Raw genomic sequence first — 116,886 nt, 5'->3', positions numbered from 1 at the left:
GCTCTTGTTCTAAAGATTGACTCCCCAAATGAAGTTCATCATTTTAGACCCATAAGTCTCTCTAATGTCTGTTACAAAATCATAGCAAAAATACGTGCTAATAGACTCAAAACCTTGTTGCCCAACATCATCTTCCCTTTTCAAACTGCATTTGTACCTATATTCAAGAAAACACAATAATGGCTCAAGAGATTTTCTATCATATGAAAAAAAAAAAAAAAAGATGAAGAAATGGTCAGCAAAAATTAATATGGAAAGAGCTTTTCATGACTTTATGGAGTGGTCTTTCCTCTATCAGATCTTTCAAGCTCTAGGCTTTGACCCAATCTGGATCAACTGGATCAAAGAATGTCTTTCTTCGATTTCCTACTCTATCCTTTTTAATGGAAGTCCTAATGGTCTCATTCAACCCACTAGAGGGATTAGGCAGGGAGATCCTCTCTCACATTTTCTTTTCATACTGAGAAGTGAAGTGCTCTCAAGGCTAATTCATAGGAAGGAAACATTTGGGAACATCAAAGGTATTAAAATTTGTAGAAACAGCCCAGAAATCTCACACCTCTTGTTTGCAGATGATCTGATTTTATTTGGCTCAGCCACTACACAAACAGTTCAAGCTTTCTCTTCCTGTCTTGAAAAATACTGCACCTAGTCAGGTCAAAAAATTAATCTAAAAAAATCCTCATTGTACTTCAATACCAATACCCTTCCCACCAAAAGAAATGAGATCAAAGACCTTCTGAATCTCAAAAGCTCTCCTCCAAAGCTTCAATATTTGGGTCTTTCTCTCTTTATAGGAATAGAAAAAAAAGGAGTTGTTTTTGGGCATCTTAACAAAAATCCAAAATAGACTTCAAGGATAGAAATAAAAAATTCTTTCCCAAGCAAGGAGGACCACTCTCATCAGATCAGTTGCAAGCTTCATTCCTTCATATGCTATGTCATCCCTAATGAAGTCAAAAGAAATCACAAAATCAATAGACTCCAGTTTTAGAAGATTCTAGTGGGGAATAGACTCTCAGAGAAAACAAAAATACACTCCTAAATCTTGGAATTCTATCTGTAGTCCAAAAACCATGGGAGATTAGGACTAAAATAGATGAACATCTTCAATAAAGCTATGCTGTCCAAATTTGCATGGTCAATTCTAAACAATGTGAGCAGTATGTGGAAAAACCTTTTGACAAAAAATACTTGAGCAAGACCAAATTTCTAGAAACCACCAAAAAACCCACAGATTCTTTGTTTTGGAAAAGCCTTTCTCCAAACAAAAGACTTTGTCAAAACTGGTTGCTACTATAGGGTTAATAATGGTAGCTCAATAAAGGTATGGTTTGACCCTTGGATCCCTACATTAAGTAACTTCACCCCAGTACCAAAAATTGATAATGTTTGGAGGGATCAAGATATGACTGTGTCTGAGCTCACCCTAGAAGAGCCAAAAAGATGGAACATTATTATGCTCCAAGCACTCTTCACTGAAGAAATAGTCCAAGAAATCCAAAAAAATACCACTGTCCAGCATTAACTTTCATTTTCATAATGATTGTTTAAACTAGACCCACCATACTTCAAGAAAATTCCCAGTCAAATCAACCTATGCAGCCTTAAAGAATTCTCAAGAAACCATTCATGTCCAACACAATTCTTCTAGAAGGAAAAATGTAACGCCCGGTCCCACACGGGTCAGAGAGTTACTTCCTAATACTTAAACTCACATTTCAGTAATATAAAAATAGACTCCAAATTTCCAATATCATATAGAAAATTCGATTCAATCTAATTTCCTCAATATAACCAATTTTTCAAAATGTAAAGTCATCATAACACAATAAAATTTCTTAATAAAAATCGATAATACTCATAAAAAACTTCTTATGCTTAAACCACTATACTTAAATCATCTCACTCAATGCCTCATAATCTTGATTCTCAGCTGAACCATCAAAATATCTGAAAAATATTATGGAGATAAGGGGTGAGTTATCATCAACTCAGTAAGCAGAGAGCATATACTAGCATGTAAACATAAGCTTTTATAAAGTTTGGCATGCAAAACAAAAAATTTACTTTCAGAATGCAGAAACAACATATTTACTTTTGAAATGCATAAACAAAATTTAGTACAAAACATCAGAGCGAAATTTTCAGAAAAACAATCTTGTTCTCAAAAAGAAAATCTTTAGGCATATCCAAACTGAAACATTATATTCATATCATCTCATAGCATCACATCGAGACAAATACCATGCCCCGTAGTAGGGTTATAAACCACCATTATACCTGTGGCTGAGCCGTATACCATGTTTCAACCTCGTGGTAGGGTTATAAACCACCATTATACCCGTGGCTGGGCTGTATACCATGTTTCACCCCCGTGGTAAGGTTATAAACCACCATTATACTCGTGGCTAGGCCGTATTCTATATTTCACCCCGTGGTAGGGTTATAAACTACCATTATACCCGTGGATGGGTCATATACCATGTTTCACCCCCGTGGTAGAGTGATAAACCATCATTATAGCCGTGACTGGGCCTGAACAGAAACAGAATGGAACATCATCGGAACCAGATCACATTCAGATATAGAATCAGAACTTTATGCCAAGGTTTTCAGATGACACATCATATCAAAACAAAATACTGAATAGTTTCAGATCATTTCTCATGTTCAAAATAAACAGAATCAAAACATCTTCATTTATTCATAACAAAAACTTTTAAATTTTCATATTCGCTCTTTTTGCATAGTTCAAAAACAAAATGCACAAAATTAGCTCATGTCTACACCAGTCATGACAAAAAATACTTCCTCTTATATAGAATTTATGCATATACAGAATAAACTTCTAAGGTCATTTTCAAATTTCTTTTCAAAAACAAACATTCTTATTTTCAAAGTCAACCTCATTTCATTTTTTTTTATGCAAAATTAGTATATGAACACCGCTTACCTGGACTTTTTAGCTTTTCAGAAATTCTTCACAACATTACTGAACGAAAATCAATCATCACCTATAAAATTAATCACGTAATTCTCGTAAATTTCCAGTCGAACACGTATTTCGATATTTAAACCTGAAATGCTATAATTAACCTATTTTAATATCTCAATACCTAAAACTCTCATAAACCTAAAATACCAACATTCACAATCCATCAATATCCACTTAATTTCTTTGACTAAGATATTAAAATCTAACTTATTTACTAGTGAAATCAAACTATAAAATTTTATACTAGATAATATAATTATACCAAAAAAAATCTAGTACAGTAAATAATAAAATTTCATTTAATGAAAAAATAAACAAGATTAGAATTATAGTGTTCAAAATAACATTACAAGGTTATTGTTCACTTCTAAAATTAAAATATAAAAATTAATGCTTAACAATATAATTTAAATCCCTTAAATATTTGCTATAAAAAAAATAAAGTTTCTGGACTATTATAAAATAAAATGACTAGCCCATTTAAAATATAAAAAAAATCACTACGTAAACAAAACAGACAAACCCAATTAAAAAAAAAAAAAAAGAAGGGCATTTTGGTAATGAGGAAGACTTGTATGTGAAAAACTAGAACTAAAACACTAGAGGGAAACAATGGCTTACGGGAGGAACCAACGTGCAACCCGGGGCAACACTCCACAACTCACCGAGAGCGAAGGAGCCGTGACGGGTCTGGGTGCAATGGACGGTAGTGCTCACGACAACGGGGCACTCACAGAGAGAGAGAGAAAGAGAGCAACGTGTGTGTGTGTGTGTGAGAGAGTGAGAGAGAGAGAGGAACTCCCACGGGGTGGTTTTCGTTCCGCTGAACGCACACGGGCTTGGGTTTTGTGGCTATAATGGTGGCTTTTGTCGTGAAGGTTGGTGGTTATCTCAGGTTCACGTCGGCAGCAACTGGTTCGTGGTGGGTTTCCAGGTGCCTTGCGACTTGATATGGAGAAGATAGGAAAAAAAAAGAAGAAGAAGAAGAAGAAGAAGGTAGAGAGCATCGATCTACAAGGTGAAGTGTATTCCTGGCATCGAAGGAGCGCACGAGAAAGGGTGGTTATGTGCATGGGGGCAGCGGTTACCATGCAGTTGCCGTGCTTGATGCGGGTAACTTCTTGTACGTGGGCAGGAATGGATGAGTGAGAAGAGAAACGGTTGGGAGAAAATAATAATAATAAATAAATAATTCAATGCAAGCTTCGTGTTAGACCTGGGTACTGCGAAAAGGCTTTGGAAGCTCAAAATTCAAGATAGCTCAAACTATTCCAATGGAAAGTCAGTCACAACATTCTTCCCACCAGGTCTAATCTTAAAAGAGTCATCCAAATGGAAACAGAACAAATCCAGTGCCCTCTTTGTAGTGCAGAGGAAGATCTACCTCACATTTTCTTAAGCTGTGCCTTCTCAACTGTTTGCTCTCTTAACAATGGATAGTATATGGTTTCTGAGAAACAAAGTGATTCACAATTCGCCTTGTCCCTTTCCAATGACATTTGTAGCCACGGCTCTAAGAAGCTGTGCTGAACATAGAAGTGCTTGGTCAGGAAAAAAAAAAGATAGAAGAAGAGCTACACCACCAAACTCCACGGGACTTTAATGAGATATATTTTGATGTAGCAGTCAGGAAGGAAGGGAACATAATTACAGCAGTAGGTAAAACATATGCAGGAGATATTTTGTTTGTCAAAACCGATCTTACTCCTCATACCAGTTCCAATATAGGAGAAGCAGCAGCATCATTGATGGGTATAAAAGAACCCATGCAGAGAAAGTGGAAAAAAAATTGCCAATATCAAAGGTGACTCGTAACAGGTGGTAAATGCAGTGTCTTCTTCTAACCCAAACACAGACTGGACCATGCAAGCTACTATCAATGACATTAAGCACAACCTAGAGAGCTTTGAAAACTGGTCTATGGTAAAAATTCATCGATTGGACTAAGAACCGATGTGCGAACAATGTGGCGCAATGGACAGCTTCTACGCAGGCCCTTGGAAACATCCCCTAATCCTAATCCCACCAAGTTTGCTGAATTTCCCCAGAGGAAAAGATCCACCAGTGTAATATAATTAGCCCATGATGAATGCTGAATATTTGTAATGCAACTTTAATATTGTCTTGCTTATAAAAAAAAATACACCAAGTACTTCTTATTTATAGCATCAAACATTATAAGCGACCAGAAAATGGCCACTAAGATCATGCCTTCTCACACTCTTTCATATATATTGCGTACATTAATATAAAAATGAAAGGATATAAAACCAAATCAAATCAAAACACACAATCGATTGTTATTTTGAACCAGCGTCGTGTGCATATAGCTGCGAGCTAGCTGGAAGGAAATTATGCATGCAGTGGTTGATCAGGTTGTTCTAATTATACAATATCATGTCTGGAGTATTGCCTTCATCGTGGCAGCAGAGGTAAGTGGTGTACTTCTCCATGTAGCGGTGACACTCGGGGCATTTCATTCCCTCCGGGATCCTTCCGGCAAAGTGCGAGAACTCGAAACGGCAGCAGGGGTAAGTCTCACCTCGTACCAGGTCATGGTAGTTCTTGAAAGCCACATCAAACCCCTGAAGGCGCACATTTTCCTTCCATTTGTCAAACTCAACCAGGGTAGGCAGGATGGAGTTCCCATGCCCATTGACCACCACAGAAGACCCTTTACAGAGCACAGCCCAGCTGCCATCTCTATCATAGCTAAGGAGTTTCTTGATCTCTTGCATCATGGGGTCGACGTGGTCGTCAGCCTTGCCTTGTTGAATCTTGGAGAACAGCATGCTCTCGAGGCGGGTCCAGAAGAACCACGTCATGGCTAGGTCTTGCCAGCTATGACCCAGCTTCTCCACGGCAATAATCGCTAAGATTCGCCGGACTTGCTCCCGTTTGCTACCCTTTCCCACATAGGCCAACTCTAAGGGTACGTCTGCTGCCAATGCAACTGCGCGTGCCGTGCTCGTAAATTTTCGAACCCACTCAGTGTCATCCCCTCCATACAAGAAGATATATTTTCCATCTCTAATCTGTTCATAAGAAAATATGTACACAAGTGGAGAAGTGGATATGATAAGCATTAATTTATATCGTGTCTATATATAGATTAGTACTGCATGCACTTATAATTAACTACAATGCATGTACACTAAGTACTGCGTGCAGCATGCTCACCCAGTTTAGTATTGTTGGGTCAATGCCGTCAACCAGCAGCTCAAGCCTCCAAGTCTCGTCCCTCCAGAGAACTTCTTCTCTGGCGCTAGTGAAAGGGAAGGCATTGCTTCCCCAAATCCACATCATGTGGATTGCATTGGGGGACACAACCCTTCCTTGAGGGTCTAGCACCACAAGGATAGGCTTATTCCTGAAGTGCCACTTCTCCTTTATGAACCTGACCACCGCCTTCCCTATCAAGCTAGGGTGGTACACAGTGTACCATGGCATTGAAGACTGCAGGCTCTCAAAACGTTTTTGCATGGGATCAGTCCATGGGACGGAACGGTCCACTAGTGGAATCCACACAAGTTCATACTGACTCTCTAGCCTCGTTGATTGGACCCTGGATTCATTGTAAATTTGTTCCAGAATTGACAACTCTTCCTGGGAGATGCCCAAGCTGGAAATGAGCAGTAGCACATTTTTCCTCCTGAGAACATCTATATTAACCTGTTTTTTGTAAAAACATCATGAGTTACAGAAAATCAATCATATATAGTAACATATTAATATATTATATATGTATATATATGGTTTTGTAACAATGATTAATGGTAGGGATGCATGCATATTGTGTTTAGAAAAGCCAACCCTTTTCTTGGAGTGACCATCTACAAGAGGCTGAAGATCATCCCTGGGGTAAATAATGGCCCTGAGAGGCTTCATATTGTCAATGTGGATCATCTCGAAGAGACTGACGAGCATTTGAAAGGCTTCAACATCCCTCTTCTCCTCTGCATTTAATGTCAGATTCTCAGTACTGCTAGCTCTACATCATGTATTAATATTTCTTTCTTTCATGGTTGATCTATCTCTATATATTTGACATAAAAATGACTTATATATGTATATATACCTATGTATTGGTTGCATATTTCCAACTGCTTCTTAAGATGGTCGCGTATGGTTCTGAGCTTGTGTGTTAGGGTGGATAGTTCCCATGCTTCTGTGGTGGAGACCACAAACCTGCTATCAACATCCATTAATTTAGCAGTGTTGCGCTGGGAAAAGCACTGCAACTCTTACTTTTCACTAGTACTGGGGAAATAGTTTTTAACAAGAGAAAATTATATTTTGCACTCTCATAATCAGGAACTGCCACATTTTTTAATTTGCACATGAAAAAATGTCAAAGCCGCCAATTTGCACCATCAATCACGCGCGATATATCTCATCAAGATTGTCACATGTTATTTATAATGTTCACATCCAAACTGAGTGCAAATTATATATTAGAAAACGTAATTTTAGGTCCAATTTGTCAAGTTTTGTGGTGCAAATTAAAAAATGTACTAGTAGTTCATGCAAAATATTATTTCCCTTACAATAATTTATGTGTATATTATTTACCAAGCATATAAGGTATGGAAAACATTTACTAAAAGTTGTGACGATTGTCCTACTATATCATGTATATATGTGAGTGTGTGTGTGTGTGTGTATATTTTCAAGGTCTTGAAGGATGGATCGATGACAGAAAAAACATACTCGTAGCCCAAGCTGGTGAAGCTACTTATTTGAGCTGCGCAAGCTACAATACTCCTGATGGTCCAATAGATAGCAGTTGGAATTTGTGCCAAGGCTGAGGATAATGCAGGCACCTCCTGGGTGATATACGTGGATGGTAATTCTTTAAACTCAACTACACTCCGGGTTACTTCCAATATCGCTCTGATCAGATCATTTAGTGCATCGAACCTTGGTTTCAGTAAGCCTGCATGCTCAATGATGCCAGGTACTTGCCTTAAGAATGCCATTGCTCTTGCAAGTTGGTTTGTTGAGTAAATCTGGGCAAGGAGCCAGAATTCTCCATAGTTCAAAGCAAAAGCCGCAAGGGCCAGCACCAGCTTAGCATCCCATGCAAAAGAAGACACCAGGTGAAATATTGAAAGTGTCGTTTGGTGTGCATCCGAGCCACCGAAAGCCTTGTATTGTATCTGAAAATTCATATATGTGTAGAGTATTTCATGAATGTGTACATATTGATGTCGATCCATATATAAAACTTAATAATCTGAAGGGAAATTATAAGCTGATCTTTAGGTCAGGTATTAGAATATTGACGTTGCATATACTATTTGTGAGAAATAATTATTTGAGATAGACATATCATATGCAGCATAAAATGTTGTATATATGGTTGGATTGATCAACCTCGCAGGAAATTCGATCAATTGTATATGACAGAGCATCAAGCAGGACAAGGAAATTGGCTTGGTTGGTCTTGTCCTCCAAGTATTCAACTTGTGCTTGGGTACCCTGCAGTAAAATACAAGTAGTACTTAAGCAATGAAAACAATGGACAAATGCATAATTGAGATAAATTAATTAGACATGCATCGATCTGTCGCATCAAGTTTGTTTGCTGATGCTTCTAATTGTTTTTCACGAACTGTTAATTTCTTGAAAGAAAAGGATTAGTATTGTTACCGCTATCATTAGGCCCTCAGGACTCAAAGTGGTACGATTAAGAATGTCCTCAACAATATAAAGAAGGGGTCTAATATCAACTTCTCGGCCATCGGGAGCATGGGTTCCCAGAACTTGCTTCACCATCACATTGTCATCGGACAATGTTATCATGCTTCGATCACCTTTGATAAATTGCCGCATAGAACTAGGCGAGAACCTATTGGTGAGACTGGGTTGCTGCAAAGCACCTAGTTGGTGGGTGGGTTGGAAAGAACCCAGCTGGTTAGTGGGCTGCAACGAACCCAGCTGGGAGGATTGCTGGAGAGAACCCAGTTGGGAGGGTTGCTGCACAGAACCCAGTTGGGAGGGTTGCTGAAATGAGACCTGTAAAGGATTGTTAGACCGGGTGGGTTGCTGCAAAGAACTAGCAACATTAGGTTGCTGCGAAGAACTGCCACCCAACTGGGTGTCCATGTTGTGCAAGACAAAGCAAAGGAAGGTTAGAAACTCTAGGTATGTGGTGGATCGAGGTGGAGAATATGGCTTGTGTGCTTCTTGCAATTTGGCCGGCCTATATATAACCATCAAAAAGTGAGAACACATGAATAAAAAAAATCAAAACGGAATAAAGCGCAGCTGCATCAACTTCCTTGCTTTCATTGGAGTTAACCCATTGTACGTTAAGTGGAAGACTCTCTCTCTCTCTCTCTCTCTCTCTCACACACACACACACACAGACACACACAAAAGTGGAAGCCTTGCTTTCGTGGTTGTCGTGTTTCATGGCCTCTTTGTCAAGGATTCTGAACCTGTAGCATTGCTTAGAGAGAAGGATCCAAATCTGGATCCAGACTCTGTAATTGCTGGTTCAGGGCCAGACCATGGTTCTAAATTATTTAAACACACTGTCACACACACATACTAGATTATATGTTCTATGTATTATCATATATATTGGAGAAAGTTATAAATTCTCTTATATAAAATTACTCATGCATGAAGAACAAACAAAAATTAGAAACATATTTATTTATATATGAATGTTTATATAACGTAGATTTATAACCTGAACGTGCATTTGTTGGAGGTTCTGGGTCGGTTTTGGTCCGTTCTATTCATTGGTTAATAGTTTATAAGATGTTAGCTGCATGTATCTCGTGGTCCACAGTTGGAATACACAGTATCAAGAATTAAATGATCGTGGCCGTCAGATTGTATCCAATTATGACAAACATATGATTGGCTTCCTTGCTTGATTCCTTTTTTGCTTGTAATGATAGGTGAGAATTTTTGTCCCTAAAATAGCGTGAAAAAAAGGAGAATGACAGATTTGATTCCTTGCCTTTGTTTTCTTGTAGGTGTATTATTGAAGATTTTAGTTAAGCATTAAAGCAAGATTGATATGCAAATTAAAGGTGGAAGTGTCATGTCAAATTGATATGCTTTTTGCTAATACCTAAACATCTGCCTCTTTGGTACTCCCAGTCTACCTTATTATGAAATAGAGTCCCCCCCAATAGTGTTGAAGTCTTCAAGAAAGCAGACCAAATAAGAATCATAGAACTAAATAACTTAACATAAATCTTAGTTTGTCTTGCATGCATGCTTTTCTCTCTTCTGCAACGAATGCAGGTACTCCATTCTCCGTAATTAGTTTGAAACAAGATATCATCTACAGATTTTTTTTTTAAATATACCAGAAGAAGTTGATTTGCCAAATCTGTTGAATTTATTTAATTGTTCTATATGATTTTTCTTTTGGGGAATTGGTTAATATCCTTCTGTCTGCTTACCCATCCCAGAAAGCTCCAATGTAATAGCCCAAGCATGCATGCTATATCCTACTTTGTCCCACATATCACTCACTCCTTGTTCTGTCTGATGCAACTTTATGTTTTGAAGATCTCTGCTTATAATATCATACTAAAATAAACATCGACTATGAAACATCCATTTGTAAGAGTTTTATTTAAACTTTATGTCTCGTACACCCATGATCTTGATAAAGTTTGTAATAGCTCAAAACTTATCAATTAATAGATGAGCTATAATGGGATAAGAAAACTCCTAAAAAATAAGATTAACAATATATCTCTAATCACAATCAAGCACAAAGTCTTAGATTTCTTGATGGCCAAAAATCTATAAATAGGACTAAGGGATTAAAGGGTTTTTACTTACAACATCATTGTGCCTCTAGTCATTTAGAGATACTCGGAAGTAAAGTTGTTAGAGTGATCATTCTCTCATAATCAAGTCAGATTCTATATCACACTGTAATGGAGGGAGATACGTTTTCTAACTGTTATTATTTTATTATCTTAGATTATAGAAAATCGAAAATCCGATTATTAATATTAATGTTAAAATATTTAACACCCTGTCCTTATTGTAGTTTCTACACATGACATCATTTGATCAAATCACAAACTTTGAGAACAAAGGAAATTCACAGTAATGAGAAACATGTTTTCATAGATCTCAGTTCCCACATTAAATCTAATTATTTCAAGCATATCTGGAATAAGTACAGCATAAGCATTATTAGTATAAATGTAAATGTGTAGTATGTATAGAGTGCATGTCCCTGCACGTTCGTTGCAACACTGATACATGATAAACTTCTCCGTCCTGCGGCCACACTCAGAGCATAACAGTCTTTCTCATATCCTCCGGCCGACAGAAGTACCTCGAAGCACGGGGCGGCCGGTTTACCGTGATGTGGGGTTTGAAGCTGTGTAAGGTAGTCCCTAATTACTTGCTGGCACATATCCAATTTAGTTGCTAGATGACTATGCATGTTGCTGTTGCTCATTATATTTTCCTGAAACCAACTTCAGAAACCAACTTCACCTTTCATTTCTGCATGAAAAATCTACAGGGAATAACGACCAATAACAGTTTCAAGATTGGATAAAAGTTACACGGTTGAATGAAGTTGAAGTTATCAATCAACAAAAAATTGCTAAGAAAGAATAGTAACAGAGTTTATTCACTAATATAATAACAGTGAAAAAAATGAAACTCTTTACATGATCACTAAGGGGATCCAATTGCAAGATGAGTGAGAGTTTGAGAGCTAAAGTGTAATTTTCTTTAAACTTATTGATACCGATTGCACTCTAAGAAAAATATTTACATGTAGTCAGATACTTGCAACAAAAATAGAGCCGAGGGTGTAGCCCGAGGATAGATCCCGACAAGGCCATTTGGCCTTTTTTATTTCTTATTATTTTGATTTTTATATACCTTTTAAGAAGAGGACGGTACCCCAATTTTATTAAAGAACCCTCACTTATGGCGGAGGAAAACCGTGGTTACAAGCCAGAAGTCTGGGGGTTATACATAAGCAAAAAGGACCAGAACCCAGACCTCACAAAAAACCCTAGGCCTCAAACTAAATTCCAAGATTTTTATATACCCTTACACATTTTTTAAAATAAAATTACAATATTATTAAAAAATGTTTTTTTAATTCTTAAGTAAAAATAAAAATAAAATATATATATCAAGACTATGTCGGGACCCATTTATCGAGACAAGTAGCATTATTCACAAAAATAACTCTTTGCGACGAGAAAACAAAAGAGACTATTAGCTAAAGGTATGTGGTCTGATTGACATAATCTCCAGTTTTTAAAATAGAGGTTTGGAGTTTGAAATCCTCCTTTCCAAATAAAATAATAATAATAATAAAATAAATAAATTTAAAAAAAAAAGAAGAAGAAGAAAAAGAAAGAGTGACTATCGAATAAATGAGATTGAAAATAGCGCTAGTAAAGGCGTTAATGAACTTGTTTGGTCTACGCAACAACTTTTTGTACTAATAAATTTATTTTTACTCATTATTTTAACTCGGAAACATTTTAGGATAATTATGTTATTGTTTTAATTTAGAGAATTATTATAATCATAAAAATATCTTATAAAAATAAATTTATAGATTGATAACATTTTATATAATATGTTAGATATATTTTATTATAAAAGTAGCTTTACTATAAAAGTAGTTTTCTTAATATATTTGTGAATAGTAATAAAAGAGTAATGTTAAATGTATTTATAATTTTATTTTTATTTTTATTTAAAATACTGATTTTGTTAGTTTTCTTTTAAATTTTAAATTTTAAATTTTAAATTTCATGATTTTTAGTACATCAATAATTGATATGTAAAGAAATAAGTTTTTTATGAATTTTTCTCAAGTACATTTAGTATTTTCCTAATCAAAAGTTTGAGTCATAATATTTTATTGATTTTTAGAAAATGAGAGAGAGAAAATAAAAATATTATACAATTAAAATATTTTTAAATATTATTTTTATTTTAAAATTTAAAAAAGTATTAAAAATTATTTTGTATTTGAATAATATTTAAAAATAAAATATCTAAAAATATTTGAGAACAATTATATTACCAAAACAGACATAAATTTGTTTGGAATCACAATTATTCTCTACATTCTCATACTATTTTATTATTATTATTATTCATAAATGATATGAGATTCTGAATTTTCTTGAAACTCTAACAGTTACTATATGTTAAAAATAATAAAACTTGGACGGATGGTTTGATTAAAACTAATTTTTTTGAAGTATTAATTAAAACTAATTGAATCTTCGCGGAAATAATTTGAAATCCTATTTTGAAAGGGAGGCACGGCACCGGCACGGACCCCGTCCCTCCCGGATATTAAGAACTTCTTCACCTCCTCAAGCAGTAACGAGATACTTGTCTCCTAAAAATTCCCATGCGCATATCCTCTTCTCCGAAATAGCTTCCCCGTTGGTCGACCATCCGACAACGTTTCCAACCATGTAAACTCTCTCCCTCTCTCTCTCTCTCTCTCTCAAATGTGTTGGTTGGGATGGGGGCGTAATTTTCTTCGCTTAAGAGCTCGAAACGGTTTGTAATGGCCTTTAGAGTACAAAAATTTTACAAGAGTTGTTCTTTTTTTTTTTTTCCTTTTGGTTTTTTTTCTGGCGTTGAACATATTGTTGAACTATATTTTTTCCTATACTTTCTTAGCAGTCGATCGGAGCGTTAGGTTTCTCTGGTTCTGAACATGTTTGCATGTTTGTGGTTTTGATGTATATACTTGCATGAGATGCAGATATGAAGAGAGGAAATTACAAGGCATGTTTGTGCCGTTGAAACCCAGCTTTTCGATTGGTTTCAGCGGTTCTGCAATGTCGGTTAAGAAAACCCAAATCCGAGTTGAATTTTTAACCGTTATTAAACCCTAGAAACTATTTAATTTTGAGCTTTAACCGCAACATGTTTTTTCTATATACAGGAGACTTATCAATGTCATGCGTTTCTCTCAATTTTTGGGTTTTTTTATTTGTTTATTTGAGGACTGGCTATCTTTAAAGAAGAAATGTATGAACTGGAGGAGAATAGATTACTCTTTTTTAATCCGTTATGCCCATGGCTTAAAGCTATTGCTTTCAATAGGCTTGATTTTCATTATTTCCTTATGTCTATTTCCTTATATCTGTTTCTTCCCCTTAATTGAAAACTTTGGTGTTGAAACAAAAATCATGTTTTCTTCATGATTATAATCTTTTGTCTTCTTCAGCCCAATATTCTTTTATAAAGATAAAAAAGAAAATGTTGGTGGCTTCATAGCTATAATTCATACAAGCTGAATGCAAGTTTTGTCCTTGCTTCATGTATCTCTAGTTAACTTTTACTTTTTGTGTACGATCATCTGCTTAAGAAGTATGAAGGACACTAAATTCTGGATGTAAATTTTTTATGCAGATATTGGGTGCCTGACCAGCATAATTTCAGTGTAAAAGAATGCACATGCACTTTTTACTGGCAGAGGAAATGATTTGCTAAGTAGGAGTGTTACTGTGACGTGATTTGTAAGGCATTGCAATTTCCCTTTAATATTTCTCACATTCATGCGTTTTCTACTATTTTTCATTTTTAAGAGGAAGGGGTGCCATTGGGCCTCTTCCTTGACAAATTATCATCTAGTTTCTCATTAAACTTCAGTTGTCATGTGTAGCAGTGGCTTTCCTTGTTATTTCAAAAGCTTCAAAGGGGATGGTCGCTAGAGCTGAATACCATGCAGGACCTGATTACTTTGGTTTCTATACACAACAAGTAATGGAGCTTTTATCGTCTGATGATGATTTTCTCCCTTCTGCTTCCCAAACATCCAACTCTTTTGGAAGAAAATGTGAGGAGGTCGTAGGGAATGGATCAGTTGAGCCTATGAAGTATACTTCTGGTTCTTTATTTAGCAACAGCATAGGAGCTGGACTTTCAGATTTCAAAAAAGAAAGATTGAAGGCATTGCTGCAGCAGGGCACGATTGTTCTTTCACCTGAATTTGATGAGGTATGTTGGGTTCTACTTCCTTTTTTGCCTGTAAATGGATGATGGAAAATGACCAGCTGTGAACTAAATGATTCTCCAAAATTTTGATATTGTACAATGATGATCTTTGAATAATCACTAATGACATCATATATTGCTTGGGTCCTTAAGTTCATGGGTGGCACCTTATTAAAATGTATTGGACCTCACTCATTATAGCATTTCGGCGTTGGATCTTCATAACATATAAAATAATATTAGCTTATAGATGCAGGTATGTTCGCATATGTAAGTATTTTTTATTATCAGTAAACAAAGAGTTTTATTAAGGATATAGGTAGGCATAGCTCAAGTACACGGGACATATACAAGAGCGACACTCAAGTGTCCAGTGATACAAGAAAATCATGAATTTTCAGTCCATTAAAATCTATTATAAATGACCGATGGAGTAAGTTGTTGCAGAAAAAAAAATTGTAAGCTCGTCCATTGACCGCTCGTGACCATCAAAGCTTCTTTCGTTCCGCTCCCTCCAAAGACACCATAAAAGTGAACATATAAATCATTGTATTCCACATGGTCAAGAAGAGTTTGGAAGATGCTCACCTTTATACCATCAATCTTTTTTATTATCCTAATTTTCTTTTACTATAATCCATTTCAACAAAAATAAGTGGAGAGATCAAGGTAGATTTGAAATTCAGATTTTCATTGAGTCATAGCAACCTGAGGACACATACCTTAAGACGCATAAATGTGTTCATTTAAGTTTTGAGATCTATTTAGCTGTGAATCATGTAATACGTGGAATGTGAAAGGCCTTTGATTGCATTTGTTTTTATAGCTGGATCAATCTACCTTTGATACCACCAAGTCCTGTCAATTAATGATGTTTTGTAGAGATTTCCAATAACTAAATGCAAATGCAGATGCTGGATCCTATTCTAGCTCTCAGTCGGTTACAGTCCCAAGTAAGAAAGAGAAATCGTCCATCTAGTCCCACAAATGCAGCAAACAGTAGTGATGCAGGGCAGGTTCTGCACAAGAAACTCAAGGTTTTATCTTCTTCCTCTTAGATCTCAGCCCCATGCATGCTAGTCCTGCTCGTGACAGGTCTAGAAGTGAATTTGTGATCTATTTTAATATTCCAGTCTAGAAGTTTGTGTTTTTCTTGCTGGTTTGAAATGCATATTGAAGACAATTATGCATACTTGAAATGTACACTAGTTAATGAGACATCCTTGATGATGTAAGTATGCAAACCTAAATAATTATAAGTTAGAATTGTAATAGAAGGCAGTCATGAAGTTCAACCTTCTTCTTCTTCTTCTTCTTAATGTGGAGACTGCAGATAATTTAATAGAGGTGCGATGTGATTTTATGCAGTAGTATATACCTGTAACTTTCTGCTCCATTCTGATTCCATATAGTAATTAAATGCTTCATTCGTTTATGTCATCAATTATCATAGTAGGAAGATGGATAATGGCTTGAAGATATTAATGTGTTTTACAAAATTCATTGTTGAAGATGATTGTTCCATTGCTACCCTCCTGGGTGACCATGAGATCTAGAGGTCCATGGAGGGAGGAGCTATGAATTGTTGTTGAGATAGTAGACACATGTATCAGAGAGATCCACTGGATCCAGATCTCACTATATTTCAAAAGTATCAAAGAGGCTGGATGCTCAAATTAGTTAATATGAAAAAATACTTTTATGTGAGATATGGTACCTCATGACCAATTTATCCGTGTTTTTTTTCCTCTGCTGTTTTTTATGTCGGGAAGACTTTCTTGTACTTTTTGCTCTGGTCTAATAATTTCTATGTCCCGCTATAAACTAGTTATATTGATTGCTTATTCTTGTTTATCTCATTTCCAGACTGCAGAAATCCCCAAGGAGCGAACTTCTATGGAGGAGCCAAAGGTGAATATAATTATTGTTCTTAATATTATGTCTTCTCAGGGGTCAGTCCTGCACACCCATATGCTTTCGTTTTGCTTGGTGGGTGGGGTGGGTAGGGATAGGGATGGACCAACTTACCCTTTTTTTTTTTGCCTCTGCTGTCTTTTATGTTAGGAAGATTTTTCTTGTTCTTTTTACTCTGGTCTAATAATTTCTATTTCCCACTATAAACTAGTTATATTGATTGCTTATTCTTGTTTTTCTCATTTTCCAGACTGCAGAAACTCCCAAGGAAAGAACGGAGGAGCCAAAGGTGATTTTAATTTTTGTTCTTAATATTGTATCTTCTCAGGGGTCTGTCCTGCACACGCATATGCTTTTGTTTTGCTGGTGTGTAGGGTGAGGTGGGGATGTATTAGTCTTAGGCAAATCTTATCAAAAGGGGGGGGTGGGGAATGTGCAACCATTTGCGGTATGTTTTAAATGTCAGTTTTGTGTCCTTTACAAGGTATTCTTGGTCATCCACAACTTAGTGATGAAGTAGTTTTAGGTTTCACTTATTTTTTTCCCGTTTATCCAGGTGGATGATGCTGTGCTGTTCTTTCTAGAGAATGATAGCTTGGAGTTTGAGGAAATGGTGAAGAAACACTCTGACGAACTATCTGCAACGGTAAGTTTCTGAAATTCTTCTCTAGACTACAAAGTATAGCATATTCCCGAATATCATCTATGGTTGTGACTTTTGTCACCAACACTTCTATATGGGGGCGTGGTGTTGAATTCATATAAAAAGTGTGCAATTTTTAGAATTAATATCTGAGTTAAGGTTTATCTTTTTTGTTAGTTAGGGTACATGGAGAAGCAGCTTGAGGAGCTTCTTGACTCCGTGAGGTCCACATACAGGTATGTGTGTGCAATCCATTTAGGGCTTGGCCTCATGGGTTATTGCGTTTTTGAGAATTGAGAATCTTACTAGAGAGACCAATATACCGTTTTGGGTTATGCATCTTGAAACTGGTTGAGTTCGGATCATTTTTTGATGGTTGTGTGCGCATTGGTGTTAGTAGTAAGTATGTGTTCACTTCCCTTTTTCCTGTTAAGTAATTTTAATACAATAATTTTGCCTCTTATTAAAAAGAAATTGCCCTAACAAATATAAGCAATAGATTAGAGGTGGTCTCTATGGCCCTTCAAGTTACTCACTTGTATAAATACTCAGTGAAATTCACTCTCCCTATTCTTTATTGACTGTTGATTGTGCATGAACAAGAAAGCTATTTTCTCAAACTGCCTTTAATTTACAGGCCTATGACTCTCATTGAGAAGCAACAGCTTCGTAAACTGATCCAGAAGCTACCACCAAAAAATCTCGACTGGGTAGTGCAAATTGTCCAACATGGCAAGATGGCAAAAACACAATCATGTGATGAAATTTTTGTCGATCTTGAGAAAGAGGTAAATAAAATACCTGAACATGTTATAAATTTTATTAAGAATTTCTAAATGTCGATTGAATGTGTTATTCTGCAGGATAATAAAACACTTTGGAGACTGTACTCCTATGTTAAATCAGTTGAAAGAGCTACAGCCCTCCCATTGTAGCTCAATCTATTCAATTGGTTTCATCATCTCTGAAGCCTGACATGTGATTTTTGTTTTTTTCTTTTTTTAAATTCATAAAAACACATTGTAGCTCAATGTTATCGAAGCAGTGTTAATACCTTCATCGAATGTAATTATGTAAGGGACCTAAGCATACAAATCAAGGCCACAATCTTTTTGTTAAATCATTGTCTAGAGAGGATCAGATTTTCTTCATGCCATGAAGCTGCTGCTGTAAAGGCGTCATCAGTCATAATGGCTCATCAGAATCATTTCGAGAGATTTTCTTAAGTTTGCTATCAAGTCTACACCGACTCTAGAATTTATGCATCACAAAATTGCATAATTTGTGCACTAGGAGTGGCAAAGTACATTCTTTTGGAAGTTCTTCCATAATCCTCCAAGATAAGTGAACTTCTGATGATATTTTGATGTATTTGGGCAAAGAACAGTATAGGTCCAAATCTTATGTGCATCTTTTGTCATGTGTCTCCAATATGTAAAACTTAGGTCCCATTAGGAAGTTGAAATCAGTTTAGATTAATTTTAAGCTGAGTTTAAGATCCAAACACTCAATTCTTAAATCACAAAACTCATCTCAATTCAAAACATCTTTACATGTGGGAATCACAATCTTTTTTAACTCAATCTCTTTACATGTGGGACTAATAACTTTTTTCAATTCAACATTTCTTTATACGAGGAATTTATAGCCTTTTTCAATTTTTTAAAAATGCATTTAAATTCATCTTAAAATTCAAACACATCTAAATTTTAGGTGGACTTTATAAAATTTATTCAACTATTTCAATTCCCTATTATTTATAAAGAATTTAACTTATCTTAACCAAACTCAACATATATACAGGGCCTTCATCTTTAATTGAAATTTCGTTTTTTGCATTTAAAAAGTGACATTTTAATCATCAAGATCAAAGAGTGCATGATTAGTTTTCAATCACGGACCAGGAGTGTGGGAAGATTACCACTTCTCTCCTAATTGCACCCAACTTGGTTGACAAGCAAAACTTAACAGGCTGAAATTATTTGTTGTTGCCATTGATATTCCAGCTCCTCTTCTAACTAGATTTTCTCAATTATTCCCAGATTCTGAGTAACAAGTAGATAACGATACGCCTGAACAAACTAATGTACTTGTTCATTACGTCGAAGATGTCTGTCTGTCTTCATCCAATCTGGGATGTCCGATTGGGATTCTGCTCAAGGGTCTGGGCTGTGAAACTCGAACTATTCAGACAAGGAGTTTGTGGGATTTGTACAAATGTACATATCCAAAAATGAAATACTTGAAAAGACTGGGTTAGTAGGAAAGACGACCTGTGATTTGCATACACGACTTCTAAGTTGTCTTCAAGTTGGCCATCCATTCAAGGGACAACCATGTACTCCAAATATAGAAGTTTCTGAATGCAAACCAGTTTATCAGTCGACTTCAAGCCTTTTCAAATCTTGGAAAGCACATTGTTCTCAAATTCAGGCAAATGAACAGCAATTGAAAGGCACAGGGTAGAGAGAGAGATTGGATTGACAAAAAAACCATCAAAATGGATTGATGCGGGGATGGCTCATTCTTGATGCTATGAATGGCCATGGCATCTAAAAGCACCTGAGAACAAGAGAGCTGATTCAACTAGAGCAGTGAGGAGAAAGAACAAATTCTCTGTAGAAGAAAAAAAAAATTAAGGTGCAATTATTTTGTTCTTCACGCAGCTTCAAAACGCCCCGATACCAGATCAGCATTATAATAGTTCCCATGCAATCTTGCATGGTAAGATTCTCTTTGTAAAAATTAACCAAATGAGGATATAGTGACAACTATGCTTGACCGATAAGATGTAGCATCAATAGAATATGGATATCAATTCACCAACATACCAAAGGTAAACTTCAACTAGAGAAACTTCAACTCCTAATCCGGAACTTTCATCTCGCAATCCTCGAAAGGGGGAAAAAAGGTAAACGACTGACAAAATCCTATATTCCAAAAGTATTATACCAAACTGGAAGAGCTAATGGAAGAGCTAATGGAGCTACGTGAGGAGAGAGAAACGCTCTGTACTTCAATACGCCCGTTGAGGAGAGAGGATCCGTTGAGGAGAGAGACTCCCGATCGCCGCCCCTGTCCGGCGAGTGGCGGCTCACCGCCGGCACAGAAAGACTCGCCCGGCTCAGGCGACCTCTCCGTGGGTCTTCCGGCGCTTTGATCAGCCTCCCCCCAGTACGTTACGCCCGTTGAGGAGAGAGGAACCGTTGAGGAGAGAGTATCCCGATCGCCGCCCCTGTCCGGCGAGTGGCGGCTCACCGCCGACACAGAAAGACTCGCCCGGCTTAGGCGACCCCGCCGTGGGTCTTCCGGCGCGTTGACCACCCCCCAGTCCGATCACAGTTCTCCCTCACCGATCTCTGTCCGGCGCGTGGCTGCGCACCGCCGCTTCAGACCGCCTCGCCGGGCTCAGGCGCCCTCGCCGAGGGTCCTCTGGCACGCTGATCGGCTCTAAACTCCGGGCTATGGCCAGTGACTGAACAGCAAGCCACTGCTCGTGCAAGGAACTGCTCGTGCTGGAACCGTTCGTGGGAGGGGCTACATGGCGGACGTAGAGCCACCGGTGGCAGGTCGCCGCACCTTTGCTGATGTCTTCGCAGCACCTCAACCATTGCCTGAAGTGGAGGTTGTGCTTAGGCCACCGAAGATAATAGAAGGGGAAATATGCTTTATTTTCTCTGCAGAGGAAACAGAGGCCACTGCAAGGCCATTTCGATTTTCCATTGTTCTGAAGTTCCTCCGTCAGAGACCCTCACTTGACTCTATAAGGTCTTTCATCCGTAGTCGATGGGGTTTATCCTGCTGTCCTGTAGTCTCGGCAATGCAAAATTCTAGAAATGTGTTCATCAGGATGTCGAAAGAAGAGGATTTTAACAAAGCTCTGTCCAGAGAGTCATGTGAGATCAATGGCGTCTGCTATAGGCCTTTTGCATGGTCTCCAGATTACACAGAGGAATATGAGTCACCATGCGTGCCTGTGTGGGTTTTCTTGCCTGGACTCCCCCCGCACTTTTACCATGCTTCGGTATTAAAAATGATAACGGCGCCGATTGGAAAGTTCATTCGGAGAGACAACCCGACCACATGCGCTACAAGAACTGATGGAGCAAGGATTTGTTTAGAGGTCGATGCCTCCCGAGATCCAATTACTCACTTCTGGCTTGGATGTCCAGGACTACCTCACAGCAGGAGACAAGAAGTGGTCTATGAAACATTACCTGCTTACTGCTGCAATTGCCACCAACAGGGCCATAATTCTAAGACATGCCGCATTGGTAAAGACCATACCAAGAAAGGGACTGGGAACCAAGTCTGGGTCAAGAAAGGATCTTCAGCAGAATCCAAGACAGAACTAGAAGTTGGGAAAAATCAGATGGATGAGAATGAAGCAGGAGGGTCTTCGAAAAATGAGAATAATACAGACAATGGAACAGGGGGCCAACTAGTTTTTCAGGAGAAGGGAGGCGAACAAGAAAAAGTGCAGCATGCCACACACAACCTGCATGAAGTAGAAGAAGAAGAAGAAGAAAGTAGCGAGCTTAAAGGGGCGAATAGAGTTAATAACCAGGAGTGTAGTGGAACAACAGGGCACACTGTAGCTACAGATCAAGGTCAGGACAGCGTTGTGGTCCAATTGAATGATGATCTACCAGAGAAGTTTCCTGCCCCCTCCACACAATCAATAGAAGAGCAAGTTGTTGAGGACATAGGGAAAGTTTTAATTGAGCAAGAGAGCCTGCAAATCGTTAAATCTACATATCCCCTACCAGACCCACAAGAGGTTAGCACAGAAGCCATTAATCCAGTTGTGAGCGAAGTCACTGAGTCGGGCGAAGAATGGGAGAATCCTCTGATAAGCCTAAAGAGGAAATCGAAGAAGAAAAAGGCAAGATCCTTAGCAGTCAGTGTTAATGAGACGTTTATGGTTGCGCATGAAGAGGAAAGAAGGGATGAGATACTATTTTCCCATTCTGATCACGAGAGTGAGAGAGACAAAATCAAGGATGATATGCGCAAGGAATACTGCACAGACTCTGAGGGCTCCAACAACCCCAGAAAAACAGGCCAGAAAAGGGGCGCTACCAGAGTGGTAATTCGTCCTTCCAAATTTAAATTATGATCAGTCCTATTATTTTTTGGAATATTAGAGGAGTAGGCACTTCTTATAGGAGGTTGAGGAAAATTATTAAGCAATTTAGCCCTAATATCATAGCTTTAGCTGAGCCCTTTTTGTTAGAGGATAGAATCCCGTCATTCTTAGGAAGATTTAGTTGCAATTGTTTTGTCACAAATGAGGTGCATGGTGGTAAAATTTGGTTGATGTGGAATTCACTGGTTTCGATACAGTGGGTGGCGGGGTCTAATCAGTTTATTACTGTGAAAGTAGAGGAGAATGGTCATACGTTTCTACTATCTATTATATATGCAAAGTGCAACCGTAATGATAGAGAGAGCTTTGGGCGGATTTGGAAAATATGGGGACTGCCAGAATTCCTTGGGTTCTCTGTGGGGACTTTAATATCATTAAGGACGAATCAGAAAGAAGAGGTGGGCGTCCTCGTCCTTTTGTAGCCATGGAAGAATTCAACCAGTGCATTCAAACCTGTGGTCTTTTAGAGATGTGCTCCAAAGGCCCGAATATGACCTGGTGCAATGGTCAAGGGGGTCAAGCGCGCAGTTGGGCCAGGTTAGACAGATGTTTTATTGATACTAATTTTCTTAATTCTTTTCCTAATGTGTCTTACCAGGTTTTGGCGCGCTCTACTTCGGATCACTCCCCGTTGGTTATTCAAATGGGGGAGAACTTATTCAGGTATGGTCCTAGTCCTTTCCGCTTTCAATATATGTGGACTGATCATTTGGATTTCTATAGTTTTGTGGATGGAGTGTGGAAACGTGAGGGCCTAGGGCACGGTTTAATCAACCTTTCCTCTAAATTAAAAAGGGTTAAGGTGGCTTTAAAAGAGTGGAATAAGAGTGTTTTTGGTAGGACTAACATCATAATCAAGGGTCTAGAGGCTCGTATTGATTATCTGGAAAGCCGTCTTCAAGTCTCTTTTAATGCCGAGGACGACTCTGACCTATTAGCATCCAAGTTGGAACTTTCAACTTGGTTGGGTAGAGAGGACACTAGGCTTGCTCATATGGCAAAGAAAAACTGGTTGAAAGATGGGGACCAGAACTCTAAATTCTTTCATGCTTTCTTAAAGGCCAAACTGCATAAAAGAGTTCAGGAGATGAGTATGTCAGATGGTAGGGTCTTACAGTCCCCTCTTGACATTCATACAGCTGCTGTTGATCATTTTCAGGAATTTCTGGGTCAGAGTAGTTCTCGTGTTCTTCCGAATTTGAGTGACTTGATCTCTCCCATTATTACTAATGAGGATAACTTGACTATTGGTAGAGATCCTTCCATAGAGGAAGTAAAGGATGCTCTATTCTCTATTCCCATTGATAGTAGCCCAGGGCCAGATGGTTTTGGATCAGGTTTTTTCAGAGTTTGTTGGGACTTGGTTAAAGATGATCTCCTTTCAGCCATTGTTGAATTTTTTCATAGCCATATGCTCCCAAAAAATTTCACTGCATCTTATATTGTGCTAATTCCGAAGGTGGATAAGCCCTCTGGCTTTGATAAATTTCGGCCCATTAGCCTTTGCTCCGTGGTCTACAAAATTTGTTCAAAAATCATTGTGGCTCGTATGACTAGTTTGCTCCCTAGAATGATATCGAATGAGCAAGGGGCTTTTATTCCAGGCCGCAGTATCTTTGAGAATATCAGCTTAACTCAGGAAATGGTCCACTCTATTCATAGGAAATCCATTGGGGGCAATGTTCTGGTTAAGCTTGACATGTCTAAGGCTTATGATCGAGTAGACTGGAATTTTTTATTACATGTTCTGTTTAGCTTTGGGTTCTCTCCTAATGTTTGTGACCTGATTAACTCTTGTATATCCTCACCGTGGTACTCTGTCATGATGAATGGGACCCCCATGGGTTTCTTTAAGGGAAAGCGAGGCCTAAGGCAAGGTGACCCCTTATCGCCTTACCTTTTCATAATAATGCAAGAGGTGTTCTCTCGTCTCCTTAAGAATTCCTTTGAGACAGGTAAAATTGGTCAATTTGTTCAAGCTAGAGGGACCCCGATTATCTCTCACCTTATGTATGCAGATGATATAGTTATCTTTGCAAATGGTGGAAAAAGAAGTATGAGAGCTTTGATGGAAGTTTTGAACAAATATGAGGAGTGGACTGGTCAAGTGCTCAGTAAAGAGAAGAGTGCTATTTTTTTCTCTAAGAAAATTTTTGTCTCTAGGAAACATGCTCTTCTCTGCTCTACTGGGTTTACCGAGGGTTCTTTTCCTTTTAAGTACCTGGGGGTGCCTATTGTGGATGGTAGGCTAAAGGCTTGCGATTTTGGCGACTTACTGGGCAAAGTGAACAAGAAGATTGCAGGATGGAAGATGAAGATTCTCTCTGCTGGTGGTAGAACTATTCTGCTGCGTCATGTTTTATCTAGCATGGCCACCCACCTGCTGGCAGTTTTAGATGTCCCTAAAGTGGTGATACGTAGCCTGAATAAACTCATAAGCTCTTTCTTTTGGGGTGAATCGGGAGGCAAGAGTAGGAGGAAATGGATTTCTTGGAAACACATATGTACGCCTACGGACGAAGGTGGTTTGGGTATTAGGGACTTTGGGGATGTTCAGAGAGCCTTACACATGAAACTTGCCTGGATCTTATTAAGGGCAACTCTCTTTGGGCGGAATTTTTTAGAGGTAAATATGTTAAAGGAAATCACTTATCCCTCCTTGAGCCTACTAAAGGGACCCGCTTTTGGAAATCTATTGTCCGTAGTATTCCGGAGGTGATGAATAGCTCCAAATGGATTGTGAAGGAAGGTAATATCTCCTTTTGGTATGACAATTGGGACAACGAAGGCCCTCTCTATGCTCAATTTCCTGTGACTGAACAACCTTTGATTAAGATAAATGAGTGCCGTATTGAGAATGGGTGGGATATTTCTCTTCTGAACAGATTAGTGGGCCATCAGAAAGCCAATGATCTGTATGAGTTTTTTGCTAGACAGAAGGAGGGTGAAGATGTGCTTGTTTGGTTGAAGGATAATGAAGGCAATTTTACTACTAAGAGTGCCTGGGACTGTATAAGGGTTCGGGCGCCCCCTTTACCCTGGGCTCAGTGGATATGGCATACTAATCTTCCCAAGAAGATTTCTATCATGATGTGGAAGGCTACTAATAACTGCCTCAGTGTTGACAAGAATATTAGTATGGTGGGTGTTTCAATGGCCTCTAAATGTAATTGCTGTCAAAAGGGTCATACTGAGGACCTGAACCATGTGCTCTGCACGGGAGATTTCGCTAGACACATTTGGCGTCTAGCGGCCACTCATCTAGGGGTTCATATGGCCCCTTTCTACACTTGGAAGGATCAAACTAATTTTTGGTTTCGTCGTGCGGGTAAGTCTTCACAGGTTAGAACCATATTTGGCCTTCTGCCCTCCATTATTTCCTGGAAACTTTGGGAGAGGCGCTGTAAAGCCCGATATGAAGATAAGGCTCACTCAAAAGAGTCGGTTTGGCACGCTATTAAAATTTGGCTCCAGCGCATCATGGACCAGATCATGAAAGTGAGTTCTCTTTCCGCCCAGGACATGAATATTTTGCATAGACTGGAAATTCCAGTCTTGTTCCCTAAGCCCAAGAGGGTCCGGGTGGTAAAATGGCACCGGCCCCCTCGGGGCTGGGTAAAACTCAATACCGATGGAAGTAGTTTCGGGAACCCTGGAACCTCTGGTGCTGGGGGTGTTATTCGGGATGAGGATGGTAGATTACTTCTGGCTTACTCTGTTCCATTGGGTTTAGGTACCAATAATTTTGCAGAACTCAGCAGCTTATTGGAAGGTGTTCGCAGATGTCACGCGCTTGGATTTTATCGTGTTCAAATAGAGACTGACTCCCAACTGGTGGTCAATTGGATTGTTAAGAATAAGTGCCCCATTTGGTATTTAGAAGACTTTTGGGAAGATTTACAAGGACATCTTAATAGCCTGGAGTATACAGTAACACACATTTTTCGTGAAGGCAATGTCGTGGCTGACTTTCTAGCTAAGTGTGGGGCTGAAGGTTTGAACTCTGATTGGTCTGATATTCACATGTTGCCTAGCCTGTTAAGGGGTCTTCTCCGCATGGACAAATTGGGTATGCCCTACCTGAGGATATCATGAGCCTCTTGCCAGGTTTGTTTTGTGTTTTTTGCTTGTCTAATTTTGATATCTTGGTATTTGCGTCTCTTTGTTCTTGTTTTCTTGGTTTTTTGCAGGTTTCCCTCTTTGGCTTTCTCGGAAGTAGGTTATATATATTTCTTTAGGCTTGTACCCTATATAGTTACACTTGTTTTGATGCTTGGGTACTCTTTTTCTAGATTTAGGTTTTTGTACCTCCCAAGTGTCGTGATTGTAACCACGGTTTTCCTCCGCCAAAAGTGAGGGCAATCAATAAAATTGGGGCTCCGTCCTCTTTTAAAAAAAAAAAAAAAAAAAAAATAATGTGAAGTCTTGACTAACAATCCTCTTAATAAGAAAATGATCCACGCCTCCTTCGTTCTTCAGCAACATTTACCCTCATCGCTCTGCCATCCAAATTCTGCACCATCAATGAAACACAAAACCATGTTGTTTGTCAATAAAAGAAACTGTAGAAAAAGGCTAAATCTTGCAACAACAGAGACATAGAAAAGCATGGTTTAGAGAAGTTTTTAATAACAATAAACACAAGTCTGATGATCATGAAGAAGAAGAAGAAAGAATGTGTGAGGGAGCATATAGTTTTAATAACAAGACGGTTTTCATAACATACTTCTACTGACTGGCACTAATGATTCTACCAATCTGGAATGCACCTCAATTTAAGCACACTAATATCCATCTCTTACCAAAGAAAAAAAACGATTTATAGAAAATTTCTCCAATGTATATGGAATTCATGTCCACAACACTGTTTAATTACTAAAAGCTAATGTCTCAAATAATATTATACCCAGGTTAATTACACATATCCATACATATATAAAAAAAATTACAAATATCCATGACCACTCAAAGATGTTCAAATAGTGTACACAATGAAAACAACACGACGTTTGATGGATCCCCCGAGTGATTGCTTTAAGATAATCCACATACATACTGGAATAAGCATATAACTATTGACCTCAAATCTAAAACGGCTTCCATTTTCTCTGTCATGGTCTGCAATTTGAAAGCATAATCCAAACATCTAAATGAAATGAGTTATAGAAGTAACCTGTCCATCGAGAGCAGCAATAACATCATTCAATTCTGTCTCCCTAGACATTGTAACAAAACCAAACCCTCGTGAGCGGCCTGTTTCCTGGTCACAAACTACCCTGGCATTAACCACCTTCCCATGTTCACTAAAAACCTGCTCCAGACGAGCATCATCCACTTGCCATGAGAGGTTGCCAACATAGATTTTGAAAGAAGATTCATTCACTCGGGGTCGTTCTGATCGTGACCCTCTAGGAGCAGCCTTATTTACTGTTAAAAGCCTTCCATTTAAATCCTGTTTACAACACATACGAAGCTCAGATAATTGGATATTACAATTTGTTTTAATAAGCAGGTACTTGGCTAATATGATTATAACCACGATATTTTTTTTTTGGAAAGTAAACTGACAAGAATATATTCAACAAGCAACATTTTCTAGATCTACAGGGTGACTCATAAACAGTGATTAGTCGACTATATGCAATATATAAGCTTCCAATTTTGCAAAAGCCTGACACATTTGCTCTCACGTATTGCTTCCCATGCAGCCATTACGTGGCTCTCACATACTAAACTCATTTACCCAATGTCCTCTACAACATTTGCATGATGAGATTTCTATCAAGACTGTGAAATGCAGAGGGTTGAGTGGGGTACATGAGGTGACTAGTATTAGCAAAACAATGGGATAAATTACAGTAGAAAGAAACCCATGGAAATGAGATAGATGACATCAAATCAAGCAAGGATGCATAATGACCTAATGAGTTCAACAAGCATTTGCGATATTCTCGTTCACAATTAAATGTTAAAAGATAACATAGTTCATTCTATAGATTAAACTTCAAAATGAAGAGAAGAGCAACTCACATAACGATTGAGCAGGTCCACAGCCTTCTCAGCTTCTTCCACAGTGCTCATCGTAACAAACCCAAACCCTCTACTCCGATCTGTTTCCCTATTGTAAATTACCTATAACAAAATCAGCAAAATAACATGACTTCATGTCACAAATATACCATCTTCCAATTTGCTCTCTCACACACACAAAGAGACCCATAAAAAAATGCAAAATTACCTCAGCAACCTCAACAATCCCAGCTTGATTAAAGATCTCAGCTAGTTTCTCACTATCAACATCATAATGCAAATTACCCACAAAGAGTTTCGCCTCTTCAGATGGCTCGGGATAAAATTCTCCACTATCATCCAAAACCCCTTCTCCAGAATTCTCTTCTACACCCTCAACCAAACCTCCCCAACCATCAGAAGCAGCAGTGGCCACTGTCCCCTCCAACCCTTCACTCTTCCAAGTCGAGCCCTCTTCTCCTTCCTCTTCTTCCCCTTGTTGAGCCCAGTCTGAGGTCTGAGCCACCAGTGGGACTACATGGAACGATGAAGACTTGTGTTTGATGGAAACCCACGAATGGAAAGATGGCGAGGATAAGAATGAGAGCTGTGAGAGCTTAAAGGGTTTTGGGGAAAGTGAGAGAAAGGGGTATTGGTTTTTGGTGGTGAAGAGTGTCGGTGTAGAAATTAAACAACTTTCAGCCATTGATAATAGCTTAGAAGAGAGAGGCGGTTGCAGGACAGAGGGAGAGAAAGAGGGGATAAGGGGTTGGGAAAAAGGAGAGGGAAGGAAAATGTTATGGTGACAATGTAAATGTCGCATTAAGTTCAGGATGGTCCAAAATTTGGCCTGGGATTTGCAGATGCAGATAATCTTCCCTTTATTATTACATACGAAAGAAAAAAAAAAAAAAAAAGGAAGAAGATAATTTTCCTTTTATTATTACTTACCATAATTAATTTAGACAGGTTGATCATAAATTTTTTCTCTTTCTTTTTATTTCCTTGAGATATTTTTCACATTTCGGATCTTAATATGTTTTACTGTGTTTTAGATTTTATTGCTGAATCTACCTGGAAATGTAATATAAATTATAATACATACATATAAATATATACGAACTAGTAATAGATTGAGGGATATTTGAAGTTTCTCAAGGCGATACCAATTTTTTTACATGTTCGCGTCACAAAAACCGGCTTATGGCAACTCCATTCGACCTGAAAGCTCCATATCTCGACACTACAAACACTTCTCTATAATATTTATTGTTAAAGTCTATACTTTGACGATTAGAAAAATATCACTTTTGATAATTTAGTTATTATTTTCCTGAAAAAACCCGAGGAATAGAGGTCTACAATTGAATTACTCCAAAAACAACTTTTCTTGGGGCATTTCAAAATGCTCAAAGGCATCATACCAATTCACAAATTAAAAATCGGCCCAAATTTTAAATTGTTCTTCGACTCAACTTAATGATATGGTAGACTTATCGCCATAATAACGCTATGTTCAGTGGGAAAGAAATAAAAAGAAATGTGAAATTATACATGTTATATGCACTGATGGACATTTGTACATGCTCTTCCATACAGAAAAGCCAATGTCATATTGATCATTCATTCATATGTAGGCATGAAGTTTTTGTAAGCTATCACTGCATAGAAAGGGTCTGATCCAGACAACAATCCCAGCAGCTTCATGATCCAGCTGAATGGTGATTTGTCCTCTCCAGCACCAGCAGGGGCTGCTAACTTCTTAATAATATCTGCTTGTGTGAAACCTTCCACACATTGGAAGTACTGCACTACCAGTTGTACCCTACTATATCCAGTCCCATCTCTCCATGCGCTTATGGCTTTCTCATAGAACAATCGATTGCTAAAGCTCACAATGAAAACTCCTCCTGGCCTTAGCACCCGAAACACCTCTGCAAATACCTGCAATGATGTTAGCCAATTAGTTTTCTTCATTGAGTTCCTGTTCTGCATTTGCTGAATAATACTGTTCCACCGGTTTAGTCAATTCATGACCATGTATTCCTTAGATTTCAACAAGTTGCATTTTCACTTGCTTCTCAACAGTATTGTTCCACCAGTTTAATCCATTCATGACCATCTTCCTTAGGTGTCAACTGTAAGTTGCATTGTTTGCTTGCTTCCCAATGTTGTTAGTCTCATACTCTACGGATTTTATGCCCCTTTTCGACATTGGCATTCGGAATCCATATACATCTCTCTATACAGTTGATAAAGACATAGGTGAGGACGGACAGGAAAGAAGACTGTAGTCCTTAAGGGGTGGAATGGTGGGAAAAAAGATGATGAAGTCAATGCTTCCAAAGATGGATCGGGTTGGGGGAAAGGAGGGTGGATTGGGTGGGCTAAGCAGGCGAGGAACAGGATGTAGTAGCTTAAGATGTAGACTTAGCAACTAGACATAACAAAGAAGTTCCAAATTCTTGAGCTTTGGACCCTGAGGAATGTTCTCTTAGTAAATGAGTTAACTGATTTGTGGGCTGTTGAAGTTTATGTGCTCACCAATCACCATAATGGTGTAAAGTAAAACAAGAGAAGGATGAAACTATAGATGCTGATCTTGCAACCATGTTGCCTTCAGGGGTCTTTTTCCCATGGATGTCTGATTACACATACTGACGCGAAGATTTTCTCCAATTTAAGAATTGAGATCTTGAAAATGTTGGATTGACTGAGATGTGACTGAGAAGACAATCCGAGATGATAATGGACTTACTGCTCAAGTTTCCATATTTCACTTAAATGTATGTATATAGATACACATACACCCGAATACATAACTAGAACACTACAAAAGTATCTAACCTTCTCTGGCTGTTGAAGATACTGTACACTCACGGTGCATAAAACTGCATCAAAGCTGCAGCTCTCCAATTCAAGGTCTTGCTCCTGATTGAGGTCCTTCACAAAGAAATAGTCCAGCCGAGGGTTCTTCGCAAGCTCTTGTGCATTTAGTCCATGTCCCACCACTCTTTTATACTTCACTTCCTCAGGAAGATGGCTAACCCATGAGCTCATGAGGTCAAGAATTTCCCAATCAGGTCTCAACCTTTCTCTATAGAGATTGGTCAATGTGGATATAAAACCATCATCCACATGGGTCACAAAGCGAGGATAAGCATAGAATTCTCGATCAGAGTAGGCGTTTAACTTCGTTCTACCTTCCTGGGGGAGAACCAGGCGTTTGATTTTGCCTGCTGAGGACTGTTGGGTGTTCTTGCCCTCATTCAAAGTGTTCACAATTTTGGCAGGAACAGATGGTTGCCATGGCCTGAGGGGGTTTGGATGAAAGGTGAGCATGTGTAATATGAAAGTCTGTCAAATAGAATGTTCTGTTTGTGTGAAAGCTTATGTATTTGCAGATAACTTGTTAATGGTTGTTCTGTTTGTGTGAAAGCTTATGTATTTGCAGATAACTTGTTAATGGTTGTGAGAATTTGTAGCTCCTTTAATGGTGGTTGTTTCTTTTGGATCGTTATAATAGTCGGGTTCGTAGTTGGGCCTAGGTATTTCTGTAGCTATTAGCCCATGATTGTCAGTTTATGGGCCCTATTCTATCGTCTTTTGGAGATTAATCCAATCCTCCAATATAGATGAGCCCAATCCTAGCTGCACGCGTTTCTGTCTTCCCGCAATCTGCGTACTAATCTGCATATTAATATTGTTGCCTTCATATTCTAAATTCAAATTAGCATTATTTTCAATAAACTCTACTTTTTGACCACTTATATTGAATATGTGCGCGTATTAGTGCGTAAAATCGCTTACAATTATATTTTTCCAATCCTCCAATATAGATGAGCCAAATCATAGCTGCACGCCTGCGTTTCCGTCTTCCCGCAATTACAATGATAGCGGGAAACACGTGCATCATTGTTGAGGAGGAAAAACTGGAAAGAGGAAAAATAATTGCAGTCGTGAGTATGCAAGCGCCACATAATTATTTTGAAATAAATAAATAAATACGAAATTTACATAAAAAAAAATTAATTTTTTAATAATAGATCTCTCTTTTTCAAAATGACTACACGATATTTGTGCACTCCATAACTATACAAAACATTACTCTCTTAATATCAATTGGGTCAAAAATGCCTAATCAAGTTACTTCAAAATTTTTGTATTTAATGTTGTGTGAAATTTATTTAAATAATAGAATCCACATATTGTGTTTCACTTTCCCTACATCAACCAATTATATCATCTTGTCTTTAGATACGCGAGCTACGCGTCTAGCCTGCTAAACTTTGAATTTGAGGCATTGTCTTCTTCATAAACTTTTTTAATTTCTAAATTTCTTAATCAAAAACATTATATTATTTCCTGCATTAATAAAAAACATTATGTTATTTCCTGCCACTATGTGAGAATGTTTAACTATTACTCAATTTAATTCTTTATAATTATAGAAAATATAGGATTCAACAAACTTGTTAAAACTTTTTCTTTAGGACCGGTTTGAATATAATAAATATTTCATCTCATCTCATTATTATAATTTTTTAAAATATTTATATAAAATATAATAAATAATTTATTTTTTTTTCAAATTTTAAAATAATAATAATATTTAAAAAAAATATTTTATTCAACTTTTAACTTTTATCTATACTCATCTCATCTAAGAAACAACGAGTTAATATTTTCTTTGCTTCGTTAGTGGCTATTTTGAAGTTGTTTTTTGGCATCTTGCCTTCACTATCTATATCCTAATTAGTTATCTTGCTCAAAAAGCAAAAGAAGTGGCTATTTTGAAGTTGTTTTTTGGCATCTTGCCTTCAGTATCTATATCCTATTTAGTTATCTTGCGCAAAAAGCAAAAGAATTTGAATTATTTATTTATTTATTTAGATTGAAAATTTCGTCAAAAAAGCAACGAGGTTAAACCCGCCGTAAAAGCTAAACGCTCAAGCTGGTCTTCCTTTCCCTTATAACATACAGTTTGTATTCAGTGGAGTTGCTTTTGCTCCGCAATTGGATTTCCGTCGAATCTCAGTGAGCTCACCCCAGGTAATCTTATTCCTTTTCTTCCACATCGTTTTTCTTCTTCTTCAGCCGTAGTTCCGAGATTTCGATCTTTTCGTCTCTGCTGTGCCTTTTGCTCTCGAAAGTTTATGATTTACTATTAGGTCAACCTTCTAGATACATATGAATCTTAAAAGAGAACTGTGCAAATAACTCCCATTAGACTTGGTGTGGGATACCGATCCTTCCAGGTGATTAACTTAAAGTTTATGCCGATTGCATAGGTTGCACTTGAACTTATGGCTAATTTGGGAGAAAATATGAATACTGGGTTTTGATCTGGAAAGCTGGAGGGCTTAAATTTGATAGATAGTCCTTGATTTTGACTTGTTAAGGTGCGGGTTTTGTTTTTTGAAAATTAGAATCTAATTTCAATCATTTGGTTGCTTGGGAGATTTAGGGGGTAGATTGTAGGGTTTCGTTATTTGGGTGAAATTCTACAAAAAAACCTACTCAGTTGAACGCAATACAACTAATTTGGCTTGTTTGGGGTGAGTTTTTTTTTGTTACCGAGTAGATAGAAAAAAAAATGTAAAACTTTCTCTCTTTTTTCTCCGTTTCTATTTTTTAGTTATGAATTTCCTTGGTGTATAAGGTGTGATAAGTATTTTCCGCTTCTGATCTGCAGGTCAGGTTGAAGTTTTGAGATGTCTAGGTCAGCAGTAGATGTTCCTCCCAAGGGTGGATTTAGTTTTGATCTCTGCAGAAGAAATGATATGCTTGCTAAGAAGGGGCTTCAGCCACCATCTTTTCTGAAAACAGGAACTACAATTGTTGGTTTAATTTTTCAGGTAGGACTGTTTGATGTACAATAGAAAGTTGGGATGATATCCGATCAACAGAAATATATATTATTGGTAGATCAGCTACTGTCTTATTTAGTTGTTCTTTTCTCAATTATGTTGTTTTTAATTTTTCATATTATGCTGGAAAATGTAGGTAATGGTTTATGGGTTGTCATATTTGGATTCTCAAAATGAAAGTTTATAAATTGATATTAATTGGTTGGCAACTCTGGCCATGTAGATCAATGAACCGAATCAGTTGTTAACGTAGTTTTTTTTTTATAAAAAATATATATATTATTGCAGTGATTTAGAATTAATCTCTCTCTCATGAGAGTTTAAACTGCAAGTTTTGCCATTGGCAATTTGCAGTATCAAATTTTCAATTCTTACTACTTCTTGCTTCCCTAAGCTTTTCTTAAAATAAGTGTCCCCCTTTGTATACCCTCAGTGTACTTGGGTTGTGTCCCTAGCACTTCTAATATACAAGGTATCTTGACCTATAAAACAAAATGAGCGTCAGAACAAATGTTGAATTACAAAAACTCTGTTCTAATGGTACAAGTCGAAAGATCTGGCTATTGAAAGCCATCTTTTAGGCTATAGAGAATGTGTTAACATCACGTGTAGATTGCCTATAAGAAGTTTGATACACTGGAACAGATTCATTTCACATAACCACGGGAATGGCCACTGTACTTGTTTCTTTCTTTCAATCATTGAGAATTTGTTGGAACCAGTATTACAGTAAACCAAATAAAAACTAACAAAGTGACTTATTTGAGAGACCTTTTAAAGATGTGCATCGTCCACCTGCACCTGCTCAGCAGAATTAGTGGACACCAATCATCCATATTCATGTATTCAAACTCTGCTATATAGTTCATACTGACAGAGATTCCTTCCAGGATTCATTTACTCATATTTTATTCCTGTTTAACATTTTATTCAGGATGGTGTCATTCTTGGAGCCGATACAAGAGCCACTGAAGGACCCATTGTTGCTGATAAGAACTGTGAAAAGATTCATTATATGGCACCAAACATATATTGTTGTGGAGCAGGAACTGCTGCTGATACAGAGGCAGTGACAGGTATTTGTTAGGTCTTAAGTTCAATGCGATGATGTTGTTGCACTTCTATTCTTTATGACTTCATAATAGCTGCTAATATAAAATTGTTTTATCATCTTCGTGGGAGCACGGCTAATGTACTGCTTTGGTTTTTACTTTCTTTAGATATGGTCAGCTCTCAGCTGCAACTGCACCGGTACCATACTGGTCGAGAATCAAGGGTTGTCACAGCATTGACCCTTCTGAAGAAACACCTTTTCAAGTTAAGTTTCATTTGTTTCCAAAATTTTTCAACTTATCTCTATATAATCAACATATGATTCCAACTACTCAAATATCTTCTCCAGCTACCAAGGTCATGTGTCAGCTGCTTTAGTTCTTGGTGGAGTTGATATTACTGGACCTCATCTGCATACTGTGAGTTTGTCTCAGTAATAAAATTGGGATGTCACTTCTCTGTTTTTTTTTTTTTCTGGCTTGCATAATTAGCTGCTTTCTTACAGTTACAACCACTTCTTTTTGCAGATTTATCCCCATGGATCAACTGACACACTGCCATTTGCAACAATGGGATCTGGTTCACTTGCTGCTATGGCCATGTTCGAGTCCAAGTACAAAGAAGGCCTGACTGTAAGTTAGTATGTTATTAGCTGTAAAGTTTTTTTATAAGTTGACTAGGAGTCTAGCATTATGATTCAGTGGTAATAACATATATACAACTTTCATACATTTTACACACAATAGTCATCTATTCTGATGATTAGATTATCTTTCTATCTTCAAATTCGATTTATGTACTTTGAAGGTTGTATATATGTTACTACTGTCTGTAGTAGTAAGTAATAACATATATACAACCTTAAAAAATATATGTTACTACTGTCTGGAATTTTTTTTGTATTTTCCTTTCTGTCTTTGTTTCAGTTTTAGGGTCTAATGGTCTTTCGGATCATGACTTTCTGATGTCTTTTTCAGTTTTCTAGAATGTATTTAGGTGATTTCTTTTGTATACTTCCTATGTACATGGGCTTCGCCTATACATTCTTCTTTAATAAAATTACAATTACTTATCAAAAATATATATATATATATGTTACAACTGTCAAGATGGTTAATGTAGTATATCTTACAATTAGTAACCTTGCCCCCGCACTCGCGGGGATGCTACGTAGTGACTTGTGGAAGACATGGATGGTTTATCAAGACCCGCTATCTGCTTCAACATTCTTGACTGAATCTGAAATGCTTATCTTTTCTCTTGATTCGTTTTATATCCTTGATGTGGTACAGAGGGAGGAAGGAGTAAATCTTGTTGTTGAAGCTATATGCTCTGGTATATTTAACGATTTGGGCAGTGGAAGCAATGTTGATGTTTGTGTGATAACCAAGGTTTGTTTTTCCTTTTTTTTCCTGGAAAAAGTAATTCTTATTCTAATTCTGATGAAAGTTCCACATCTTGAACTTCTGGTACAGGGCCACAAGGAGTACCTTAGAAACCATCTGTTGCCAAATCCGCGTACCTTTGTCAATCCGAAAGGCTTTTCTTTTCCTAAGAAAACTGGTCAGTGACATACTCCCAAACTTTATTTATTATACACAGACATAACAACATCCCCAGCATACAATTCATTTGCTTGATTTGAAGGCTGGTTGGCCTTGGTTATCAGAAAGCTGAAAAATAGTACTGTTTTAAGTAGCATGCATTACCTTGTTTATAGCATATGAGTAATGCCTTTAGAGAATGTTCACCTTAAACTCTTAGCTAGGAGCGTTATTTCAAAATTTATTTTGTTTTGTTTCCATTCCTATGTTGAACTAAATATTGAAATGGACATATGCGCCTGTTTCAGAAATATGATGCTTTTCTCTTCTTGAAATCAGTCATAGATTGGTATGACTATGCTGTGTTATTGTGATTACAGAAGTTCTCTTAACAAAGATTACTCCACTGAAGGAGAAGGTGGAAGTGATCGAAGGAGGAGATGCAATGGAAGAGTGAAAACCATCGTACGGTCAGCACGAAAGGGTTGAGTTGTTTTTGCAACTTTCATTATAAACTTTGTATTAAGTGGGATGCTGATATTCAAAATCTCAATGTCCAGACATTCACTTCTCATGGATTTGGTTTCCAAACTCACATGGGGCTGGCTAGAATAGTGTTCGTTTAATTTGGTGTTGGATCTTGCTTACTTAAGTTATGCCTCTTTTCAAACTTGACAGCAACTCTTAACCTCGACTTGGGAAGGGAAAAAAAATGGAAGGTTTACTGCTGGATGATGTCTTTGATGACATTAGAATGACATGACGGCAGCATAACTTATTTTATGATTTCACCAGCTAGGGTTTCACTGATTAAACAATGATAACCATGCCTGGCCTGTCAGAGAAATAGATCTACACGTGATTCCCATATTCCTATAACACTTAGATATGTATCAATTTTTGGAAGAAGGCCAACTTCTCATAACAATGGAGGCATACACCATTCTTCCCAAATCACTTCATAACTACCATTCCATTCCATTCCATTCGATTCAAGTCCAACTGTCAAAATTCAGAGTCCCAAAAATATGAAGATATTAGTTATTATCTGAATTCTAAGTCAAATAGTAGAAGATCAGTCGAGAGATGGATCAACATAATAGGTTTTACAATATTTATTTGATCAATAAATAAATACTGTGGAGTTTATTTTGTGAATATAATATATATATATATATATATATATATATCCCTCTCTTATTCTAGATCTAAAACTTGAGACATAATACAAAAACGACAGCCAAAAATATTAACGCAAAGTGATAAAAATATATGCTGTGTTTTACGGAACATGACCAGTACAATAAATAAAATCTTAATGCCATTTCTTATCAATCCTGTAAACAATAGGCCATGGCATTGGCTGTATAGGTGCCCAAATATGAGGTGTCATAGGCCCGGCCCAGATTATCCAAGCCCAAGAAAGACCCAACATAGCAAATGCATACATACAAGGTATCAGCCCAGCCAAGCCCAAGTAAGACCAAACATATATAATACATAAATAATTAATGTATTCGAAAACAGATAAAAGTAAGCAACATACCTTTTACTACGTTTTTTATATTTTTCCTTAATGGATCTATATGCTAAAAATCTTTGGGGAGTTTTGAGTTGTTGGGTTAAATTTAGGTGCTCAAATAGGTGTCACAGGTCCATACCATCCAAGCCCAGGAAAGAGCCAACATATGAAATGCACACATACATAAGACATAAGGTATCAGCCCAGCCAAGCCCAAGATAGACCCAACATATAAAATAAATACTAGCCATTTGCCGATGTAAGTCCAAACTAAAAGCAAATGTGAGAAAAAAAAATCTACATTGGCCTAGTTAAACTTCATAAGTTTGACATTTATACTACAATATATATCTTAGCTTCTCTCCATGTCTGGCAAGGTGTTGTATACGGACTAAAATGTTATTTTATCATTTCTCTATCTGTCGCTCACTCTTTCCCTCGATTTTTCTTTGTCTTTATTTCCAAAACCCTTCATTTCATATTTATGTTCTTTATTTCTTTCGAAACTCCCTTCTCTTCTTCACCCTTTTTCTTCTTCAACCCGCAAGCCATATTCTTCCTCAGCCCCATTCTTGCCGAGAGACATCGCTCTTCCCCAGTTTGCAAGCGCCCTCTTTTCTCCAACGGTCGCCTTCTCCAGCAGTTATCGCCGTATTCGTTCTCCCAAACGAATCATCCAGAAAGTTATTCAATTTCATATTTTTTCAAATAATTTATCTGTATTTTTTTTATATATGGAATTCTCTCTCTCTCTCTCTCTCTCTCTCTTTGTGGTTACCTCACTTGTCCCCTTTTCTTCATTTTATATTTTCGAATGAAAAGGCGATGATTTTCGTATCTTGGTTAGCATTAAATCTCCAGTATTCTTACAAGTTCTCTTCCCATGTTCCATTCAACAAATCTTCTTTACTTTTTGAGCTTTGAAGATGGTGGAGGTGGTAATTATTATATATATATATATATGTGTATATATATTTGGTTTTTTCGTATTTGTGATCAAATATTGTTGGCCTCTGCTTCTATTAAATGAGTGGAAGATTGATATTTTTATTGAGTTTCACAACTTGTTTTAGGATTCAAAAAAGACTATAAAGCTTTTTTGTGCCGGAAGAGCATGTAGGTTCTCTCACGTGCTCTTGATTTGGGCTTCAGTAACTTATTATATTCTAAGTTGGATTTTGTTTTGATGTCTCTATCTGCTTTGCGAAAAAAAGGGTTTATAGATTAAATGGATTTTTTTATGTTTATTTTGTTTTGATGTCTCATTCATCTCTTGATGAAGAATGAGATCAGGAATTTGTGAATCTTTGGTTTGTTTTTTATTTTCTTTTTTCTTTTTTTGTTGCCTAACACTAAGTAGTTGGTTTATTAAAATATATGAAGCGTATTTATAAAATATAAAAAAAAAATTGTTAAATATTATTAAAATATATAATATTATATTATTATTTTCATTTTCAGATAACTAATCTAATGTGTACTCACTTAATCAAAAATTAATATTATAGCCAAAAGTTAATATCCTAACTAAATTTTAGACTTGACAATTACCAATGCTCTACCAAAGTATCCACAATCTGTTTGGATTGAGAGTTGATTTTAACTTATCTCATCTCATATTATTTCATTTAATTATTATAAATTTCTTAAAATTTTACATAAAATATAATAAATAATTTAATTTTTTTACTCAAATCTTTTAGATCAATTGGTAATACATTAATTTCTTATTAAGAGAATCAATATCGAATTCTCCCTCTCCATATATAAAAACAAAAATAAAAAATCAAATTTTTAAAATTTTAAAATAATAATAATATTAAAAAATAATATTATAATAATATTTTATTTAACTTTCATCTTATCACGTTACAACATCAAAGCAATTTTATCTATCGAATAACGTGTATTCCTTATGTACACGAAACGTTACCGTGTCGTCTTTGGCTCTCTCGTTTATTGCAATAATAATTGCAAAAATTCGCCATTTTTTATTTCCTTTTTACTTCTCCACTCCAGCGGGTAGTAGTCTCCGACTATCTCTCCCTCTCTCTCTCTCTCTCTCTCTCTCGTCAAAGGTCCAAGTTGTTAATCTTACCCCGACGTCGTATCGGCCATGTCTTACGACTACCTCTTCAAGTACATCATCATCGGCGACACAGGTTTTTTACTTTTTTCTTTTCTATCAACAATAATAATGATAAAAACCTAACTCAAAATTTGTTTCTTCTTTTTAGTTTTTGTTTATTTTTCCTGTCGTTTGGTGATAATTTGCGGGGTGTGGCCATCATTGGGTGGGGTGCAGGTGTAGGGAAATCATGCCTGCTCTTGCAATTCACGGACAAGAGGTTTCAGCCCGTGCATGATCTCACCATTGGTGTAGAGTTCGGAGCTCGCATGGTCACCATCGACGGCCGTCCCATCAAGCTCCAGATTTGGGACACCGTAAGTCCCCCTTTTTTTCCCTAATTACTATTTTTTTTTTTTTGGTTTTTCGATGTATTAGAGATAGCGCATTTTAATCTAGTTATTTACTTTGCTTGCATAACGAAAAGTTAGAGAATCATGTATCATAAATTAAATTTAGCGGCAATTAGAAAATCCTGCTAGTTTACAAATAGGGGCAGTTTAAGCTGGCAAGATATATTTATCATTGAAAAAAAAAAATTGTTTCTTTGATGGGATAGAGTATTTTGAGAGGTTGATTCCTCATGGTGGTATGCTCCCTCCAGGTCTAAGGATCAAATCCTCTTGGATGCAAAAAATTTTTAGGGGGGGCTATCGGACTAGGGGATTTTTCCCTTGAATTATTTGAGGTGCACTTGTTGGAAATTCCTTGTCGAAGGCCTGCAGTGTGCACACTTGGGGATTAGTCGGGATGCTGTTCTAGGACACTCCGTGCCGATCAAAAAAAAGGGAGGGAAGGAACAAGCATTTTATTGAAATAGTGTTAAAATTAATTCTATACCTCCTGCTTCATATCGGAGGATGACATTTGTTTTCCTAGTTCATTTGGAGGTTGCTCCTGAATTATGTTATGCAATCCTTATGTCTTAGCCTTGAATATAAAAGATTTGATAAATGCATACACGCGTTTGATAGATTCTAGATAGGCGACATAAAGTGTAGTTTCTGTTTTGTTTTTGATAAGTAGTGTAGTTTATGTTATGTTACAAGTCCATATGTTTAATCAACGACCTAATTTTATTTGATTAATGCCTCTACCTTAGTGAGATATAGATTATAGTCATATGCCAAGGGTTTGGTTTTTTCAGGCTGGCCAAGAATCTTTCCGGTCCATCACCAGATCCTACTACAGAGGAGCAGCTGGAGCACTTCTGGTATATGACATAACCAGGTGTGTGTCCATGCACACTTGTGTGTGTGTGAGAGAGAGAGAGAGAGAGAGAGAGAGAGAGCTTCTATATTTGTCCTGCCCCCAATTTCCTGTTCTAGCACAAGTTTCACTACTTTACAAGTTACAACTAAACCATTAATTTGTTCTCTTGTCTAGGAGAGAGACATTTAATCATCTAGCAAGCTGGCTAGAGGATGCTCGGCAGCATGCAAATCCCAACATGACAATCATGCTCATTGGGAACAAGAGCGATCTTTCTCATCGGAGGGCTGTTAGCAAAGAGGAAGGGGAACAATTTGCGAAGGAAAATGGGCTTTTATTCTTGGAGGCATCTGCTAGAACAGCTCAAAATGTTGAAGAGGTGATAACTCAACAAAAAAAGGCTTCTATTATATAGAGTTATACTATTTTTTTTTATTGGCACAAAGTGTCCAAGAACAGTGTCCCGACAAATCCCAGGGTACGCAAACCCTTGGTAAGGAATTTCCCAAGTGCACCTCGTGTAATTCAATGAGAAAATCCCTCAGTCTGTTGGCTGTTAGAGATTGTTTGCACCCAAGGGAATTTGAACCTTAAACTTGGGGGGAGCATACTCCCAAACCCAAGGCCTTTGCCACTTGAGCGTTGACCCCTAGGGGTTGTTATACTATAATTTATAGTCTTACAAGTTACCTTCATCTATTTTTTGATGACTTTAATGTTATATAGCATGTATATTTCAGGCTTTCATAAAGACTGCTGCAAAAATCCTTCAGAATATTCAGGAAGGTGTATTCGATGTATCCAATGAGGTAACTCTAAAGTCATATTCCTGGAGAGGAGGGGAACTTTGGGATATTGGGAGTTAGACGTTATCTCAAATTCTTTATGTTTTTTATTCTAGTTTTGCATACTCGTACTGTAATTTCTATCACTGCATTACAGAAACTGTTGAAAAGATGATGAATGCAAAAACATCAATTGTCTTAACCGGGGCCATCTTGCTCCGGTGGGAAATCTGCTTAGGCTATTTAGGTTTGATCTCTTCTGATTTTGTGTTGGAGAGGCGTCAGGAATTCTAGAATTGTAAAAGACATGATTGGATGGGGGACTCTCTGTTCAGGACTAGGGAAAAAAAGAAAACAAAAAACTGTCCGTTTAAAACCCTCCCAAAATTGAGATGATATGAATTCCTTAGTCAGTGCTAGCCTGTTAAGGAGCACGTGGATATTATCATTTATTGATGCCATTGTGTTAATAACTGCAGTCATCCGGCATCAAGGTTGGGTATGGCCGCCCCCAAGGTCCATCAGGGGCAAGAGATGGAACAATCACTCAGACGGGCGGATGTTGCAGCTAACCGGTCACTCATACAGGTAGATGTTGCGGCTAACTGAACCCGAATCCAGCTCCTGTACTTGATCCCGCTGTGCAATTAATTTGTTATTTACTTTCATCCCTATAAACACACTCCTTCAGCTAGCATGTGACTTTGGGAGAATACTAAGATGTATAGAATTGATTTCAACTGTTCTTGGGACAAACTTGGTAGTTCTATTAGGAAATCAACTCTTAACAAGCGTTCGAAGATAGCTTTTACAATAAGAGAAATGATACTTGCAGTCGTAAGTGTGCAAGTGTGGTGCAGTCGTTTTGAAAAAAGTAAATAAATATAAAATTCACATGAAAAGAAATTAATTTTTTATGAATAGATTTTACTCTTTTTTAAAACGAATGCACGACGTTTGTGCATTTCACGACTGTATGTAGTATTACTCATTGGGTCCACTCCTGTTAAATACTTCGCTCTCTATTTTTGGGGGGTGTTTTCTCACCTTGGTTCGGGTTAAGCGCACAGTTTTGCGCCCCCTTTGTAGTCTGGGCTGACTGAGCACTCAAGCCCTGTACGTGGGTGTGGTTTAGATACGAGTGTCTTCTTAGACCCTACGCAATGATGGGCCAAGCTTCTTGTTTTCAATTCACTTTTATATTTTCTTCCTTTTTAAGAAGAAAAATAGAAAAAATGACATTTTTCATTCTGAACTCAACTAGCACCGTTTCCAGAATTTATATCCTAAATTATTATTAAGTTTAGAAAAGAAAAACATGAATTTCTCAAGTGCACGATGTACAATACAAAATGCATTGTAGGGTATTGGTATTTCACCGCTGGTTTGGGAAGGAGAAAAAAAAAAAACTTTCATACTATGCTTCTGAAATAACTTTATTGCAGCATTAAAGAAGTTTCACATGTGGAGTGGTTCCCTTCCCATGTTAAGCATTATTCACATCTCAGATGTGCAAGAATGCAAATACAGTGAGCGATCGATAGCACGATTAAGCAATTCTTGGAAGAGAGTACCTCGAGGACAGGCCACAAACATCACGATCCCTTTTAAGGCATGTCAATGAGGTTGGGTTGACTTGAATGAACAGGTAGTTTCCAGCAAAAATATCACCAAAATGAGCCTGACTTTCCTTCAATCTCTTCAGCACCTTAGCCCATGAACATGACACTCTGAATGCAGAGAGCAGCCTAGCTTTCCTCCTCAAGAACTTCCTCAAGTTTGGGACCTTAAGCTTGAACCTCCTCCTTATGGACACCCTTTTGAACCTGCACCAAGCCCTCGATCTCAAAACCACCCTCTCTCTTTCTTCATAATCTTCAAAGCCACCTTCATTTCCAAGTCTTTGGTAAGGAAACTTGAATACCGAGGCCATCTCAGTGAGAGGCATGGCCGTTCAGACACAAGTTAAACCCTGATATCTCCATGGAGAAGTTATATGGCCAGCCTTTATTTCTAGTCAGAGAAACTAATACACGAGTAGTTGGGGTTTTCTGAAGTAATGATATCACAGGAAGGGGTTGGTTTTCAGTAGCTGTTGAGTGCATTTAATGTGATAGAGAGAAGCGGGTAATGGGTGGAGCATAATACGGAGATTATCATCTTTTTGCCTACCTTTTTGTTTGATGACGAAGGAAGTGACAATTGACACACCACCCACACTTGATGTGTATGTTCATCATCATCGATGGAAAATGATGAAGATACTTAAGGCTGGCTTACATCGAGCGATGTTAAGAAAGCAGCCACGCGTACAAGATTAAACCAGTAGGCAGGATGACAAGGGTCAAGGGTCCGAAAACCCATAACCATAATTTCCTTTACCAACCTATTCTATGGAACATTGAATTCATTGTGCCAAACCCATTAAATACCGTACTCACACACTTGCCTAACAGTTCTTGACCATGCTGATGTTGCCATTTAATGTTAGATATAAATTTAAAATGTATAAATTTATTAAAAAATAAATAAAATCTTTCAGGCGAATGCCATTTCTTTTCAAAAGGCTTATACAAAATTTGGACAATCATTTTCCTAAATTAAGACTACCATCTAGCGGGCACTGCATAGAAGAGATTATCCAAAGTGGGCACACAGGCAAGCAACTAGCGAATGTAACATCTAGCGGGCACTGCATAATTCATCATCTTCAGAAGTGACCGGGGCATTTGACATTACAAAAAACAGGTCCCATTTGTCTAAGAATGACACATTTTCTAGCTTAGAATAGTCCCCACTCTGCGTGAAGAAAATATGTGGACCATCCTTTCATTGATAAAGATATGACAGCAATTAAACAATGAGAATTTCGGGACGATGAAGAATAAAATATATAGGAGAGATTTGCTCAATTGTTTCAAGCCCACGCTCGATATTTTACATATTCGTTAGATTGAGGCGGGAAAAAGAATAATAAATGTATGAGAATCAGAAACTGGATGAGAGGGTAGGGAACTAACAGTCGAACAAAACGTCCTTTATATCCTAACAAGTCTACCAAGATCTCTCTGCCAAAAGGCTGTTTCATCTGGCTCAACCCCCAAGAAGAATGAAGTTGTGGGGTGCGGGAATCATGAAATTTGTTTTGTCTGTAATACCATGGATACCCATTTTTTCCTACCAAAATTAGGTGTATTCGTATCTTTTAATTAAGTGCAACTTTAATCGTATTATTGCTTGTTGAGTTACTATCAGAAAGAAGTTAATAAAGAGATGAGAATTGAATAAAAAAACAAAAAACCATGTACTAAGTTACGCGGCGGAAATTAAACCTGGAAAAGAGGTGACTCTCGGTCTTCCTCTTCAAGTTTCCATGTAGTTGTCAAAGCCGGTGTAGCTTCCCAAAGACAATATCACTACACCCCATCTTGGAATTCTAGCTTTGCTGCAACCGAAGAGGCAGAGCAATTTAGCAGGAGTTCATACAATATATCTAGGTTGCATATAAATAGCCACCTCTTGCTAGTCCAATGCAGTAGCTCATCATTCTTATTCTTTATTTGAATGAAGAATAGTTTATCCTTCCATTTCACTTTAGAAGATGTCAAGGTCTTTTAACTTCAAAGCCCTTAGAGGAAAGTTCAAAACGACTGTTGTGACCGATGAGCTGGCGCTGGAAGAGAGCCTTAGATTACTCTTGTCTAAGGTTAATGAAAAGCTGCATGAGAGAGGTAATGTCCCTGAGAGAGTTGTGGCTTTAGATATAGAGAAGTCATTCTGCTCAGCTAGTTACGGAATGGTCAAGGAAAGAGTTGTAGTGTTGATGCTAGGTGTAGAAAATGATTGCCTTATTATACACCTTACACACTTCGAGAAACTACCCACTTCCCTTTCCAAGTTTCTCGATCTTTCAGATATAACATTTGTTGGTGTCAGCATCAAAAGCAACCTGGCTGATCTTCAACGAGATTATGGGATTCAATGCAGGAATGGGGTTGATCTGGGAGTCTTTGCTGCTGCTGTTCGAGATTCGACTGGCATAAGTGCATATCCTTTGCCGTGTATTGTTCGTTGTTCCAACATTGATTTTTGTAAACCTGCTGATGTAGCTTTTAGTGAGTGGGGTACAAGTATGCTAAGTGAGAAACAAATCGAGCATGCTAGTTTGGTAGTCCATAAGACCTTTAAGATTGTGGAACAATTATGGCAACGTTACTTAAGTTAACAGAATTTCTTGGCTTCAGCCAGCTTTTTAATCGCAAATTGATTAATTTTGGGTTGTAGTATGTTGTAAGAGTAATGCTAGAGAGAAACCATTATAGCAGTGCACACTTTGCACTCACTGCGTGGCTGCTTCTAGTTGATTGTTCCCAACACTCACTTGGGGAGATGTGTGGTCTAGATGATGCCACATCATGTATACAAAATGGATGCTCCTAATAGTGACTTCTATCTATATTTATTCATGTTGTAAACAAGCAAGGAAGAAAAAGTTCCAAAAGTGAAAAAATGGCTCTAATTTGAGTCAAATGTAAACTGTACCTCTCCAAAAGAAACAGAACAGTGAGAGAGAGAGTGCATTTTGATACCATATGAACATGCATAAATACACCACCAAAATTTGATAGAATGCTTACAGTCAAAACTTATAAATGTTTGTGCTCATACATTAAGTAAATTGCTTACATAGGAGAAACTTCAAAGCTTCATTTTCCAACAAATTGCTAGCAGTAAATTATGATGAGCATATTAATTTGTCAGATTCTTCTTGCACCTTTTCTTCCTTGAGGCAAAACTGCTAGGTCCAATTTCAATGGACATTCTTTTTGTCCTGCATAGCATAAAAAAACACAAGTTCCTCACCCGCAGAAACCATTGCATGCCAGTTCAAAATAGATGGTTGAGATACTAGATGATGAAAAAAAAATTACCACATAGAGAGTTCTTCTGTGTCCTTGCCACCTTCTTCAGCTGGACCATCGATGATAACAATATACCATCAAATTCAGTAACAGGGGTTTGAGAGAATGAGATAACAATATGCTGAAAGCCAAAAGACTACCAGTTGAAACGAAAATTGGCTAATTTCAGAAACATTTAGCTCAAAACATGTGATGCATGTAAAGGATTTCTATTGACATCCCCTCGAGAAAAAATGAGAGATGTGGACACAATGAGCACTATTAGACCACAAACTAGGACTATAAGGCTTCCTCTTGAGGCATGCAGCCTTAAGGAGAGGTGCCCATCTATTGCAATTAGCTAAGAACAGGGGGGCCACAACTCAGCATATTGAAATTCATGCTTAGTATGTGAGCTAAACCATGGACGTTTAAACAAGCCGTTTTGTCAAAAAAGGGTTTGGACTCTGGGTATGGGTTCCAAGACGAATAATTATGGGGGGGGATTAATTAAAACCGTTGAATTTGGAAATTTGGATGATGGTAAAGTAGCTCCCAGATGACAAATCCAAAATGCTTTTCCTAAGGATTCTTTTTAAGATAGTAATAGTCTAATAGAGAACGAAATAACTAAAAAGTCTAGAATACATGCAGCTTCACTTTAAGGACTTGGTTGGAACTCAGCTATATCAATTGATGAGATGAGATCTAAAATAAAGTAAAAAGATTTTTCCATGTAATCAACACTGTTAGCTTTTGCAGCCTGGTAATTAAATCCAACTTCCATAACTTGATGATGACGTTTGTTCATTAAATTTGGATTTTATCATTGTGTCATCCAATTATCTCTCATTGTACCATTGTGCGGGCCAGAATTATTTCCCAAAGTCTTATATCCATCATGATGAACATTCATATCATAGCCTCTTCAACAATAATCAGGTTTGAACCAATAGGACAAACGATCAATTTACCATTTAAAGAAAATGGATAAAAATGAGTCAATGACCATGCTCAACAGAATAAGTGAACGATTCAATTTACAAAGGAACAAAATTTGAGTCAGCATAAGGCAAAACATACCCATTCCATTAACCTTGTCGCTTTCCTGCCCCGACTCTGAACTGCAACACCATCGATCTCCTCCATTATCAAAATCACGGTGTTCTCCCACAAGAGGCATCCAGAAATCAGCTTCTTCTGAATCAGTGCTCTCATCAGACAAATTCCTGACTACAGAGATAATCTCATCAACTCCTTTGTCTTTATCCTTCTTCTTCTTCTTCATTATACCAACCGTGGATGGCTTTGATGCTTTTTGGGGCTTCTGCCAACTCTTCTCTTCTGATTTTCCATCTGAGGTTAGCTTTTCTGCTTCCTTATCCTCTGTTCGTATAAAGTCCATATTTCTCTTAAGACGTTAACAATCATAAACATCTTAGGCACCCTCGCTACACATAACCCTTGCAAACTCAGAAATCCAGAGGCAATTTTGAGACACTAAAATAGTGACTGGATTATCAAGATTGGCTGATTATAAAAAAAGAATAACAAAAAGCATAAGAATTGAGGAAAAAACACGAACCTAGTTTGTTGAGGAATCGTTTGCCATTGATGTGCTTCCATATATGTTCCTCGCACTTATTTATGGTGTCTCCTGTTAGCTTACATATCAACTTTGAACTGAAAACGGATCAGCTTACATAAGCATTTTGCTTCTTGAGCTTAGCACATAAAGGCTCAACACAATTAAGTTGAAATTTACTCATAAAAAAAAAATCTCAAACTCACTATAGGGCGCCCAGAAAACCTAACTAACAACAATTATACACCAATCCGGCTTCAAATATGATTTTAACAGAGGAAAATGTAACTGAGAAAGAGTGGAGGGAACTTTGGGTACCGGGAGAGAGGATCTTGCTTGAACATGTTGAGAGGAGGTTTATTTTGGGAGATAGCGAAGTCGATGAGACACAAACGACACCGTTTGGACTGAGAGTAGGATTCCCTGTCTTTGGCGAGCACTTCGTGGCCAGTCTCCACGCACTTGAAGCGTCCATTCACGAGCTCCGTGAAGGTCGGTGTGGCCAGCAGGTTGTTCCCTTCCTTGTTCGATGACTTCTCTTCAATCGTCGCCATTACTACGGTGACTGATAGCCCTAGTATACGTGTATGCGCGGGCGCGCGCGGGAGAGAGAGCACACCCTTGTTGGCACGTTAAAACGGCAGCGCACCACAAATTCTGAAAGATGAATTCTTACCATTTATTTTTATATTTTATATAATTAAAAAAAATTTTTGTAGGATGTGAGATGTTTTTTATAAAATATAAAAATATTTTTTATATGACATGGGATGTGTAATAATAAACAGTAACAGATAAATAATTTTTAAATGGCATGTCGTTTGGCTTTTTATTCTTCTTTTTTTTTTTTTTACTTATAAGTAGATTTGGATTGCCAAATTTTTTTTTAAAGCAAAGTAAAAGAAAAATAGATATAGAAATAGAAAAATATTTTACAGCATTTTTTTTACAAAAAATTTTCACAACCTCTTAACACTCAATACTCCATATTATTTTTAATTTTTTTTTCTTTTATCAAATATTTATTATATGAATAATGAATAGAAATTTTGAAATAATTTAAAAAGAATAAACTCAAAAAAAATTTAAAAAATTTTAAAACATGTAGAATATGGTGGAAGTTGTGTAGTAAAATTCTTTTTTTTAATATTTAAATAATATTCAAAATTAATAATATTTATCTCCCATTCTGCACGTTAAATTTTAGAAAATATATAAAATTGTGAGAATCATAAATTTATTATTGTATGTGGTTGCATTAATTAACCATCAAGCGAAAGTAAAATCAGAAAAACAATATTAATGCAAGCAGCAGTTAAAAAGGTGAGGACTGATTTTTGTCCTCTCTTAATTTGTTTTTATAGTTCTATCTCTCTCTCTCTCTCTCTCTCCATCTTCCTCTGAACATATATTTCCAGTTCTCAGAGAACTCGCCATTGTCTTTTTTCACTACGATGGTCCGACAAGCGGTTGGGACGAGTTTGAAATGGTCGAGGTGAGCTATCCATGAGAAGTTATTCAACAGCTTTCGCGTACTTTTGGCCAATGTCTAGATGGTCATGTTTGACATAAACTCCCTGAAACTGGTCCAAGGTGGTCTGATAAAAGTTTTTTGCATCCCGACACTGTTGCTAGCCCAATGACTAGATGTTTATTTGGGGTGAGGATCTTGGTTCGACCCATTTCAATGCAGAGGATTGACGTTCATGGTGGTTTAGATTATAAAAGAAGACTGTCGAGGAAGCATGGCTTGGAGATACCACAGCCTGGTTTAGAACCAAATGAAGGATTAACGTTTATGGACACCCTTTTGGATACTTCATTTCATTGTATGCTGGTGATTTAATCCGGATAATTATTGATCCAACACGGTTCTTTCTTATTTCCATGGCTTGTGAAAAACTTGAAAACAAGCAAGATCTGTGCAGCCAACCAGGGTAAACCTTGATAACTTCCAATTGTTATTATTATCTCGTTAATGGTACAACATCTTTATTTTTTCCCCTGATATTAAATTTTCAAAGAGAACAGCTGAGAATAAAAACCCTGTGCACTTGAAAATGTTCTATCCTATACTGTGGATCTGTTCATCATTGTTGCTCCAAAACTTCTGGGAGCAAGCAACAGATTAGAGAGGCAATTAGAAATAACTTTTGGTAATTGACTCTTCCAGCTCTTTGAAGTCCCATGCATCATCTGCTGAATATTCACCTGCAAAGGTGGCAAGTGTCAGCAAATTCCTAACGTGTTTTGCACCCACAACTAAAAATTGTGAAAATTTTCTTTAAAACATGCCTTTTGAGATCTGTAATCTGTTTTTACCTCTTAACGAAACAAAATTTGTGTATCACAGACTTCCATTTTCATGTTCAAATTCCCTCTATGTATTTTCATTGCAAAGAAATAAAGAGGATAGAGATGAAAACTTGATATCCAAAAGGTTTTGTTTCCTGCAATTTTAAGTTAGTTCTCTTTTCCTTCTAATATGGCATCATAGCTTTCTGCTTTGAAGGAAAATAAGGCAAAATTCTACGAATGGATTGCATATGCCATACACTACTAAGAAAAAGATTATCAACCAGCAAAAATTATGCACATGTCAAACTGAGAAACTATAGATTTAATATTTACAATCCTTTATACAAGTTGGAAAGAAGTGGTTCATTGGTATAATATTATTAGAATCAGCCAGTCTGCAGATATTTGATTTGGGAAGTACTTAATCTTTGAACTTAAACTTCCAGAATTTTTCGGTGCAACTTAAAATATTTAACAAAACAGAATTTGATCAGCACTTAAAAATAAACTTCAACGTCAAGATGAGGGCACTTACCAATTGAATCCCTTCGAAGAGCAGTTAAATGAGCACAACTGCAGTGAAGAAGTATGTTAGAGAAACTTCAAACTCAAAACAAAAATTATAAAACCTATATCAACCTGCATTTAGGAGTTAAGTCTCACTATCTTCCATTCATCTTTAGCATTTCTTTACTCAAAAGCGTGCATGTACTCTCTCCCTCTCTCTCTCTCTGGAAAGAAGAAAATTTACATATTGATGATAATAGAAGGTTTGTTAAAAGGCACATCTTTTCTTAAAGGCTAAAATCAGTAAGCAAATGTGGCTATTGAGTGTTATAGCAAGGTAAAGATGATTGTTGCTCTAGTCATCTTAAAAGTCTTCTCTTACAAAGCTCTTACAGCCATCTGTTCAAGCCTTTCTGGACGGCAGAAGCGGGACCAACCATTTTTACAACAGAAAAACTATTGGTAAGATGGACTAATGAGGGGATACATTAACTGGTGAGTTCAATAAAATGATTACCTGCCAAGAGCCTTCCCAAAATCTGCACATAGTGAACGTATGTATGTACCTTTGGAGCATGTCACCCGGAAAATCAGATTTTGCCTGTAAAGATCTCACTTAAAATGAAACCAGCTTCAAATATGGCTAACAGATGACAGATTATACATGAACTACATATCTCACTAAGATGATTTAGAAAACACATCCTTCAGATGTAAGTGGAAATAGAATTACTCTACCACCAACTTCTTCTTAAAGCATGATCTATATTTTCTCATTTAATCATCATGCGTACACGGCAGAAAAAATTTCAGGAAGTTCTAAAATGAGGAATTACAGATGAATTTCAAAATGTGTTTGACTCAGACTTCCGAAGCATGAGCATATAGGTGTAATTCATGTCCCGTAGCTATCACGCTGTTTATTAGCTGTTTCTTATTTACTTACATGTGTTTATGAGAGAACCAAACATTCAAACTTACTAGAGGACCCAGCCAGCAACCTACCTTTGTGCCCTTGATCCCCTGAATATGATGAAATAGAATTTAACTAAGAATTTATCTCCCTAGATTTTCAGTGTAAGAAACGATATTGTGCACATAATACACAATAGAGTAAAGTTTACTTTGATCCATCGTTTTAGGATCCGGAACCACAGCACACATCGAAGACTAGAACAAATGAAGTGCATTCCAGGTGTACAATATACCTGGAATCTATGAAATATAAACATGTTTTTTACAATGCCAAATATGATGGATCAAAAAGGCCAGAGTTTGTCTAAATCCAAGCAAAATGTAGGTACCTGTCATCTAAGCTACGCTCAATATCAAACCGGAAGATTGAAATCCTTCTAGGTGAAAGTTCAATGCTCTCTCCCCTTCTTGCTTTCTCATACATCTTTTCTCCTCCAACCTGTCAAAGATATTGAAACTAGTAATATCATGAGACCATGATCTATTTGCATAAAATATGGGTGGACACAGAAGCCATCTTTTTCATACATCTTTTCTTGCTTGTGTTGGTCATTCAGATTGCTGAAAGTGTTTTGTAAAAATAGATGTCTATTTATAAATAAATAAAAGGTATGATAGATGTACAACCAATGCCTTCTGAACAACATCTAAGTCAGAACTAAGAAAACTGTCAGCATAAAGATCCATCCCTCATTTGGGGAGAAATGCTTACTTTGATAGCAGAGAACATCGGGGGAACCTGCCAAATTTCCCCACAAAAGGAGGCGGCAGTTTTCTTTATCTCCTCATCTTTGATATGCTCCCAAGGCTCCCGCTGAATGACCTACACGAGAGGGACATCCCTGAGTGAACATTTGGACCATATGAAGATATTAATTAAATCTTACCAAGAGATAAATGATCATGTTCCAGAGAAACAATAGAAGGTCATCTCACCAAGCCATCTAGTCTAAACACTGTTGAGATGAGATTATGCACATGGATAAAATGGAAAGAGAAAACCTTCCTGCAGGTGACACCAGCAACCCTCATTTATCGGAGGCCAATCAAAACTTGCCACGTGTGCGGTACACGAAAGAACTGAGCAGCCGCATTAGACCGAAACCCTCCCTCCCTCTGAAGCCAAAACTCTCGATCCCCCTCTCTCTGCTCTCCCTCCCTCTCTGAATCTTCAAGACTCCCTTTCTCTCTGCAATCTCACTCTCGATCCCGCTCTCTCTATAGATCAAGGCGAAAACCCTCATAACTCTCTGCCCTCATTTTCTTGCTAACATTCACCATTTTTCTGTTTGGATTTTGATGTAAAAATCTTCCTGAAATGGCCTGGGCAAGTGCTGCTGTAAATTGAGATCCTTGGTGAAGGAAGACGCCATCTGTTCCACCAAGAATTATCCGACTTCCGGAGAATCAATTCTGGTTTTTGATTGATTGGCATCATTGCTAGGTTTGGATTTTGCCAACTCAAGAGTGACGCTAGGTCCAGATGGACAGAGGCATTCCGCGGGGGGAGGGGGGAAGAAGAAAATGAGAGAGAGAGAGAGAGAGGGGGGGGGAGGGGAAAATGAAGAATGTTTCAGAGAGAGAGAGAAGGGGGGACAAAGGTCGCATTTTGGGAAAATCCTTTCAACAAAAGAGCACCATAGCAAACGGCAAAAGAGCATAATCACAGAAAATCCCTTCGACAAAATCAAAACCAAACGCACCCCCACTGCACGCTGTACGACCTCTAGTCCCAATGGAGAAGCTCCATACGGCGAAGGGCAAAATCACTTGTATCATTTTAGTTTCTGATATTGTTTTCATCTATTTCTCGCATATCCTCTCCTTCCCCAAATAGATTTTTCCATTCCGTTTCAAATGCACAAATTCCACAAACTTCAGCAATCTCTCTCTGTCTCTCAATCCCTGTTTTCGTTCCCAAGCACCCTGTTATTTTTTCTCCTCTCTCTTCTTTCCCCCAAAATCCTAATTCTTCAGATATTGCAAAAATAATTTCAGAATCCTAAATAATTTCAGATATTAAAACTGTATATGCAAAAATAACAAATATAAGTGTATAGGAATATCTTGGTGAGAAATTGAAATAAAATCTACAAGGTTAACAGCGAATCAAAGGTGGGAGTAAGAGACCAACGGCAAATAAATGGTTAACAGCAAAAACTGTTTCACAGAGAGAAAGGGGGAGGGGGGGGGGGGGGGGAGGGGACAGAGCATGGGGAAGAAGGTTTTCGGTCTAGTCTGGAGCTCGAGCGGGAAGGGATTTTCATGATCCCCTGCTATACGCCCTACCTGGTTTACAAAGGAATACCTACGTGGCAGCTTCTAATTGGTTTCCGATAAGTGAGGTTTTTAGGTGACACCGGTCCGAAGAGGAACTAAAATGGAAATCTGCACGCACTGTATCATGTCATTGAGTTTTAGACTGTCCATAACTTCCATTTCTCAATACAAGGATGCGTAAAAATACCTTCTTGCTGAGATTATAATGCAATAATCAGGCTATGCCTATTTCATTCGTATGAATAAAATCTACTTACTACTTATCAAAAAAATAATAATTGTAAGTGTCCTCGTTGTAATCCATTTGCATCCTTGGTGCAATTGAATTGTGTGTGCCTATCTTTAATGTTGATGGTATAATTCACTTATGCAGCATCTAGTAAACCCATATGGCTTCTTTGTCAGCATTAGAAAACTGTTGCTATGGAAGCTAAAACCAAGTTCATTTTTTTAGAGTATCATTGTGCATGTATACTAAAGATAAGGAACAATAGTTACTCAAAGAGAGTAACACACCGCTGAATCAGCATCCCAAGTCGAAGTGGCCTCCCCTAGTCGGAAAACCCCACTATAGCCCTTAATCATACCTTGATATCTGCAGTACAAACATTCAAAGTCTTCAAAGAGTTCAACAGATTAAATTTGAAAGGAGAAACAAGTTTCAGTTCTAAATTCAAGGTGCAGGTTCAGGGGAAACAATAGAGCATGCCCATAAGATTGATCCCTCACAGGTGAGTATCAATCTAACTGCTATAACTTGTATAAGATTCATTTTTTTATAGGTGTCAGTTTACAAAGAATCATTAGCATGTATCACAAAAAGGGGACCCAGATTTGTATAAGATTCATAACTTGCCTGTCTACCAACTTTGTGGCTTTACCAACACATACAATTAACAAACCAGTTGCCATTGGATCAAGGGTTCCGGCATGCCCTACCTGTTACACACCAAAAAAAGGAAGGAAAAAAACGTTAAGAGGAGCATTTACAGGAGGTGTACCTACATGCATATGCAATGGCAAAAAGGCACCTTTTTCACTTTGACTAGGCGACGCAGCTTTCCACAAACTGTAAATGATGTCCATCCTGTCTTGCAATTTAAATCTTGTTATATTCTGATTGATGGAAACTTATACCTCATAATGCTAGGACTTTACTTTAAAGAAAATTTCAAGCACAGGTACATTAAAAGATCTGAGAATTTAGATAAATTGTCCTGTTAATCCTCGATTGAGTGAGCTAAGGGAAGACCACAATCTGCTGCTGCAACATTCTATGGAGGGCATGTGTTTCTAGTAATTTATAGGCAAATGAGTTTTCTTAATGTCCCATTGAACATCCATTCCGTCTTCCACTCGCACTTGCAGCACCTTCACCCAAGACCAAATAATATTCATACTCAATAACGAGTCGGAGTTATATATCCCCCCCTACTTCAGTAGTTGTGCCGTTGTGGGCAAATAACTCTCACAGCCATTGAGTTTCCCTACAGTTTCTTTCTTCAATGACAATAACGATTCTCACTCCCCATCTCTAATTCTAATTGCTCCAAATCATTTCTTACGTCCCCCATTTTTTCTAAAAATCTGTACTTCTAACATTTTTGTTAATCACGCAGGCATTATCCAAAATGTTCAAGCAATAATTATTGATAATAGATGCCTAGTGTAAATTATGTAGCGATGAAACTATGGACTCACCTTTGGGTTTGTTCACTAAAACCACCGTCCCGCACGGACTATCCCATCTTGGCGGAAGCTCCATACTCCTTGTCACAAGGTATGGCTCATTCACGACTTCACCATCCTTTTTGGGAACTTTATTCAAACACTTAAAGAACTCCTCTACCTTCTTCTCCGTAACATCCTTACTCGCATCCTTCTTCGCTAATTCCTCCCTACCCTTTTGTTCTCCTTCTTCGTCAAAGAACACCAACTTCTTACCATCCCCTCCCTCGTCGTGATCCTCACAGTTCTTCTCCCCACTCTTAACACCAGCTTTCTTTTTTACCTTCCCCTTCGCATTATTTGCATTCGATTCGCCGGGTTCAAGAAATGCCTTGTCGAGGCAATGATCAGGAAAATACTTCTTCTCCAACTGATACACCATCTTGTAATGCTTCTCCTTCTCCCACGGATACGCAAACGTATCGTAAAAATACAACTCCTCCTCTCTCTCATGCAATCTATTAAACTCCACCACCTCAGGCTTCAGTTCCACAAACCCCTCATCGTGCCGCTTACCATCCTCATCCGAATCCGACCCATACATCCTCTTCCTCCTCTTACTGTAGTACTTCCTCATAGACTTGTCCATTTCCAATTTTTCCGAACTGGGTCGGTTTGTTCCGCTCTCTGATAACAGCTTTTCATCCACCCAGTCCTCGAAGCCCTGTTCCGAAACGGGTTTCTCTGGTGAATCAAACTCTGGTGAGTAGTCTGGGTTTGACTTGCGTACGCGGGCTGGGGTGTGGCGAGGTTGGGACTGAGTTGGGCGGTTGATGATCATATCGTACTGAAGAGGGAATTGGGTGGACGTGGTGGAGAAAAAAAGCGAAGAGGGAGATAGCGAAAAGAGGGTATTGTCAATAGGTTTGGGTAATGAGAGAGAGATTACTCGCGTCAAGGAAGTAATCATGGATCTGGGACGGAAGAGAAGGAAGGATACGTGAATTAGAGTGAGAGACTTCCCCATTTGCGGTGACGATGATGATGATCAGGTTGCTGCTATCTGGGGTGGGGGTTTTAGCATGGTTTTTCGGCGAATGCTTTCTGCCCAAGGCTTTGGAAAGGGGCCGGCGAATGAGATTTCGATCTCTCTTTCCTTTTTTCAACCGCAGCATACCATTCAAGTAAAAATAAGGAAAATGATAAAAGGAACAATCGGATATAGTTTTTTTTTTTTTTTGTTGGACGCAATGGTAGATATAGAATTTTCTTAACCCGTCTAATCTAATCTAATATTATGATTTTTCTAACTTTTTAAATAAAATATAATAAATAATTATTTTTTAAAAATTTAAAATAAAAATAATATTAACAAAAAGTTTATAATAATATTTTATATAACTTTTAACTCTGATTTTATCTCAACTTAAATTAACACTATTTAAACCTCTCTTGTTAATATTTTATTTATTAAAAATTGAAAAAAATAATCTCAACGGCGGAAAACTGTCATTTGCTCTAGACCAATATTATCTTGAAAAATTCTACTTATAAGCCCATATAAATAATACACTTAATATTACTATATAAATTATATAAATTATACATTTTATATACCGACTTAAAAATATAATAACTATATTTTCATTGTGATATTGTAATCTATGGAAACTCAAAATTTCAACGTAATTTATCCGCTCACATCCATTAATAATATCATTATGGCACAGTAAAACAAAAATAAATATATTCTTTATTTCTTAATAAATTAGATAGTCTAATACTAAAAAAGAAAATGCAACATTAAACATCAATGTTGATGTACATTATTAGAAATTCCTATTAGATAGACCTAATATATATGTCTTTTTTTAAACAGTTTCAAGGAAAAAAAAAAATTTCATTAGTCATTATTCATCACTCCACATTCCATATCTTATAAAAAAACTATAGATTTGAAGTGTGAGAATTATTAATAGCTGATGCATAATAAATATATTTGTTCTTAAATATTAAAATAATAATTCGTTTATCTTAAAAATTGACATTACAATCAATAAAGTAGAAGTATTGGAGTGCTTAGGATGCACCACTAGGCGTGTAAAAGTTTTCCTTTAGATCTAGAAAATTGTCCCGATGGACTAGTTTCAGTCAGTCTGGATTAGACCGATTAAGAGCACTGGCAGTGCCATCCAAATATTTGCCTCATTTATCTCAAATTTACCTACATTGGACTAGTCAAAGCCATAAGTCTTTGGTTTTGGCTTTGAGCTACAGTGACAAGCACCCACTGGTCATATTTAGCGAGTTCCTGTACATAAACCAAATGATTAAATTATTCAACAAAATCCCATCCAACTTGAAAATTTGTCCTTATTTTCAAGTTCTTCTTTTATATTGTACTTTGCAACTTCTATATTTTTTATAGATGGAAAATAATAGGTCGAGGAAAAAAATAATTTAAGTATCAAATTAAATTATTAATTAATATATAGTTAGTGTAATTACAAAATATTAAAAAAATTAAAAAATAATATTATTAAAAAATAATATTATATTATTATTTTGACTAATTTAATATCTAGTCCAATGTGGATTTACCTAGCCAAATGTTAATGCTATAGCCAAAACTTGAAGTTCTAGCTAAAATTTAGACTTGGCAATGGCTAGGCCATTGCTAATGTTCTAAGGGACTGATCAATCTTGGTCCAAGAAAATGAAGAAATTGAGTTTTCGGTTCTGTCTCAAATTTAATATATAAGTTTTTAAGTAATTTTTTATATAATATTTTTTAAGTAGTTATAAAAATTAAAAGCAAGTAATTATATAATTTTATTCTAATTATAAATAATTATTTGATTTTCTTCTAACCTAATTATTTATAGTTAGATTATATAAAAATTAAAGGTTACAAGTTTTAAGAGAAACTATTAAATATTAATTATTGATGGTACACATACTATTAGCATTATTAATTTATTATACTTAATTAAAATATTTAATTAGTTAAGTATATACTTAGTTAGAAAACTTAGATTATATCATTCACTTGATTTTTTTAATCATTTCATATAATTTGTTGTCAAAAAATTGTAAAAAAGGAAAAAAGTGACCCGAACCGAAATACCCCATTGACCGAATTGAACCAAAACGATCCAGTTTGGACTCTCGATGGACCGAAAAAAATGGGTCTGAAATTCTCCATCAAGATCGACTGGACTAGATTGATTACACACTTTTATACCACTACATAAAATATTACTTATCAAACACAAAATAAACCGGAGGAATACTATGTATAGTACGCGTATTTTTATTTTTATTTTTAAAATTATCAATAAAAAATTATTATTATTATTTTTGTTTTAAAATTTTTAAAAATTGAATTATTAATTTTATTTTTAAATAAGAATTTAAAAAAATTATAATCTCATATGAACGCAAAATGTGCATTATGAAAGAGCTTTGTTACACAACCTCCATCACACTTCACATTCCACATTTTTTTTAATTTTTTAATTTTTTTTAAATATTTTTTTTTGAGTTTATTCTTTTTAAATTATTCCAAATTTTATATTCATTATTCATATAATAAATATTTGATAAAAAAAATAATAAAAATTAAAAAAATATATAGAATATGAAATGTGAAGAGATTGTGAAGATTTATTCATTAAAACAACCGACACAAGTGGAGATGTTACCGATGCCAACTAAAAAAGAGTGACAATTTGGGTTCCAAAAATGTTAAATACTTCAAAGATGTGTCCTGAATTTTTTTTGACTTAATGATTAAAGAAGTATTTTTTAATAATATTATAAAATTTTTATTTTTTTATAAATATTTATGATAATTAAAAAAATACATAATAAATAATAAAATTAAATTACCTGTTCGGTGGACTTTGGGTTCTTCCGCTCTTTGGGTTCTGGCCATACGGCGTCTTCTAGATAAGGCTGACAAAAAGTCTTTCAATTCGCGCGCGCTCTTCCGCTCAATTTCAATCTACCACTACCAGTACGATTTTGAATTCCAAATTTATTCCTAAAGATTTCTAATTTTCATTTTTGGACACTCGTATTTCGTTTCACTTCTATGGAGTAGGATATTTTTAATCCGCGCTATTGGGGCATGGAGTCGGCGACCACGTGTTGGGAAGCCGACGAGGGGTGGGAGCTTTATAACGATGATGGCTTCGTCTACAAGCGCAAGAAGCGCCGCCGCGACCCTGTGGCTGCCGAAAAACCCGCATCGAGCACGGATCCTGAGGCGGAGGAGAGGAACCGGAAGGAGCGGAAGAGGAGGACACTGCTGAAGCTGAAGTCGCAGTACCAAGGAGAGATCGACCAGTGGGAGCTTTTGTCGAACAGCTTGCGTGCAATGGAGGAGAAAGCCGGTCACAGCCAACGTCAGAGTTCGGTTCTACAAAAACAACAAGCTGAACGCGAGGGACTAGCAGAAACGGCGGCGCTCGGTGTTTCGCCTCAGTATTTGCCGGAGTTTGTTGATGGGTTACTCGTGGATGAGCTTCTCTTACAGGTAATTTGTTCGGTTGGTTGTTGGTTATCTGCTTTTGGAGAAGTTGAACTGAATTTTTCTTTTTGCCACGGGAAAACTGAATAAAATTGAGAGTTCTGATCAATTTTGCTCATTGTTTCATATTCATCGTCACGAATTGCTGCGCGGATTTTCTTAGTTACTTTTTCATTAAGCCCTCGCTCCCGTTTAGTTATACTAGAATTTTGAATTTTGCATTCGATGATCTATTTTCTTTTTCCCTTTTTCATTGCTATGTAATTGTGGTCCCTTTTTTTTTCACAAGTCTCCACTCTTTCAAAATTCAAAACTTCGAGTCCCTTTATGTTCTATATTACATCTTATACACGGAACAGAGATTAATTGTCTTGCAAATAGAGACTTTTGGTCTTTAAACAGAAGCAGGGGGGCTCCTTTAGGCTTACAAACTACTCTAAAACCGGTCTTTTGGTTGAACTGGTTGACAATGCAGGTGGAAGCCCAAGAAGCGATTATACGGGATATTTCAAATTTATGCGATGTAACAGAAGCTATGTGTAATGCACAGGAAGAGCGATTGAAACAATCTTTAATCGATCTTCCAATATGGGCTTCACCGCATGAGCTCATCGCATCACTTTGTGATGATTGAGTTTCTTCTGGATGGGGTTTGCATCTTCGACCTTGGAAAGGAAAAGGTTGAAGCCAAGCCTTCCACATCCACTGGTATGCTTGATCTTGACGTATAACAGTAATTTTTGTGCTCCAAGAAGGCTTTACTTCTGTAAGTTGTTGTCATGTAGAATTATTACTTTCGGACGGATAGGGATTTTTTTTTTAGTTACTTTTTATTTATTTATTTAGATCATGTGTTTTATTAGGAGCTGTGTAATTGGACTAACCATCTAATGAATGAACGGTAGATGGAAAATGCCTAGAGATGAGGGTGAAAATTGTGTCATTAAGTAACTTAAAACGACACAGTTGCATTGTTGGCCGAAAGCATGGTCACCTTGATTTCAATGTACCATTTTGAAAGCTGAAAAATCGAAGGCTAGATATGCTGCTTGTTTGAGTAGAGAGAGATCATTTAACCACAAGGGAATGAGTCACTGAAGAACAGTTCGTTTATTTAATTTTTACGTTGAACGACCACTCTGAGATATAAAATGAATTCTACACGAGTTTGGCACGAAATTCAGCTCAGTCAACCTGAAGGGTCGTTCGAATTTCAAGTCTTTATTCTGCAAATTATATCACTATCTCCCCACCATTGCGTGGTGAAAGGGCCTCTTGGTACAGCAACGAGAAAGCTTTGTAACGAACAATACTCAACTCGGGGTGGCATTCATTTACATTAGATGTTCTTATGTAGCCGAAATCAGTTGAAAAAACACAATGTGTTGCGTTATTAGTGGATATGTCTACAATGAAACGCCAACATTAAATTCAAGAAAAACAAAACAAAGGTTCTGAACGAATAAGAAGTTATCAGCTTTATGGGAGATGTGGGGAGGAGCCCTTGATTTCAACACACTAGCTTTTTTAGGGTTTGAAGCTCATTAGCATTTAGACAAGATGAAACAACTTCCACTGGTACGACAATAAAACCAGCTTTCTGGCATTCATCCTCCAGAAGCTTTACTTGTGAAGGCCCGTCAGGGCAAAATGCAATTACAGCTCCGCCACTACCTGTAAATTTTGATGCAGCACCCACCTTTCGTGCCACCTCCACCATTTTTATATTTAAATCACCAAGGGCATCATCACCAAACATGCTCCTGTACAGTATTTAAACAACAATATTCAGTAGCAATAAAAGGAATATATGTGTGTGTGTGTGTCTCAGACTACCATCATCTTTCTGTCATATTTTCCAAAATAGATATTTAATCACCACCAGGGGAAATCATTCTGTGCATATCAAAGCAGAAGAGCAACAATATGGTGGAGTTCGGTAACTTGGGTCAGAATTATAATAATCATCCCAAGGGTGATTTGAACAGTCTGGTTGTATAAATTTCTCACCTTCGGAGATCAAAATTACAATCCATGAGTTTTGCAAGTTTGGAATGGTCCTTCTCAAGTAATGCTGGTCTTCCTTCTTTTGCTACATTTGCAACTTCTAGCATTGATGATATTATGAACTTATCGCCGTTGAGCCACCTTTGGCGTACAGTGCTATGAACCTGCATTTACGAGTAATGCTTAAATACAATTCTCTCCCATTACAACTGCGTTCAAATGAAATTTTCATAGAGATCAGCATTTGGGTGGGCTAGTTCATAACTAGGCTTCCAATGAAGTTGTTGACAAAGAAAAGATGGCAGTGAAAACCATTGACAAACCAGCACATGGTATGAAACAATGAAGTTATCAACATAATATTAGTGTGATGTAACCAAAATATGCTCTCTCGTGCTCCTGTACTTCTCTCAAAAAGGAAAAAAAAAAAAAAAAGAGGACAAAATATACCAAAGATGGGATAAGCTAATGCGACACTCATAACCTTGGAATAGACTATCAATCAATCAATTTGAAAGACCGCAAATTCTTTACGCACCGATGCGCAAAGTAGATGACAAACAGACAAAAATAAATATCTGGCATTATCACAAAGCATCGAAACAAAATAGTTCAGATGTGAAAATTAAAACTTGATGGTTTGACTAAAGTACTCTTTGTTAAAATAGAAATCGATGGCAAGGCCATCAAACCAAGTTTAAAAACGAGGACTATAGCTCCTGTCCAAGGAACAATGAGATGCAGGCAAAATGTAGGATATGGAACTTCTCCAATACTGAGCTAAAACTATTGCACGCCCCTTTCTTTAACATAAAGACTACCTCATGCGCAGATCAGAATTTTGAAAACATGCGTAACCACATCAGATGAGAATGGTAGCTCATATAAAGCATTCTTGTATATAAGCACCTTGTATAAAACATAACTAAAGATAAAGAAGATGATAAAGATAGGATGAAAAATGAAGCTGGGCTTCGATACTAACCTTCCCTGAATCACTAGGATTCTCAACATAGATAAGATAAAGAGGTGGGAGAAGACTAATATCCATGGGTGTATAGATGCCATGCCCAAAGGCATCCATGTATTCCTTGCTAAAGTCCTACATAAGAAACTCAACTGTCTAATTCACTGCATTTTATCATTAGATGTGCATTACCTGTAAAAAATTCAAATGATGTACCATGTAAACAAGACCCCCATAAACCTGTGCCACCCGGTCTTGGAGACCGGCAACAATTCCAAGTTCCTGCTCTGCAGCAAGGACAAGATTAGGCCTGACCTCCACCTTAATCAGATGCCTAACTTCGTAGAAGTCAAGAAGGCAGCTTAGGGCAGCACATACAATAGCACTAGAACCTGCAAGTCCTGTCTGAAATGTCAAAATTATAACTTAAGCCATGTGATGCAATATCGAACGAGTCAAACATGAAGTCCTAAATAATTATTACTCCTATTGAAAAGAACAATAATAACAACAAAAGGACAGTGCAAGACTTACGGTCACATAAAGTCACAACTACACTACAACAAAATAGGGAAGTGAAGATGTTCGCAATTTTTTTTCAAGTAATTGTGGAGTTTCGAACTCATGCCCTCAAAATCAACATAATAATACCAATACAAGATGTTTGCATTTAATTTTTTCCACGGGGAAAAAAGGATAATGTAAAATACAGTTCTTGAGGCATGGATTGGTATCTTTCTCATTTTGTGTTCACTTCCACCGTTGTCGAAACTATAACCATAAAAAAAAAAAAAAATCAAAGTGGATAAAAAACTCAATCAAAGAGAATATGTACTGGATTTTAATGCGTCAAAGTAACATTCAACTAAAATATATATTGGGAGACATAAGATATCTATTCTCACATGTACAGTGATGAGCATGAGCACATTTTTGTTTTTTTTTTTATAAGTAAATGCAAAAAATAAAACTCATGCTTATGTATCCTGATGCTGAAAGGACCATTTCACTCACCCTACTTTTTACAATGAAAACTTCTTTTACTTCCAGGCAGCAAGTCTAAAAGGAAACCCTTAACATGAGGGGCGTAGACTTCAGTTTATTCAATGAATCAATGTCAAACGAAGAATCCATTGTAGATTAGTAAAAACTAGAGATTCTAAATAATCAGTAGAAGACATAGTAAATGACCAACCACAAAGATTTTCCCAAGAATTTCCTAACAAAAAGATTGCACAAGTACTCGATGCCAACAAAATGGGCATCCAGAAAACATTATATTTCACAGACAAACATAGGAAGAAGGGAAATAATAGCACAGCATAATTGACATAATGATGATCACACAAAGTGGTAAGCAATCTGTTGTAGGACTGTTTAAATCTCTACCTGGCGAGGGATATTGGTGTCATACGATAGAGTAAAATTTTTCCCACATATATCAATCTTGTTCTCTTTGCAATAATTATAGAAAACTTTACAAATCGCCATAAGCAATCGTACACCTCCATAGTAACCTCCATTATTCAATCGATTAATCTGTAAACAAAAGGAAAGCATATTATTAATACTCATGAAATCCAGAATCAATCGTATAATGTAGGACTAAGATGAATATGATGAATATGGACTTGATGACCACAACATTCTTTATTGTTCGTGCATGCATGCATGTGTGTGTGTGAGGGAGAGTAATGGACTAACACACAAATGGTTGTGTTGGTTATATGTAAATTTTCATTTGGAGAGCATAATGGCTAAATATAAAATAACAATATAAGAACATCATTACTTATAAAAAAAAACAATATAAGAACATCATTGCCTAATACAACCGATCTAATGAATCTTCATGCATATCCCGAAATACGTATTAGAAGAATACAGCTATTGTATGTTATCTTCTCAATCTGTAAAAAGAAACACATAAGTTCATAACTAGTTAAATGGCATCCCAGATTCTACTGACGATAATTGGCAAGACCAAAATAAATCCTCAGTATCCAACCATATGAAAACTAGAGCACAGTCGGGATAAAGTATGTTTGTAAGGGAAGACCCCCCAGTCCTACATTATTACTTCAGTCAATGCAGAAGCAGCATCGCAGGAATCCTTCTCCTCATTTTGCTCTATCCAGAGCCATATAGAACGCTCAGTTTACAAGGGCTTAAATAGGACTGATACGGCACCATAAATTTCGGTACTTGCAGTAAATGAACAATTAAACTCTGAAATAAAGATCTATTTAAGAACTGGACCTTTAGTGCTATAAATCCCACCCAAATTTAAAACAAAAGATAAGCAAGTTTTTCCCAAAAATCGAGACTTTCATACAGCGATAGGGAGCTAATACCAAATTGAGCAGATATTTGAGATTCTCATATCTTGCAAGCAATATTAAATTGAATACACCTTAAGAGAAAATAATTGGTAAAAAAAAATTAACCGAAAATTCAAGGACACAGATCTTTTACTTCCAAGTGCAACAATATTGCAGATCAAGCTCACTTTAAAAAAGACACCGACGTGCACAATCATGGAAATGTAGATATAACCAGAGAGAAATAGTGAGAGACAGGGAGAAAGGGAGGACCAGGTGATCGAGGGAGCGGAACTGGACGAGATCGTGTGTTGGGTGGGGCTTTATGACGAGCTCATCGGACGGCTGCAATTGAACGGAGGCCCAGAAGTTGCCGAACGTGAAGGAGATAGTACGGCCGTAGTAGACGTCGCTGGGGTTTCCGAGCAGTCCCACCCTCGCATAGGCCTTGTGTTCGATCGCATTTGAAATGGAAACCGGAGAAGTGCTTTGCGTACCCATCGGAATTACAGATCCCTATTTTAACGTTCTCAATCTTCTGAGCTCATTAGTCATTCCTCTCTCTCTCTCTTATATATATTCATGTATGTATATCTGTACGTCTAGCCCGTCAGCATGCCACGTCAAACGTCGGGATCTTTGCTGAATTTAACATTTGTCTGTTAATATTAACGTCGCATTAAAGTTGTCGTCAAGTACAGTATACATCTTTTCTAAAATTAACATAATGAAAAACTAAATATAGATAGAGATAAAAAGAGATTTTTTTTTTTTTAAATAGAAGCTATGTTATCATCCATATCAAAGAAATTAAGAGTCCAAGCACTTAGTAATTTCTTTTTTATTATTAAATTTATCTCAATTTATTTCATCTCATTTTAACTTATCTATTCATTACGATTTTTACAAATTTCTATATAAAATATAATAAAAAATTCAATTTTTTTAAATTTTAATTCAATTTTTTTAAATCTTAAAATAAAAATAATATTAAAAAAATATTTTATAACAATATTTTATTTAATTTTTCTTCATTTTCTCTCTCATTTTTTTTCAAGTATGGAATCCAAAAGGATATTACAATGACTGATTAGTTTAAACTGAAATCGATCCAATAACTGCATCATAATGCCATGAGAAGTCATGTATGAATCGCATGATGAAACTAAAAACTCAAGGGGTATGAATTGGAAAACGAAGAAACAGCAGAACAAAAAGAGGCGAGACTTTTGGATTCGAAACATTAAAGGGAAAAATGGATGAGTGACGGAAACTTCTTTTTTCTTTTTTTTTTCTCAGTCTTCATTCTCAATTCTAATCGAGAGTTCAGTGAGAATACGAGAATTTGAACAAAACATGTTTTATTGTAAATTTTAGCTGCTTAAAACCTATGGACATGAGCCCTAATGTCAAACCAGTTTTAACTTAAATGTCCCTTTACTTGATGCAATTGATTTACATGGATATTCATCACAAGTGTAACAATCATCAACAACCATATGTATATAGAGTAATAATGCTAGATACTGTCTTGGAGGTATATATATATATATAAGTATTAGAAAAATTCTATTTGTAGTTTTGAGTAGAGGACTGTGTGTGCAGTTCTATTAATGAATTAGGATAAAAGAAAAAAAAAATCATTTTAAAAATGATATTATTATAATTTTAAATATTTTTTAAACATAATTCTATAGGCTTACATAAATAGTCCCCATTTGAGAATTGAATATAGACTAACTCTTTACAAAGAATTAAAAAGGCAGCCAAAGGCTTTGATGTTCCATCAAAGAAAAGTGGGAGGAAAAACTTTATTATTTTTTGTTTAAAACTTTGACGACATGTTGCATGTACTATACCTCCGACGTTTTTTTATTCATATAAGAGATTATATATAATTGGGAGGTCATTTATGTGGCCAGCTAAGTTTAATATTATGGGCCATGTATGTGTAACACATCTGATGGATAGTGTTTGGATAACTAGAATATATGAAAAAAAAATATAAAGAAAATAGTCAGATTCAAGGTTGACCTAGCCTCCAATATAAAAGAGATTGAGAGCAAAATAAAAAACAATTGTATTCAGATTTTGGATGCCATTACAAGTCCCTCATTTTACTACATATATGACTTATGTGTTCAACTCTTAGGCCACAGGCCACTTACTCCAAACAGTAAACATAAAGCCACAATTACAATCATAACTAATAATAAATGGGTCATGGCCCAACTCAACAAAACTCATGCAAATAAAAGAGATGATGTCTTTGAGCTATAGGCTGAGCCCAACTACTAAACTTTTATTACTCAACCCAAGCCTACTATGACTTTGGTTCTTCTTATCTCTATTGCAGACATGTGGCAAACTATCCCCCATAGAAGAACCTTGTCCACAAGGTGTGGTATCTTTGCCCACGATTGTCCCATCACCTGAGTCAAAAACAAGAATTTTCTTTATACCAACAGCCACTTCATGTTTCACAATAATTACTCCATCAATGACTGTTGATGCATATCCCAGACCCATAGTTGATATTATATCCCTTGACCCAAGCAAGTAACCCTTTGTTGCTTATGTATTCTAAATCCAATGACCGGGTCTCCCAAGATTTGCAGTGCAATCCCACTGCTTTCAATGAAATGTCTGCTATTTTTGCACAAGCTATCACCCAAAGAAATTTTAATGATTTTCCACACCCAAGGGCTAATTCAACCATGCCCTTGTCACTCAAGACTTCCCAAAATTGCAAATTCAAGTCTCCTAATTGCCTACAGCACTCTCCAACAGCAAAAGTAAAATAGATATCATCCTCAGTGACTTCATTCTGAGAGCCAATCTGCATAACTCCACGCAAAACAACAACTGCAACAGTAGAGGTAAAATAGATATGCCACCTGAATTGATTCCTCCACCAAGATGTAATTTCTCCCAATGTGAGCAATTTACCACTCAAGTCATAGAGGGTATTGTGAATAACTTTATCAACTGTCTCTTTGTGAGGAGATCGTTGGGCCTTTTCTTTCTTGCCTTTAACAGCTGCTCCCAATACAACCACAAGCTCTCTGGCTTTTGCAAGCTTAGAACTCCACATATCAATTGCCTTTGATATGCCACCCAATTGGTTGCACACCCCATTCCCTTCCCAAGCATTTTATCAAACATCTGTCGGGCAACATCTACTCTAGCTATTTCATGATTGCCACTCATCCGTATCTCCACACCACTCACTGAAGTGGACCCAAACATGTATGCTTCACTTGCAAGCTGGAGAAAAATGGCATTCGATTGACCAGAGAGACACAACCAAATTTAGTGCGCCATCATGCACTCGAGATGGAATGGGAATGAGAGTGAGGCCATCCTCTCGCCGTCATAAGGAGTGACGAAGCCTTGAAGCCCTGTCAGCTTACATATCAACTTCAAACGGGTGAGAGGGTCTTGCTTGAACATATTGAGAGGAGGTATGTTTTGGGACCAAGTGAATCCAATGAAATCCAAACAAAAGCATTTGGAATGAGAGTAGAATTCCCTGTCTTTGACGAGCACTTCGTGGCTAGTCTCCACTGCTTCAACAATACTCACAGCAAACCAAGCACTTCAAAAAGCATCTTTGTTGCTGCTAACTTCAACCATTGTCCCCTTGATAAATATATCTTATGTCGTTTTTGCTTCAATAGCTACTATCCTTGTTGCATTTTACACTTTCAAAGGAAAACAAATCATGGAAGGAATGAAAGTAATGTGAAAGTCGTTGGCATAAACTCGAATTTTGTCGAAATCATTAGCAAACTTGGACCCCTCCAGCTCTTTCAAGCGCTTCTGCATGTCTTCTAGAACTACCTTGCAAGTCCAAGTAGTAGATGGAGAGGGAGAGGACGAGTGCTCCCATATATGGTTGATCTTGTCGACACTATAGGAGGTGCAGACAGGAGGAGTGTCCATGATTGTCACTGCTTCCTCAATGTATTGTGACAAGAACTGTGGAAGCCCTAGCTTTCTAGGCATTCTAGACCTTTAAAGTGAAAAAGCCATCTCCACGATTGACAAAAATGAAGGTCAGGAGAGCACTGGGCTTCGAGTTGAGCACAGAGTGAGAATGATTTTCCCATTCTCGAGTTGCCTTCCTTTGAAGACAAGGTGCTTTTGTTGGGCAAGATGCACTCTCTATCTTTGAACTTACTTGGATTAGGAGGGGAGTTGAGACATTGAAAATATATGCCACCGGGATCAAACTCCCATCTGATAGCTAGGCCTTATCTTCTTATAGTTGGTGAGTAGTTGTTGCTAGTGGCGACTGACAGAAAGGAAGAAGAGAAAAAATTCTTGAGAGGAAGAGAAGGACATGAGGTTCTTAGGGGAGGATCTGAGAATGATGGAAATGGTTTCTGATTTTTAACAGGATTTTTGGAAACATGAGAAAGAGTAAGCTGAGCGGGGTTGAATACCTCTTTTTTTTTTTTCGTCGTTGTCATGTATTTTTCCTCTACTTGTAAAGCGTAAAGTTGGTTTTCTAGATTTGCAAAACCTTGCTCGAAGTTATTCTGGAAATCTTTAAGGTTGTTTTTGATATCTTTGAATGTTTGCGAAATAACGTCGTACCGTTGTTGTGATTGTACGACTAGCTCTCTGATGTTGAGTAAGGATGAAAGATTTTTTTCTATTTCCATGAATTGGGCCATGACCCAACTCAATAAAACTCATACAAATAAAAGAGATGATGGCTTTGGGCTATAGGTTGAGCCCAACTACTAAAATCTAATTATTACTCAACCCAAGCCTACTAATTTGGTCCGAGATGATGGCTTTGGGCTATAGGTTGAGCCCAACTACTAAAATCTAATTATTACTCAACCCAAGCCTACTAATTTGGTCCGAGATGATGGCTTTGGGCTATAGGTTGAGCCCAACTACTAAAATCTAATTATTACTCAACCCAAGCCTACTAATTTGGTCCTTCCTATTTCTATTGTAGACGTGTGACAGCATGCATATACACAAAATACGTACAGAACAAGATAGGGTACATAATTTAGATTGTTTAAGCTATATATACGACTAATTAGTACTGCTCAAGAAATTGTTTAATATATAGTCGAACAGCGTTGCCCAGCTAATTGCTGTCTGAATGGCTTCGACATTTTGTGCAGCGACTTCGGTTTTTTCATGCATGCTTTATGTTTTTTGACGAAAGGCTGATAGATACAAAAAAGCTAGCTAGGGATCACTAGGTGATCATGCCCCAACAGCTGTGGACGATGTCCTCCAGGCTTCTTCTGGCACATTAAAACTGCAGCTTGAAGCTTTAATTATATATGTACAGTTCTAAGATTAGATAAGTAGTACGTACTATTATTAATGTTATATAATAAGATATATATATATATAGAAAAATTCTATTCCTAAGCTTCATACACCACACACCATCCTTTTTATAATTTTTTTAATTTTATTCTCTTATCAAATGTGTGGTATGTAGATTATGAGTAGAATAATTCAATTATTTTAAGAATAATAAAACTAAAAAAAACTTAAAAAAAAAAATAAAAAAATCTTGGTGTGTGGTGTAGGCTTATGAATAGCAATGCTCATATATATATATATATATATATATATATATATATATATATTAGAAATACAGAATAATGCAATTAATTGTGAGTAGCATGGTGATTTCAGCCCAACCTTGAATCAGCTCATTTGCCATATATATTACGATAACCAGGTTTGCATCTTGCATGGTTAATCTTTCTTTTTTTATTTTGATCTTTAAGTGAAAATAGCAACAAGGAAAAGATAGATTGATTTATAAGGGCATGTTTGGACACTATAAGAGTTCTCAAAATTCCCAAACATCACTGATCAAATGCAAAATACTTTCGATTTCAAAATTTTCATCTAATGATTATCTAATCATTATTCAAATACAAAAATCAATACAATTTCTATACAAAATTTCAAAACAATAATTATATTAAAAAAATTATTCAAACATTTTATAGTTGTATAATATTTTTATTAACTTTTTTTTTTCTCCTTTAACATTTTATATTTCCAAAACCCAATAAGACATCTTCACTCAAATTATTAAATTACTATTCACAAAATTCTAGTATACTCGATCCAAAGTGTCCTAAGATGCCCTAAAAATCTTTGAAAAATGCTTTTCAAGTCAAGTAATTATAAAACTATTATAATTGTAAATCTTTTAATTTATTCTCTTTAATTACTTGTAGATCTAGTACTACTACTTTTTTATCAGTCTGCATGCATCTGACCAAACGAAGTTAGTTAAAGAGAAAGAATTGTTTGCAGAAGCTTCTCAATATATGTATAGAATTCACATTTATATCATGATGAGGAAGTTGATCTGGCCTGTATGTAGAAAAAATATCATGCACGTACATGATGCAGACTGCATATATATATATATATATATATATATATATATATATAAATACTAGATCAGAACGCTAATTAAAGTAGTGAAAGCAGACGACAAATAAGCCTTGCCAATTTGGTGGGTGATATTGGGGATCATCAGACTAATTTATATTAACTGGATAGAAATTAAGCTGATCAGGTATGTATAGGTGGGATTTGTACAAAATTTGATGAACAAACATATCCGGCCGATTTGTTTTTTAGCCATATACGCGCGCATGCATGCCAGTACTTCAAGATAGATCATTAATTAATTACAATACCAATGCCCTGATTTTCTAAAGATGCCTAGCTAAGATATATAGTTGAGATTAACGCTCGCTTTTGGTGACTTCAGGCGCAGTACTGTTGATCAAAGTACTCCACCATCTTGTTTTTGGCTTGATTGATCAGCTAGCAGGCTTATAAAGATGTGCCATTTAAAGTTAAGTCGATCGACTCTCAATGATTTTCTTATCTTATCCCATGCATGCAAAAGCAGCTTTAGTACTTTATATGCTCTAAATAATTTCACAATATTTCAGTGTTGGTTATGACCATATATATATATATATCGGTTTAGATTAATGCATGCAATATTAAATCACATATATACACAAAGAGATTATATAAAAATAAATATAAAAACGGATATAGTTTTATTGGATCTGTTAGATTTACTTTACAATAAAAATAATTTTACAATTTGACGTATCATATTAAATCACATCAGTTTATAAGTTTACTTTTATCTAATTCATTTGTGTCTAATTAAGTATTTCCCTATTATATTATATGCAAAAGTTACTTTTTAACCTACGTACGGCAACACATGATTAATAACCATTAAAATCTTAGCTAGGTTAATTATGATCGTCTGATTTATTTATAGCTAAGATTAATTAATTACGATATAGAATATACCGGGAATAACAAATTATCATGTGGGAGGCTTTTAATTATTTATTTCCATTACATGATATTGATGCCCCCAAGACTTTTCTATAGGCCAGAGAGAATAATATATATGCTCGATGCATGGCATGTGAACTTTCTTGGAAGCTGCGTACAAAACCCCAGCACTGAACTGCATCATCGTCCGGTAGTACTCTTTACAACTTTAATTTCCATCGGTGTTATATAACGACAGACATGCTCGATCCTCGTAGCCCATTTCTGCATGGGGAAATTGGGGATGTTTCTCATGACCAAATAATTATTAAAGTCGACACTACTACTAGCTGCAACGTGATTTCTGTACGTACGTACATGCTGCATGTCTCCTTTTTAATTAGTATTATATATAATAATTTTTTGTCTTTTAACAACAACAAAAAAACAGGACATGCATGAAGGAATATATGAGGACTGCTTAAACAAAAAAAAAAAAAGAACAAGGAAGGAACGTTACTCTTTGTTTGGAAGTGATCATGATCATGCATATTATATGGTTAATTAATTATATAAGGCTTATAGTTTGTAAGCTACTTATCATCAGTCACTATTCATTATCTTATATTGTGGCTAATGTATAGCATTCGTCTAATAGTAATTTAATCTCCATATCAAGATCAACATGTACGTACGCTAGCTAGCTTGTTGGTTTTTTTTTTTTTTCCTTTCCTTTAAAAGTTGAATCTCATCAAGATCAATTCGAATTATTATTTTCAGATACAAAGCTGCATATACTAATTTATGGAAACATTTTGGGACAAACGAGATCAGCTGGCTGCATGCACGCACGCGGAGAGTACTAGATCATTAATAAAGCTGGTAAGTATATATAGCTAGAGTAGAAGTATCAGAATAATAATAATATTAGCCTAGTACGAAACGTAACTTTCTGGCATTTATATATATATATATGATCATCTTGCTCCGACAGATCACGTTTGTTCTCTTGCTAATTAAGCAGCTTAATTGTTTGTAACGATCGATGGGGACAAGTTTAAATATATGAGAACAGTACTATACTATATATGCAGCAGCATATAACATATTAATTGGCTAAAATGGAATATATTAATTAAAACCGTACGTGGACATGATCGTCGATACTTGTTGTCTATTAATGATAGTTACAGCTATCTATCTTCCGATTATTTCTAGCTACGCGCTTATATATACACCTCACCAATTTCCCATTTACAAGATATATGTTATATACCAACGATCGATGGATCCAAGTACTACTTCACAGTTAAGAATCTTGGTTGTGTGGCGCTGTATTATTAAAGAGAAATATTTTAATTATAAAATTTTTTTATAAAAATAAATTATTTGTAAATTAACTAGCGTGACTTGATGTGTTATGTTAAATTATAAAACAATATTTATTATAAGGTAAATCAAACGTATCATATAAAATCATGTTAGTTTATAAATTTATTTTTATAGAATCTCTATATTTTATAACACTTAATAGATTATTATAAAAAACTAAAAGGAAATAATTAATAGATCATGAAATAAACAATTAGTTCATATATATTAGTACTGAAGTGTGGGTTCGATCGACGTTAGATAATATTTAATGCGGCTCAACCATGAAAAGTCCCGGATTATAAGATTCCTCGCTAGCTTTAAGAAAACCATACATATATATATATATATATATATATATATATATGTATGACACATGATCATGGCGCATGCATGCAGTTATGGAACGAATATACGAGAATAATCACCCGTACGTGCTTAATTTTTGTGCTCGCTGGACTCGAATCCTCGAATATACATGATCATGATCATGATCATATATATATTTCTTACATAATTTATGTACCATGCATGCATGATGGGATTGGTACCATATATATGCAACTGATATATATCGAGTTTTACTATATACGTACGGGAGAAAGTCTGCATGCATTAATATATATGGAGATTATAATTAATTTAGGTAAGCGATTTTAATGACAGATATCATATATCATGTGATAACTGATGATAAGATACTATAAATAACACATATATACATCAATATCGTCATTACATTAACCTAGCTAGCTAATAATTTTATGGAGATAATTAAGTGGTATATACAAAACCACTGGTTTTTTGGCTTTTTTATTTTATTTTATTTTATGAAACTTACTATAATTTCCATCTATTTTATGCATAATATTCCAAATATGCAAAAGTTTATACAAATTATATAATATATTCTCAGTATTTTGTTTGTCAATTATAACCATGCGCGCAGCTGATCATAGAGCTGGCACAGGCCGCATGCATGCACTGACGATAATCACAATAGACTGCATGCATGCCAGCTATGAAAGGTGCATGCATGGCACATTGAAGAGCCCATCACCCATGATCATCATGAGCCAGCTTTAATTTCTGTCACGAGTAGATTTTAAGCAAATTAATACTGATTTATAAATACTAGTTGTTCCAATGCAGCTTTGACGTGTGGAGGATATATGGAAAATATTTGTTTTTTTTTTCAAGAGAAATGTATGGAAAATCTTAATTAACAATATTTCTTGGGATGCCATTATTAATTTAAAATATTATTTCGAAGGTTGAAAGAGATCGAGTTAATTTAAAACATTTTAGGGTGACCATTGGTGGACAAGTACAAGAAAACAAATCATAATATATATATATATATATATATATATATAATGGAATGGCCGGGTGACAGCATCATGTATATGGATGATTATAAAAGTATTGTGGCCATATATAGCAATGGAGTGATCCGATATTCATGTGTTAATAAAAAAAGGATAATATCTGTGATCGATAGATCAGCGGGGGATTCGAAACATCGAGATCAATGTCGATATAGAAATGAATTCACGAAAAATAAAGAATAATGATCGTGATTAATTAATAAGTACGTAATAATTAAGTTTATAAGATTATTTTAGTACGTAAAAATTCAAGCAAATAATAGCAACCTTAATTAATGGGAGATTATAATAATAGTTTAAAATTCAAATATATAAATAAATTTTTTTATACTAATTGATTTGACTATCCACGTAATAGTGTGTTTTGTGTGTCGCCATGCAAGCACGTTGAAACCAGCCACTTCTTCTACGTACCTATTTAAATTTAAATATATCCCAAACAAAATAAGCCATTTTTATATTAATTATATATTAAGATCATGAAAAAGCCTCTAATTAATTAAGCAACCAACGCCCGATCGAACAGGTTTGACGTGGCAGTTTCTTCGCTCAGAATCACAAAGACAATTTTAATTTTTTTATGAAAATCAACAGCGATCATGTTAGATTATTCTACAAAAATTAAAGCTGATGTTATATTTTTTATTTTATTTTTAGGATATAATAATTAAGTTTATGTTATGAGTTTTGTTATGCATCAGTTATTATTTATTTATATATCTTATGTTTGATAAAATTTTATTTTTATAAAATATATATAATAAATAGTAACTGATAAAAAGAATTATATTGCGCGACGCTGCAAATTTAATGAACGTGCGGATAGAAAACCAAGTACCAACCCTCTAAAACATTATACGGTAATTCAAAACCCAGATTGATATTGGAAAAAAAAAAATCATATTAAAAAAAAAAAAAAATTCCCCGAAAAACATGGTGCATGACGTGGCCACGTTTTATCGTGGGAAGTTGGAACAGTGAAACCATAAAGGAATGGTTCCTGGGGGTATGTTTGCAACTGTCTGTCTACTCTTTCGCGCAAGTTTTCTGTTTCCTCTTCTAATAGCCGTAGGATAAAAACTCTCTCAAATCGGACGAATGGTAAAGAGAATGGCGTAATATCTATGTTTAGATTCTATCCGCATCTTTTGAAATTCTTGAATGGTAAAAAAAGAAAGAAAGAAAATTGGGATAAAATTAGTGTGTCCGTGTGTGGACCTTATTACCCAGTGTACTTACCCATTCTGTCACTCATCGAAACAGTGGAATATACATCACACCATAGAAGTTTGAGTATGATTAAATTTCAATTATTTTACAAGAAAGTTAATTTTATATAAAATTTAAATTTATTTATAACAAACTCATGATTTGTAAAATTTGTTATAAAATAGTTATAAAATTATAAATATTTTAGTCACTAAGAGATCTCAAAAAATCAAATTTTATAAATTGACATTACTTGTTATTGTACGTTAGATTATAAAATTATTTTTATTATAAATCAGATCTAACATATTATATAAATTAAATTAATTTTTTAAAAAATTTAGTTGTGACCGTAATTCTTATTTACCTGAATAGATATTATATATATATATATGAATAATGCTATCAACTATATTTATATTTATATTTTATTTTATTTTATTATGTAAAATATGAGACTGTAATCGTACTTGATTTAACCTTTACTTTTAAAAGAATTTAAGAGTCGATGGACAATAATTAAAAAAGAAAAAAAAAAGATAGGACTAATTTATTCATGTTAATTTGTCTTGTGGGGTCAATATGGGTCAATGTAAATCTCCTTTATATATATGACCTCCGATATTTGGAACAGAGCCACTGGCTCAAGAGCAAAAACCACCAAACGGCTATAATTGACGTTCAGAGTGAGAGAGCGAGGGAGACAGACAGACAGGCAGTGAGAAAGACACGGAGAGAAACTTTAATATCGTTGGATTTCCGGGAATTGCTTGCCCGAATTTCGTTTAGAAATCTTGGCCTCCGGTTCGTGGAGGGGTCGATCTGGGTCTCGACAATCTCAATTTTACTCGCACAAGAGAGATACAGACAAGCAGAGATTGGACAACTTGGGCCTTTTTTTCTTTTCGGTTCTTCTTCGATATACTGTATATTCTCTCTATAATCATGTCAGACGGGTATTATAGTTCTAAGAAGACTGATGATATCTGCGAAGGCGTGTGTGGCCAGGTACTTTTTTTCCCTCTTATTTTCTTCCCCTCCTTTTGCAATTTTGCCTTTTTTTTTCTCTGCAAAATAAGGATTGTGTGGTCGGGTACTTTTTTCATTTTCCTTTTCCCCCCCATTCTTTTAGAAAAATAAACTTAATTTTAGGTGTTTTGATTATCTTTTTGATAAAGCAATGCAATGAGACCTCGTCGTGTTCATTTTAACTTGGTTTTTGCCTTCATTAGATTCTATCTTTATACGAAGGTTATGTTTTTATCATCTGAACCGTCTTTCTTAAACTATATAAATTTTCCAAGCAAAGATAATTGATGTTATATGCCTGAATTCTGTCTAATTGTATGGCAATTTATGTAAACAATTTAGTTTTGGTTGTTTTTTTGGGTGTATAAATAATCCGGGGTATCTTAGAATTTTTTGTTTTAATCCACTGCAGGGAACTCGTGTTGCACTGATTATGTCAAGATCTCGATGTATTTTTCTGAGGACCTATGTGTTTTTGTTTGTGGTTGTCCCAATATGCATCTTTGGTGTATATTTGCATGGGCAGAAGATTTCTTATTTCCTGAGACCAATATGGGAATCACCCCCAAAGTCCTTCCACGATGTCCCTCACTATTATAATGAGAATGTATCGATGGCAACTCTTTGCAAACTTCACGGGTGGGGACTTCGCGAATCTCCAAGACGAGTCTATGATGCAGTTCTTTTCAGTAATGAGCTTGACATCCTTACAATTCGATGGAATGAATTGTATCCATATGTGACACAGTTTGTTCTTCTCGAATCAAACTCAACATTCACAGGTTTGTCTAAAGAATTGCTTTTTGCGGAGAACCGTGACCAGTTCAAGTTTATTGAACCTCGGCTGACTTATGGGAAGATTGGAGGAAGATTTAAGAAAGGCGAAAATCCATTTGTTGAAGAGGCATATCAGAGATTAGCACTGGACAATCTTTTGAAAATTGCAGGCATTGAAGATGACGATTTGTTGATAATGTCTGATGTTGATGAGATTCCAAGTGCCCACACAATTAATCTCTTGAGGTGGTGTGATGAAATTCCACATATCCTTCACCTTCGACTCAAGAACTACCTATATTCATTCGAATTTCTTGTAGACAACAAAAGCTGGAGAGCTTCTGTCCATAGGTACAAGACAGGAAAGACTAAATATGCACATTTTCGACAAACTGATAACATCTTGTCAGATGCTGGGTGGCATTGTAGCTTTTGCTTCCGCCGCATCAGTGAATTTGTATTTAAGATGAGGGCTTACAGTCATTATGATCGGGTCAGGTTTTCTCATTTCTTGAACTCCGAAAGGATTCAGGACATAATATGCAAAGGGTCTGACCTGTTTGACATGATTCCTGAGGAGTACACATTTAAGGAAATAATTGGGAAGATGGGACCTATTCCTCATTCTTATTCAGCAGTCCATCTTCCATCATATCTGTTGAACAATGCTGAGAAGTACAAATACCTGTTGCCTGGTAACTGCCAAAGAGAAAGTGGCTAAGTCTTGAAAATTGAGGTTCTCCTTTGTAAAGACCGGAGATACAGATTGTGCATTGTACGGACCGAATAGGCCTCAATTCAACAATTTATGGTTTTGGCGAGACAGCAACACACGTATACATTATATCTAACAAAGTAGGTCAGTGTCTACAGAGATGAAAGGAAGAACTTGTTGGGTCCTCGGGATTTGAAGGGGAAACTCTCACTACCCTCTTTTGTTTTTTTTGTTCTTTCTTTTCTTTTATGGGACTTGGCTTTCTTCCAACTCCAAGTAGGACGCTTTCTGTGAGGAGAATATCTCTATGGTTATGGCAGGCTTAAGTACCATTTGTCTCTATGGCACGATCACCATATTACTAAGAGCAGAATGACATTTCCCTGGCTTTCCTATGCTAGGAATTCAGCTTTCTTAGACTCGTATGTTCTTATAGCTTGGGTTATCTGTTAACTCCTTGAGTTATACCATCTGATTACTGTTTGATATTCAGTTGATCATAGTGCCAATTTATTCTTTTTCCATACCGTTGTGGATCATAAAGTTATAGTTTATAGTTTGTCTTCCTAGTATTTCCCATTTTTTTGTCTCGCAGCAAACCTCCACAGAGTAGATGGTTTTTCTTATTTAATTTTTCATCACTGCTAGACACTAGGCCGATAGGAGTTTCTTTTAAAGACTTTCTTTCAACACGTTTTGGGGTTTGATAGGCTGGCATTATGTGATAGCTCTTTATATTCTGAAATAGGTGATCTTTTCAGTTGGTCCCGGAAGTTAATTGTGACATGTCGAATACTCACCACCAATACCGAGGAGGGGATGAAATGTAATTCTAGTTGTGCCTGAAAATATTGATGGAGATTTATTGTTTGTGTACGGTTCTTATGAATTTGGGTCTTGGCTACTTGATTGACTCAGTTTTTTTTCCCCTTCAATAATTGGGGATGCTGAGTACCTTTTCACGAATTGGGGAAATTCATAGAATCCTAGGTTGATGGTCTTCTTTTTTAAAGAAAAAAAAAAATCGTGACACCATCAAAAGTGCAAAATGCAATTTCAATATTGAGAGATCAAATAAGGGTAAGGGTGGCGCACTTTCCTCCCACAGAAAAAAGAAAATGGGCAATGGCATATTGGATTCCTCACTTGAGTTTCTCATTTACAACACACGGATCAATGATCTGATTCAACCATTCATTGTTGCTTAGTGTTGTAATGTGTTGATGACAGCAGCAGCAGCAGCAGCTCCAGACAACAGTACAAAAGCAAGGTAATTTCTAAGAAACAGCCTGTGGTATCAGCTGCTTATGGAAATTTCTCATGGCAATGAGAAAACAATAATTACTCTGATTCTGGCCTGTTTTGTACAACCGGATAGTGCATGTTGCTTCTCAGAACTTTCTTGGCTTTTCTATATCCCCAGTCTCCTTCCCAGGCTAGCAGAATTCTTTTGCATAGGTTAACATTAGTTCTGCTTTGAAATGACTTTTTCCATACATTCATCTACTTCTCTGAATTATTAATGCGTATGGACGGACTGTCTGGCAAGTGGGTGTCCCAATAAAAGTCCCCTCATAAATAGAAAAATACAAACGAAAAAGAAGAAGAAAGCAATGAAGGTCGCCACAGAAGCCATCGTAATAAATGACTGTTGCAAGTTACAACGTGTGGGAGTAAGATCCACTTTTTTTCAAAGCGATTGCACGATATTTACGTACTCTACGACTGTATGTAGTATTACTCGTACTCCTATTAAATATGGTCTAAACTTAGACAAGTATAGTCAAAAAGAATATCCTACCGACACTAGATACTGAATTATTTTTCATTGCATTTCAGAAGCTGTCCAAAGTCATCTCCCTACATTAATGAACCTGGAGAGATGTTTAATTTCAAAGGCAAGCTTGGAATTGGTCTTATTACTTTCAAATGCAACATGATGGAATAACGATAGGGCAAGCAGTCGTACCAAAGCTGTTGACTTGACACGACCCAAGTAGATTTAGTTAGGATTTTAGTTAGCAGGACGCGTTCCTTCTCTTTACCAAATTACTTGAGACGAAAAATAGCTTGATTTATACTGCATGTTCTTCAATGGCCTTTTTTATTTTCTGCTAGTCTTTCAACATCCAACCAATGTATTCACACAAAACCCCTTACCCACAAGCAAACCAACCCGCCTTTTATCCAAAATCATCCAACAACTCCTGATGAAACCAAAAGAAGACATTGAAACCTGCAATTATATAGCTTGGAACGTGGTAGTTGAACTTATGGTTAACTTGATTAACAACTCGAATAAGACAATAATTTTAGCCCATGTCTTCTAAACAGACCCATATCTTACTCTTTCCCCCTAAGCATCTTGGTTTGTTTTATTTATGCGTTTCTTTCTATCCAAGAATATATAATTTCTATGATTAAATTTCTCCATTCTCATTCGGTTTAAGTTTTGAGAAATATATTTGTAGTTTTGAGGTATACAAATCTCGTATATATATATATTTAAAAGTAAATCATAAATCTATATAAAATAAATAAAGATTTTAATCACAGATTTCATTTTTTTAAGATTAGTTTGAATTCAGAGATAAGATGACATGATTTTAAATAAAAGTTAAAAGTTAAAAAAATATTATTAGAATATTATTTTTTAATATTATTATTGTTTTGAGATTTGAAAAAGTTAAATTATTTATAATATTTTATATAAAAATTTGATAAAATTATAATAATAAAATAAGATGAGATGAAATATTTTTTCAATCTAACCAAGAGCTAAAAATATTCTAAAATTATATTTAACATTATTTTTTTAAAAAAATAAATAATAATGCGACCAAGCAAGATCACAAGCCATTAAAGCATTTTCATTGATTACGTATGATTCTAATTTTTCTAGCTGGTGCCCAACCATCGTATAATTAAGCACGATTTCTTATGGACCAGTAATCGAAGATGATTTATTTATGGGTATAAAAAATTAGCAGCCTCAATTTGTTACTGGAAAGATAAGATCAGTAAAATCGTACAATATGATACGCTGTAGATTGAATGAACGCGTGTACCATTCATTGTTAAGGAGGGATGACAGGTGACAAGGACAGCTTCTGTGGAAGATTTGTTCCACAATCTTGCGGAGCAAAGCAATGCTTGAGAGGACAACTGGCACATTTAGATTCGTCCTTATTCTCTACATATGAATTATGATGACACCGTTGACTCACTTTGTAAGGGAATTTTGAGAAGAGAAAAGCTTGCCGCCCAAAATATACCGCTCTAGTGTACCGCTGCAGCAAAAAAAAATATTTTTTTAATTAATGATTAAAAAAATAATTTTAAATTTATTGATATATTTTTCTTATTTTTAAATATATTTAAATATATTAAAAAAATATAAAAAAAATTAAAAAACAAAAAGCAGTATAATCGAGTGATGCTACTCAGACAGTAGAGTAGCACCGCTCTTCTAAGAATAAGGCAAGATTAGATGATGATGAATTAGACAAACTTTTGTAAATGGTGGTATAATATATATATTAATTAAATCTTACAAAATTTACCATTTATATATATGGATATATTTTATATATATATATATATATATATAATGTATTGTAATTGTGTATGAGATAGAGACAACATAGGCCATCTGAAAAAAAAATTGTACAAACCTTGTGCAGGTACTCTATTATAAAGTGTTACAAAAAAAATTTAAAACTTTTTTATTGGTATTTATTTACAAAGGGATTTTGTGAAGTTTATATATCTAAAACTTGTATCTAACATTACAAACCTTACACTTTGTAACCTTAAAATTATATATATATATATATTTATATAACTGATACTTTATAGTCAAATTCAATTATGTGATTTTACACTCTGCACACCACTTAAAAAAATATATAATTTTACTATTTTATCCTCAAATATGAGAATAAAATAATAAATTTACATACTTTTAAATGGTATACATGAATGTGAAGCTTATGTATAGAATTTTTCTTTTTTCACAGGGTGTTCCAGCAAGACATTGATGTGGCAAGCAAGTAAAGTGAGCATGCCATCGAACAAAAACCGAGAAAACAATATCAAAGCACTTCAGGTGATGAAAAGTGCCGCAGTCGTTAAAGTGCCACCCCAAATACATTACACTATTTTCATTCATATGGCTAGCCAAAGCAAATTACACAATGCTGCACTCTCTGCATTTATTTCTTGCAAGAGAATCAGAGTAAAAAGCCACCAAAAGAATAAATTCACTGCACGTTCATATTAAGTTGAGGTCATTTTTTAGACCATCGAAAGAACTCTTAAGTCCACATGTTTAATCTTTCCCAAGGACAATGTTCAGCAATGACAGATCTAATCACTATCCCAAGCCTCATCTGCTGCTTTCCGCGTCCTTTTCTTTTTATTATCAGCTCCATATTTCTCATCCTCCATCTGGTGACGGTTCTCTTCATCACCAGGGCTGTATCTCTCGGCTGTTGATGCTCTCGGGTCATCCTCAACATCTGACTCCCACATTGCATTTTCCAAATCACTTAACATATCTTCTGATCCAGATTCTTTCTCGGTCATCTTTCCCCTAAAGTCAGCTGCATCTTTTCTCTGGAAACATTCATAATTATTGGCTTCGCCAGTCCTATTATGCTTCTTCTGTGCAACTCTGGACACTGTGTATCTACCGCGAGTTTCGTAAGATTCATCAGCACCACTTTCATCTTTGTCGCCCTTCTTCTCATTTCCCTTAATGTGATATAAATCCTCTTCCTCATCACTGCTGCTCCGGTAATTATTGCTCGCTGCTCTGGATGCCTCCGAGTCATGTTCTTTCTCAGCATCCGATTGCCACATCACATTTTCAAGATCACTCAACATATTTTCTGAATCAGATTCTTCTTCAGTTCTCTCTCTTCTAAAATTAGCTTCTGGATTTCTCTTAGAACTGCCATTATTTTTTGCCCCGTGAATCTTATCCTCCTTCCACCTGTTTGTTCTAGATACCCTGACCTTGCCATGCACATGATGAGAATCATCAGAATCACTCTCAACATCAACAGCATCCCTCACATCATTAGAATCCCATTCATCTTCACCATCAGAAATATCAATGTCTTCATCATCAGTATCATTAGTCCTTGGTTTGCCCCTTGTTTCCTTCCACCCCCTTGTCCCTTTGACCTCATCATCATCATCATCATCATCATAAGGCTTAGCTCTAAGTGTTTCAGATCTTCTGAGTCTCCCACCAAATTCTTCTCTGTTCCAATACCTAATTTTGCTGAGCTCTTCCTTCTCTGCTGCTTCTTCAGCAACCCATTCTTTATCTGCTGCATCCTCGATCTCAGCTATGAATCTGTCCAACTCTTCCTGGTCACTATCGACAGGGGGTTCTGACTCTTCCCAGTTTTCAGGAGTTTCAGTTACTTGCTGTTTCTCCTCTCGGAAGACGTAAGGACTTCCTTCCTTCCTGTCAATCGCATTGAAAAATGTAGAAGCTACTTTCCGAATGCTGGCCATGGCAACAGGGTCCTCAGGATTAACCCCCATTCGGCGGAGCTGCTGCTCCATTTTCTTTATGTTAAGCTTCTGAGATTCAAGAGCTTGTTCAAATCTTGCCTTAAATAAAGCCTGCACATAAAATAAGACACGTTTATAACATTTTTTCTGGTTTTTCTTCCCCTGCTTGCAAGTGTGCATCTTTTTTTTTTTTTTTTTTTGAGGAAAATTGTGTATTTATTAAAACCTCACGTTTGGTGGAGGAAAGCCGTGGTTCCACCGAAAGAAAAAACCACCTTGAAAAGGACAAGGTGCATATATGCACACTAGACTAAGTCGGCAAAATTCATGTACAACGTAAACAAGAAAGTCCCGCCTTGATCATAACATACTGGAGCAACAAAGCCATTACATAATCATAGCAAATATTTACCAACAGTAATGTACAAAAGATGTCACATTCTCCACATGACATGCGTGATCAGTACTGATGCACTTTACTGAGCTTCTTTTTGCTAAAGCTCATATACTATAAGTGAATCTTTCTCATTCTAGAACTTGAACATAATCATTCAGTAGGTTTTTCTCCTAATTTTTCTTCTAAGGTTTTATATGAGTCTAGTGGGGAGGTTAAATCAGGTTCATCAAACTACAGCTGGGATTTGAGGCTTGGGGAAAATGACAATACTTTTCCGGGGTGTTGCCATGTAGGTTTTCAAAACAATGTCTCCCAGGGAAATAGTTTGGGTTCCTAGAATTAACTCACCCCTTCAGCAGACTGAAAAATGGAGCGATCAACATTGACTATGGTCAACCAAAGGTTTTCCCCGGAAAAACATTAAGCCTTTTTTTTCTTCATTAAGAAAAGTAGCATCTGCGGCATCCATGTACATCTAAGGCCATTATTCATTATTCTGCCAGATTCATGCCAAAAAGCAAAGAATGAAAAAGAAAAGCATATAGTAGCATGAAATGAAAAAAGTTATAAAACATATAGAACAGAACATGAATACGCCCACCCACCTTTCTCTTTGTAAGGGTGTTGATAGGTATCAGATTTTTGGGCTGGCGATAGTTTCTACCACGAAACATGATGATTGTTTTCGTATTATGAATGTTTATCACAACGCCACCACTTAGCCTTGCAAGCATGGTTGCCATTTCTTTGATTTTTTCTTTGGGGAAGTTGTCACAGCAAACCTGCACGGTTTCATGAAACTTCCAGTGGAGATGCATATTTTGGACAACTCCACCAAAAACTCCACGGACACCAACAGGAACATAATTTCTATTTCTGAAACCAACTTTTTTAAATGCCTGAAGCTGTTCAGGGGTCAATAACTCAGGGTCATGACGAGGGGGTGGCAACTCCGGTAACTCATATTTCTTGAGCTTTTGTAGAAGCAATGCCACTTTTTTCTTGGCCTGCATTAGTTAGATAGTAGATGACTGTCAATCAGATGACTGAAAAAAGCCAATAAGATGTTATAAGTTGAAGAAACATTGGAAAAAATACTTCAAATTTCACTTTTGTTCCTGTACTTGGGATGCATCATCCAATGATAGTTTCATATGTAATTATGGACAAGCTAAACAGTTAAATGATACATTACAATTTTGTTCGAGAGTTTTGGGGAAGAGGAGATAAGAAGATAGGGAAGGAGGGAGGGGAGAAGAGCAGAGAGGAGAAGGAATAACGGTTCTATTCTTTATTTGGAAGTATTTGCGGAAGAAAGGAGGAAGAGGGAAGTAGATATCCCTCTCCTTGTTTATTTAAATAATGCAAAGGAGATGAAAGATTTTAGTGTGGGAATAGCAGAATCTTGACAATTTAGTATAAGAGAAACTATGCATAATTTCATTAAATGGATATCACGCCCTTCCAAATTCACTCAATTTGAGGGAATTGAAAAAAGAAAGTTTGAGGGTGACAAAAGCCCTGCATATTCATTCAAATCCTTTCTCCTTCCCCCATAAAGATGCATCCAAAGAGGTTAAAGGAGAGCCCCCCACCCATTTTCATCTCATTTCCTCTCCTCTCCCAACATTAAATAAGCCATAAAGGGAATAGATAAACCACTAGAAGATCTACCTGCTAAAGCTAAGTTTTTAAGGAATTCTGCCCTATTTCTTTTTCTTTTTTTACAAGTAAAATTTTATTGATAGGAAAAGCATAGCCCAAGTAATTATGCCCTATTTCAATGTAAGTTGCCAGCATATTCCTGATATGATTTGGTACATTCATGCAATTGCACCTCATGTCCAGGTCGCTCATTAAAAGCATCCAAGAATATTGTTTACCATGCATGTCGGCAAGGATTTGCACTGTCAATCATAGCAGATATATCTTCAAAATATATTGTATTCAATGGCATTCAACATATTAAGGCCAAGCCAGTACGCCAAGAAGAACAATTAAGAGAGCCAAAAGCTAATTGTAGCAACCGAGATTTAATATAAAGGATACACATTCCAACAGTCCATGTATCATCATTGATCATAAGTGCTAGATAACATACTCTTTTGAGATTGTAAATCAATCTCTCCTCCTCAGTCATCAGCTTCTTCTTTAGTTTTTGGGCTCTCCGCTTCTCCCTTAGGGTTTTACCGGACTCTCTTTGCATTCGCCTCTCCACCTTGCTTCGCATGCTCCTCCCTTTCGATGTTGACATAGAACACGACCACACCATGAAAGGATTCAAAGGTGCATGTGAAGAAAATAATAAATTGTCTTTACACGGAATACTAGTCACATTGCTCCAAATAGGATTCGGCGAAACATCTCTTAAAAAAATGAGATTCCTGTATACAAAACCAAATTTAAATCAGACTGAATCTTATGTGAAAACCATAAGTATTGAAGTTGGGAAATCCACAAGTATCCGCTTAGTTGCTCTATAGATTCTTTGGAGAAACTGCAGGCAAGATAAAGCGATTAAACAGTTGGTTTCGAGACATTTCATTGATTTGGGCGTGAGAGTGTTGGGACGTGATTAAAGAGTGTTGGGACGTGATTAAGGAGGATCTTTTGAAGGTTTTTCAAGAATTCTTCACAATAGGTAAATTTGAGAAAAGTCTCAACACTACTTTTCTTGCATTGATCCCGAAAAAGGTTGGGGCCATTGAGATCACAGACTTTCGGCCTATAAGCTTAGTAAATGGTATTTATAAGATCATTGCTAAAGTTCTTGCCAATAGATTAAGTGGAGTATTGGGGAAGATTGTTACTCAACCACAGAATGCTTTTGTCAAAGGTAGACAGATCCTTGATGCGGTTTTAATAGCCAATGAATGTTTTGACAGTAGAGTGAAGGCTGGCAAACCAGGGATTATGTGCAAATTAGATATGGAAAAGGCATATGATCATGTGAATTGGGATTTTCTTCTCTATTTACTGGGTAGGTGTGGGTTTGGAGAGAGGTGGAGGTCTTGGATAAGATGGTGTATATCTACGGTACGTTTCTCGGTGTTGATTAATGGCAGTCCAGAGGGTTTCTTCCCAAGCTCTCGTGATTTGAGACAAGGGGATCCGTTATCCCCTTTACTTTTTGTCATAATTATGGAGGCACTAAGTAGGATGATTTCAGCCACAGTGTCTAATGGTTCCATCAGTGGTTTCCAGATTGGATCGTCCAGTAGAAGTAGTACAATTATCTCTCATTTGCTGTTTGCAGATGATACGCTCATTATGTGCGAGGCTGATCAAGGCCAGTTGAGGACTGTGAAGGCACTGCTGCTGTGTTTTGAAGCAGTGTCTGGTTTAAAAGTGAATTATGATAAATCAGAGTTGGTACCAATTGGGGAAATTCAGGATATAGGGGTGCTGGCTGATATACTGGGGTGTAAGATAGCGTCTCTTCCTATGACTTATCTGGGATTGCCGCTTGGTATAGCGTCGAGGACACGCACAATTTGGGATATAGTGATTGAAAAAGTAGAGAGGAGACTATCAGGGTGGAAGAGAATGTATTTGTCTAAAGGGGGCAGGATCATTTTAATCAAAAGTACACTTTCAAATCTACCCACCTACTACCTATCATTATTCCCTTTACCGGCGAGTGTAGCGGGTCGACTTGAGAAATTACAGAGAGAGTTTCTGTGGGGGGGCTTAGGTGAGGAGTTTAAATTCCACCTAGTTAAATGGGAGATGGTATGTCGTCCTATCTCCAATGGAGGTTTGGGTGTCAGAAATTTGAGGTTGTTTAACCGGGCATTACTTGGCAAATGGTTGTGGCGATATACTAAGGAACCAGAAGCCTTATGGAAGACTGTGATCGAGAGCAAATATGGTGTTTTAGGGAATGGGTGGTGTACTAGAGAAGTTGGAGGATCTCCTGGTATGGGGCTATGGAAACATATTAGAAGAGGATGGGTAGTCTTCCATCGTCACACTAGATTGCAATTAGGGACAGGTTCTAAGATCGGATTTTGGAAGGATGCGTGGTGTAATAACAGTGTTCTTCAAGATCTGTTTCCGTCTCTTTTCTTAATTGCAAGTACTAAAGATGCCACAGTGGCGGAGGTTATGGAAGTTTCAGGTGGAAACATCCATTGGAATATCAATTTCAACCGAGCGGCACAGGATTGGGAGATGGAGAGTTTTGTTGATTTTTATAGCCTCCTTTATTCTATTCGTCCAAACATCCAGCAGGAAGATGGGTTGTGGTGGTGTCCTGCAAGGAATGGGGTGTTTTCTGTTCGCTCTTTTTATAAGGTTCTCACACAAGTTTCAGAGATACAGTTTCCCTGGAAAAAGCTTTGGCGTCATAAGGCTCCTCCCAAAGCCTCTTTCTTTGTGTGGACAGCATCGTTGGGTAAGATTCTCACCACGGATAATCTAAGAAAGAGGAGGATTATTATTGCAGACTGGTGTTGTATGTGTAAAAGTGGGGGTGAGTCGGTAAATCATTTACTTTTACACTGTGAGATAGCCAGGACTCTTTGGGACGAGGTGTTTAAAAAGATGGAGTTAATGTGGGTTATGCCGCAAACAGTTTTGGAGGTATTGGCTTGCTGGGCTTCGATTCATGGGGTGAGACAAATCAAAGCAGTTTGGAAGATGATCCCCATTTGTATTATGTGGTGTCTATGGCAAGAGCGCAATGAGAGGACATTTGAGGACAAAGAGAGAACTTTAGAGGAGCTTAAAATGTTTTTCTTTAGGACTCTTTGTACTTGGGCCATTGCAATAGACTTTAATGGCATGGACCTTCATGTTTTCCTAGTTTCTAATATGCCTACATAATTAGGGCATTTTCTCTGTATTCGACAGTTGGTATATTAATAAATTCTTGTTTTACTTATCAAAAAAAAAAAAAAAAACGAAAACATATGAGCAATGAAGCAGTTTTTTTCCAACTCCAAAGAAAAATCCGATAAATGAACAAAATAGAAAAACTCAGCTCGGCTGCTGAGAAACGAAATCAAGAATGTTTTTACTCTCAGAAAACCAAATACAATACATTTTTGCTACTTGGTATCATATTGGAGCAAAATGGGTGGTCAGCCGACGACCAAAAACTTAATCGGAATAATAAAAAGCTTCACCGGGTGGAAATGGATACACCGATTAATGCTTTACTAAGCTTAACCTAAAACACCCGTTTGGCACAGTTGAGTCAAAAACCATAATTCGAAGAACCATGACCCCCAAATATTCCTTCTTATTTTTTAATTTATTTTCTTCACTTTCTCGCCAAACAAAGGGAGACTCTTGAGTCTCCCACAGAGAGAGAGAGAGAGAGAGAGAGAGAGAGATGAACATACTTAGAAGGATTGGAGTGGAGGAGAGAGGAGAGGGTCTTCAAGCAATGCCTCCGAAGAGTCCTCGCAGCAAACATTGGTGTCAATCAAAGAAAATCTGTCTCATCCACAGGGTGTTTTTTCTTGCTTGCTTGGTTTTATTCCATGAGTTCCTCTAAGAACGGAAAATGGAGAAGGCGAGGCTTTCAGGGTTTTAGGTTTGGGTCTGGGGAAAGATGGGTAATGGGTTTAACACTTCATGTTTTTCTTCCAAATTATTTACCGAAAAGTATCTGCCCCCAAAAGAAACGCCAATTCTAAGACGACAGCCACATTTCTGCCGTCCCATTACGGAATTAAACGGCTTCTCTTGATTTATTGGTCAGGCCATAGGTGGGTAATGTACCGCTTGACGAGAGAAAACGGCAAGTCGTTTATAAACATCCCATATATATACCCCTTCACCGTGTCCATCCAGTACCATGTTAAAGGAGCGTTTGATTGGTATTCAAACTTTTTTTTCAAAATCACATTAGCCGATCCGCTGTGATAAAACCTTTTTGGAGCTCATACTCCCAAGTGAAGTAATCTCTTTAGTGATTTCTTTCTGGTACAAACTTGCTCAAGGGTTTGAGAACCTCATGAATAATGGTTAAAAGGGAGGAAAATTTCCACCAATGCGAGAATGAGGTACATTAAGCACGAGATGGCTTATAAAAAAATGCAACATTTTCCAAGACAATGAAAATTAAGAAAACATCACGTTATAGACAACAAATCCATTACTATCATTGCAATAAGGTTCTTTCCCAATACATCAGATAATGTTAAAGTTTTATATATGCAATATAGTTATGCAACACAAGTAGATATTACTGCCAAGTATTTAGTAGCTGCTTCCATACTTCCACATGTCCATATCCGATGAAATACTTGGGCTGCCACAAGCAACAATTGCGTCTCCGGTTGATGAGCCTCCTATATTTCTCACCAAGGAGTACCAACAGCATCTAAATATAGAAATCATCGATTACAGACACCTGCATCATGCATCGACTCTAGAAGAACAAAGAAAGACCTGGAACATAATAAGCATCAATTGCAATTCAGCTTGACTGTAGTATCAGCTCAAGGTACAGATATCTGGTACTAGACAGCTGGAAGATTCTGCCAACTCCATGACTTGTGTGCCTTTAAGACAAAAAGGGTTCAAAAAATGATCCCCCATCTGAGATGGGTAAACTCCAATTTCCTCAAAGCAAATGAAGTCAGGTACTTGCCACAGATGAAAATATTGGACAAAGAAGTGGAGAATAACATCAAAACTCTGGCACAGAACAAAATTGGGAATTCAATGTTATTCCCACTTTGCTATAATGTCACTCATTACCGGTATAACCAACTGAGAACGCTGTCTTGAGAACCAAACTGCAAATCCTGCAAACACAAAAGAATAACAGATATCAGCTATATATGTTAGAAAGGTTAAAAGAGCAGAGTAAGAAGGGTAGGAAGGGAAGCTTACAGATAGCGAGAAATCAGGCGGAGTATCGAGTTCTATGTTCGCAAGATCAGCAATTCCAGGAGACACATTGTTATTTCCGCTTGCCTCAATCCTGTTGCTAAAAAGGTCAGTATAAGAGGTGTGATTTGTTCCTGAAGGAGCACAGGAATCAAAAACCTCCTTGCATAGTAATAAATCATCCATGCAGTTTAAATCAGAGTTATCAAAAGCCTGAGATTCCCCTGCCAACCATGAAGGGTACTCCATGTAGTCCTCAGTCTTACTATCAGGTGGAGGGGCAAGAGGTGCTTCAGAGACATACTCAGCTTCCTGATCCACAAAAATAAATTCAAGTGAATATTTAATGCATTAAGGCATCTTAGGTAACAAATGCAAAATGCTGCAATAACTTTTCTGTGCCATTGAAGTTTGGCCATCAGTGGAAGTTGAGACAAGCCTATTTTCGTGATATTTTCATCTTCGTACTTTTTGTTTTTCATGGCCTGAGTCTCATTGTGTGTCACATACTATCTATCTTGCTTTTCTTTTCTTTGCTTTCAAAAATGATTTCTTTTCCGTTCTTTCCCTTGACAACTCCCCGATAGTTCACTAATGGGTGAAGTGATTACATCCAAGTATATTACAGAAGTTGCTACCTACCTGGGCAGAGGACAGGAGTAAGTTACTGTCAGCAACATCATCCCTCAGAACAGATTTCCCGGGGCGAGGTGGATTAGGAGGATTTACTTTCGGAGTCCTAGGAGTATTTTGCAGAGTCATAGTATCAGAATCCTCAACTACTGGGCCGCTATCATTATTGTCACTCTGCTTTGGCTGTTGATAGAAAATTTTTGAAACCACAAATTCCCCTTCCTTCTCTTCTTCTTCAGTCCCCAGGTGATACTGATGCATCACCCAATTGAACTTATCTGGCTTGGACCCCTTCTTTGAACTTTTATACAGCACCATGATTTTCTTAAAGCCCTTCTGCAGTCCATTTTCCATCACGGGTTTGGTCTTACCTGTCTTGTGCCAGCGGACATGCTCCATGGTCAAACCATGTTGACTATGAATCTTGCGGCGTTTCCGATGGCCAGAAGCATATGCATTCATTGTTCTGTGAAAGAAATGGACACTACTTCCGTCTCTCTTAGCCCCTGAAAAGGCGAAAAAAAAAAAAAGAGCATAACAATATACCATGGTTTGATTCACCCAGTCACAGAGTTGCGCACTTTTATACGTCCTTTTTTTAATCTCTTGAGTTGTTCCTTTTCCTCTAGAATCAAAAGCTTTTCTTATTCTCAATAAAGATAAAATTTTCCACGGATATCAATCTAATTTGGTCTACTGACACCATTTTGCACATTTTCAGCCAATACGCTGCCATTAATAGACCAATGAGAGAGCAAAATTGGGGAAAGTGCTTTCTTTTCTATTGGCATAAAATAAAAATGGGGAAAACGTTAAAATATTATAGGATTTATAAGGTGGGGAGCTCCCTCACCTGGAAAGTTTTCTGGATGGGTGTAGCAAATTCCTTGGTCCTCATTAAGTGTTGGGATGAACTCATCAATAAACAAGTGTTCCTTTGAGTTTCCAGCACCACACTTCGCAGCTAAATGTTCTAAGAGCTCTGCATCAGAAGGGTCAAACTTCACACCAAGAGGCAGGCCAGGCCATTCAGTAGAAACCTGCACAGGACAGGCAGTGATGTCACCAAGATGCAGGCAAAGTAATATTACAAAACTGGTTTTACAAGTTTCCTATATAAAGATGGTGAATGTTCCTGTACTGTGAGTGTGTGTGTGTGTGTGTGTGTGAGAGAGAGAGAGAGAGAGAGAGAGCGAGAGAGGGAGGGAGGTAAACCCATGTGATACATACAGTTCATAGATGCTAAAGGGAAGATATAAAGTAAACAACGTTCAATGTCTATAATAACCATGCAGATAGTTTTCAAAGCAAATTAAAGCCAAAATTCTGTGCATATTTAGGGTAAAATGTTGTGGTGAGGTAATTTTATGAAAGCTGAAGAAATGCTTTCAAACTTACATCACTGTTATCAATACGATAATGGCATTTGGGGCATTCCCGATTCGCTCCACAGTCTTTAATTTGATGAGCCGGAGAGCATGTAGCACTTCTTACTTTCGTTGCCAATCCTCTGCTGTTGATTAGCCAAGTCCTACAGGAATGATATCCGATAGGCTTAGAATTTGATTATGAGACATCTTATAGCAATAAGCAGAGGAAGGATTCGCAGCAACATGCTAAAATTCCAAGAATAAGCAACAGAAGCAAGAAGCACGTGTGGGCAAAGAACAAACAAGCAGAATATCATTGCAGTAGTGCATAAAGTATCACATATGACTCAACACTAGAGAACCAAGTAGAGTAAAACAATAGACGCTAATACTTCTTGGAAAACCTTGAGAAATGATTGAACAGATTCTAAAGGCACTCCGAAATGAACACTTAACAAAATTGAATATTAATAGGATTCCACAAGTTCCAGTAATTTTTCTGAACCTGTTTTTCCATTCACTTGAAGCTTAGACAAGATATCTTAGGATGCATACCACTACCTAATTAAAGCTGATTCTAATGGAAAAGGCATACAGGAAACAATGCTTTGACAATATTTGCATTTTCAATGAAAAAAAGTACAAGTTTTAAAGCCTGCTTTCCTTTCCTTGATCAGATTTACGACAGAAATACTCTTTCGTTAATAGACGAGCATAAGAGATATCCGCACAATGAAAGATGGGAATGCCATTACTTCTATAACTCGTTGTTACTTCCCATATAGACAAATTTCAATCATCAGTAATTGCTTTTTCCCCTTTCTAATGAATGGCAGTTGTTAAATCTTAAGTGAGGTTTTAATATTAACTAATACTTTATACGGTCGTTCCTATTCAATAAGTTTCTTTTAATGCCAGATTTTGTCCAAGAAAAACACATGGTCGTCCAAAACACTACAACAATTCCCAAACTGATACATTCAGGAGTAGGACGAGAGTTTAAGTTCAGAATCGGATATCAGCGCCCAAGACAAGGCCCCCGTTAGAGGGGTACAGAGGAAAAGACCGGAAATGGGTCAATTAAGGTGCATCCGAATATCTGTTTAGGAATCAAAATATTAAAGGAAAGAAAGAGACTTTAATGCTGCCTCCAACCACAAGACACAAACTTTAACGTGCCACCCCCTTCAGAACTGCATTTGGGACCAAATGGGTAACTCTCAGGAGATAGAAATCTAGCAAGAGAATCTTCCCAGAAATGTGGGTTCTCCCAACTCAATGCAGGAGAAGAAAAAATAATTCTTCCAAAGTGCATCAATTTATCACTTCTTGTGAAAAAAATAATAACAAAAAGATTGAAAAAATATGTAAGGAACAACCGGTCAAACCCCAGATGCAAAATTTGAAATCAATAGAGACAGAAAAAAGAAACGAATATCGATTCGTATTCGCGTCATACCAACACCAAACGTGTAAACTTAAAAGAGTTAGTTTACTTCTTTCTTTATTCATTTCGCAAATGATTTTACGCTTACCTCGCCATGTTCTTTAAGACCTAGACGATGCTGAGCCAAACCATAAACGAGAGAGAGAGAGAGAGAGAGAGTGGGGAGTGGGGAGTGGGGAGCGGTGGTGTGATTTTGAGCTTTCCCCTCCCTGCTTGTCCACTGGACTAAGTTATCAGTGGGGGCGTGTGAATGAGCGGGAAAACCCAGCCTTGGAGCTATTATGAGAGGCTCGTGAAGCGAGCCTGAGGTCCGGTCCGGAATCTTCCTAAGACGAAGTTCCGAACCTCAGGTTTCGTCGTCTTAGCATGGCCCACCGTTGACCGAGGCGGTAGGTTCGGAGTCGGAGCACAGCTTCTTGTCGAAGAAGAATGTCGAGACGTTGGAGTCTCGACTCTCGAGGCCCGATTCGAGTGTCATTTCGGTGGGGACATGGAGGACTTCCTTGCTCCGCAAGCTGCTTCTTTCGTATTACCTTTTCTACCCTTTGCTCTGTTTCACAAAACACGTCTGCGTGTCCTTCCACGTCTCTCGGTTACTATTCATAATTTATCTCAACTCATCTCATTACTATTTATTACTATTCAATAACTTTAACTTACAAATTTTATTACTATTCATAACTCATCTCACTACTATTTACAATCAATCTCAACTCATCTCAAGTCATCTTTGAATCTAAACATCTCTTATGAGAGATTTGGATTCAGAAATGAGTTGAGATGGATTGAGATGGTTTGTGAATAGTAGAATAAAAATTGAATTATTTATTATATTTAGTGTGGAAGTTTGGAAAAGTTATTTTAGGATTTGAAAAAGTTGAATTGTTTATTATATTTTGTGTGATAATTTGAAAAAATTGTAATGATGAGATGAGATGAGTTGAGGTGGGTTTTGAATCCAAACCTCTCCTTAATCTCAATTCACATAATAATCTAATTTTTTTAAATTTTTAAATAATAAAAATATTAAAAAATAATATTTCATTTAAGCCCAATATATATTGAAAAGTGATCTCAACTCATTTCGTCATTACAATTTTCTTAAATTTTCATATAAAATATAATAAACAATTCAATTTTTTTAAATCTCAAAATAATAATAATATTAAAAAATAATATTGTAACAATATTTTACTAAACTCATCTAAAATCATTTCATCACAACTTATTATACAAACAACACCTTAATTTTCAACTTTCGTCTCAATTCATCTCATCTTAACTCATTATCTAATCCTTCAGACCTAGTTTGGGTATTGAGAGTATACTCAGAATACCTTACTATTATTTATTATTACTTTTTATTACTATTTATTATTATTCAATATTTTAATATTATATTTTTATTATTATTAGTTTGGATCTCAAACTCATCTCAACTCATCATTACAAATTTTTCAAATCCCAATACAAAATATATTAATAATTCAACTTTTTTAAATTTCAAAATAATAATAATATTAAAAAATAATATTCTAACAATATTTTATCATCTCAACTCAACTCAATTCAACTCAACTCACTTAAACATCCAAACACAACCTTAATACAAATTAATTCCAAATATGACTTAAACTAGTAATTACTACGGTATTCTTATGGGTTGGAATCTATGCGGTGGATATATATATTTTTTAATTTTTTTTTTATCAAGACTAAAAGCTTTTATAATTATAGCCATGATTATAAATTGGGCGATAATTTGAAGTACAAATACAAATAAGTAAAGTCCAATCTACTAGTAGTAGCCAAGTTTTATTCGTTTAATTAATATTCGAGCGTAAGTTAATCTCAAATCAAATTTATAATCGAATTATATTTCATATTTACTAATAGTAGTTATTTAATTTTGATAAACTATATTATTAATATTTTATAATAAAAAAATATATTTGCATTTTTGACAGTATATAATTTATAGATGTGTGTGCGCATATATATATATATCAATAATTATATTCATAATAATTTAAACACATATTGTATTAAAAATATAATTTCCTCTTATATTTGTATATGATTAAAATCTCCTTATAGGAAAACATATATTTTTACTATAAACAATAATAATCACAAAGTTAAATGAATCGATTCAAGTAGATGAATTGTATCTTTTAATATTCGATTATAATTTTTATATTTATACACAACTCATTTAATTTGAGTTTAATTGAGCTAATTTTATGCATCTTATCATATATTTGTAGTTATTATAGACTCAATTTGGGAGGGGGTTATATATTTTTTCAAATTATTTAAATAATAAAAAATTTATTTGAATTTATAAGTCACCTTAACTCATTTTATCTCATCATTATAATTTTTTTAAATTTCTATATAAAATATAATAAATAATTAAATTCTTTCAAATTATAAAATATTAATAATATTAAAAATAATATTTTATTTAATTCATCTGTAACTATCACAATTCATCTCTAAATCTAAACTAGATCCCGTCATAACTTAACACTCATTTGTGACAAATACACAAAAAGTTTTTTTTTTAAAAATATATAGTGACAAAATCCGAAAAATGCGGGTCCCTCCAAAGTGTAAACCGCGTAAATGTGCCCAAAACATAATTTGAAGCTACTGTTAACGACGCGGTCACGCCACAGCGAGAGACTGCTATTTTATTGTTTTCTTTTCCCAGAAGGATTAAAATATTTTGTTTTAATTTTTATAATTAGAAGAACACCATTAACAAGTCGTTGTAGTATAGTGGTAAGTATTCCCGCCTGTCACGCGGGTGACCCGGGTTCGATCCCCGGCAACGGCGATTAATTTTGTTTAGTAAATCTATTTTGGGCTTGCATGACTCACTTTTTCCCGGAAGTAAGTGGCAAGTGATTATATCTGATCCGGCATTATTGCCCATAAGTTGAAAAGAACACGTTTTGCAATGTGTGGCCATCATTATACATAGTCATTTTAGCACTTGAGGCATGTTAACAGTCATTACATACACTGCAAGATTTCTTGCATACAAACTGAAACCAGTGTGAATGGAGTAAGAAACTTTTGACTGTAACATCGATTCCAACACAGTCCTCCATATGTCAAGAAAACTGATTTGTTTTTTGAAAACATCTGATCTCATCTAATCAGTATAATTTTTTCAACTTTCAATACAAAATAAAATAAACAATTCATTTTTTTCAAATTCTAAAACAAAAATAATATTAAAAAATATATTTTAACAATACTTTATTCAACTTTTTAACTTTAATCTCATCTCATCTCATCTCATATCATCTAATCACACAAACGAGGCCTTCGAGATCATCAGAATTTTGTTTAATACTAGATTCCTCAGGAAGCAGCTACACCTTATTTATGTAAATAGAACTTAAGAGATAGGGCTTAAAATTGTTTCAGCTTAAAATGTTAGCTAGGATCTCATATACCATATTCATCTTCAAAATAAAATCTCAAAGTTCACTCTGTTTATAATGAATAATCCTCAAACCATCATACTATGAACAACTAAAAATCATTCAGTCATTTGTTACAATACGCACAACCCAAAACTAAATAATGAGACAAGGAACTGAATTTGACAGATGCAATGTTATCCTAAACCAACTGGGAGACATGAGACTTTCTTTTAAGAAACAGCCCACCAAAGAAGATAAGATGTGAGATCCAGCAACAAGGAAGGAAATATGAACTAGGACAAACACCAAGCTATGCCTTCAATGATCCTAGTCTTATTCTACCACACAACGAGAAGACTCCCACTAGATCCCAATATCCAAACCAAACTTTGAGTCTACTTTTAACGCTAATTGAAAATATACATTTTCATGCCTTTAGACATCACACAGATAAGAGTCAACCAGTTTCTTCATGTACACCAATGTCTATCATAGAGTAGCTAATACGAGAAAAAGAGTTCCTCGAATTACATTGGCCTCAATTTGTTCCTTTTTAGTGCAAACATATGAAATTTTGAGATCTTCAAGCATATCTCTGTAATTGATTTGAAAGTTGGACTCCATGTTGAATACTGCCAATATACTATCTTAATTCTCTTGTTCTAATTTCTCCTTCTTGTTCCTCTTTAACAACCATCCTGGGAACAATATCTAGCAAATCATTGTCACGTACATGCAAAGAACCACATCTCTCAACAGTATGCACAGGGAGAGAAGAACAGGTAGTGGGTGCGAAATCACACATACACTAAATATATAATCCCGCTTGAATAAGTGTTCCAAGACTCAAGACTCTTCCTGATATTGTCAGTAATTGGAAAGCACAAATTTTAACTACAGCTATTGACCTGGTGAAAATGGAGATGCAAACCGTAAGAGCAAAACGTTAACCATGTTATGCAACAGCATCATGAACCCTTCTGATAGGTTGAAAAATAAATGAATTAGTATGCAGTTGACATGCTTCCCACTAATCGAATATTCCATCCTTGATCCTAATCTTTTATAAGCATGGTAAGACCAAATGCAGTGCAACCAACAGAAACTAGAAATCTCACAAAACGTAGCTGTTAACTTTCCATTTATCACACAATGCTACTTTAAACTTGGAATGCTTAACAATCCTACCAAAAAAGTAATATAATCATACCAGGTTTCAGATCTCGGTGAATGATCCGATGGGAGTGTAAGCATTCCATTGCACGAACAATATCAAGTGCAAACCCAACCACCACATGCATATCCAAGCACCTTGGCCGCATATTCAGGCTCAGCAAGTACTTGCGCAATGTCCCACCCAATAGAAGCTCGGTCACTATCACCATGACAGGATCCATGCAAGCCCCAATAAACTGATAACACAGAGAGATATAGCCGTATTAGATATGGCATACACGCCCACTTCAATGGTTTCCATGTAAGATATGATCACTAACAATGAACTGATAATCCTAATTGCCAAATGTCAAATCCAGATAAATAGTATCATACACTTAAATAAGGAAACATCATTCCCTATGAGCTTATCAAACAACCTTCACTAGATTCTTGTGTTGAACTCTGGATAACATTGCAACCTCTCTAGCAAACCGTGCTTCTCTCTTGGCAATCTTTTCTGGGGTGTTCCCTCTATGTACAACTTTAATAGCCACAGTCTGATTTTTCTATCTATAAGAGAGAGAGAGAGAGAGAGAGAGAGAGAGAGATTCCAGCAAATTAAATAAGGAAATAACTGCACACAACAATACACCACGGATTAAAGCATCTGATTCACTGCGGCAACAACTACAGAGTTATAAACATGCACAAAAAAGTAAGTATCGCAATTCCGAAAGGCCAAGGCTGAAACTTTTGCTGCATAACAGCAGCAATAAACGTTATGAGGTTCTTTATCCCGGCCAAAAAGTATCTCTAATGATGAATTAAATGATTAAGAGAGAAGAATTTGGACATAAGAAAACAGAGTACCCAAGTTGACTTACTGTCCTTTGTACACTTTGGCACGCGCACCCTCTCCAATCTTAGGCCCTAAAAGAAGTTGCTTAGGATCGACCAGCCACTTTGCATCCAAACTGAACTATTCCATTGCCAGATCCCATTTTTTTTCCTTTTTCTCTCCCTCTCTAACCCGGAACTTAACTAGCAGAAGCTGAAGCTAGCCAGAGTACATCCTTTTGTGCATCAGATATTCCAAATACTAGGAAGAAAAGAGATGCTAGAATACAAAAGAGATGACTATAAAGAGACATGCTTGGTTCTGTACCAATGGCAGGGCTCCGAACACAGACCCATCCCCAAATCACGCTAGCAGATCCAAAAAGAGCTCAGCATGGTTCTGGCACCCACTAAGGACCTCAGAGTTAACAATATGTCAGAGACCACAATAGGAAAATAGAATCTTAATAACGAAGACACAGACACCAACAAGTTCTGTCAGAAACAGAGCCGATAATAAGTTTGTGTTGGAAAAATAAGCAAAATGTCAAGAACACGTAAAGAAAGCTTCAACGAAGAATGCAGTTGAGAATGATCCAGATTGAGATTTTGGGTGCGGTTGCGTCTAATAAATCTTCTCCGCGTATTGAATAGCTCTGACACTCTGTCTCTGTTCTTTCTCTGCGGATGAATCCCAGCAACGAGCTGGGTCTGCGTCCCAGAACAGTGGAATTCTATTTTTTAGGGATACTGTACTGTATCATATGGTTGCTAAGACAAGGATACCATATTGATTTGCGTTTGCTTGCCTTTTCAGTTTCCCGAATGGTTTTTTCTTACTTTTTTTTTATGAATGTGCACTAAAATCTGTCGAGTGAAGGGTATTGGCCCATTGGGATGACTTCAATCCACTATTGGTGTTTCGATTAGTTTTTTAGAACAAAAATAAAGTACAAAACCATTTTTTCTTTCAAAATAGGGACGAATATCGTATGCTAGAGAATGAAAAGTTTTATACACTATATAATCATCTCATTTTGATCATACTATTTAAGATATAACATATTTATCATTATAGAATGATCATTTATGATAAATATATCACATCTTACATAATAAAATAAAAATAGAATGATTGTATAATATAGAGCATTACTCATACCGTGTGCTAGAGAATACCCAATTTTGTAACCTTTATTTATTTTTGTATTCTTTATTCTTCTATGAAATGGTGCAAGCGTAAATTTTATCAGGTTTAGCGAGATGGAGGTGGCTATTAAAAAAAAAAAAAAGTAGAGGGACAAGAAATCAATTTATGGCATAAACTTGAGTTCATAGAAGAGATGGAATTGGTTGAATTTCTTGGAACTTGCAAGTTCAAAGATGTTTATTAGCAGCATGCTTTGTTTGTTTTTATAACTAATCTCATATCATCTCATCATTACAATTTTATTAAATTTTTATATAAAATAAAATAAATAATTTAAATTTTTTAAATAAAAATAATATTAAAAAAATATATTCTAACAATATTTTATTTAATTTTTAACTATAATCTCAATTCATCTCATTTTATCTTATCTTATCTTATCTGTAAAAATAAACTAGACTTAAAAAAATCTCTTTAAACAATAAACTTGCAATGGTTGATTAATAAAATAATGGGAGATGTCATTTTCAAAGATCGGTCCTCGTTGCTTTGTTTCATTCACAAATCCCTCTTTCATATTAGAATCTCTCTCTCAAATCCTCCTTCTTCTTCTTCTATTTTTAATAGGAAAAAATTTTATAAGGTAAGTTGGACTTCTATATATATAAAGAAATCTCTCACAAAATCGACGAACTCTCCATAGACTCTCTATAGAAGCTCCCTAAGCTAAACTCCACTACAACTCTAAACGATATTTCCTAAATTTCTTTATTATACTGTAAGATATGTGAAGTTATGTGAGATTGTAAAATAATCCATTATAGTGGATTTCGCCTCCAAATAATCTGTGGCATAGGCATTATGCCGAACTACATAAATCTCTGTGTTTCTATTTATTTATTTTTATTCGCTTATTTTTTTTTATATTATGGATAAACGCGACAAACACTATATTAAAACTCGAATCTCATGGGTTGGGGATGACTCTTTTTTTCTTTTTGGTCTGTTGTGTAATTTTTGACATTAACAGACATGGTCCTTGAGGCTCAAGTGCAAAGCTTCTTGTTGGTTGCTATAAAAGAAAAAATAAAATTGGAAGGGATAAAATCCTAGCCCATACGAAGCCTAAACCCAGTCAATTGCCCTTGATTAGGGATGTAATCGGTTTGGTCCAGGTTTAGACAAAATTTAAGATCGAACCAGTATGTATCGGTTTTATATTTTTAAAAACCGATTACACACTAGTTACCCTCCAAAATCGATACATCTGATTTTACTAGTTCCGGTCCGGTCAGTCCATTTTTTTTTGTTTTAATAAAATGTAAATTTGTAAAAAAAAAAAAAAAAAATCTGTTAAAAAAAACTGCTTTAAAAAAATTTGTTTTATGCTTCTATTCCAAAATCTGTTACTATTACAACAATTTGCTTTATTAAAAAAATATGATTTACTAAATCTGCTTTACTAAAAACTATTTCACAAAAATCTGTTTTATTAAAAAAAATCTGTTACAAGACTATAAATATAACTACTACAAAAACTGGAAAAAAAAAATCTGCAATAAAAAAAAAAAAATCTGTTATAGAATAAAATAAGTCCAAAAGTCTAAATTAAAAGTCTAAAAATCTAACAAATTACAAGTTCAAATACCAACTGTCTAAATTACAAGTCTAAAAGTCCAACAAACTGCAAGTCCAAAAGTGTAACAAATTATAAGTCCAAATTACAAATCTAAATTAGAAGTCCAAATTACAAGAACATCCAATAAAAAACTTTACAACTAGAACAAACAGCCATGCACCAAGCCACCAACTCTAATAATCCATTCAACAAACATTGCAATTGTATGAAAATAAATTAAGCAGTTAATTCCAACAAAAAGTTAGTAATTACATTAAATGAAAAAAAAAATTTGAGGAAACATGTTATACAAGTTTACCTACCTTAAATTTAATAATCTCCAACCAAAAAAGCAGGTCTTGAAGAACTTCCTAGATCTTTCATGAACTCTATATGAAAGGAAAAATAATAATAATAAACATAATAATTAAAACAAATTACTAATATGATATACACTTTAGAGACAATTAAATAAAATGTGAATAATGCTACATACATGTATAAAATTTCTCAAATTCCTCAACATCATCCATTAAAATACAAATGTTAATCGGGGTAGAAGAAAAACGAAACCAATTTTGTGTACAAAGTATTTCTACTATAAGTGGAGATAGGCTAATGTGGAAATGATAAAGTACTCGACCTGTTGTGCTAAAAGCCAACTTAGAGACTACTATAGATATCGGAACTACAAAAACATTCAACGTAATTCTTGAAAGCACGTGGTATCTAATAGAGTTAACCTTCCACCAAGTCAACAAGTTAAATTTTGCATCATCTTCTTCACATTTTTCAGATAAATACCTCTCAAATTCATATTTACTCTCCAAAGAGTTCTCCATCTCCAAATGCTTCTAATTTTTGCACGGATAAATGATCTGAAATCACCTTGACCTACCCCAGCAATTGAACTTGTAGTACTAGCTCCTCCCTCGCTTGATGGGCTCATAGTTTGATCTTGTGACCCAACATCACTCATGTCATTTTCACAATAACTATCGTAGAAACTAGTTAAGGCATCTTTAACCCGATTCATCAACATAAGAACTTTCGAACTATTATTCTCATATATTCCTTTAAAAATAAATGCTAAACAACACATTTTATACCAAGGATCAAGAACCAACCCAACATACAATAAAAGATTCATTTTTTTTAAAATTTATTCAATACTTCTCACATTTAGATTTTATACTAGATGTCATTGTCCTCAATTTATGAGGTCATTCCATACACTCCAAATTAATTGCACCTTGAATTGTCGCTAGTTCAAATACAAAATAGTTGCAAGTGACAGAATTGGCCCCCGAAAAACGCAAGGTTGCATTGTAAAAAGGTTTTAGAAATTTTACAAACAACCTATTATTATTCCAATCATCTATGGTTGGAGGCCTTAACTTGGATGCCCCTCCTTTACCCAACTCACTAACACCATCATCATCATCTTCACTATTATTCTCCCTAATGCTCTTAACATATCCCGAATCTTCATCCTCTAGCCGTTGAAATGTTTTTTGAAACTTTTCAGCCCTATCCAACATCATATAAGTGAAGTTCTAACGAGTTGCTACATTTAAACATACACTACTTTTACAAGTAATATCTTCACTATCACAACATTGCTTAAATGTGTTCTACATTTGTGGAGATGATTTCACATACTTCATAGCCCCTCTAATTTATGCAATCGATTGATCATATTCTTTCAACCCATTCCGAACAATCAAGTTCAAGATATAAGTACAACATCTCATATGCAAGAACTCATATTCCAAAATCGTATCATTTCTATTCCTTGTCTTTCTTTGAAAGCATATTATGTACAAAGAATTGATTTATACTTGGTCTGTGATCGTGTTTGAACTTTCACCTTTCTCAAAAGCTATAGTTAATTACTTGAAGCTTAGGTTTTGCATGTTTGGGTTTCAGTGTGACCATTGTTGTTGCCTATCTAATGAAAAAGCATGGAATGACTAATGAGCCTATCTCAAGCGCTGGAGTATGTGAAGAGCAACGGCCATTAACCCATTAACCCGATGAATCTTGTAAAACTAAGCATAGATTCTTAGCCTTTAGCCATGGAATTTTCTGAGAATTTTAATAGATAGTGATAAACAACAAATGCCGCATGGTATGAAGAATTCCCCACCAAAATCTAGGCAAATAAGTAGGGAAAATAATGTATAATGAATCACTAATATACCTCTTCAATGATTTTTGCCATCTTTCACGCTCTCTCCCGGATTAAAAAACATGCACTTCCCAGGAATCTAATCAACCCCACGAACAAATTATCAATAGCAAAAAGAAAACATTTTTCTGTAAGTCTTTGCCACACTAATTTATATCAAATTAAAGTTAAAAGGAGACGACATAGTAACAAAAGGAAAAACGAAAATAAAAGAAATCTCGGTAACGATGCTAAACATATTGTTAAAGTTTAAAAATATATTTTCCATTCAAAAGCATCTAATGATGCTAAACATATTGAAGAAATATTGGAGAGAGAGAGAGAGAGAGAGAGAGAGAGAGAGAGAGAGAGAGAGAGAGAGAGAGAGAGAGAGAGAGAGAGAGAGAGAGTAGGGGGTGAGCTGTGCGACTGCCGATGGAGGGACTGGAGGATGCGACGGAGGCGTCGAAGGGATTGGGCTGCTAGAGGGGGGATGCGCAATTGCACTTAGGGGTGTAACGGGTTCGGTTTTGGACAAAATTTAGGATTGAATCGTTATGTTCTGATTTTGCATTTTAAAAAACCGATTGCACACCGGTTATTCCCCTGAATCAATACATCCGCTTTTACCAATTTCGATCCCTTTCGGTCTGGTTTTTTAGTTTTATGAAAATTCAAATTTGTAAAAGAAATATGTTTATAAAAAACAAAAATGGTTCAAAAAATCTCTTTTATACTTTTATTCCAAAATTTGTTACTATTATAAAAATTTGCTTTACTAAAAAAAATATGTTTTACTAAAAAAAAATATGATTTATTAAAATCTTCTTGACTAAAAACGGTTTTACAAAAATCTGTTTTACTAAAAAATATCTGCTAAAAGCCTATAAATATAACTACTACAAAAATTGAAAAAAAAAATCTGCAATAAAAGGGAAAATCTACTGTAGAATAAAATAAGTCCAAAAATCTAATGCCAAAGGCATATAGCCTGTTGGCATAACACCCAAACCTCCAAAAGGGAGGTCTTGGGTTCAACCCCCTTCCCAAATAAAAAAGAAAAAAAAAAGTCAAAGTCTAAATTAGAAGTCTAAATGTTCAATAAATTACAAGTCCAAATTAAAAGTCTAAAGTATAAATCCAAATTAGAAGTCCAAATTACAAGAACATTCAATAAAAAACTTTACAATTAGAACAAATAGCTATGCACTAAACCACCAACTCCAATAGTTCATTCAACAAACTTTGCAATTGTATGAAAATAAATTAAGTAGCTAGTTCTAATAAAAAATTAGTAATTGCATTAAATGAAAAAAAATTAAGAAAATATGTTATACAAGTTGACCTACCTTAAATTTAAGAGTAATGCTAGATACAAGTGTCAAATAGATAAGCCTCATACAAGCTCCTTGTAAAACAATGGGTCCCACAAATAAAGAATAGTTTTTTTTCACTTTTTTAAGATAGAGTCTACTTTTTTACAAAGGCTTGTATGGAGTTTGTCTATTTGGAGTTTGTACAAATCATTTTTCTAAATTTAATCATCTCTAATCAAAGAACTAAGTTTTGAAGAACTCCCTAAGTCTTACATGAGCTCTAAACAAAAGGGAAAATAATAATAATAAGCATAATAATTAAAATAAATTACTTATATCATATACACTTTAGGGATAATTAAAGAAAATGTGAATGATGCTACATACCTGTATCAAATTTCTCAAACTCTTCAACATCATCCATTAAAGTGCGAATGTTAATTGGGGTAGAAGAATAACAAAGCCAATTTTGTGTACAAATAAGGATTTATACCATAAATGAAGATAAGCTACTGCGGAAATGATAAAATACTCGACCTGATGCGCTAAAAGCCGATTCAGAGGCCACTGTAGATATCAGAACTTCAAGAACATCCGGCACAACATTTGAAAGCACACAGTATCTAATGATGTTAACCTTCCACCAAGTCAACAAGTCGAATTTCGCATAATTTTCTTCACATTCTTCAGGTAAATACCGCTCCAATTCATATTTACTCTCCAAAAAGTTATCCGACTCCAACGCTTCTTAATTTTTGCATGGATAAATGATCTAAAATCACATTGACCTACCCTAGCAGTTGAACTTGTAGTACTAGTAGGGTCTTAAAAAGCCTAAAACCGAAACCGGGCGGGTTCCGACCGGTTTGGCCATTACAAAAAATAGGTCCGGATTGGACCGATTTGACTGTTCATGCCTGTTCGAACCAATTTTTCCATTTTTCGATTTTTTTTACACCCCTAACTACGCTAGGGTTTTCTAAGGGAAGGTGGGGGGAAACTGAAAGTGACACTGATTTTTGCTTTTGGGATCACATGCGGTTTTGGGGGAACGAAATTTGAGTTGGAGGGGGACGAAATGGTGCCATTTGTTATAGTGATTTAATATCATATAATACTATATATATATTTTGTTATAGTGATTTATATTTAATACTATACTATAGTATTAGTTCTATTGATTTAATATAACTATATTAGTATAAATATAACTATAGTTTATATTAGACTATTAGCATTAATATAGTTATAGTGATTAGAATAACTATATATTAGTATTCGTTATAGTGAGTTTAATTTATTATAACTATATTATTGATAGACTATAGTGATAGTATTAGTATTACTATATTATTATCTCATATTTAATTATTTAGTATAGTGATTTATATATAAGTTTAAAGTATATTACTAATAGTAATATAGTATTAGACTATTAGTATTAGGCCATAAAAATTTGGTAATAATATTTGAGTGATTAATTTTTTTTTTATAAATAATATTTTAGAGATCTTATTTACAACTTTGGTATATAAATTCAAATATTTTGATATTTAGGATTTTTTTTTTCTTTCAATTTTAAATTGATTTTAAGTGATAAAAATATTGATTTGATTTATCAGTTTAAAATTTTATAATTTCAGTTTATTTTTAAATTAATTTATATTATTATATATATTATATAGTACAGGTCCGATCTTAAAAAGCTTAAAATTGGAACTAGATCCCTTCCGGCTGGTTTGGTCATTACGAAAATCGGTTTCGAACCAGACTGATATAAAATCATATCGGTTTAATCAAGTCGGATCGGTATGGACTGATTTTCTGACTTTCCATTGTGTTTTTACACTGCTACCTCCTTAGAGCACTCTCATTGGATTAGTCAAAGTTAAAGGACAGTTTTGATGAATGAAGAGAAATTTAATTTTTGACTATTCCATTCACATAAATTTCCACATTGGAATAACTATTTGTTCATTATATAATAATAAAATAATATAAGATGAATTTTATTTTGGTTATTCACATTAAATCTCTACATTAGATTATACATTTATTCATTATATGGTAATGAATAACTAAAAATTTCAAAAATATTTAATTTTTTTAATTATTAATTTTTTTAATTTTATCATATTTTACTATTTTACTTATTATATGTTAATTAATAATAATGTTCTTATTAAATTAATATATCACTAAGTCAAATTAATATATTAATTGTGATAAAATATGTGATATAAAGAAGGGGAGAGAGAAATAATTAATAAAATATGTATTTGATGTATGTACAGTAACCTTCAAATTTAAAAAAACTTTTGAAAGTCACTGTAGTTAAATTCTAAATATTTAGAATTTAACTAATCCAATATGAGCATATTTTACTCTTTAATAACTAAATACTCATTAAATTTAACTTTTAATTAATTCAATAAGAGTACTCTAAAATATTCATTAAAAATATTCTTTAATTTTGATTAATCTAATAAGAGTGCTCTACATGAATAGTCACTCTAGATCATTGCTCTTGAGTCCTTGACACTCACCAAAGTCATCCCGTAGTCAATTACTCTACATCATCGCTACTACTAGACCCACAGGATATCTTACTGGCAACAAACAACTCAGGGCACTCCACACTCCACTCAACCTCATACATAAAGACAATCTTTTAAGTTCTGTTTAAATTTAGAAATGTTATCAATTCATCTAATCTCATTTTAATATTATAATTTTTTTAAATTTTTATATAAAATATAATAAATAATTTATTTATTTGTAAATTCTAAAATAATAATAATAATAATAAAAATAATATCCAAACCGCACCTAATTCATGACTCATGCCAAAGAGATTTTTTGCTTTCGGCATCTCCAGTACCGGTATTTCAAATGCCCTTTCTGAATTTTGTCCTCAACATGCAAATCAGAAAAGAAATATGACAAACACGTAATATTTTTTACAACATTTTAAAGAAGTATATTTTAAAATTAGAAATAAAATATTTCATAACTGTAACTTTATTTTATAAAAATATTTTTATTTTAAAATATAATTGTGAAAGGTGTTGTCTGTATAGGTTGACTAGGTTAGATTTGGATAATAAATTGAAATTAAGTAAAATAAAATTTGAAAGTTAAAAATATAATAAAATATTAGTAAAATATTTATTATATTTTATAAAAAAATTTATAAGAATTATAATAATATGATGAGAAGATGTAGCATGAAAGTCATCCGTAGCCGCTCTACAAATATTAATTACGTTGACTAGATGATCGCTAGTGACCACCAACATTCTACGAGAGTCATCCCGAAATCGCTCTACAATTAATTAGTCTAGATCTTCGCTCTACAATGAATTACTCTACTAAAGGCATTCGGCCACCATTGTAAGTCATCGCAAAAAACCAAAGCACTCGTACGTACAGCTGAGCTCCAATGGCCCTACTTTGGCACCCAGAGATGCTTGTCTCGTTTCTTTGCTTCCTTTTCCTTTCGCTTTTACGTTGGAGATGGAACAAACACTCTCCCATCATAAACTGGCCTGTCGCCGGAATGCTTCCGGGGCTTCTTCTTAATGCATGGAATTTCCACGACTACGTAACTCGGCTTCTTCAACATTATGGTGGCTCGTTCATGTTTAAGGGCCCTTGGTTTAGTAGCATGAACTTTGTGGTCACTAGTGATCCCAACGACATCCATCACATTCTGAGCAGAAAATTTTCTAACTACGAGAAAGGACCCAAGTTCCGTGAGATTTTTGAACCTCTAGGAAACGGAATTTTCAATTCCGATTCTGACTCGTGGAAGTCCCAGAGGAAGCTGATCCATTCGTTGATGACAAATAGCAAGTTTAACATGTTCTTAAAGAAAGCTGTGCACGAAGAGGTGGAAATGGCCCTCATTCCTGTTCTTGATCACGTCTCAAGTCTAGGAATCGAGGTGGATTTACAAGACGTTTTCCAGCGATTAACCTTCGATAATATTTGCAACACAGTTTTAGGCTTTCATCCAAATTTCCTCTCGGTTGAATTTCCTGAACTTGCACATGCAAGGGCGTTTGATAAGATGGAGCAAGGAGTCTTTTACCGACACATTGTGCCAGAAAGTTACTGGAAGTTGCAGAGATGGCTTCAAATGGGAGAAGAGAAGAAGCTGAGCAATGCTTGGAGAACTTTTGATCAATTCCTATACCATACTATCTCATCCAGGCGAGAAGAACTGAGGCAAAGCAAAACCGAGACGACAGAAGAAGCCAAATTCGACTTGTTGACAGCTTATATGGCTCATGAAGAAGAAGGAACATTGAAACTGGACGGTTTCCCAAACTCCAACGAGTTTTTAAGGGACACCGTATTCAATCTCGTGGTAGCAGGGAGAGACAGCGTAAGTGCGGGGCTAACTTGGTTTTTGTGGCTTATTGCAACACACCCAGCAGTGGAAGCTAAGATTCTAGAAGAGATCAGAGACAATTTGGCTGCGAATTCTAACGAAAACCAGAGGATCTTTTGTATAGACGAGCTGAGCAATCTAGTTTATCTCCATGGAGCGATGTGCGAGTCCTTGCGGCTATTCCCGCCCTTACCTTTCGAGCATCTGCACTCAGTTCATTCTGACATTCTCCCTAGCGGCTTGTATATTGGTCCAAGTACAAGATTGCTGTATTCTCTCTACTCAATGGGAAGGATGGAAAGCATATGGGGTGAAGATTGCTTAGAATTCAAGCCAGAGAGATGGATTTCGGAGCAAGGAAGAATAGTGCATGTACCATCTTACAAGTTCGCAGTATTCAATGCTGGACCCAGGACGTGTCTAGGCAAGGAAATGGCTTTAATTCAGATGAAGATGGTTGCGAGTGCTATCATTTGGAATTATCACGTTCAAGTGGTTCAAGGTCATCCTATTATTCCCAGCATCTCTGTTGTACTTCATATGAAGTATGGTTTGAAGGTTAAAATCAGCAAGAGATCAATTATTTGATGAAGAAATTATATCTCTAGGGTCTGTAATTTGCTTTACAGATGAGATCCACATTTACTATATATATATATATATATATATATATATAAATGTCGTGTGCAATAAATTCTCACAATAACAGAAAGATCTTATTCGGTATTTTGAATAAATGAAATTATATAGATAAGAGATGCAAGCGTAGTACAGGTCGGGCATTATCTTTTATAAGCATGGTAAGACCAAATGCAGTGCAACCAACAGAAACTATAAATCTCACAAAATGTAGCTGTTAACTTTCCATTTATCGCACAATGCTACTTTAAACTTGGAATGCTTAACAATCCTACCAAAAAAGTAATATAAGTACCATACCAGGTTTCAGATCTCGGTGAATGATCCCATGGGGGTGTAAACATGATTCCATTGCACGAGCAATATCAAGTGCAAACCCAACCACCACATGCATATCCAAGCACCTTGGCCGCATATTCAGGCTCAGCAAGTACTTGCGCAATGTCCCACCCAATAGAAGCTCAGTCACTATCACCATGACAGGATCCATGCAAGCCCCAATAAACTGATAACACGGAGAGATATAGCCGTAAGCCGTTAGATATGGCATGCACGCCCACTTCAATGGTTTCCATGTAAGATATGATCACTAACAATTCCATGTGATTTCCCGCTCCTTTCTGAGCATAAAAATCCACGCGCGATGTTTATTAGCTCTGTTGTTGAACTAATCTCAAATCTAATTGTTAATAGAATTTATAATTTTTTTATTTTTTATTTATAAAAAAATTAAACTTATCTCTAAGACTGTTCATCCGGGTTTCGGACCGGATTTCCGGGTATACCCGGCCCGGAACCCGGCTTCAAACCCGGGCCGGGTTTCGGCCCGGATACACCCGGGTTATGACCCGGGCCAGAACCCGGGTTTCTACAACCTGGAAATCCGGGTTCCAGCTTCAACCCGCCTTTTTTTTTTAATTTAATTAATTAATTAATTTATAATAAAGCACATATTATTTTTTTTAACTACAATATCTTTTTTTTTTTTTTTTTTTATAATCTAAAAGTCTATGTTACTAAAAAGTTGGTAATATATATATATATATATATTTAATTTGAGATTAGATGATCATGTATATGTAATATATTCCATATTCCAATATGATAATACTACTGTTAAAAATGATCGATCTAGTAGTTTCTAACCTCTACTACTTCTAACCTTCCATGACCATGCATTATCATGTAAAATGCATGCAATAATGTAATTCACTACATATTAAATTAAATTACATTACATTACATTACAAAACACAAAATTATAATATATGAAAATTACAAAATGCTTCAATTGAAAGTTTGAAACTGGCATCTATTCAGCTGCTTTTGTGTCCTTCAAGTGTTTACTAATTACATCAGCACGTCATGAGAAACTAGAGAACCTGAAAAAATAAAACAAGTAAGAGCACCATATCATCTTACAGGAATAGACAGACGAGAATGATTCATGTAAAATCTCCAATCCTTAACCAAGGTAGAAGCAAGTACATGAATTTCTATTTCTACCTTTTATGAGTTTCTAGCATTTTTCCTTATCATTAGTTAACCCATGCTTTCACAGCCATATCATTAGTTACCTTGCAAGATAATGTAAAGTACTTTTTACTACCTCAATAATTTTCAATAATTGGGGCAAGTAATCAGTCTTTGTTATCAAAATCTGATATATACTTTAAATTGGATTTATGGTTGTAACCTTCCACTTTAAAGCATGAGTCTTCAAAATTATATATTTTTTAAGATAATACAAGATACAAGTTGAGGCACATGTTTGTTCACAGCAGAAAAAAGTACTATAATCTTTCCAGTGTTGCTATTAGATGATACTTTATACAACTCAATAGATGTTCTTTTGGTGCAATTGATTCTAATGAAAATTGGAGGACAGATTATCTACTCTGGAATGCTAGGTCGCCATTCAAGTAAATTCATTGAATATTTTGAGGTAAGCATAGATTCACAATTAGCAATTAGCAAACTTCTAGTTGCAACATTAATGCACATTCATTTATTTTGAGGTAAGAACGGTACATATGCTGTTCCTTGCACCAATACACCACAGATTGTTTCTAACATTGACTATATACATAATAAAAATGACTGCAAAAGGTTCATAAAAGGTTATGGTGGGATAGTAGGGCCACTAACCAGTTTGTTAAAAAAGAACCAATTGATTATGAAAGAAGAAAGTACTTACTCTAAATCTTCAGCATCAATGGGAAGAGAAACTCACAGCATCCTCTGTTGATAATGAAGCTAGATGATCATCTAAAAAAATATTAAAAAATAAGTTAGATAGATAATAAACCAAGATAGATAGATATTAAAAAAATATTTCAAGTTTCAAACTTACCTTCAAGGTCCATCGACTGTACATATTCTTTCAACTCCCGAATGTCGACAGGTTTGGTCCTTAACCAATTTTGGGTGCAAATGAGGGTTTCGACAGTTTCCGGAGACAATGAACTCCTAAAAGGATCCAATATTCATCCTCCAGTATTGAATGCAGACTCTGAGGCAACAGTGGAAATGGGGGTGGCTAACACATCACGTGCTACCTCAGCAAGGACAGGATAATTGGCGGCATTAACTCTCCACCAATCTAAGAGAACAAAACCGAGCGAGTTATTTACACACGCCTCAGACAAATACTTATCTAGCTCCGATCTAAACGCCATAACACCCTGCTCCTCAAGGAATTTGGTGAACATGATCTGAAATTTAGTCGGAGGCAGTGTTGGCTCATTAGAACTCCCCCCACTAGTAGTGTTTGGCCTCCCTTGAGCCACATTAGAACTCCCCCCACTAGCCACACGAAATGTGTTATACTGCTCGATCAAGCGGCCTAAAAGTAGTTTTACCTTGTCCTCTGTCTTATCCGTCAACTCATACCCTTTGCACTTTTGCAACCAAAACTTCATTGCCATCATTTTGTATCGTGGATCAAGCACAAAAACGACATATATCATTAAGTTGAACCTATTTGTGTTACCCCAATACTTGTCATACTTACTTCTCATATTTATGCCCATAGTACAAGTGATAATATCATTACTCAAACACATATCATTTAATACATCTTCAATTGTGCAAAGTTGCTCAAAATATACATTAGCAGTCACATACAAAGAACCAGAAATGTTCAATGTAACATCATAAAAAATTTTCAGCAACTCTACAAAAATCCGTGCATTTTTCTAATCATCATTAGTAGGGTTCACAAAATGTTCATCCACAAAAACAAATTGATCAAATGCTTGTTTATGTTTTTCAGCGGTA

The 116,886-nt window shown here is 35.9% G+C and overlaps 17 protein-coding genes and 1 non-coding gene across 27 annotated transcripts; 8 read left to right on the top strand and 10 right to left on the bottom strand.

Moving 5' to 3' along the window:
- Positions 1 to 5,126: 5,126 nt before the first annotated feature.
- LOC108986226 (protein SIEVE ELEMENT OCCLUSION B-like) lies at positions 5,127 to 9,176 on the bottom strand. 2 transcript variants are annotated; one of them, XM_018958782.2, is made up of 7 exons: positions 8,651 to 9,176; positions 8,375 to 8,479; positions 7,709 to 8,157; positions 7,077 to 7,186; positions 6,812 to 6,954; positions 6,179 to 6,670; positions 5,127 to 6,033 (listed from the first exon to the last, which is right to left on the bottom strand). In XM_018958782.2, the coding sequence occupies exons 1-7, from the start codon at positions 9,104 to 9,106 to the stop codon at positions 5,380 to 5,382; spliced, it is 2,409 nt and encodes an 802-aa protein (XP_018814327.1). In that variant the 5' UTR covers positions 9,107 to 9,176; the 3' UTR covers positions 5,127 to 5,379. The 2 variants fall into 2 exon arrangements, with proteins under 2 accessions (XP_018814327.1, XP_018814326.1); XM_018958781.2 differs by having other exon boundaries at positions 7,077 to 7,189; positions 8,651 to 9,173.
- A 4,122-nt stretch (positions 9,177 to 13,298) lies between these two features.
- On the top strand, positions 13,299 to 19,064 carry LOC108986214. 4 transcript variants are annotated; one of them, XM_018958757.2, is made up of 10 exons: positions 13,299 to 13,452; positions 14,402 to 14,508; positions 14,655 to 14,989; positions 15,898 to 16,023; positions 16,853 to 16,897; positions 17,151 to 17,189; positions 17,457 to 17,546; positions 17,721 to 17,779; positions 18,181 to 18,331; positions 18,407 to 19,064. In XM_018958757.2, exons 3-10 carry the CDS (start codon positions 14,693 to 14,695, stop codon positions 18,476 to 18,478), a joined length of 879 nt encoding a protein of 292 aa, XP_018814302.1. In that variant the 5' UTR covers positions 13,299 to 13,452; positions 14,402 to 14,508; positions 14,655 to 14,692; the 3' UTR covers positions 18,479 to 19,064. The 4 variants fall into 4 exon arrangements, with proteins under 4 accessions (XP_018814302.1, XP_018814303.1, XP_018814304.1 ...); XM_018958758.2 differs by having other exon boundaries at positions 14,642 to 14,989; XM_018958759.2 differs by having other exon boundaries at positions 14,402 to 14,513; positions 14,658 to 14,989.
- Positions 19,065 to 20,320: 1,256 nt separating this feature from the next.
- LOC109010187 (28 kDa ribonucleoprotein, chloroplastic-like) lies at positions 20,321 to 29,543 on the bottom strand. Its single transcript, XM_035694561.1, has 5 exons — positions 28,931 to 29,543; positions 28,723 to 28,824; positions 27,866 to 28,144; positions 27,111 to 27,205; positions 20,321 to 20,514 (listed from the first exon to the last, which is right to left on the bottom strand). The coding sequence occupies exons 1-4, from the start codon at positions 29,522 to 29,524 to the stop codon at positions 27,134 to 27,136; spliced, it is 1,047 nt and encodes a 348-aa protein (XP_035550454.1). The 5' UTR covers positions 29,525 to 29,543; the 3' UTR covers positions 20,321 to 20,514; positions 27,111 to 27,133.
- A 608-nt stretch (positions 29,544 to 30,151) lies between these two features.
- LOC109010188 lies at positions 30,152 to 32,174 on the bottom strand. Its single transcript, XM_018990940.2, has 2 exons — positions 31,549 to 32,174; positions 30,152 to 30,645 (listed from the first exon to the last, which is right to left on the bottom strand). Exons 1-2 carry the CDS (start codon positions 32,041 to 32,043, stop codon positions 30,325 to 30,327), a joined length of 816 nt encoding a protein of 271 aa, XP_018846485.1. The 5' UTR covers positions 32,044 to 32,174; the 3' UTR covers positions 30,152 to 30,324.
- Positions 32,175 to 33,531: 1,357 nt separating this feature from the next.
- On the top strand, positions 33,532 to 37,845 carry LOC109010186 (proteasome subunit beta type-7-B). The gene is made up of 9 exons (XM_018990938.2): positions 33,532 to 33,753; positions 34,397 to 34,559; positions 35,506 to 35,647; positions 35,792 to 35,888; positions 35,974 to 36,043; positions 36,152 to 36,256; positions 36,917 to 37,015; positions 37,100 to 37,187; positions 37,549 to 37,845. The coding sequence occupies exons 2-9, from the start codon at positions 34,416 to 34,418 to the stop codon at positions 37,623 to 37,625; spliced, it is 822 nt and encodes a 273-aa protein (XP_018846483.1). The 5' UTR covers positions 33,532 to 33,753; positions 34,397 to 34,415; the 3' UTR covers positions 37,626 to 37,845.
- Positions 37,846 to 40,681: 2,836 nt separating this feature from the next.
- Positions 40,682 to 43,607, top strand: LOC109010185 (ras-related protein RABB1b). Its single transcript, XM_018990937.2, has 6 exons — positions 40,682 to 40,852; positions 40,996 to 41,135; positions 41,966 to 42,048; positions 42,205 to 42,409; positions 42,771 to 42,839; positions 43,295 to 43,607. Exons 1-6 carry the CDS (start codon positions 40,807 to 40,809, stop codon positions 43,385 to 43,387), a joined length of 636 nt encoding a protein of 211 aa, XP_018846482.1. The 5' UTR covers positions 40,682 to 40,806; the 3' UTR covers positions 43,388 to 43,607.
- A 549-nt stretch (positions 43,608 to 44,156) lies between these two features.
- Positions 44,157 to 49,941, bottom strand: LOC109010183. 4 transcript variants are annotated; one of them, XR_004802576.1, is made up of 7 exons: positions 49,620 to 49,941; positions 49,302 to 49,399; positions 48,800 to 49,102; positions 47,747 to 47,786; positions 47,502 to 47,646; positions 46,332 to 46,912; positions 44,157 to 46,260 (listed from the first exon to the last, which is right to left on the bottom strand). XR_004802576.1 is itself a non-coding variant. In XM_018990934.2 (5 exons), exons 1-5 carry the CDS (start codon positions 49,853 to 49,855, stop codon positions 47,565 to 47,567), a joined length of 759 nt encoding a protein of 252 aa, XP_018846479.1. In that variant the 5' UTR covers positions 49,856 to 49,941; the 3' UTR covers positions 47,369 to 47,564. The 4 variants fall into 4 exon arrangements, 2 of the variants coding, with proteins under 2 accessions (XP_018846479.1, XP_035550784.1); XR_001999167.2 differs by having other exon boundaries at positions 44,157 to 46,912; XM_018990934.2 differs by lacking the exons at positions 44,157 to 46,260; positions 46,332 to 46,912 and having other exon boundaries at positions 47,369 to 47,646.
- On the bottom strand, positions 44,365 to 44,763 carry LOC109010177. Its single transcript, XM_018990924.1, has one exon. It carries the CDS (start codon positions 44,761 to 44,763, stop codon positions 44,365 to 44,367), a length of 399 nt encoding a protein of 132 aa, XP_018846469.1.
- LOC118349581 lies at positions 46,417 to 47,040 on the top strand. Its single transcript, XM_035694781.1, has one exon. It carries the CDS (start codon positions 46,417 to 46,419, stop codon positions 47,038 to 47,040), a length of 624 nt encoding a protein of 207 aa, XP_035550674.1.
- A 1,298-nt stretch (positions 49,942 to 51,239) lies between the features above and the next one.
- LOC109010182 lies at positions 51,240 to 58,215 on the bottom strand. Of its 2 annotated transcripts, XM_018990931.2 has the most exons (9): positions 57,063 to 58,215; positions 56,393 to 56,448; positions 56,218 to 56,300; positions 55,878 to 55,956; positions 53,794 to 53,904; positions 53,411 to 53,520; positions 52,624 to 52,707; positions 52,135 to 52,172; positions 51,240 to 51,512 (listed from the first exon to the last, which is right to left on the bottom strand). In XM_018990931.2, exons 1-9 carry the CDS (start codon positions 58,054 to 58,056, stop codon positions 51,442 to 51,444), a joined length of 1,626 nt encoding a protein of 541 aa, XP_018846476.1. In that variant the 5' UTR covers positions 58,057 to 58,215; the 3' UTR covers positions 51,240 to 51,441. The 2 variants fall into 2 exon arrangements, 1 of the variants encoding a protein (XP_018846476.1); XR_001999166.2 differs by lacking the exon at positions 51,240 to 51,512 and having other exon boundaries at positions 52,155 to 52,172; positions 52,624 to 52,721.
- A 2,721-nt stretch (positions 58,216 to 60,936) lies between these two features.
- Positions 60,937 to 62,484, top strand: LOC109010181. The gene is made up of 2 exons (XM_018990930.2): positions 60,937 to 61,569; positions 62,039 to 62,484. The coding sequence occupies exons 1-2, from the start codon at positions 61,162 to 61,164 to the stop codon at positions 62,195 to 62,197; spliced, it is 567 nt and encodes a 188-aa protein (XP_018846475.1). The 5' UTR covers positions 60,937 to 61,161; the 3' UTR covers positions 62,198 to 62,484.
- Positions 62,485 to 62,930: 446 nt separating this feature from the next.
- Positions 62,931 to 67,407, bottom strand: LOC109010180 (glucuronokinase 1-like). Of its 2 annotated transcripts, XM_018990927.2 has the most exons (6): positions 67,132 to 67,407; positions 65,927 to 66,076; positions 64,754 to 64,942; positions 64,556 to 64,672; positions 63,574 to 63,734; positions 62,931 to 63,326 (listed from the first exon to the last, which is right to left on the bottom strand). In XM_018990927.2, exons 1-6 carry the CDS (start codon positions 67,357 to 67,359, stop codon positions 63,074 to 63,076), a joined length of 1,098 nt encoding a protein of 365 aa, XP_018846472.1. In that variant the 5' UTR covers positions 67,360 to 67,407; the 3' UTR covers positions 62,931 to 63,073. The 2 variants fall into 2 exon arrangements, with proteins under 2 accessions (XP_018846472.1, XP_018846473.1); XM_018990928.2 differs by lacking the exon at positions 64,556 to 64,672 and having other exon boundaries at positions 64,730 to 64,942.
- Positions 67,408 to 78,774: 11,367 nt separating this feature from the next.
- LOC109010179 lies at positions 78,775 to 81,185 on the top strand. The gene is made up of 2 exons (XM_018990926.2): positions 78,775 to 79,148; positions 79,582 to 81,185. Exons 1-2 carry the CDS (start codon positions 79,086 to 79,088, stop codon positions 80,665 to 80,667), a joined length of 1,149 nt encoding a protein of 382 aa, XP_018846471.1. The 5' UTR covers positions 78,775 to 79,085; the 3' UTR covers positions 80,668 to 81,185.
- Positions 81,186 to 84,708: 3,523 nt separating this feature from the next.
- Positions 84,709 to 92,172, bottom strand: LOC109005631 (CRM-domain containing factor CFM9, mitochondrial). Its single transcript, XM_035694906.1, has 4 exons — positions 91,936 to 92,172; positions 88,689 to 88,971; positions 87,193 to 87,594; positions 84,709 to 86,301 (listed from the first exon to the last, which is right to left on the bottom strand). Exons 1-4 carry the CDS (start codon positions 92,007 to 92,009, stop codon positions 85,030 to 85,032), a joined length of 2,031 nt encoding a protein of 676 aa, XP_035550799.1. The 5' UTR covers positions 92,010 to 92,172; the 3' UTR covers positions 84,709 to 85,029.
- A 491-nt stretch (positions 92,173 to 92,663) lies between these two features.
- LOC109005630 (SUPPRESSOR OF GAMMA RESPONSE 1-like) lies at positions 92,664 to 97,328 on the bottom strand. Its single transcript, XM_018984640.2, has 6 exons — positions 96,972 to 97,328; positions 95,465 to 95,597; positions 94,920 to 95,106; positions 94,076 to 94,572; positions 93,437 to 93,745; positions 92,664 to 93,348 (listed from the first exon to the last, which is right to left on the bottom strand). Exons 1-6 carry the CDS (start codon positions 96,977 to 96,979, stop codon positions 93,298 to 93,300), a joined length of 1,185 nt encoding a protein of 394 aa, XP_018840185.1. The 5' UTR covers positions 96,980 to 97,328; the 3' UTR covers positions 92,664 to 93,297.
- A 2,325-nt stretch (positions 97,329 to 99,653) lies between these two features.
- TRNAD-GUC lies at positions 99,654 to 99,725 on the top strand. Its single transcript has one exon. It is a non-coding gene; the product is annotated as a tRNA-Asp (tRNA).
- A 750-nt stretch (positions 99,726 to 100,475) lies between these two features.
- Positions 100,476 to 102,760, bottom strand: LOC109005629 (serine/threonine/tyrosine-protein kinase HT1-like). The gene is made up of 4 exons (XM_018984639.2): positions 102,366 to 102,760; positions 101,919 to 102,051; positions 101,534 to 101,735; positions 100,476 to 101,021 (listed from the first exon to the last, which is right to left on the bottom strand). The coding sequence occupies exons 2-4, from the start codon at positions 101,952 to 101,954 to the stop codon at positions 100,972 to 100,974; spliced, it is 288 nt and encodes a 95-aa protein (XP_018840184.1). The 5' UTR covers positions 101,955 to 102,051; positions 102,366 to 102,760; the 3' UTR covers positions 100,476 to 100,971.
- Positions 102,761 to 111,997: 9,237 nt separating this feature from the next.
- On the top strand, positions 111,998 to 113,556 carry LOC109005628 (alkane hydroxylase MAH1-like). Its single transcript, XM_018984638.2, has one exon. The coding sequence runs from the start codon at positions 112,015 to 112,017 to the stop codon at positions 113,554 to 113,556; it is 1,542 nt and encodes a 513-aa protein (XP_018840183.1). The 5' UTR covers positions 111,998 to 112,014.
- The last annotated feature ends 3,330 nt before the right edge of the window (positions 113,557 to 116,886 follow it).

This window comes from Juglans regia, chromosome 10 (genome assembly GCF_001411555.2).
Source record: "Juglans regia cultivar Chandler chromosome 10, Walnut 2.0, whole genome shotgun sequence".
In the NCBI taxonomy this organism is placed as follows: Eukaryota; Viridiplantae; Streptophyta; class Magnoliopsida; order Fagales; family Juglandaceae; genus Juglans; species Juglans regia.
Note: the sequence above shows the minus strand (reverse complement) of the source record. Positions and strands in the feature narration are given on the sequence as shown.

Coding starts and splice junctions, on each gene's coding strand:
- LOC109010180 (XM_018990927.2), bottom strand. CDS start 67,359: ATGGGTACGCAAAGCACTTCTCCGGTTTCCATTTCAAATGCGATCGAA. Junction 64,943..65,926: donor ACACCAATATCCCTCGCCAG/GTAGAGATTTAA, acceptor TTGACATTTCAG/ACAGGACTTGCAGGTTCTAG. Junction 64,673..64,753: donor ATGGGGGTCTTGTTTACATG/GTACATCATTTG, acceptor TTTCTTATGTAG/GACTTTAGCAAGGAATACAT.
- LOC108986226 (XM_018958781.2), bottom strand. CDS start 9,106: ATGGACACCCAGTTGGGTGGCAGTTCTTCGCAGCAACCTAATGTTGCT. Junction 6,955..7,076: donor AATATGCAACCAATACATAG/GTATATATACAT, acceptor CATTAAATGCAG/AGGAGAAGAGGGATGTTGAA. Junction 6,034..6,178: donor ACCCAACAATACTAAACTGG/GTGAGCATGCTG, acceptor TCTTATGAACAG/ATTAGAGATGGAAAATATAT.
- LOC109010179 (XM_018990926.2), top strand. CDS start 79,086: ATGTCAGACGGGTATTATAGTTCTAAGAAGACTGATGATATCTGCGAA. Junction 79,149..79,581: donor GCGAAGGCGTGTGTGGCCAG/GTACTTTTTTTC, acceptor AATCCACTGCAG/GGAACTCGTGTTGCACTGAT.
- LOC109010187 (XM_035694561.1), bottom strand. CDS start 29,524: ATGCGACATTTACATTGTCACCATAACATTTTCCTTCCCTCTCCTTTT. Junction 28,145..28,722: donor TGGACCTGCTCAATCGTTAT/GTGAGTTGCTCT, acceptor TGTTGTAAACAG/GATTTAAATGGAAGGCTTTT. Junction 27,206..27,865: donor TTGCTGCTCTCGATGGACAG/GTTACTTCTATA, acceptor TTGATGGTGCAG/AATTTGGATGGCAGAGCGAT.
- LOC109005630 (XM_018984640.2), bottom strand. Junction 95,107..95,464: donor ATCGTATTGATAACAGTGAT/GTAAGTTTGAAA, acceptor TGTCCTGTGCAG/GTTTCTACTGAATGGCCTGG. Junction 93,349..93,436: donor CGCCTGATTTCTCGCTATCT/GTAAGCTTCCCT, acceptor TTGTGTTTGCAG/GATTTGCAGTTTGGTTCTCA.
- LOC109005628 (XM_018984638.2), top strand. CDS start 112,015: ATGGCCCTACTTTGGCACCCAGAGATGCTTGTCTCGTTTCTTTGCTTC.
- LOC109005629 (XM_018984639.2), bottom strand. CDS start 101,954: ATGTTATCCAGAGTTCAACACAAGAATCTAGTGAAG. Junction 101,736..101,918: donor AACACAAGAATCTAGTGAAG/GTTGTTTGATAA, acceptor CTGTGTTATCAG/TTTATTGGGGCTTGCATGGA. Junction 101,022..101,533: donor TCACCGAGATCTGAAACCTG/GTATGATTATAT, acceptor TATTGTTCCCAG/GATGGTTGTTAAAGAGGAAC.
- LOC109010181 (XM_018990930.2), top strand. CDS start 61,162: ATGGAGTCGGCGACCACGTGTTGGGAAGCCGACGAGGGGTGGGAGCTT. Junction 61,570..62,038: donor TGGATGAGCTTCTCTTACAG/GTAATTTGTTCG, acceptor TTGACAATGCAG/GTGGAAGCCCAAGAAGCGAT.
- LOC109010188 (XM_018990940.2), bottom strand. CDS start 32,043: ATGCTCACCTTTCATCCAAACCCCCTCAGGCCATGGCAACCATCTGTT. Junction 30,646..31,548: donor ATCTTCAACAGCCAGAGAAG/GTTAGATACTTT, acceptor ACATCATTGCAG/GTATTTGCAGAGGTGTTTCG.
- LOC108986214 (XM_018958757.2), top strand. CDS start 14,693: ATGGTCGCTAGAGCTGAATACCATGCAGGACCTGATTACTTTGGTTTC. Junction 16,898..17,150: donor CTTCTATGGAGGAGCCAAAG/GTGAATATAATT, acceptor CTCATTTTCCAG/ACTGCAGAAACTCCCAAGGA. Junction 17,547..17,720: donor CTGACGAACTATCTGCAACG/GTAAGTTTCTGA, acceptor CTTTTTTGTTAG/TTAGGGTACATGGAGAAGCA.
- LOC109010183 (XM_018990934.2), bottom strand. CDS start 49,855: ATGGCGACGATTGAAGAGAAGTCATCGAACAAGGAAGGGAACAACCTG. Junction 49,103..49,301: donor ACGATTCCTCAACAAACTAG/GTTCGTGTTTTT, acceptor TTATACGAACAG/AGGATAAGGAAGCAGAAAAG. Junction 47,787..48,799: donor CGACAAGGTTAATGGAATGG/GTATGTTTTGCC, acceptor TCGATGGTCCAG/CTGAAGAAGGTGGCAAGGAC.
- LOC109010177 (XM_018990924.1), bottom strand. CDS start 44,763: ATGCCTCTCACTGAGATGGCCTCGGTATTCAAGTTTCCTTACCAAAGA.
- LOC109005631 (XM_035694906.1), bottom strand. CDS start 92,009: ATGTTTGCTGCGAGGACTCTTCGGAGGCATTGCTTGAAGACCCTCTCC. Junction 88,972..91,935: donor CTCCACTCCAATCCTTCTAA/GTATGTTCATCT, acceptor TTTTGTATACAG/GAATCTCATTTTTTTAAGAG. Junction 86,302..87,192: donor ACACCCTTACAAAGAGAAAG/GTGGGTGGGCGT, acceptor TTTTATGTGCAG/GCTTTATTTAAGGCAAGATT.
- LOC109010186 (XM_018990938.2), top strand. CDS start 34,416: ATGTCTAGGTCAGCAGTAGATGTTCCTCCCAAGGGTGGATTTAGTTTT. Junction 36,044..36,151: donor CTGGACCTCATCTGCATACT/GTGAGTTTGTCT, acceptor TTCTTTTTGCAG/ATTTATCCCCATGGATCAAC. Junction 37,188..37,548: donor TTCTTTTCCTAAGAAAACTG/GTCAGTGACATA, acceptor TTGTGATTACAG/AAGTTCTCTTAACAAAGATT.
- LOC109010182 (XM_018990931.2), bottom strand. CDS start 58,056: ATGGGGAAGTCTCTCACTCTAATTCACGTATCCTTCCTTCTCTTCCGT. Junction 55,957..56,217: donor GCCACAAAGTTGGTAGACAG/GCAAGTTATGAA, acceptor TTTGTACTGCAG/ATATCAAGGTATGATTAAGG. Junction 53,905..55,877: donor CTTGGGATGCTGATTCAGCG/GTGTGTTACTCT, acceptor CCTCTCGTGTAG/GTCATTCAGCGGGAGCCTTG.
- LOC109010185 (XM_018990937.2), top strand. CDS start 40,807: ATGTCTTACGACTACCTCTTCAAGTACATCATCATCGGCGACACAG. Junction 40,853..40,995: donor CATCATCATCGGCGACACAG/GTTTTTTACTTT, acceptor GGTGGGGTGCAG/GTGTAGGGAAATCATGCCTG. Junction 41,136..41,965: donor AGCTCCAGATTTGGGACACC/GTAAGTCCCCCT, acceptor TGGTTTTTTCAG/GCTGGCCAAGAATCTTTCCG.
- LOC118349581 (XM_035694781.1), top strand. CDS start 46,417: ATGTCAAGGTCTTTTAACTTCAAAGCCCTTAGAGGAAAGTTCAAAACG.